The 144,179-nt window shown below is 40.9% G+C and overlaps 1 protein-coding gene across 1 annotated transcript; it reads right to left on the bottom strand.

Moving 5' to 3' along the window:
* Positions 1-74,804: 74,804 nt before the first annotated feature.
* Positions 74,805-124,483, bottom strand: SAMD5 (sterile alpha motif domain containing 5). The gene is made up of 2 exons (XM_014850643.3): positions 123,887-124,483; positions 74,805-75,034 (listed from the first exon to the last, which is right to left on the bottom strand). Exons 1-2 carry the CDS (start codon positions 124,331-124,333, stop codon positions 74,972-74,974), a joined length of 510 nt encoding a protein of 169 aa, XP_014706129.1. The 5' UTR covers positions 124,334-124,483; the 3' UTR covers positions 74,805-74,971.
* Between the last annotated feature and the right edge of the window lie 19,696 nt (positions 124,484-144,179).

Raw genomic sequence — 144,179 nt, 5'->3', positions numbered from 1 at the left:
TCCGGTTTTGTTGTGTCTTTTCACAGAATACAGAAAGCAGTCTGTGAGCATCCTGACCTACGCTTCTATGCAGATCAAACTTCAACCAGCATGCCTTAATAATGGGCTTGAAATTTAGGGTCACTGGTGAACTCTAATTCTGACCCTGATCCTAATTCATTATTTGACGAAGAGGTTAATCAAGGGACTCCTATGAATCCCATTTCTCTTTGATGATTTGGAGAATTACCAGGTTAAAATACATGAGATGCATACACACATACATGTATATGCACATAAAATGATTTATAAACATACACACTATAAAATCATGCTTTAACTATAATATAATTGAATGAAAGGACTATGAAGCAAAATGGTCTTGAAAAAATCAATGTTTCTCAATCAAACGGAAGTATTTGACAATGTTTCGATGGAAGAACTAAGAAACATATATTTATTTGTTTTTTAAAGATTTTATTTTTTTCCTTTTTCTCCACAAAGCCCCCCGGTACATAGTTGTATATTCTTCGTTGTGGGTCCTTCTAGTTGTGGCATGTGGGACGCTGCCTCAGCGTGGTTTGATGAGCAGTGCCATGTCCGCGCCCAGGATTCAAACCAAGGATACACTGGGCCGCCTGCAGCGGAACGCACGAACTTAACCACTCGGCCACGGGGCCCGCCCCAAGAAACGTATATTTATTTTTTTGACCAAGTTCTGACTCTTCTAATTATAACTCCTGAAGAGATACTGACATATTGTCTAGGAAAAATTTGCTCCTTCACAGTCCTACAATTTTATTTTCACAAAAGTATTAACTTTATAATTAAACAAACACATTAGATCAATAGGGAGAGAAATTATAATAACATAAAACAATATGAGAAGAAGTGTAATTTCTTCTAGAGACTTCTAAATAGCTCTTAAGGAATGTGCATAAAACATCTCTGTCCACTAACCTCCAATGCTTCTTGGAATATCCTTCCAACTTCCTCTCTCACCTCTCCCAACATAAAGACATACATTAATGGAAGTCTTAACCTCAAAAGGTTCTAAGTCTCCTTGCCTCCTCTGATTGGGTTTAAAAAAAAAAACAGTTTTCTAATTGGAGTGGCATTTCAGGAGCCAATACTTCTAGGCTTGGCGTCTCCATTTTACAGTCAGTAAGAAATATTGTTTATAATTTCATGGAAGGTAAGACATTTCACCAGAGGCAAATATACATCATGCGATGAATCAACATCCAGTCACCTTTATCCGCATTCACATGCAAATAATGTCCCAATTTCCCTACTTGTCATTCTACGTGACATTTAAACCCAGCTGCTTTGGACCTACTGCACTAGTTAACCCCAGGCAAGTTAAGATCCCAAACAAACCCTTGCTGACATGTCAGGAACTCATGATTTCTTTCTTTCTTTCTTTTTAGTAAAGCCTTCCATAAAACCATACCAAATTCTGTGTATCAAAATGCTTCAAACTCTCACTTTACCCAAGCAGAAAAACACAACTTAAAATTGCTTCTTATGGGTAAATAAGCGAGAAGTCTAATGAATTTGGGTGATCTGCCAGTTGGAGATTTTGTCCTCTTCCCTCTAAATGTTTCTTCAGGGTAAAGCAGTAAAATTAAAATCAGACAAGTGGTCCCCCTTTTTTAAACTATATCAAAGTCAAAGGAAGGACAAGAAAAACTACTACAGAGTTGGATAAAATTAGCTTCTTTACCATGTGTTTTAGTTGACCTTGTCCCCATTACCATGGATAATTAACAGAAAAATCTACCCACAAAATTCAGAGAACTGTAAAGGCACATTTAATTGCTAAGCAAAGATTTAATTCTTTTAAAAAAAAATGATGGACTGCTGAAGTCCATAGAAAAAATATAATTACAAAAATATATCAAATATAAAGAAAAACACAGAATAGTATACAACACTATAGAGAATACAGAACATACATATATATAATATCAAATATATAGAATATATTTGAATTAGCTATAAACAAAAGCAAATTCTTAATTTTTAAAAGAAACATTAACAAATGGAATGAAACATGGTCTTTTCAACTTACCAATCATTTTCAGGAGCTCTCACTGTATTATAATATTCAACTATTCCCTGGGCCTCATAGTATATACTCCTCAAGTATAATTATGTCACCAGTTGGTTCAGTCATTCTACTGAATTACTTTCACTTAAAACGCCTGTATTTCATGATTTTTGTATGGGTGTTTTTCGGTCATTTGATTGAACATCCTCCTTCCAGCCCTTGTTGCCCCCATTTAAATCACTTGGGTTTATCTTTTTATGTGCTGATCTCATCTGAACAGGAACCTGCGATCTTCTGTTATAGAAGCATATGGATATGATTACTGACTACATAGAGCTTGCTCAGGAACCTTGCACAAGTCATTACATTCTTCTCTGTCGCCATTCTTATGCTTTGGTCAATGGGTAGAACTTTCCATTTGTCCTGCTTACATATAACAAAACACAGCTTGACTGTACTCACAGTGGCACTGATGGTGGCAAAGTTTGTGGTCCCACAACCCTCAGGCTACTTCTCAGTTGGCCACAAAACTGGTATTGCTAATTATACAAAGGAAACAAGATACTCCTATTTGTCCCCTCATGAAACCTGAGGTCTTTTCTTTAGTCTAGCTACAACAGATATTTGAGAATCTGTGAAAACTGTGGACCCTTTTATCAAGGGTATGAGCCCTGTGGACCCCTCCCCGTGCACACACAACAAAATTTAGCCTTCAATTTAGGGCGAACCTTGTTACAATAGCTGTTGTCTCGTTTGATGTCATCTTGAAATCCCACAACGTCCCACTGCAAAAGATTATTTAAGCAACTTCAAATTGCTGCGTGTTTGGCAGAGATGTTGGGCTTCAGGTGCAAAGGTCCTGGGGAAGCCCCACCAAATGAAATAGAATGACACCTTCATCATTGTAGGAACATGGAACGTTATGATGGTGCGAAGATTTCATGATTGCTTTTCATCCTTGCTGGAAGGATCAATGAGACTGGGGATATCTCTGGAATCTGATTAAAATTTCTTGCAGGATCGAGTTGTGGGCACAGGAGAGAAGGTCGCCATCTCTTTATCAACCCACCTCAGAGTCCTACCTCATGATCTAGGTCCTAAAAGGAAAGGCAGCACCACAGGCAAAAAATATTCTAACGATGGAAAACTGCTTCCACAGTCAGCTGTAGGAGTCAGCAGAGTCATGCTCATTTTGTGTAATCTGAAGGTCTTAGAAAGAAAGACGAGTGACAGAAATGTGATCCCACACCTCTACTCTCATCTCCTGCCAGTCTTTCTCCCATGACAGCTCCATTTCTCTAGGCCAAGCAATTCTTTCCTTCTAATATATTCTTGAGCTTATCACAGGGCTAGGCACAAAGCACCGAGTTTAAAATATAAGTCTCTTGCATATGCAAAATGCCAGCACTAAACATCTTAGTCTTTTAAGATGAAAGGTGAGTAATTACTCACGTGTCTGTCAATGTGAGCATTTGCAGTATCAAATAGTATATCAAAGTGGAGAGCAAGAAACAGACATGAAACAGCTAAGTGCTTCTCCCTAGAAGGATAATGAATAAAATTGTTATGACATCATGATGAGTTCATTTGTTAAATTTCTTGTATCTGGGGAAGGAAGAATATCTTAGCAGACTTAGGCACACCTAAGTGGTGTGTGATTTCTGTTTCTTTTCAGTGACTTTATTCTGGCGCAGATAGCAACCAACCAGCCACTGGGAGCCCGTTCACACCAGCACTGAGCCCCTGCACCCTAGCCGGGCGAGAAGGCAGCACCGGGGCAGTGGAGAGGTTCTGATCTTAGGAATGTTTTATAGAATTAGCTTTGAGGTTTTGCAGTCTCAGTTGGTGATTATTCATAGTCAGACTGGGGTTGCACGGCTATTAGAAAGAAAACAAAAAGTCAGTTTATTTGCTCTCACATTGCTGTTTCAATAAAACCCTGCTTTGTTTTCCTTATCTGTAAAATGAAAGAGTTGGGCTACAGGACCGCTGGCACGAAATGCTGGTGGATGCCTCTAAGAATGAACGTCTTTCAGGGAACGTGCAAAAGAGGACCTTGCAGCTTGAATGGAAAGGTCACATCTCAAAAATGCAGCACTTGGGCAGGGCGATCCAGCCAAAGTAAGAACTTCTTAACCGCGATTGCTGCCACAATTCTGGCGTCATGTCAAAGCTGCAAAAGACCCCTGGGATCACCCAGGATAAGTCTCCCATTTTGCAGATAAGGAATCTGAGGCCCAGAGAGGTGACATTGCTACCAATAGCGACATTATTCGTGACCTTTTTCACAGCCCGTGAAATATGGACTTAAATGCACCATGAACGACAATGAGAAGAATGAGAAAAGCTGGAAATTAAAGACTTTTATCAAACCTTTAAAGTGAGAAAGTCCAAAAGGAAATGGATATTTTTTTAAACTAAGAAATAATTACAAGTGCCATGTACATTCTTACAGTGGGCTGCAATCTAGCTCATTATTTGCCTACAAAGAAAAAAAAAAACCAATGTGTGACGTGTATAATAACCTCATTGTTCACCGCACAGGAAACAAAAGGGAAAGGTTTAACGAAAGGTATAACTCATTATTTTAAGACCTGTACGAATTAAAACAGAACAATAAAATAGGAAAATAAATCAAACATCTTCATGTTTGACTGTCATTGCTATAACAAAAAACTCAGTATTCTAAGACTATGATTTTCTTCTAAGCATTTTATAACTGAATTAAGAGGAAAATAATTTTAGTAAACATATCATGAATTCAAACTCCGGTGAAAAAAGGAAGATTTTTACTGCAAAACTCTAAAAGTTAAGCTGGTCAAAGCTTATAGATAAAATGAATAGATTCAGCATTGCTTGCCTCCCGTCAAATCAACACTATAAATGTCACCACAGAAGTCTTGGAACAGCACACAGGGCACGAGAGCAGAGAAAGCACACAGCAGGGTTTTGAGACAGCTGGATGTTAATCACGTACAAAACTCTTAAAAATTGAGGATCTGAATCATCATTTAAAAACACACACTCTTTACAGACATTTTGAAATTTTATGATGAGAGTCTCGTCATCCAACCATTAAATTTTCCAGCAATAAATTATTAAAAGACAGAGAGAGGAAGAGAGAGTTGCATAAGGCAATAATCAAGTTGGAGAGACCATCCTGACATCCAGAAAGTTCTGAAATGTACCCCTATTTGTGTCTCTCTCCTGAACACTGCATTTTACCATGTCCAGAAGGTCCATCTTCCAAATGGGGCTGACTTGCTCCATCACACTCATTGTGACGAGGGCCCTTTGACTTCATCATAGCCAGTGAATCAGGGAGCTCTTGGAGCTCCCCAGCCACGGGCAGAGGATTGCACCACATGCTGCTGAAGCCCATTTTAATGGAGGGACGTGGGAAAGGAAATTCTTGGAGGAAATCTTTCAGTGGTGGACCTCCAGCTTTGAATCGACTGTCTTAGCTGCCAGAGCTGAGCTCTGAGCAGGCTGTCACAGGCAGAAGAATTCAGGGATCAGGTTAAAAATCTGGACTTCTCAGATCCTTTGTCTCACCCCGCTCTACAAAGCAACGCCCAGCTATTACTGTCCAACTATTATTAATGTCTACTGGATGTTAAAGCAGGTTACCAGAGGATTAGGGAGCCCGAACTTACTATTATGCAATTTTAAAGTTTCCGCAAGAGTTCAATGAATCTTCAAAGGGATATTTGCGGAGCTGAGGAGGCAGAACAAGGGAAGCTAACATTAAATTAAAAAATACTTAATTGCTAAGCAACAAGATAAGCATCTGAGAGATCGCCTTAAAGACAAAGTCCTCAGGTCTAACTTTGTGGGTCATGGCAGGGAGGCAAAATCTTGCACGGCCAGTGGCCATTTGGCTTGGCAACTTTTCTAGATACTTTTTCCATTTGGGTATTAAGGAAATAGCATCACAAAATTTTGTTTCTTTTAATAAGGAAACTTTGCATTGAATCTATTTTAAATGAGATGAGCACAGTAATACTGGTTTATTTGGGTAAACATTTAAGTTGAAAATGTGCCTTTCTTCAATTCGTGAGAAAAATGTTAGCATTTTAACCAGACTTTTATGTTTCTCCTTAGAACTCAGCTAGATTTGCAGTCTTTGCTTAATTTCATGTTTATCATCCCTTACCATTGAGCCTTTTAGCTGTAATACATGTAGCCTCAGCCAAACAATTCCAATTGAAAAACTAGTCTTTTCTCCCATTTCTACCCTTACAAAAGAACCTGCAATATTCTCGCCCTTTATAGTCAGGCAATAAAAATATTTCCCTAATAAAAAGAAATCAATATATAACTGTCTTAGTTAGAAGCTTTCCCTGTTTCTACACGGTTATTAAAAATTACCTATGCTAAAGTTTTTCGGGTCTGGGCTGCCAAAAACAGAACAGATGCTCGATTCAATAAATCAGAATAACTATTATCTCATGATTTTCCAAGAGTGAACATATGAAAATCCTTCCAAAGATGCAGAGGAAACATTTACAAGCACATTTTTCAGCCCTTCTTAGTCAGAAAGGTGGCAGCTATGAGAGAATGTCCCGTGCCATATACTCCTGCTACTCCTCCAGACCTTCTGGGTAGCAAAAGAGGAGAACTTTGGTGGTCAGGGGGGTGGGGGTGGACATAACACCCACACTTTGCTAGTGGAGCCCCCTGAGATGAGGATGAGCCATAACTCCTCAGGGGACCCCAGTGCAGGAGCTCCATTCTTCCTGACCAGCGTGGGCACAGCTTTGAGCTACCCATGAAGCTTCAAGGAAGACATCTCATATTGAAAATATCATTCACACTCATAAATATATACATTGGTTTATAGAATAGAACTTTAATATCCTTATCGTGAGCATACAGATATATTCACAGACTAAACAGTAAACAGTGTTCAGCATTTTTAAAATTAGAAACTTCACTAATTGTGCTTGTATATTCTATCAATAATTCATGTAACTACAGTACTATACTTAGATCAGAATAGTAACACATCAAAGTTAGAAATTCTGGTTTCCTGGCATGGATTCCAAGATTATAAAAATTCAAAAAAGTTTAGAAACTGAATAACTTTCATTTGCCAAGTATTTGCAATTTAGAGCTTAAATAATTAACTTCATCTTGAGCATCTTTGGAACCAGAATACAGAGCACAATGCCTCACACAGAACTTGCCAGGTCAACTGATGTCTCTATATCCACCCTAACTATTCTATTTTAGCTGGAAAAATCAGCCAGTACTTAGTCTGACATAAACAAATTAATAAACATATTTGAAAACAATAGCTTACCAAATTTTTAGCTAGTAAACAAATACATTGTTAAATTTTTTTATCAAAGTGCATATACAGATAACACAAAATAAATTTAATAGCTCTGTCCATGAATTCTAGAAGGCTACCATCTAAAAACAGAAAATCCTGAAGTTGACACATTCATGAAGAGTAAATGTGCATTTAATTTATTCCATTATAGGCTATAAAAGTGTCTGGATTGAGGTGCCCCACATTTATTTACTCAAAGATGACTTGGCCAAACTGCTGGCCACAGCACGCACAGTTACTCAGGCCCACACGTCTCAAAATAATGCCACGCAGCTCAGGGCAGGCCCTGCTGGGCAGAGCTGAATTTCAAACCAGGCTCAGGAGACAGGCGAACATCATCACCATCACATACCAGTCACTCCCGTCTTGCATTCCTAATCAGGTTGTTCAAAGGAATTCCCAAGGTGGCTGTGATTCACAGAGTAGATGGAGAAAATGTAATTACACTACTTTAAAACAAAATCAAATTGCCAAAGTACATATCTAGGCTGGAAAACATCTTTATGTAATTCCTTTGAAGTCTTTGGTGAGCAAAAGGAACATTTTCAATAGTGTGGATAAATGGACTAATGTTCCTCACTGACAAATTATAAGTAAGTTACATGTGCTGTAACCATCCTGTTTCTTATCGAGAAGCAGAGCATTTTCAGAAATAGTCATTTTTTAGAATAGCATCAAAAGCGACTTTTCCGTTGCTTTACACTGTAGTTTTTCATATATTTGGTGGAGAGAGAGAGACAGCACACGAGCAGGCAGGTATAAATGGTAATGCTTTCCTCTGTAGTCTCTGTTACCATTACTAAGTGTAATTGAATGTATTAGCAGGTCTCTGTAGGAATGTGATATGCTAACACACTCTAATTTTCATTAGTTTCTCAAAGCTGTCATGTGAGGAATTTAAAATATGTGCACGAGAGAAATTAATAAAGGCTCATACTGAACAAAAGTATTAACTGGCTTAAAATGAAAAAAAAAAAGAAGCAGAACTTGCCTATGAAAAGGAAGACAGTTAAATCCCACACAGGAAAGTGCTCTGATGACAGCCCACCATCCATTTTCCTGAAAAAGCTGATGTGCCAAAGAGCGAGAATGAACCCATAAGTCCTTATGTCCCCATTATGGTGAATACCCTTTTATCGCTCAGTGGTGGATTTAGAAAAGCTAAAAATGTTGATGAGATGAAGGACTTCTCTTTCTTTTTTCAAAATGAAAAGGTATACAACCCTCAGCTAAGTCTTGCCAGTTAGACTGAGTGTTTTCCTTAAGAGAAGACTGTCAATGAAAAAGCCAGCTTTGCTAAGATGTTAATATGTGGGCATCTTTGGTGACGACCAAGATGGGAGCAGCTTCCTAGTCTTTCACCTCTTATATCCAATAAGGACAATTGGGTTTAAGTCCGTTTATATGCAGTATTTCATTCTATCCTTGAAAGAACCCCAAAGGCTATAGGCAAGTATGATCCTCTCCACCTTACAGCTAGGAAAGCTGTGGTTCAGAGACATGAAGTCAGACTTGCCCACGATGACACAAGTTCACCAGTGATCTGGAGCTGGAATGCGTTTCCTCTGTTCGATGTAAGGTTTACGGACAGCCTGGTGCATCCCAGACCCTTTGGCACTGAGCTGAATATGAAGGGGCAGTCGTCACCCAACCGGAACTCCCTCTGTTGTGGCTATGGGATCTCCTCTCTGCTTAATTCGGCAAGGGCTTGGCAGATGGAGCCCTGTTGCCTGGTGTGTCTCAACTGGTCCCAGAGAATGGTGACTGCCCAACGCTTGGGCTACTCTGCCAATGGAACAGTCCTCCATGGGCTTCCAGCACCCAGATCTTGACCTGCTGCTGGCTACCACCACTCGTGAAGGTGTCACTTCTCTCTCTTTGCTGTCCTCACATGGCTGGAGCATTACTGCCTGGGATGAGCGATTCTAAGACACATTCCTCTATTCACTCAAGAGAGTTTTTTAAAAAAATTTTCCATAAGCCTATTGTTTGGTCTGAATTAAAGGCATATTTGAAATTAGTCTGCTGACCCTATCATACCATTAGGTAGTGACAGGGGACTCCTGGGTCTCAGGGGTTGCTTATCAAGAGTTTAGGTTATATTGCGAATAATAATATTTAACGTTTGGTAATGGTGTGCTGCATGACTGACCCTTTATGAAGATAATTAAGTGAAGAAAAGTTAAATAACACGAGAGGTTACATCTTCACCCAGGTCTCTCTGACTCCAGAGCCCAAAGCCTTAACCATTGGGCAGCACCACTCCCAGCCACGATGCTGGGCACTGGCCACAAAAAAATTGGTAAAAAGTGACAGATGCAGGAAGCCAATGGCAGCTATTTTTTTTAATCCAGGCCACATGACATGAAAACAACAAAATGATGGGATTTTGTAGTTTCATTCCTGTAGTTTCATGCAAGTATCTTGACCATATGCTCATGCCAATGAATTACTTGGGAGATATTCTAATTTTTCAATTTTTGATGATGAATTTCTAAACTTTTGATGAGGGTGTCATCTCTATTTGCTAAAAACATGATGAAAAACCTCATGAAAATGGATATTTCTTGATGTTCAGGAGAGTTAAATCCTCCTACTTATTACATACATTACTTTGCATTTACATATCCACTCAGCCTCTCGAGATATCTCCAGTCAGTCATAATATCCTCTCCCTGAAACTCCCAGAGCACAGATATAGCCACCTGCTATAGACCTTACCAGATTTTATCCTGTCTTCTAATAATGTATGGACACATCATCTTTCCTGACTAAATACCAAACTCAAGACAACAAGATTCCTGTAGGCATCTTTATCTGCCCAAGACCCACTATAGTGACTGGCATAAGGTAGACAATCAAATTAGTCTTGTTTAACTGCAAAATGAATAAAAGGACAAATAGATCCTACAGTCATGTGCCATATAATGACATTTCAGTCAATGATGGAGCGCATATAGGATGGTGGTCCCATAAGACTAGTACTATATAGCCTAGGTGTGTAGTAGGCTGTACCATCTAGGTTTGTGTAAGTGCACTCTATGATATTTGTACAATGACAAAATCACTTAACGACACATTTCTCAGAACATATTCCTGTTAAGCAATGCATGTCTGTATTATACTAGTTAGTATTGCCACAATAAGTCTGCGTAACAAAGCATCCCAACCCAGTGGCTTGCAGTGTCAAATGTTTATTCTCATGCTCATGGATTTGCATAGTTGAGCTGACTTGAATCAGCTTCAGGTTGAGGGTCAGCTAGGCTTGGCCCCAGACAGGTTGGCTCAGGTCTGCTCCATATGTATTCAATCTAAGCCCCAGAAGGAAGGGACAGTGACTATTTTGGCATCCACTTTTCGTGGTGGATCACTGGTGTATGAAACACAAGCCAAAGAATGCAAGCACATTTAAGGCTCTAATTACATCATGCCTTTTAACATTCCATTGGCTAAAGCCAATGGAATAAGCCCAAATTAATGTGATATGAGCCCAAATTAATGGGGTGGGAATCAGATGCCAGCCACAGGGGGAGCAGGTGGAGTGTGAATATTTGCTAACAGACATCCAAACCACCATAACTATGAAACCATCACAAGATCAAAAGCGACCGAACCAGAAATTTCACTAAAAGTATGGGAACTGCAACTAGAGATCACCAAAAGAATGTAGGGACATCAGATTCCATCAAACGTAGTTCAAATTCCAACCTCACTTTTCTCATATGTAAAATTGGGGTATTAACAGGTCCTGCCTCTTAGAATTGTTAGAAAGAGTAACAGGGGGATGGTGTCAAGATGGCGGTATAAGCAGACTCTGAACTCACCTCCCCCCATGGACACAACAAATTTACAACTACTCTTGGAACAATTACCCCGAGAGAGAACTGAAAATTGGATAAAAAGAACCCCCACAACAAAGAGACAGTGCTGACTGAGGCGGAAGTGGCAGAAATTCCCTTCCAGAGAGAAAATAGTCACCTTTGCAAGCTGTGGCACTTCATGGACACCCAAGAGCAATCCTAAAGTATGCAGCCTTCCCTGGAGGAGTGGGGGATCTGAGTCAGGGAACGTTTCTGCTATAAGAAGCTTTTGCACGCAGCACAACTGAGACAAGTGTCATAATACACGGCCTTGCTAGCTATTAACTACAACAGGGAATACACTCAGAAAAGTTATTGACATAAAGAAAAGAAAATCAGCTCTTAAAGGGCCCATGCACAAATTCACCTGTTTCAAAAGCAACCTAAAATCACCAGAAAGAAATGTGCACAGTCCTTTGGTGAAAAGAGACTTACCTGATAGGCTCTGGGTGCATCTCAGTGAGAGGTGAGACCTCGCCAGGGACTGAGACATTGGTGGCAGCCACCATTGTGACCTAGTACAGGCCTGCTTACATAGACTTTGGCAGACACCATTGCAGTTCTTCCCCTGGCCTGTCAGCCCAGGGTCTGCCCCACCCACTAGAGCTCCAATTTAACCCAACTCAACCAGGGTAGGCAGCCCACCCTAGGGACTGGCCCCACCCAAGAGCAAGCCCTTGGGCAACTTGTGGGCCCACATAGGTGGGGCACCTGGAAACTCTGCAGCCAGGTGAGGGTGTCCACCTCTGCAGGGCAGGTGTGTGCGAGGAACAGGTGGAATGTGTGGGCTGTTAGTGGAGTGTCTGAGGCTCTGCAGTGGGGCAACTGGGTCTGCTTCAGTGGGTCGGGGCACATGCATGGGGCAGGACTGTGTTGCTGGGGTGAGTGGCCCTGTGGGTAGTGGGGCTTGTCAGCTGCAGCAAACTTATGCTTCTCAAACAGCCATTTAGGGTACTGGTCCCACCTTCCAAAGCCTGAAACAATTGGATCCTCCCATGCCTGGGGCTGGCCCCGCTCAGCTGCAATCCTGAGAGAGCTGATAATAGCCTTGCAGGCCAGAGGTCTACAGCAATTATAAGCCCCTGAGCCTAGCAACCAGCACACTGGGAGCCTATTGACTTAACAGAAAAGCTGCAACAGGAATGTGCTATTAGATCTTGCAGCCAACTGTGCTTGGGCTCCCCATGCCTGATAAAGTGACTGAAGATCTATAGAAGCCACACGCAGCTGAGCATTACAACCAGCTGGCCAGGGGGACAGCCTAGCCTCCCTGATCATGTGCAGCAAGAGCAACTCTGCCACAACAGGAGGACAAATGTAGCCCACACAGGGGACACTCCTGGAACATTTGGAACTAGTGATGAGAGGGGAGCACACTGCTGGGACTCATAAGGCATCTCTGACGTAAGGCCAACTATCCAGGATTGGGAGATGTAGCTGACCTACCTAATACGTATATATAAGTACAGAGAAAGAGGCAAAATGAGAAGACAAAGAAACACATTCCAAGTAAGTGACCAGGACAAAACCCCAGAAAAAGAACTAAACTAAACAGAAATAAACAATCTACCTGACGAACAGTTCAAACAAAAAATCCTAGGGATGCTCACTGATCTTGGGAGAAGAATGGATGAACTCAGTGAGAACTTCAACAAAGAATTGGAAAATATAAAAAAGAACCAATCAGAAATGAAGAATAAAATACCAGAAATGAAAAATTCACTAGAGGGACGCAAAAGCAGAGTAGATGATACAGAAGAACAGATCAGCAAGCTAGATGAAAGATTAGAGGAAGTCATTGAAGCTGAACAGATAAAAGAAAAAATTAAAAAGAATGAGGACAGTCTAAGGGACCTTGGGGACAACGTGAAGTGCACTACCATCCATATTATAGGTATCTCAGAAGGAGCAGAGAGAGACAAAGGGGCAGAGAATCTACATGAAGAAATAATAGCTGAAAACTTTACTAACCTATGGAAGGAAACAGACATCCAAGTACAGGAAGCACAGAGAGCACCAAACAAGATAAACACAAAGAGGCCCATACCAAGACACATCATAATTAAAATGTCAAGAATTAAAGATAAAGAGAGAATCCTAAAAGCTGCAAGAGAAAGGCAACAAGTTAACATGCAAAGGAAACCCCATAAGGCTATCAGCTGACTTCCCAGTAGAAACCTTACAGACTAGAAGGGAGTGGCATGACATATTTAAAGTGCCAGAAGGAAAGAACCTACAGCTGAGAATACTGTATCTGGCAAGGTTATCATTCAAAATCGAAGGAGAGATAAAGAGCTCCCCAGAGTTCATCACCAACAAACCAGCCTTACAAGAAATGCTAAAGAGATTATTTAAGTGGGAAAGACAAGACCACAAATAAGAATAAGAAAATTATCCAAAAAAATCACTGATAAAGGCAAATATACAGTAAAAGTAGAAGATCAACCACCAATGAAGCTAATGTGAAGGTCAAAACACAAAAGTGCTAAAATTATCTATTTCCATGATAAGAGGGTAACAGATATACACATATACAAAAAGAGGTTAGATATGATATCAGAAACATAAAATGTGGGAGGAGGGGAGTAGAAGAGTAGAGCTTCTAGCAAGAGGTCAAACTACAGAGACCATCCACTCAATACAGATGCTATATACGTAGGCTATTATATACAAACCTCACAGAAATCACAAACTGGAAACCTATAGTAAATACACAAAAAATTAAGAGAAAGCAACCCAAACATAATACTAAAGAAAGTCATCAAACCACAAGGAAAGAGAGCAAGAGAAGAACTACTAAAACACCCAGAAAAAAGTAGCAAAATGGCAATAAGTACATACGTATCAATAGCTACTTTAAATGTCAATGGACTAAATGCTCCAATCAAAAGGTGTGGGGTAGCCGATTGGATAAAAACACAAGACCCATATATATGCTGCATACAAGAGACACACTTCAGACCTAAAGACACTCACAAACTGAAAGTGAAGGGATGGAAAAAGATACTCCATGTAAATGACAATGAAAAGAAAGTTGGGATAGCAATACTTATATCAGGCAAAATAGACTTTAAAACAAACACTGTAACAAGAGACAAAGAAGGGTACTACATAACGATAAAGGGAACAATCCAACAAGAAGATATAACACTTGTAAATATCTAGGCACCCAACATAGGAGCACCTAAACATATAAAGCAATTATTAACACACATAAAAGGAGAAAAAGATAGTAACACAATAATAGTAGGGGACTTTAACACTCCACTTACACCAATGGATAGATCATCCAAACAGAAGATCGATAAGGAAACATGGGCCTTAAATGACCCATTAGACCAGATGGACTTAGCAGATATATATAGAACATTCCATCCAAAAACCATAGAATACACATTCTTTTCAAGTGCACATGAACATTCTCCAGGGTAGATCACTTTAGGCCACAAAACAAGTCTCAATAAATTTAAGATGACTGAAATAATACCAAGCATCTTTTGTGACCATAAAGGTATGAAACTAGAAATAAACTACAGGAAGAAAACTGGAAAAGCCACAAACATGTGGAGATTAAAGAAAATGCTACTGAACAACAACTGGGTGAATGAAGAAATCAAAGGAGAAATCAAAAAATACCTGGAAACAGATAAAAATGAAAATACGACTTGCCAAAATTTATGGGAAACAGCAAAAGCAGTTCTAAGAGGGAAGTTTATAGCAATACAGGCCTATCCCAACAAACAAGAAAAATCTCAAATAAACAATCTAACAGTGCACCTAAAGGAACTGGGAAAAGAAGAAGAAACAAAGCCCCAAATCAGTAGAAGAAAGGAAATGATAAAAATCAGAGCACAAACAAATAAAACAGAGACTAAAAAAACAATAGAAAAAACATCAATGAAACCAAGGGCTGGTTCTTTGAAAAGACAAACAAAATTGACAAACCTTTAGCCAGACTCACCAAGGAAAAAAAGAAGGCTCAGATAAATAAAATCAGAAGTGAAAGAGGAGAAATTACAACAGACACCTCACAAATACAAAAGACTATAAGAGAATATTACAAAAAGCTATATGCCAACAAACTGGATAATCTAGAAGGAATGGATAAATTCTTAGAATCATACAACCTTCCAAAACTGAATCAAGAAGAAATAAAAACTTGAAGAGACCGATCACCAGTAAGGAGATTATAACAGTAATCAAAAACCTCCCAAAAAATAAGAGCCCAGGACCAGATGGCATCCCTGGTGAATTCTACCAAACATTCAAAGAAGATTTAATACCTATCTTTTTCAAACTCTTCCAAAAAATTGAAGAGAAGGGGAAGCTTCCTAACTCATTCTACGAAGCCAACATTATTCTGATACCAAAACCAGATAAGGACGACACACAAAAAGAAAATTACAGGCCAACATCACAAATGAACATCGAGGCAAAAATCCTCAACAAAACACTAACAAATCAAATACAATACATTAAAAAGATCATACCTCATGATCAAGTGGGATTTATTCCAGGGATGCAGGGATGGTTCAACACCCACAAATCAATCAACGTAATACACCATATTAACAAAATGAAGAATACAAATCACATGATCATCTCAATAGATGCAGAGAAAGCATTTGACAAGATACAGCATCCATTTATGACAAAAAAAACTCTGAATAAAATGAGTATATAAGGAAAATACCTTAACATCATAAAGGCCATATTTGACAAACACACAGCTAATATCATTCTCACTGGAGAAAAACTGAAAGCTATCCCTCTAAGAACAGGAACCAGACAAGGATGCCCACTTTCACCACTCTTATTTAACACAGTATTGGAAGTCCTAGCCAGAGGATTCAGGCAAGAAAAAGAAATGCAAGGGAACCAAATTGGAAAGGAAGAAGTGAAACTGTTACTATTCGCAGATGATATGATTTTATTTAAGGGAAACCCTAAAGAATCCACCAAAAAACTTTTAGAAATAATAAATGAATATGGTAAAGTTGCAGGATACAAAATAAACATACAAAAATTAGTTGCATTTCTATACACTAACAATGAAGTAGCAAAAAGAGAAATTAAGAATACAATCCCGTTTACAATTGCAACAAAAAGAATAAAATATGAAGGAATAAACTTAACCAAAGAGGTGAAAGATCAGTACACTGAAAACTATAAAACATTGTTGAAAGAAATTGAAGAAGACACAAAGAAATGGAAAGATATTCCATGCTCTTGGATTGGAAGAATGACATAGTTTAAATGTCCATACTTCCTAAAGCAATCTATAGATTAAATGCAATCCTGACCAAAGTTCCAAGAATATTTTTCACAGAAATAGAACAAAGAATCCTAAAATTTATATGGAACAGCAAAAGACCCGGAACAGCCAAGGGAATCCTGAGAAAAAAGAACAAAGCTGGATGTATCACACCCCCTTATTTCAAAATATAGTACAAAGTTATAGTAACCAAAACAGCATGGTACTGGCACAAAAGCAGATACACAGATCAATGGAACAGAACTGAGAGCCCAGAAATAAACCCACACACCTATGGACAGCTGATTTTTGACAAGGGAGCCAAGAGCATCCAATGGGGAAAGGAGAGTCCCTTCCATAAATGGTGTTGGGAAAATTAGACAGCCACATATAAAAGAATGAAAGTATATCATTATCTTACACTATACACAAAAAGTAACTCAAAATAGATTAAAGACTTGAATGTAAGACCTGAAACCATGAAACTTCTAGAAGAAAACATAGGCAGTACTCTCTTTGACATCAGTCTGAGCAGCATATTTTCAAGTACCATGTCTGACCCGGCAAGGGAAACAACAGAAAAAATAAACAAATGGGACTTCATCAAACTAAAAAGCTTTTGCACAGCAAAGGAAACCATCAACAAAATGAAAAGACAGCCTAACAATTGGGAGAAGATATCTGATATATATACATATGATATATCTGATAAGGGGTTAATATCCATAATATATAAATAACTCATACATCTCAACAACAATAAAACTAACAACCCAATTTAAAAATGGGCAAAAGATCTGAACAGACATTCCTCCAAAGAAGACATACAGATAGCCAACAGGCACATGAAAACTTGTTCAGTGTCACTAACTATCAGGGAAATGCAAATCAAAACTACCATGAGATATCACCTCACACACATCAGAATGGCTACAATTAACAAGACAGGAAACAACAAGTGTTGGAGAGGATTTGGAGAGAAGGGAACCATTGTACACTGCTGGTGGGAGTTTAAACTTGTACACCCACTATGGAAAACAGTATGGAGATTCCTCAAAAAGTTCAGAACAGAACTACCATACAATCCAGCTATCCCATTGCTGGGTATTTATCCAAAGAACTTGAAAACACAAAGGCATAAAGATACCTGCACCCCTGCGTTCACTGCAGCATTATTCACAACAGCCAAGACTTGGAAGCAACCTAGGTGCCCATCAAGGGAGGAATGGATAAAGAAGATGTGGTATTTATACACAATGGCATACTACTCAGCCATAAGAAATGATGAAATCTGGCCATTGTGACAACAGGGATGGACCTTGAAGGTATTAAGTTAAGTGAAATAAGTCAGAGGGAGAAAGTCAAATACCATGTGATCTCACTCATAGGTAGAAGATAAAAGCAACAAAAAACAATCACACAGAGACAGAGATTGGATTGGTGGTTACCAGAGGGGAAGGGGGCAGGGGTAATTAGGCACATGTGTGGTGATGTGTTGTAATTAGTCTTGGTGTGGTGAACATGATGTAATCTACACACAAATAAAAATGTAATGATGTATACCTGAAATTTATATAATGTTATAAACCAATATTACTGCATTAAAAAAAAAGAAAGAGAAACAACCCATGTAAAATGTTTTACCATAGGGTTCTGAACACCAAGAAATGGCCATTTTCAATAAACTTTAATACGTGTTCAATAAACGTTCATGATGATGATGACAGTGGTGATGATGATGGTGATGACAATGATGGTGGAAATGATGACGAAGATGGTGACAAGGCACAAAAATTTTCAAGTATTCATGAATGAACTTGTTTTACATTCCAATTTCAACAATTTCAGGATATTTATACAAACTGAACAAACAAACAAAACTGTGTACACAGTTGTCTCTGCCAAAATTCTCAACATAATCTGTGATGAGTACCATAAAATTTTGGCTCTTACTCAAGCTGTTTCTGTGTGTCTATAAGCATCTCTATTTGGCTCTTCCTATTTGATCTATGAGTCTTCTTTCCAAGGCCCTCTGTGTCCCACTAAGGGACTTTGTGACTCTCCTTTGCCATTTTCTCTTTCATACTCATTCAGTCTATTATGTCAAGCCATTTCTCTCACTTTCCCTTTCATATCTTCCCTAAATAACCTTCACTCTGTCAAAGCTTTTTTAAAAAGATACGTAACTCATGTTTTCTCACATTTACTTCTATAGCATCAATTCAACAATATTGAACTTGTACTATGTTTCAGGTACTGTATTATATGTTGAGGAAAATATAAACCTAGTAGGGGGGAGAAATCCCTCCCCTTAAAATACTTATAATCCAACAGAAGAGATAAAACTTTGATGCTTCAAGAAAACCAAAGAGCGGAAATGTGGTCTATTTATACAATGGAATATTATTCAGCCATAAAAAGGAATGAAGTACTTATTTATGCTATAACACAGATGGACCTCGAACACACATGCTAAATGCAGGAAGCCCATCACAAAAGACCGTATAGTGTATGATTCTATTTATGTTAAATATCCAGAACAGGCAAATCTGTAGAGAGAGAAAATGATTTGCAGTTGCTGAGGGCTGGGGGTAGGGGGAGGTTGGGGAAAAATGGCGAGTGATCGCTAATGGGAACAGGGTTTATTTTCGAGGTGATAAAAAAGCTCTAAAATTGATTGTGGTGGTGGCTGCACAACTTTATGAATATACTAAAAATCATTGAACTATACACTTTAAACAGCTGAATTGTATGACATGTGGATTATTTCTCAATATAGCTATTTAACAAAAGGGGAAAACAAACGCAGTTTTTTGCGCAAAAATCTAAAAAATTCACAAAAGAATGAAAGAAAGAAACAAGAGGAGGAGGAGGAAGGGGAAGAAAAAGCAGCAGAAGCACAACTTGCCAGGATGCTGTAAAAAAAATCATTATCTGAAATTTTTAGATGATATACAAATTACCAGGTCAAATTCAATGCTTTGCATAGAAGCTGTTGTGTGTTGGCTTCCAGAAGAGATTGTTTCCATACCAATATTGGTACTCCCCTTTGCTTGGAAAAATAGCAGTTGTCAGCCTACGGGGGTGTCAGCTTCCTCCCTGAGGCCATCTCTACAAAATGCTAGGCTGCGCTAGTGGCAGCGGAAGATGCCCCCAGTCACACCGATCCATTCAGCAGCCAGCAAAGCTAATAATGTCACTGGCAATTTTCCCCCTGGTGACAGAAGGAATAAGAAACCGCAGCCTGAAGGAGCCCCCTGGTCACAAAACTGCACAAAAAGGAGCAATAGTGGGAGGTGCTAGCTGGAATTTTTCATCTTTCAGAGCAAGTAGCGTGTAACCCTGGTGAAAGTTTATCTACAACAATTACTACAGCTTTAAAATAAAGAGCTGGGCACTTTGTCTCAAAAATGTTATGTTTGGTACATTTGGGAAGAAATTTCATCAGGCCTTGGGCATTGAATAAGATGGTCTCTTTTAAGAGAGCAATCAAAAACTAAAATTGCTTCTATTTCTGTCATTTCATTCAACTTACATCTTCGTCCAAGCGTTACATCTGAACACTGGCTGACTAAGTTTTATTCTTTTTGTTTTTATAGGACCTGTGCCATAGAAAATGGTTAATATGTGCTCCTGCTGATGACAAGTGGGCGACCGGGCTGGAGAGGGAGCTCTCGATGGCTGCACGGAAGGGACTGGACTCATGCAATACCCCAGCCCCAAAGGCAGCCTCAGGCACCAAGGAAGACCCCAATTTAGTTCCTTCTGTTACCAACAAGCCAATAGCGAGCTGCATCTGTGAAAAGGACAACACTGCCGTCACCTGTTTCTGGCTGCACAAAGGCGAGCCAGTGATGCCCCGACTGTGGAACCCATTACAAGCTGAGGCCCCACCAGTTGGCCCACTGAGCTTTGCACAAATTACTAAAAATGTGCTATAAAGTTTCTTCTTTCCAATAAAGACTACCATTGCATTGGCTCCTTCTCCCATTAAAAAAAGAAAGGAAGGAGGAATAAGGTTAAGATGATGGGAAGGAAAGAATGTGGAAAGGAGGGAGGGAAAGAAGAACTTACATTAATTACAAGACATTTTAATTAGAATTAAGCGGCCTGTTAAAAATTTAAGGTATGAGGTTCAAATAGTGGAACTGATCTAATATCTGCCATAGTGTCAATTTGGACAGAAGATTATTTTTAAGGCTTCTTATTATTTTTAAAGAGCACTAGCCATTTACACACACTTTCAAATTTTATTACTCAGTATTAGGGTAGAAGGGAGCAAATAATCAAAACCAGTCAGTGTCACAGGACATGTATCAAGCCTGTGGTCTGAATCATCCTTCAGCCTTTGATTCACCCTTTGTAAGGAAAAACCAGGACAATTTTGTCTCAAGAAAATCCAAAGATCATGACTCACTGAAACTCTTCAATAGATGGGAGTTGGACGTAACCTTCCAGAGCACAGCACTGAGGATGGTTAAAATGGCGGTCAGGAGGCCCGCGTCACTCCCTCAGTGCTTGAGAAGAGGTGGTACTAAGAGGAAATTCTGGATGCTCTCCCACAAGAAGAAACCACGTGGTCAGAAATCTAGGGATAACAGTCCATGTAAAGTAAAAGAAAATAAAGACACTACATCTGACACACAGCAAGTGCTTAACAATCGTTATTCCCATGCTTAATGCCATAGCCCAGGTTGGTTCTGACAATCAAAGAATACAAGATCATTTGTTGTCCTATCCTAGATACTTTTTACTACTCTGGACTAGTATTCACTTTAAAGCCAACGGAAACTCCCAAACTTCTCTTTCTCATACTTGGTGTTGAATTATATCCTGTGTCTTGTATGTATATGATTGGTTTTAATAACCTTAACGGAGGGCTTCTCATCTAAGCCCATTAAATTTCATCCTACTGGATTTCCTTGTCATTCTACCCTTTTGAGACCTGTTTAGAGTCTGGTTTTGCTTTCCAACACATTACTATTTCCCCTACCTTCGTATTCAGGAATTTTATCATCACCAATATCTTTATCCACCTAAAAGAAATTCATAAAATGAGAAACACGAGAAATAAAGCATGAATCTCCTTGACCTTCCACCGGAGAATGCCTTCTAGAATGCCATCAATATAATAACAAGCACTGTATGGTCATTCAGTCAATGTCGAACACAACCAAAGATGTCATCACATAGGCCACTGGTTTTCCATCTGTTCCCTAAAAAGATTTATGAGTTCCAGGGGCTGTAGGGGGTAAGAGAGTAAAAAGAGAGGGTCTCCTCTCTCCTTAAGCCAACTCTGTCGTTTTTTCTTTTTCTTTCTTCTTCTTCTTTTTTTTTTTTTTTAGCATATTGCATTTCTTCATGATCTTTTGTTTGAAAAAAAATCCTTCGTGTTTCAAACAAGTCTTTGAAAACCATGGATTTAGACCAAATTTCTCTACTTTCTACGAGTATATCATGAGATCCTTTGACACATATCTTCTAAAACTGAGATAGACTGAACTGCCCTTCCTCTCACCAGCATTCCAGTAATCCTATTATCAAAGCAAATAATCTTAGCAAATCCATCTTGGCTCCTGGTGATCTGCTTTTTTTAAAAAACTTATCAAAATATGTTTGTTTAAGAAACTATCTTATACTGGGCTGGAATGGACATTCAGTTTATTATTTTTGAAAATCAGGCCACACTTTCCAAAGCATATAATTTTAGAAATTATTATTTTCCCCAGACTCCTTAAAAAGGATCAATAATAACGATTTTCAAGTTTTTTCAGTATGTTAGATTGTAAATTCATTCATACCAAGGGGTTAAAGTCATTTACAGGAGGCAGAAGCTCTCTTTTAACCTCCTTCTATTTGGGGCCTCGTTCTCCCTTATCTAAAGCTTGTGAGTAAATTAAAGAAACTTTATCAACGTTCGGGAAATAGACAATAAGCAAACCTATCAGCAATATCTATTGGTCCACAATAATATTTTCATTCACAAGGAACTATACGTTTTCACAGACTGAAAATATTCACTAGGCTTTTCATTCAGCATTCAGCAACCAGTTTCAACAAATCCTAGGCATTAGGAGATGGTGGCCGATGTTATTAACCCTTCTGCACAAATCAAAGATGTCGAACAATGATCTAGTGGCAGGGAACATCTGTACAAAAAAGGTGTAAAACATCAGTGGAATGTGAAGAGTGTTTTTAAAACTCTGATAAAACTTCATTTTTGCCAATAGCTTGCTTTCCTTTGAGCCAAATTTCATCTAGGTACAATGCTGGCAATACTTTAGGCTGTCATCCAAATACGATGACATTTTCACTGCAGATTTACTAGATAATACTGCAAAATCTAGACTGGGCATCATAAAGAACACAGAAAAAAAGGAAGGATAATTATGTAAAGCCAACATTTGAATGCATTGTGTGTGGCTGGCAGACTTCCCCTGCCTCGCATTAATATTCACATCGGGCACTGTTTAATGATGCCATTCAGAATGGGGATATGGAGCAGGAAGAGGTGTAGAGGCAATCAAAAAATAATTTATTGCAATAGAAATATTCCTCCCTTTGAAGCATCATTTTAAAAAGAGGCATTCCTCCCCCCTCCGCCCCGCCCCGTTCCTAATTTTACTAAATAGATTCTTTTCTCTGTCAAAACCCCCAGGGTTCTTTATGAAAAATATAAATTGGTGTGACAAAAAAATTCCGACACAAAATGTATATCACTCGGGTGACATACCACACAGATCCTTTAAAACCATCAAACTGTGCTAAACATAAGCAAAGGCCTTCCTTTGGTCATGAGGTGCTTTCCTAAATATTTTCATCCAGTTTAGCCAGGTACCTTTCGAAACCTGAAAGAAAAAGAAGTGTTTCCTCGGCTGTCTTTTGTACTCCAAATCTGTCCAATATTAATATTCAAATTAAAATTAGACCCAAGGATGAGAAATCATCAGGTTATTTCCAACACTGAATGTAAAAGTTAAAGCTTTTCCTCCTTAAGTAAATCTGTCCTGATATTTCCAAGGCCATTGCCTTTGTAGCATTAGTACACGGTTGGGGTTTGACATACAACCTAAAATGCTTACCCTTTATTAAAGACCTAGAGAAAGAAAGAGAAGAAGGAAGAAGGACAAGAAAGCTACAATAGCAGTGGCAACAATGCATATTTTTGAGGGCTAATTATGTGCCAGACGCTATGCTAACTGCTTTACACGCAGTAACTTTTTTAATCCCCAAAAGGACCTTATGAGGTAGCTACTATTGTTATTCCCATTTTAGAAATCTGAAAACTGAAAAGGAGAGTAATTTTCCAAGGTTATATAGCTTATCTAAAATGTATAAAATTAACACTAATTCCAAAGGCTAAATCTATGTCAGAGTAAGAAATAAGGAGGTGGGGCAATTAGGAATAAAAATATAGATCAGAAAAAGTCCCGTAACTCTTAGTTGACCAGAAAATATTTTCTAGAAAAAATACTGGAAGCAACTGGAATTTTTGAGGCTGAATAGTGCTTCTATCACTAGAAGGATGCTTCCCTGCAAGTAACAGATAAAACAGGTGCAGTGGCTTAAGTAAACATGGGTTTAATTTTCTTACACACAGCCAGACATCTTGAGATAGGTGCCTGCTAGTGTTGATTCAATAATGTTAAGGCCAGTGACACTGCAATCCTCTTGGCTAGTTCCTCATGGTCACAAGAGAGCTGCTGCAACTCCAGCCATCACATCACATTCAAAGAAGTGTCAAATGAATACATCAGCAAAGCAAAAGCTCTCCCCAAACCACTCCCTTTCTCCCAATGAGAAGACTTCGATTTAGGTCTCATAGGTCAGAACTAAGTCACGTGGCTACTTTTAACTGCAAAACAGGCTAGAAATACGAGCAGATTGTTGTGATTGGTTTGAATCATTGACGACCCACTCTCTGGAGCTGAGCATCCTGCTGCCTGGAACTAAAGGGGGTTCTGTTAGCGAGGATGTGACTGGATTTGGAGTTACCATAGTCTACCACTGTACCTTAGGGGTCTGTGAACTTTTTCTGTAAACAACAGATCATAAATATTTTAGACTTTGAGGACCACATGGAATCTTTGCCACTTTTTTTTTTTTAACAACCCTTAAAAAATTCTTAGTTCCCGAGCTATCTGAAAATCAGCTGTGAGCGGGGCAGCAGTCTGCCCGGGGTCTGAGATCCGGCTCCAGGTCTGAAATACAGACTGAAGAAACCCTGATTAGCTAGGACTGTTAATGAGCCTTACCATTTCCCTCTATATCTAGACTTTCATCTTCTCAAAACAACTAAGACTGGAAGTTAGGAAAAGCAGATTCCTAGCCTAATAAATTTACTGATGAATTAACTCATAAGTAACTGTGACAATAACTAAGTAATTTCAGTCACTCACCTAGTAATTTTAGTTCTTTCGGTCACACTGTATTCCACACAGTGAGACTAGACCAGTCCCTTCCAGCTCTGATACTGAGTGACTCTAGCAATATAAAAGCATACACGACAAAATCAACAGCATTTATCACGATGGCTGATGGCTAAAAGCCCCAACAGTGGGAACATCACGTTGGTCTGTATTGACCACAGAATATTAGCGGATTGATTCTATAGTTCCTAGGAAACCCCGGGCCCTTCACAGACATGGGATATTCACGCAGATATTCACCGATATCCATGAGGACCCCTCCACGCATCCCGCATAAAACCCACATCAATGCAACACCTGGTCTGCAACAAAAGTTACGCATTTCTGGTCTCCCTACGTGAGTTTCGCTGCAACTCCCACCGTCCGGCCCTTAGCGACTGGACGCCGAGCTAAAAGAGGACCGCCCTAAACAGGAAGTTTTTAGTTGAATTAAATTTTTTTTTAATTTAAAAAAGTCAAGCTCTTCTTGCATTCCCTCTATAATCTACCCCTGTTTGCTTTAACATAAAAATAATGTTTCCATTTACTTCATATTAAGCAAAGCGGATGCTCCCTGGTTCCTGTGGCCTGAGTTCTCTGGCCAGTCCCACATCCCCTGGGTGGGGGGTATGGTCGCCCCAACCAGGCCCCATGGCTGGGCCTGCGGGCCGCGCTCCGCTCTGAGGTTCCGGTAATCCTAACTTGGAGGGTTGATATTGTTTTCTCCCTTTTGGTTTCAGAATTACGAAAATTTGGAAAGTGAAATAAGTTTACCCAGGAAATAAATACAACAAAAAAGAAATGTGCATGCCCTCAGTGACATTTCTAATTGAAACACCTTAACTGGCATCTACCATTTACCAACTCTTTATTTTTCTAATGTGTTCAAGTTTACTTAAATTTAACGGCCCTTTGAGATCTTAAGTTTTCAGATACACTTGGCATAGACAATGAGAGTTACAAGGAGCAAAAGCTTATTTTTCCACAACATACTCTGTTTTTAGGAAGAACTGTTGCAAGTATCTGCCGAGTTATATTTTCTTCAATGAAAATGTTCCCAAAGGAAAATAAATCGTGGAAATAGCAAAAATAATATCAGATCACTCCATCTACCCTATTTCTTTGCATATACGCTTCAGTGGGGGAGGAGACAGAACGAACACCTGTCACAATGCTAGAGTAATATTTATTACAGTTCACACGCACAGCATGTGTCCTAAAATATGGAGATAGAATTTTTGTGCCAAAGTCCTTTGGTGTTAGAAGGATGATTTAGCATTAAAATAATTTGTTACGTGTGGCTAACTATTCATTAAGAATCCTATTGTGTGTGAGGAGTTACTGGAAGCTAATAGCTAAATAAGCAATAAGAGTAGCAGACACGTTTTGGGGAGTCTGGGCAGCTCCAGGGACCCCTCTCGGTTGGCCCGCCCCCTCCGCCCACATCCACGCACACAGGTGCCTGCCTGTAACTGTGATCCCATTATCCTGGGCAGATCATGAAACTAGGCCAGACTGTCTGCCCAAGAATGTGAGCTTGGGACCAAGTGACCATTCATTCGGGGTTGGTCTTGTGAACGAGAGGTGGTTGGGTGGTCATCTTCCTGCTACGTGGCCTGAGAAGTGAAGCTCGGCAGTTCGCACCAGGCACGAGAGCCAGGAGAAAGTTCCTGGAGCCTTTACCCATCCAGGCCTCCCCGCCTCCCCATTTCTCACATGCAAAAGTTCAAAGCTCCCCGTAGGACCTCTCATCGTCAGCCTCTCCTTTTCTGACCCAAGAAGCAGACAGAAGAAGCTTCGCTCAGATTCCATCACTCCACTATGCATAAACCCTCGCCGACTACCCGGACTTCAGGGTAAAACAAAGCTCGGCAGCCCGGCATGGAAGACCCTATGTGGTGACTGACGCTCCCCTCCGTCTTCTTAGCCTCATGGCCTGTTGCACCCTAAACACACACACACACACACACTCACATCCACAAATACACACAAACACAGCAACATTCCTGGTTCCTCCTTCTAACGTCGTCTCCCTTGGAACCCGCCCTCGCACACACAATCCCAAGGTCCAAACCTAACCCTCTTTAACAAAGTGTTCTTACCGTCTTCCCACGAGGACACACAGGGTCCGTGATCCCAGCTGCACAGCCCACCGAGGGACGCGGAGCGGGCGGGTCACCTCCGAGGCGCGCGGCCTTCGGGCGGCTGGCAGCTCAGGGGCCGGGGTAGCTGCCCCGCATGCGGGTCCTGGCGCGCTGGGAGGAGCCCTGCTCAGCGAGCACCGATTCCTCCCTGAGTCTCTCTGGCTCCTTCCACTAGTGTTTCCTCCCTCCATAATTCACCTTAGGGCTCTCACGGCATGTAATGCTTCTGCCTTGAAGCGGAATGGGTTATGCCCGGTCCTATCTCCCCCGCTGCTGTGAGGTCCTGGAAGGTGCAACTCGCGCCCGGCTGTGCCCACAACTGAGGGCAGAGCTAAGCAGAGAAGGGGTGCGAGTGGCTGGCTGAGGGGTCCCACAGGGGGAGGCCGAGGCCAGGCCTGGGGAGGCATTCCGAGTAAGGGGGAGGTCGAGAAGAGGCCCAGAGAAGGGAAGGAGCAAGTGACCCTGCAGGACAGAGCTCCGAGTTGCTGAAGTGGGTCAGGGAGCAGGCGGGGCACGGAGTGGGGAGTTAGTGGAGAGGAAAGGATGAGGTCCACAGCCTTGCCCCGGAGCCCAGGAAGAGCTGTGTCCTTGCTCTTTCCAGCAAGGGTTACACGTGGTTCCAAGGATGAAACACCAACATTCAACTGATTTTGGTTAAATACACTGTACTTATACAGAATCCACAACAATGCAAATGGTAGTAATGTGTCAGTAGGCCGTTAACCAGAAAAGAAGGCAGCCGAAGCTTCCCGCAGTCCACTGGACTCCACCAAATCTTCTGTCCCGAATCTACCAGGCACGAGCCTGCAGGGCTCCTCATCCTAAGGACCTGGGTGCCAGCCTGTGGGGGACTCACACTGGAGGGCAGCCTCCCTCCAGGCCACCTGGCTCCATCGTGGATGGCCTCTCTAGGCCCAGGCTCACAACAACTATGGGCCACACACTCTTGCAGCCTCCCCTGCTTGGAGAAAATGGTTATCTCCAGCCCGCGATCCTGCCAACAGGTTTCCCCTGACTGTCAGCTCTGTTTCTCAAGAGTTTCTGAGGGGGACAATTCTCCCTCACTCTTAGAAATCACCAGGAAGCAGAAATGATACAATTTTTTCTTCCAATTCTTTTATTTATAGACAGAAAACCAGGATGTCTTCCTGTATTACTTTGTGGCTTTAGAAGTATCAAGAAGCATCTTTACTTAAATGTATCCTTAGACGTAGCATATTTGCCATGCTAATATACAGCATGCTTCTACAGAATCAGGAAAGGGTCTCTCCAGATCAAGGTGTGTGGTGTGTGCTTCTTTTCTGTTGGGATATAAGAACTAAATAACCCAGTGCATTTCCCTTTTTACCTTGGCTACTAGGAAGTTCAGATACAAAAGTAGTGTTTACTTAAGTACTTCATTTCAAGTACATGGTGACTTTGTATTTTCTTTTATTTTAGATCTCTTATGTCATATATTTCTTTTAAATAAGGATGGGGAAGATGTTATTTTTGAATAATTTGAAAGCATATCTCCCATTTTATTCTGTTTTTGCAAAGAGTTCCAACTTCCTAGTTAGAGACACAGTCTTCTTAGAAGAAGAAGTAACTCCAAAAATATTGGTGGACCATTGGAATGTACCAAAGGAATATGACACTTTGAAGAGATGAAGCCCATAGGCAGACGTGCGTTGCCCAAATGACTGAGAAATGGAATGCTCACAAGAACAAGCTTGGATGGTGTTTTCAAATGTCCCCTCTGTACTCATGAGGTGGCCAGGTGCCCTATGGGGCATGCTCCACGAGCCATTGGCTCCAAGCCTCAGCAGAAACTGAAGCTCTCCACACTGACTAGCTAAAAGGCTCCCCATTAAGGACTGGGTGTGAGTGGTGCTCTCTGTCCTGACATATGGCTGCTGGGTGGGCGGTCTCCCTGAGTTTCACCTTACTTCCTGCTTGCAGACTTCACCTTGCTCTGTCTGTTCAGTTCCTGATAACTTCCTTTACTTTGATCTCTGACATCTACACCACTGGCTTCAAAGTACCCTCGTAGGTCCAGCCTGCTTCCAAGCCAGCTGCCCAGTGTATGCCCCAGGCTCCCTTTAGTCCCACCTCCCTCCTACGCTCTTGGAATCAGCCCCACTTCCCCATCATTTGGTGCTACCAGTTGTCCCTCCACCAAGCTCCCCCAGCACCAAGCCATTGCTCCATCTTTAGGCATAAACAGAGGTGGGTCAGTTTCTTAATTCTTGTCTCCCTCCAATTGGACTTTAGTGTCCTTGTGCTCTGCGCTGTATCTGACTGATCTGTGTGTTCCTAGCATCCAGCACAACGCCCAGAATATTCAAAGCTCTCAACAAATGTTGAGCAAGACATTTAAACTCTTTGCCTCAGTTCTATCAGTTTTCTAACCTGTAAAACAGAGATTAGAGGACTATTGTGAGGATTAAATGAGTTAAAACTTAAAAAGTAGAGTGTTCTGGCACATTCTAAGCATTCAATAAAATTTAACCATTACTATTACTCAATAAATGTTGAATAAAAGACCACACAAATATGCATTTAATGACAAAATCAATATTAATAATGAAATGACTCACTTGCCCAGTAAGTGTTGTCTTTTAAACACATTAAATCTATGTCAACAAACCTGGGTGGTAGTTATGGGATATGAGTATTATTATTGTACAAGGCACAAGCCTGTCATAGACAGAGCTGGAATGCCACCAGAAGTATGCACTGTATGGAAGGCACTGGCCAAATTCCCTTTCTCCTAGCCCTGTGCTCTTTCCTAGAATCCAGGCCGCTGTAACAAGTTTTGCATGTGACACAGTGCAGAAAGTGACCCCATAAGCTAATGTAACCCAGCATTTGTTTCCGGCATCTGCCAGAGCAATTTCAATTAGCTTCCAGAATAGACTCTGCCGTGGAGCTGAGGCAGCAATTTCCATGTAAAGCACTATGGAGCAATTTCATTTCATAAAGCTACCCCTGCAGCTTAGAACTGAGAGCATGCCACAATTGCGAAGATGGAAATGACATAATTATGTTCTAAGTTGAGTTTATAAGTCACAAGCCAATTCCAAAGGCCAATGAATCAGAAAAGTTGCTTTTCCCACGTATCTTTTCCAGTCACATGGCGGCCGGGGCTGAGCACACAACCCACACAAGAGATCCTGCTTATATTGAGTTCCTGGGTGTTTCTCGCTTGCTCTTCAAGGCATACTATTAATTTTTCTTAATAAGCCTGTGAGTTACAATAACTGCACAGCTCCCGTTCAGGGGATAGCATCTTATCAGTCCAGGTATAAGATTCACTAGAGACAGACCATCCAGTATCCCCCTTGTCTAACAGAGAGAGAGAGAGAGCCACGTGAGGGGAAGGACTTTAACCAGGCAGATCCCAGTAATTCAAATTCACAGACAAGAAACTTTTATCCCCCAATTTCAACCTGCTCTGTCCAACTAGAAGCTATTTATGAACACTGAAAACAAGGGAGAAAAATTATCTGGACTCTCACTCCCTCTCTTCTTACTAATTTACATTCTGAAATTACCATCTGGCAAGTGAATAGAACCATTAAAGCTAAAAAACAACAATATGAGTGTGGCCACTGCTACTGCCTAATCGAGGGATCATAGTGGCCCCAGAATCCCTGGGAAAGGAGGGAGAGGGGGAGGAGGGCACTTATTGAGCACCTCTTGTATGCCAGGCCCTCTGCTTTCAGCTTGTCACAGCATCCTCACAAAACTACACACCAAGGCAGACCATAGCAGCTCAGCTTTTACAGATGAAGACACTGAATCTCAGAAAGGTTAAGGCAGAGAATCAAGGTCACACAGCCTGCCAGGTTGTGGAGGTTGAATTTCATCCCACCTGGGACCCACTTCTCATTCCTGGGTTCCCAGCAGCATTTTCTCTCACTAACATAAAAACCAAGAGGAAAGTCCTAACCGCTCATCCAGAGCATCAGAGTTATAGCGAAGAAACTGTTAATGTCTTTGGTACATTTCAAACTGTGGCTAACATAATTTATTTATTAAAAAAATATTCATGCATGCACTTTTGGTTCACAAAACATATGAATTGTTCCAGTCAATATTTTCATATAACTCTGTTAAGGAAGGTATGTTTATACTGACACACCCTCCAGGCGTATTTCAAAGAACTAAACATTTATTAATATTTGGATTTTGCTAGTATAGTGTGCATGGCAAATTCTTCAGCTCTTTCTGGAGGGCGTTTATAAACAAGTTCACAGTCATGAATGAAATATGGGTGCTTTCCCCCTCAAATAAATAAAATCTCAAATTTTCTCAATTGTATTAATTTTTGATGTTAATAAAAATGAGTACTTTTCCCCAAGTCATAGAAAATAGGTGCCAAAAAGGCATAAGACAAACATTATCAGTGATCTATTTTTAAGTTAATAAATATTTAAAGGTACACATTTATTGAATCTAATCTTAAAATCAGAACTGTAATGTATTCGCGTGATGTTAACACAGCCTAATTTTAAATTTCAACAAGCTTATAAAAACCAAAAATATGAATTGTAAAATCAGGGCTAGTGCCTAATGGGCTTTGTTTGACTATGTTGGTATCTTAAATGTACTATTCTACATGTTTACTTTCTTCTGCTTAGCTTTTTTTTAATTGCAACATATTTTACATACAGTAAAGTGCAAAAATCTTAAGTGTGCAGCTTGATGAATTTTTACATATGTATACTCCCATTTACTCACTATCCAAAGTAACGCGTAGCAACCTTAAAACATTCCAGAAAGTTCTTATGTGCCCCTTCCCAGGCAATACTACCCTCCAATGCCAGGAAGTGACTTTTCAGCTTCTAAAATCATAGATTAGTTTTGCCTGTTCTTCACCTTCATAGAAATGGGGTCACAGAATGTCTCTTTTGTGTCTGGCTTCTTTTGCTCAATGTTGTGTTTCTGAGATTCTTCCATGGTGTTGCCCGTGTCAGCAGCTCACTCGTTTTTATCAGTTTATCCTTTTGCAGGCTGGTCTCTTGGTCTCAGATGCCACCTTCCCTGCCTAACAAATCCTGCTGGTCTTGATGAGCTCACCCAGTGCCATCTCCGCCATCAAGCTCGTCTTGACCGCCTCAGAGAAAATTAGCAGCTCCTTCTCCATTCATTCGTTCTTCTGTAAGATGTATTTCAATCTGCTTCATGTGAAGCCCATTCTACAGAGCGATCACCAGGAGAAGGACAGGAGAGAAGACAAGACAACTAGTCACTCAGTGGATAAGCGTAAATGGGAGGTGCAGCCACGGAGGACTGATGGAAAGAAACGTTTAATTTAGGCAAAGACCTATTCTCACAATTTTCCCTCCCTCTTCCTCTCTGCTACCTTCTTCCCCTCTGCTCTCTCCATCCCTCCCTTCTCATCCACCTCTTCTTCCTCCTCCCCTAGCTTATTCCCTCCATCTCCCCCTCTGTTTCTCTTCATCTCATTCTCTTTGCCTTCTTTGCCTTGTATGTTCATTTCTTCTTTTCTTAAGTTAGTTAATTCATGTGAAAACATTTAATGGAATATAGGCTACTGAGTTCCCAGAAATTTCATTAACCTTGTGCCCAGACAACAGGCGATGTGTCTGGTGGTCACTGTACAGGGCATCGGAGGAGATAGTAAGTGGCTCAAGTGTGTCATTAGAAGAGAAGAACTGTCAGGAGTGGAAAATGATCCCTATGGGAGAGACCAGGTCAGTCAGGGCTTGACGAGCAGGGCAGAAGTTTGACCTGGGGTTAGAGTGATCTCCCAGCACACAGAGCTCCAAGAAGACATTTAAGAGGAACAGAGGGCTCAGTGAGGATGGAAAGCTAAAGATTCACAGGACAAGGATCCATTGACCGGACGCCCTCCCTCCGCCCTGCACAGCCAGTCTAGAGGATGCAGGAAGATGAGGAGCGGATCACAGAACAAGTGACTCTGAAAGATGTAGTCAGAAGGAACTTTCAAACAAAAGCTGAGGCTTTAAATGCAATGACTTCAGAACAAACAAAACAGTTAGAGAGAGGACTGAGTCCATTTACTGGCTCAGCCCTACAGCAGATACAAGAGGAAGAAAGGAATTTAGATAACCTGATGTAACTTATTTTGTATTGTATTGTATTTTGTATTGTAATGTATTTTGTAAATGACACAGTTGCCCAGAGAGGAACAGTGACTCATCCAGTATGGCAAAGCACTTTCCTCTGTCCTCCAGTGTTTTTTTTGAGGCCACGTCCAGCACTGTTCCTACCATATTTCTCAACAAAGAGGTTCGGGAGCAGGATTTAATAGGTAAAGAAATTCAGAGAGCAATTCAGGATAGTAGGGAAGGTTAGAATAGAACACTAATGGAAGAAGAGGTTAGGAAAGTAGTTTAAGGCCAGATTATGAGGTTTTTGCATGCCAAGTAATCAAGTATAAATTTGATCCTTGAGAAGTAGCAATGAAATTAAGGATTTCTTTTTAATCAGAGAAATATAAGGTATAAATGATGTTTTTGGTCATTCAGTTAGTCCAGCAGTAGCGCACATTGTGGCTCACTGGGCTGCTTGTGTTGGGTTGGCCAGGTTTCAGAATGGCACGAAACCCACAGCCCTTGCCATAAGTCACCACACAGATACCATGTGACCTCCCCATAATGAAAAGGGCACTTGACCCAAGATCAGCCCACCTACTTTAGCTGGACAGCAATTAGCCAATAGTCCAGCCGACTAGACAAGTACTACCCTTGCTTTGTGAGAATTTGAACTTGAGACATACAAGCATAGATAAGCAATTGGTAGTGGGAGTAGAAGCCAAAAGGCAGATATAGGAAAACAGACTCAGAGAGGGACATGAACTCCATCAGTCGCCCAGCACTTAAGCAAGTATCTATAGCTGTTGTGCTGAGGTGGCGGGAAGATAATCAGAAGGTCCAGCTGTCTCAGGGCCCTGATGATAATCATCCTTTTCCCAGATGACACTGCCCTCTCCACGAGGCTCAATCCATGAGTGCTCCCAGGGTTCTGGAGGACCTATCTGAGTGAGATTCCTGCCACGGATCCTTGTAACAGGCAGCATTACTTCAGGTGACTTTGGGGAGCCTCTGTTCCTCGTACCTGAAGAATTTAACCAACAGAAAAGCTGAGGACTCAGTTCCAAATCTTCAGAGGAGGCCCAGGCACCCTTCCCATTTCCTTCCCAGTATGGAAAATGGAGGTCACAGCTGTTGTCCCTCTCTCTCCTTGGTTGTTTCTGATCAGCTTCCACTTTAATCAGTTCTCAGTCTCTTCTCTCAGATCCCTCTCTTGCACTTTCCATCTGAGTGTGTACCTAGTCACTCCAGAGCCAGGCTTCTTAACTCCTTATAAAGAACTCTGGCTTTCACTGACCCCCATTGGTTCTTTCTGCCCCAATCTCGCTCCAGTAGAGCAGCTGTCTCAGTCCATCCCTCTGGGTCCAGCCCCAAATCCCGATCAAACCTTCTGCAACAATGAGGAAACGAAGGCTAACCTGAACGACTCACCTGAACGACTGAGTCAGGAACTTTGGTCGATCTCATAAGCCTGAGGTGATCACGATGCTCTGAGGGAGCCTCTGCGTGAAGGGCTGATGACAAGGAGCTAGTAGGTGATTCGAATTTCAAAGACATCCTGGCGTTTCTTGGACATGTCCAGCAAGCGTCTTACTGTAGTAAACGACTGGTAATGATATCAATTTCAATTCCACGCTTGAATACAATTTTGTAGAAAATATATTGCACAACAGATGGCAGCGGGTAGAGACTGCTAGAGAATCACATCCCCGGGCGCTGCTTACAACCACACAACATCGCCCGGCCCCACAACTGCTCCCAGGAGTGTAGTCATCGCACCAAAGCCGGTCATGTCTTGAATAAAGTCTCTGTTTAAAGGGGACATTTTTCTCCTATTTTCACTCCGGTTGGGTAGACCAGCTAGGAATAATAAAAGTTGCAATGGACTAAATGCTTCAGGTAAATTATCCATCTCCTTCCGTTCCCTGTGTGTTTTTCAGCCAACCCAAATATTTTTCACATATAAATGTAAATGGAAACCTGAACACGCACAGCGTAAGATGTGTAACAAGAGGTATGTGCCCAGCATGGAAAGTATCTCATAAGTGAGAAAATTATGTTCATCGTTTACAGAGCACAGCATACGGCATAATGCGGGATCTTCATGCTTGTGGGTGGCTGTCTTCCCAACTGTTTAATGAAAGCAACAAAAGCCACAACAAGTTGTGTTAACTTGAACTGGACTGTTAGGAGAATTAAATCCAGGTGTATCTAAGGAAAATAACGTTTTATTTGAGGCACACTTTTCCCTTTCACCTACTAAATATGTTCTCCTCTTAGCAATCCATCGAGAGGTGAAGGAATGTCTTTTAGAGACCCGTATGTGTTACTTTGCGATGGCTGCCATAACAAGGTAGCACAAACTGAGGGACTTAAACAACAGAGGCTGACTGTCTTGCAGTTCTGGAGGCTGGAAGTCCAAGATCAAGGTGTTGACAGGGTTGGTTCCTTCTGTAGGCTGCGAAGAAAGAACTGTTCCAGGCCTCTCCTTGGCTTGTAGACAGCTGTCTTCATGTTCACGTGGCATTCTCCCTGTGTTTGTGTCTATCTACAAATTTCCCCCCCCCCTTTTTTTTTAAAGATTTTATTTTTTTTCCTTTTTCTCCCCAAAGGCCCCCGGTACGTAGTTGTATATTCTTTGTTGTGGGTCCTTCTAGTTGTGGCATGTGGGACGCTGCCTCAGTGTGGTTTGATGAGCAGTGCCATGTCCGCGCCCAGGATCCGAACCAACAAAACACTGGGTCGCCTGCAGCGGAGCGTGTGAACTTAACCACTCAGCCACGGGGCCAGCCCCAAATTTCCCCTTTTTTTAAGGACACCAGTCCTATTGGATAGGGCCCACTCTAATGACCCCATTCTAATTTGATTACCTCTGTAAAGACCCTAACTCCACATAAATCCACGTTCAGAGCTACTTGGGGTGAGGACTTCAGCATATGAATGGGGGCAGAGGGTACACAGTGAAACCCATTACAGGAGGTTTAAAAAATAACAGCTTTTAAAGGTAGCTCTTACCTTTCCATTTGATATAGGAAAACAAGCTTCCTTTAAAACGTAATTGCTTTCTGTTTTCAAAAAAATTTCAAAATTCCATCAGTTAATAAAAACAATTCTAAAAACTAAAATGCAGACATACACTGAGTATTGCGATGGAAGACCCAGCCTGGGCCACCAGGCCTGCCTTATCTCACTCATGGCTTTCTTGTTTTGTTTTAATAAGTCCAAGGGCACTATTAAAACCTCAACATTTGCTATAACAGAATGAGGAAATTCAGTAGGAATCCAAGAAAAACAAACAAAAAGATCACCTTACAGCATGTCAGAATCAGAACAGGCCCCCAGAGCCACCTGACCTGAACTTCTGTGCACTTTTGGAGCCTTCTCCACGGCACCCAATGCCAGAGTCATCCAGACCATGCTGGGCAGCAAACCCACCCTAAAGGATGTCCATCCCCTTCATGCAGCTGGAAGGTAGAAGATTCTTCCTCTTACTGAGTACAATGGATCCCAGTTCTAGCTATGCCACAAAACAGAACCTATCTAATTCCTCTTTCACATGACAATCACCCAAGTATTTGAAGTCTGTTATGCATTCATGCGTTCAACAAATATTTGCTGTGTCCGCACTATGTGGCAGACAGTCATAGATCAGGGTCTTCTCAACAATAAACACTCTTGTGCCCCAAACATCCCTCATGGGGAAACAGTTTTAGGCCCTTTACCAATTTGGTTCCTCTGCCCAAAAGATTTTTTCTCCTTTTAAAATAGATTGCCCAAAACCAGACACAATCTTAATGGTTAATTTTTTTATCTTTGGGTTCAGCTCATCATTCCACCTTGGATTACTGCATGATAAACTTGCAAAATGTTTCAATCTAATTAGTGTAAATTCTGTTGAATTTAAGAAAACGTTAAGGGGGTAAATGGTTGATTGTCATAGAATTTTAATAGGTTTTTGAAAATGGGTTAATATTTTAAAAACATCCTTCCGATCCACCCCATTTTCTGTAAGTTGCTTTAAAAACTGAAAAATATTTATATTTCAAGTAGCTTACATGATTCTTTGGTTTCCAGAATAAGATTAAAACCACAAAGCTTACTTACAGATTCTTCACCATCCATTCCTCCCAATACTTTTTATAAAAATTAAAACAAATTTAAATTAATTAAAAATTAATTATTAAATTAAAATGCTTCTAAAAATGCCTCTAAAAACAGCAACAAGAGCAGGACATTGACCCAACACTGAAAGTGACACACAGATAGTGTCAGAGAAATTTTAGACGTGAAAATGCAACTGGACCATATTTTAGTGGTCAAGCCTCCAGTTATCCCACACAAGATATAAATCACTGGCCACAGTTTAGAGCTTCAGAACTTCTTCAGGAAAACATTTTAAGTTCCCTATTATCTTATTTATGTATTTATTTTTTTTAAAAAACTACCCTACTCTCCATGCTGCAGTTACCCGGTAAGGTAGAACCTGGACTTTTCCTAACATCAGCACGTGTGGACAGAAGATGTTTGAGGAGACCTGCGTGGGAAGCTATCGTTAAAGCAATTATGTACTAGGTGAATTCATTTGGTCAATTTGCCAGCTTTGGCTCACAAATTCCATGATACTGAAGCTTAATTAAGTCAATGTGTCAGAGGATCAAAAGAATTCTTCCAACCAAGCTGAGCAAAGGATCCTTGGCACTTCAAGGAAAGATGAGCTGAAACTAGTTCTCCTCTTGAAAACCAGAATTGAAATTGGATCCCCATCCAGTATTGCTGGCACGGGCTGGTGTGTTTCAAAACTCCCCAAACCTGCCAACTGTTTTCTCCCCCATCTTGAAAATGACTTTGTAATTACATAGCACTTAGCCTAACAGGGAAACTATCTCTTGGCTCAGATTTGCTTGGTTGGGGGAAAGGGCACAATTTCCTCACAATCTTATACCAAGTGCAGAACACATTTGCTGCCTTTTAAAAGTATATTCATCAAGAACTGCCAGGTCTCTATAGTAGGAAAAATTAAGGGTAGTACTAAAAATGAGATTTTTCACTGATCTAAGCACTAACTCAAGCCATAAGTTTGAGACGCTGCTATTTCAGCATCATTTAGTAGAAAACCAGTTTGCACATATTATGTAAAAAGCAATCTTGCCAGTCTAGCATAAGTCCCTTTGGTGGTTTCATGAAATCTAAAATTTCTCCAGTTGTCAGTCTTCATGTTAGAAATCAAACATTATTCTCTAATAATATTAGGCCTATATCCCAGATTAAAAACCAGACTTATTACATTTAAAATTGTGTATTTTTAATCCAGCCACTATGGAAAATTAAGGCCTAAAAATATACATGCAGCCTCTTAAGCTAACAGAGATCTTTTAGAAAACTTCTTAGAGGCTAGTATTAACTAAAATTAGAAGCACACAGGTCTAGGGGCCAGCCCCAAGGCCTGGTGGTTAAGTTTGGTGTGCTCCACTTCAACAGCCCAGGTTCAGTTCCCAGGCACAGACCTACACTTGTCAGTGGCCATGCTGTGGTGGTGACCCATATACGAAATAGAGAAGGATTGGCACAGATGTTAGCTCAGAGCCAATCTTCCTCAAGCACAAAGAGGAAGATTGGCAACAGATGTTAGCTCATGGTGAATCTTCCTCAGCAAAAGAAAAAAAAAACACATAGGGTCTAAATCCATCCTGACCTGCTTTCAATTCCTGCACATGTGAAAATCTAAACACCCATCTCCCACCATGGTAGCTTTTCTTATCAAATGGGTTTGCTCCATTCATAAATATGCTAAATGTCAATTTATCCAAAATCTTTATGCAACAACTTAGTAGAAAGATATTAGGGAACTGGGAAGCCTGAATTCCAGACCTGGCTGTCCACATAACTAGTTCAGCCACACAGCAAGTCACCTACCCTCACTGGGCACCAAAAGAGGTAAAGAGCAGACAGCAATGGAGACACCAGGTCCTGGGGCTCTGGGATGCAACTGCTGAGAGAGAGGGTGCCATCTGTTCACCACCCGCCCAGCTTATTATCGTCAGTTTCTAACTACAGCAAATTTGAAACACTGATTCCTATAGCTTTTCTTTCTTTTAATTGCAGTAAGAACATTTAACATGAGACCTACCCTTTTAACAAACTTTTAAATGTACAATACAGTATTGTTAACTATAGTTACAATGTTGTACAGTAGATCTCTAGAACTTACTCATCTGGCAGAACTGAAACTTTATACCCAATGAATAGCAACTCCCATGTCCCCCTTCCTCCAGCTCCAGCAACCACCATTCTATGCTCTGTTTCTGTGAGTCTGATTATTTTAGACAACTCATGTAAATGAAATCATAAAAGCGTTTGTCCTTCTGTTACTGGCTTATTTCATTTAACATGATGTCCTCCAGGTTCCTCCATGTTGCCATATATTGCAGGATTTCCTTATTTTTTAAGGCTGAGTAATATACCACCATATGTATATACCACATTCTGTTTATCCATTCAACTGTCAATGGACATTTAAGTTGTTTCCACATCTTGGCTATTACAAATACTGCTGAAATATACACGGGAGTACAAATATTGCTTCAAGATCTTGAATTTGATTCCTGTAGTTTTAAAGTAAAGATTGCCTTCAGGAAATGCCTGACTCTAATAAAAAAGACAGGCTAAAACTAGAAATCTAATGAACAATATCTCTCTGTTTGTCCATATAAACCCAGATTAACATCTATATAGACCTCCACACACACAAAAATTATTGTATAGAGCACTAAAAATATTACACTTGCCTGGGTAATATATCAGTGATCCTAACATTATGCTTACAATAGACTCTGTTATATTGATAACCTGAGATCTTTTTCTCCCCAATACTCAACTTAATTTCTGTTGTAATTACCTAGCAATAACTTCAGTTAACGTATCTGATGTAACTCCCCAGAAAGAAATATAAGATCAGTTTCTTTTTTAAAGAATGTAAATCTTGAACTTAAGCAGCCTTACCTTTTCAATTTCATCTTTACCTTTACGTGGCTTCAAAATTATAGCACGGTAATTTGTTTCATACTTAGAAAATGTACTTCCATTACACCCGTTCTAGTTGATGCTTATCGCCTTCAAAATATACAGCCCCTTTTTCACTAGTCCCCTTCTTCCTCAGCCCACACCATTTTGTTTCAGCATTCTTGACCCGAACACTTCTCTCTTCTCTCTCTCCATTTTTAATTATCTAACAATTTTTTTATTCTGGGATTACTCTTATTCTATTGGGTGAGAGTTTTTTGTGACTATGTTTGTTTCCATAAGGACGCCTTCAAACACAGAAAAGGGCATACTTCTGAAATATGACCTAAAATACTATCTCCATATGTAAGTTTTGTTGTTTTTTTTGAGGAAGATTAGCCCTGAGCTAACATCTGCTGCCAATCCTCCTCGTTCTGCTGAGGAAGACTGGCCCTGAGCTAACGTCCGTGCCCATCTTCCTCTACTTTATATGTGGGACGCCTACCACAGCGTGGCTTTTGCCACGTGGTGCCATGTCCGCACCTGGAATCCGAACCGGCTAACCCCAGGCCGCCGAGAAGTGGAACATGCGCACTTAACCGCTGCACCACTGGGCCTGCCCCCATATGTAAGTTTTTAAAAGTTAGGTTACTATAACAAAAACTGTAGAATTAATGGAACTAACTCAGCACCGTCATCCTTTCCACTCCAGAAGTTCGATCTGAATTCAAAACATTATGTCAAAAATGACGCACTTTCACAGCAGAAAAAAACAAGCACGCAATCTTTAGCCTGTCCAATCTCAAGTGGAAATGAAAGCTATTTCCTAAGTGAGAAATTTTACCAGCTTGCAGGCTGTGATGTAGCTCTCAATCTGTGCTAAGACATTTAAAAGAATGTAAAATACATTTGTGTCTTTTACAAAATAAGACAGCGCAAATGAAATGAGACGAGTTGCTGGAATTTCGTGGGAGCAAATTCAGGCAGCTGCTGCTGTGCTAAAGAGATTGGAGGTTATCTTCCAACCCTGCTGACGCTTCAGCCTCTTCCTTTGGAATAATCGAGTGCTAATTCAAGGGAAGGAGGCAACAGACCAAAATAGTTTTCATAAACTATGAACAGTCCCTAGCACACGTTCCTTCTGGCAGCTGCTTCTTCATGAAAATTCTGAAATGCTTAATCACGGTCACGGTGACATTAGCTGTGTCAAATCTATCGGGCCACCAACATACCGTGATTAATCCTTTAGTACCATAGGTGACACGAATGACAGTCATATACGACAGAAAGAATGCTTTCACTCAATCATTTAATTTTTTTCTTCTTTTAGATCTTCCTAACAGGTTTTCTGATTCATGGCCAGGACTGAGGATTAGAATCTAAAGTATGTTTATGTCCATGCGATGTGGACATGTGTTCATTTGTGAAGGTTTGGAAAGAGTGTGTCCCCAGGATGTACTGAAGTTCCAACTCTGGTTGGAACTTGTTTAAAACAATATTAAACAGACACATGTACAATGGTAGTTTTTAAAGATAATAAATCACAGCTTACGGTTATATACAAATCTAACACTAAAATAAATTACACAAGATAGAGAAGTTGTTCTGGATATAAAAATAACCTGACTATCTAAACATCTGAATGAAATAGTCGCATGCAGACCAGCAGGAAAATTCCAAGTTATGGTGTTCAGTGTATGTACAATATTGTAAATTTATAATCTGTGAATTCATATGGCAGCCATCTGATGGATTTTGTGAGTTGCTTATTTTTGGATACTTGTTTCCTAATGAACTGCTGCCAATCTGCTAGCTATGCCACACAGACCAGAATAAGAGATGGATCTGAAATAAGAAATCCTGTTGGAGAAGCTGTAAAGTCTGTCTCACGTGTCTGAGGGGTCAGCTTGTGCATTTCACAGGACCTATGGGAAGCTAATCAATCTGCCCACTGTTCATGTTATGTTTGTCACACAAATAAAACAATCTTCACAGACTAGTCCCAATCACAATGAGAACAACCCACATTGATTTTTGAAAACTCTACTCTTGTGCATAACTTGTTCTAAGTTTTCGCATTCAAACCCCATTGCGTGGTGAACTCTTCAAACGAACCGTCAAGAACAGAACTGCTGTGGGGCTGTTTGGTTTCCTTAAGGAATTCTGATCTTGGGTACCTCACCTCACCTCTGCCCTCATCCACAAGAATCCATAACATGTTCTCACGCTTCCTGCTTCCTCCAAGTATCTGGAGGGTGTCCTATTACCATCTGACAGAACATAGAGACGCTGCGATCAGGTCTTGACAAGCGTCATCTCATTAGTGCCTTTTTTAATCATCAAGCGTGACAACCCATGATAAATTATGTCAAAACCCAAGATTCTAAATGAGGAGAGGGAAAGTGGGGGAAAGTCATGTGCTCCAAGAATAAATGTGTTTATTCATCTAATTTTGAAGTTAAAGAGAAAGAGAGACAGTGGCTGGCCCCGTGGCCCAGTGGTTAAATTCGCACGCTCCGCTTTGGTGGCTCGGGGTTTTGCCGGTTTGGATCCCGGGAGCGGACATGGCACCTCGCATCAAGCCATGCTGAGGCAGCATCCCACATGCCACAACTGGAAGGACTCACAACTAAGATATACAACTATGTACTGGGGGGATCAGGGGAGAAAAAGCAATAAAAAAAAAAAAGAAGATTGGCAACAGTTGTTAACTCAGGTGCCAATCTTTAAAAAAAAAACAAAAAAAAAAGAAGAGAAAGAGAGACAAACCTGAGGGCATGGAGTACTTTGAGCTAGATGAGGTGGGAAAGGGGAGAGGTGAGGAGGAATTCCAAATGAAACTCCCCAAAAGGAAGGAAACAAGAAGCCTAGTCATTTCTCAGTTCTACATAGCTACCCTTTTATCTACCAAGGAAAAGAGAATTTGTCTGAATCCAAGGGAAAAGAAAGAAGCGTGGGAGGGAGGGAGTAGGAAGGAAGGAAGGAAGCAAGCAAGGAAGAAAAGGAAAGAAAAGCTTGGCATCTCAGACTCTAGTCTCCTGATGAGTGTCTGTGCAGGAAGGCGCTGACTCCTAGCTGAACTGCCTCAGCAGTGGTGGGGTGACAGCAGAGAGAGCTGGAAGAGGAGCAGGCAGGAGGATCTGCTGCAAAAATCATTACAGTCCACTGTGAAATGGAACATCCAACAGCAGCCACTCCCCAGGCCCCTTCCATCGCAGGGGAGCTCCTCAGGGCGCAGAGGCTGAATGTGCCGCACCAGCTCTGACCACGCTGTGAAGAAGGTCCATATCCCCTCGTCACTTTGCTTCCACTCTCCGCTAATAAGAGTGGCTCTCCTTCCTAAGAATAGAAGACTCCAGGGGAACACAGGCCAGAAGAAAGAACGGGCAGGTCCCTGAGCTCCTGGTCAGCATCTGTCATAGCCTCACAGGTCAGGCTGGTCCAGGAAAATACGGGTAAATAAGGTCTTTAAGTGAATGACTGACAGACACAGCCCAGGACCAGTTGACGTATGTCGGGGGATCTTCAGCTTTAGCAAGGAGTCAGGCGGAGATGAGCTCATTTTTACTAATCTCCTGTGACAAGAAACTGACTGAAATATGACCTGACAGTGGGTCTGGTTCTCACTGCTTCCAATTGCAACTCAGGAAAGAAACATCTAAGTTGAACGCTGAGGCATCAAAGATGTTCACAGAAGTGTTTCGATTGGTTCTCTTTCCCAAAAAATACTTCACTAGTCAAAATATCAGGTTTAATGTGGAAAAAGAGAATTGAAAAAAAGTAAAATAATGCATTTCCCCTCCAACTCTGACAAATGCTATAGCTATATTAGATTGAGATTTATACCTTACTTTAATAATTAAAATTGAGGTGACAGATTAATTGCCATTTTCATAATTTTAGAAATCTTACTTCATTGCAAATTTTAAATTGTTTTGGCAAGCAAAACTATCTGGGACATATCAAAATATGTTCAGTCTCCATCTTAAAAAAAAATCTGTCTGAACGCTTCTTGTCTCGTTTACTGCCTTCTTCCCTTCAAAGCCACGCATCTTTCAAGAAATCTCTATGTTCTCCTTCCTAGTCGCTTCTCAACCTAGGGCAATTTGGCATTCTTTGCCACCACTCCATCAAGGTCACCAATGTCCCAGCCTTGCCCAATCCAAGAGACACAGAACCACTTGTCACATTGCCCACCTGCTCCTCGGAGCTCCTCCCTTGTCTTCTGAGGCACCAACCCCTGGGGCTCCGGCCTTCTCCTGGTTGTCCTCCCACTCCACTGGTCACACCTCCATGTGGTCCTTACTGACCTCTCTCCTTCTGCTCTCCCTTTAAATGCCTCTGTTCCCCAGAGGTCCATTCTCAGCCCTTGGCTCTTTAATTTGCATACATCCATGAAGATGACTTCAAATGGGTCCACAGCCTCAACTAATGCCCAGGGTTTTTTCTTCCCTTTGGTCCTCTTCCCTATCCTTACACACCTGGGACACACCTTCAAGACAAAAGTCAACACAGTGTTGGACACATAACGGATGCCCAGTAAGTACCGACTGATGAAGGAATGAATGCACATGTCTGATGTACAGAAGTGTTCTTAACTCTACCAAGGTTGAGTTTCCAAAAAGGAGCCTGGATTACGTTCAGTCTCTCAAATGCAGTATCTCTGGGCTACCCCGTGAAGTCTGTATCATCATCATTATCCTCTGTTTCATCTCTGTAGACACTGGATGGATATGAATTTTTCAAATCCAGCTCGTCCTGATTCTAAAGTCAATGCTGTTTTCTGTATATTCTATTGCCCCATAAAAAAAGAGGAGGGAGGGCCAGCCCGGTGGCGCAGTGGTTAAGTGCGCACGTTCCGCTTTGGCGGCCCGGGGTTCACCAGTTCGGATCCTGGGTGCGGACATGGCACCGCTTGGCAAAAGCTATGCTGTGGTAGGCGTCCCACATACAAAGTAGAGGAAGATGGGCATAGATGTTAGCTCAGGGCCAGTCTTCCTCAGCAAAAAGAGGAGGATTGGCAGCCGTTAGCTCAGGCCTAATCTTCCTCAAAAAAAAAAAAAAAGAGGAGGGAGAAAGAATCACTCTTTCCCACTTTTACAAAGGAACTCTGCAGCTTTGCCACCTCAAGGATTCTACAGCATCAGTGGGGTGGTGAGGCTGCACCGGGAGTCTGGCATAATCCAGCCAAAGTCGTATGGCTCCAGGAAGGAGACAGCAACGCAGCAGAAGGAGTGGCTGAGCAGGGCTGAGGTTTTGGGTGGCCTGCAGGGGAGAGAGAGGTCTAAGTGACCAGAGGACAGAGCAGTTCAGCCATGCCCAGAGGAGGATGTCACCTCTTAGCCTCCTAGAAAATGACTCCTTGGGGATTCCCAGATACTGTCACAGAAGGACTATACAGGGCACCAGGAGTCCCACTTGAGTTTGAAGCAAGACTCAGGGAAAAACAGTTTGCTACGCAAAGTTTTGCTTTGGAAAACAGCGGCTCTCGAAGAGGTCATGAAACTTATATGGCTAGAAATATCAGTATAATTTTCTTGCTTTATTGAAATAAATAAATCATGTTTTAGAATGTGATGACTCTTCTCTTTTCAGCTGCAATGTTTAATTTTGTAAGTACACTTTCTGGTGTGGTGAGAGGAAATACATCTGAAAAGCTATTAAGATTTTATCAAACGTTATCAATTCATGACACAGAAGTATGTCACATACGTGAGCGAGAAGGATACCCTGAAATAATTACAAATAGATTTTTGCTCACAGCAAATCCACAACAAGCTCTCTTAATAAACGGTCTCCTTTTACTGTAAAGTTGAATAAGTGAAAGGGATTAATTCATGGTCTGAAAACGCATCCCAGCAGTGCTCAAGGGAGAGTATCTCAACAGACATCTGGAGAAGCCACTGATTAATTAATAGATTAATGAATCAGACAGCTGTACTCTTAGGAGAGAATTTAATTGTTTGAATTAATAACCCTACTAATTAATCCTAAAAATCAACAACCCTACAGTTGAGAAAATGCTGATTTTCTAAAGACCCATCTGTAAGATAAATATCCTTCTCAAATCCTCATTGGCTAACTAGACAATGACATCGCAGGATGCTCAGTGCTGTCAAGAATCCAGCAGATTTTCAGCTGGGTCACCCCTCTGACTCCCTCACCCCCACTATCACAACCCAGCCCCATAAACCCTTATGGCAAGAAGAAGAAAGTCCTCAGATGGTGTTTATTTGAAACTTGAAGCACGTGGCACAAAAAGTAAGCCATTTGCTAGAAATAAAGCCCTGAACAAATTTAAAGAAAGATCACCACCAGCTGGTATGACTGGTCCACATAACATTTTCCAAAATGAAATAAAAGCAGACAGACCCTTCGTCCATAGCACCCATCTAACAGAGCAAGCAGAAATGTACAAATATTAGTAAATGGGGATGTTTGTCAAGTCAATAAGAAAAATTATAATTTTAAAGAAAGGTTATTTTATGAAATGTAAGCAACTAGAGTAAGTCTAAATGATGTTTCTAAATCTTTCTTGTAACTCTAAGCAGTTTGAGTAGCAGCTCATTAATAATGGGGGAAAGAGAAATACTATGGTGTTAGATAACTCATTATTCACATAGAATTTTTAGATGACATTCTTGGAGCAAGCGATAATTCCATTTCTCTGGAAAATTTATGTTTAGACTATGGACATTAGTCTCCAATTGTCACTTGCATATACACACAAACTAAAATTTTGTCAGAGTAGCAATTATAGCCATATTAAATACCACTAATTTGAAATAAATATGCAAACAGAAATAAACTTTGTCATCAATTTTTTCAAATCATATTAAATTTAAAGACTTTAGAATATTTCATAAGAAAGCTTACAGTATGAGTGTACTGAGATAAAGACACAGTCACGGACCAATAAGCCCATCTACATTATGACATATTGTTTGATGAGAGTAGAGGAGCCATTTGAAAGAAAAACCCTACAGAGAAAAAAATAAACAAATACATAATTCTGGCAAAGAGGAAAAGCCTAATGAGAACAAAAGAAATACTAAAATAGCTGGTTTTCTGGATAACTTCTAGTTACTTTTACATGGCCTTGAGTATCTTTCTTAACTGGGAGCCTGGCAAACTTGGAAAGGATTACAGCTAAATATAAATAGGATGTATCCCAAATATATTTTCCTTTGATATCCATGGCCAGTAAAATCTATTTGCTACAAGTCTATATCACATTCATCTGTCTCATAATAATAAAACAATAAACATAATATTGAGCTGTATAAAGGGCAGTTGTTATCTTTATTTTCCAGATAAGACAGCAGACGCATAAGGAGTACGGATGACTTGCCTACCAATTGCAATTTAGTAGAGCAACCACTTCTAAAGATGGGGTGGGAAGTGGGGGACACCTGGCTCAGAACACACTTGTTCTAAGGGAGGCAGACTAGCAAGGGGATAAGGCTGTGCTCAGTTAGACTCTGGACTCTACTAGCTAACCCTTGGGAAAGTTATTCTAGGCTGCAAACTGTCAAACGGGGGAAATAACAGTACCTACCTCATAGGGTAGATGTCAGCATTAACTTATTTATTGCATATAAAGCTTCATGTGCTGTGTTAATAACAGTAGTGCCTATTATTGTCATTATTATGAAAAACAGATCTCACAGTGTGTGTCAGCATTCCAAATATAGTGGGAATTTTCGAAGGGGCTGCTCGAGGTGCAGTGAGCCTCAGAGCTGGATCAGCTCTCAAGATGACATATTATTCTGTAGTCTCAACAAATAGAGCGAGTTCTAAGGCAGTTTATGAAAATTATTCTACCACATAAAATAAATAGCATCACCAAGCTCTTTATCTGCAGTTTTAGCCAAGTAGAATAAGGTCTGTTTTCTAGTTGGGGTTGAAGAAGGGATATGCTAGGTGAATGAATATTCTGGTAAACAGAACTGTCACATTGGTTTTTTTTTTTTTTCAGGAAGATCAGCTCTGAGCTAACATCTGTGTCAATCTTCCTCTCTTTTGTATGTGGGTCGCCTCCACAGCATGGCTGATGAGTGGTATAGGTCCGCGCCCGGGATCTGAACCTGCGAACCTGGGCTGCCGAAAAGGAACGTGCTGAAGTTAACCACTATGCCACAGGCTGGCCCCAGAACTGTCACATTTTAAGGTGAGCACATCACCAACTTCTAAGGAAAGCTTACACAAATACTTAACAAAAATGACACTAATATTACGTGAGTTTTCCTATGAGGCAACAGAAGGTGCTCCAAGATCTTGAATTACCTGAAGACCATCAGGCTGAACCCCAATTTTCGTCACAGGGCCAAGGTCCAGAGATGGGCCAGTCGGTGACAGTCTCTAGTTAACTGATTGTTAGTGAAGAGTGCCTACGGTTATCTTTCCAGAGATGCAGCTGCAGCTTGGATGGGCTCTTACTACCCTGCTCCATCCTCCCACCCGGTATCTTCTTCCTTTCACTATTGGAAAGAATCGGCCATTGCAATAACTGTGAAACCTGATTATATACTTTAAAGTGGAAACAGCTATTTACCAATACCCACCTTTATAACATAATGGACTACGTGAAAACTTGTAAAATAAACTCAGTCTCAATTATCTTTGCTGCTCAGAACTTGGCATAATTAAAGCCAGTGGCATTAACTGTAAACTTCATTATAATCTCATTTTACCTTCAATCTTCTCTGCCACCAGAACCTTTTACAAGAGCTGTTAATAAACAGGAAAAGAGACGATTGCATTCTCCCCTTTCTGCTCTTACCTAACCTCTGATCGAGTCTTAACAAGCAAAGAAATGAGTGAAAGATGAGCAAAGGAGGGAAGAAAAAAAAACAAAGTGCTCCGATAATGCACGAGCAGACTAATTAAGGCCAGGGAATGGAAGAGCTCGTGGTTGCACTTCAGTATTTGATTCTTGTTGCTTTTTCTTTACTTTCATGGGCACAAGTTTGCAAAGAGACGAAGTAGACCTCCTACAATGGATGCATTCTCTAAGCCTTTGGACATGGAGAAAGAAAGAAGCACAAGAGATGATTATAGAGAAGAGAGCACAATGGAACAGACATTGATGCATGATTTTGCAGTTTGAATTCTTTTGAAAGCCATCTTCGAGTCATGTCAGTGTTTGCAAAAAACCTTCAGATACAGGCAGCCTGGAAAGTGCTGCATTCAATGAACTGCAAATGTCTGGGACCCAACACATCTCTACAAAGTCAGGTCATTATTACTACTTCAAACACATTAACTATAAAGAACACACCAAATTTATTAACCAATCGTTACAGCGTACTGATACAGGCTCCATTAAACTGATAACCTTGTGTATTGATGGTCTTTCTTGGGCTTCATTCTAAAGTAGGCTCCAAGCCCCTCCTCCTCACTCTCCCTGTCCACTGGCTTCAGTGTGTTGATCACATATTTATTTGTATGTTGTTGGCCTCTCCACTAGACTCTCCCAGCTCAGTCAGGACAGGGAACCAGGTCTATTTTGTTTGCCACTATAAATCCAGATATTTTCCCAGTGGATGATACAGAGTAGGCTCTCAATGCTCAATAAAATGAATGAATGAATGAATGAATGAATGGGCAAATGCATGGGTGCTGGATTCCAGTCCTGGCCATAACTTCTGGTGTGACCCAGCGAAGTCATTCCCCTCTATCACAAGGTTTTTTCACATGAACAAAAACACAAAACACCACACACCCTTAATTACCTGTGTCGTATCCCAGGACCGTACTACATAATTTTTAAAAAACCAACCCTCCAGACTAAATGATATTGAGGGTCTCATTAACTTAAGGAGTCTATGATTCTATCTCCGCTTGTAGGAGGTTCAAGATCTCATCATTGGATGGATGTTACGGATCCTGAATACAGTGTGACAAAAAGAAATAATAGTAACAGCTGTTACAGCCAGGCTTGAATGCCTACTCTGTGCCAGATACCAGGCTGGGCACTTTACATTTGATCTCTCAGTCATTCCTCAAGCAGTCTTTCAATATGGATATTATTATCTCTGTTTTGCAAATAAGCACACCGATGCGCAGAAAAGTTAAGCATCTTGCACAATGCTTCACAGATAAATACAGTTCATAATCATCAACAGCATTTGGTACCCATGGTCTGGGTATTACCACCACATAGATCCAGTCTTCAAGGAGTGTAGAGAAAAGAGAACAAAAGAGATAACTTCTGTTTGTTCTACTCATTGTGAGAAGAAGGTAGATCAGCCATCCTGGTCCTGAGTGAGGATGAGGACTTCATGAGTCAGAGAAGAGAGGAAGGCAGACATGAATGGGACCCAAAATGTTTGGGAACCAGGGGGAGTGGTGATGGATAAGGAAGCTTGAGCAGGGGCAGAATGAGAAAGGAGTCTAGAAATATGGATGGGAAATGGATTGAGTGGAGCTTTAAATATCTGGACTTCATTCTTTAAATCCTCAGGAGGCAATCTCCTGGTCCTGGATGTGCTGGCAGTTTAACTTGCATGCCTCCTCCTCTGGGAGGCTTCCCAAACACCTGAGACCATGTCAGGAGCCTCTCCTGTGTTCTCGTGGCAGCTGGTGCCCACCCCTTTCCTAGCACTGACTTCTCCCTATTATAGCTGCCTCTTCATTTCTATGGTGGGAGGGCAACCTTTTCTCTTTAAACGAGAACCAAACGAAGCCACTGGGGAAGTGGATCAATTCACATCAGCCAAGGCAGGGCGTTGTTTAGGAAATACCTGGACCTCTCCTTGAATATCAATGGTGAGGCTCTCTGGAGCCTAAAGCAAGCAAGACTCTACTACTTTCCAGTACTAACCGACCTGTTTTCCCCAAAGCCCGCTCCCCCGCCCCCTGGCTGCCCTCCCCCCAAGCTGGGAGAAATTGGAGAGGCCTCTGGTGACAGAAGAACTACCTGCTGAGGGGCCACACCCCCAGAGCCCTTGTTAGCAATGGCTCAGGGATTCAGAGCTTCATGCTCCTGGAGCATGTGCTACCCAGGGGGAGGGGGTACCTACAAATGTGGGTGCTGACGCTTGTCATAGCTTGTCATCTCCTCATTTTCCAAAAATGTCACAGTGATCCTTACATCCTTATTCTAAGCACAGTAAAACAAATCAGTGAAACTCTCCTCCTTCTAACTTAATAAAAATCCACATTTCAATGGAAAACTGAGCAGCACATTACCCAGATACATGACTGAAGTGAATCTGTGCTAGAATGCTGATCTTATAGCGCAGACTGTAAAATGTAAGCTTTGCATAAAGTGTCACTTGGTGAGGTCAAGCAGACCTCTCATTACTGAACTTTCATCCTATGAAACAAGCAGTGCAAACAAAGAAGACGGTGAAATGGAGCAGGGGCCGACCCCTTGTGTGTGCTGTGACCCCCCTCAATTCAGCAAATACCCAGCTGACAGGTGCAGGCCCCAGGCTGGGCAGGTGAGGGGCACAGGACAGTAAAGTGCTTCATTCTCTGAAGGAGCCTATATTCCACTGGAGTTACACCTTATTTGAGGAATGTTAAGGAAATAGTTTCTCCCAGTTCATACGTGGAAATAGCTCCGGGCCGTTTAAGCGATAAATAAAATCTCTTTCTCCTGGAAAAACCAAACAAAATATCTAAGACCATTAAGCCATCATGATTCTGGCTGTGACTTCAAATAAACAGGATAAATAAGCCCTCCCTTCTCCGCATTTCTAATTGAGTAAACCCTCGCAGGGCAAGTGAATTCCACATTTGCATCATATTCGAAATGTGCTGGCATCCTGCTAGATTTTTGGAGCGCAGTTTGGCAGCCCTGAATCATCTATTTGGAGATATGAAGCAATCTCTGCCACGAGTTTGTAATTCTGGGCCCACAGACGCATGCGTATGTATGCACATATTCAGAATATCTACGATGAATATATTATTGCTGGGATCCGGGAAGAATAGAAACCAAAGACATGGCAGGTAACTGTCCAGTAATACTACTAGGTCTCAGTTACTGAGGGCTGACGATGTGGTAGGCACTTGCATTTGTTCCATATTTCATTCGCAGAGCACTAATAACAATTGCTAACATTTACTGAGCACTTTCCACGTGCCAGGCTTTATTTTAAGCAGTTTCACATAAGTCAACTCGTTTAAGGCTCAGAGCCCTAAGTGGTGGCAGAGCTGGGGTTCACATCCAGGCAGTTGGGCACCAAAGTCTAGGCTTGTAACTGCTACACTACACTGCCTTTCTAAGAAGTGCCATCACCATCCCAGGTACAGATGAGGACACAAGAGCTTGGAGAGGCGAGGTAGCTGGCCCAAGGTCACACAGCCCGTAAATGGTAAGGCTGGGCTTTGGACCCAGGTCGTCTGGCTCGAGCTCCCCATCCTTTATGTCTCGTGGTATAATGGCTAGGCTGGTTGGTCTCCACAGCGTATATGAGAAAGGAAAGCTTGGTCTTTGAGAAGCAGAGGTGGAGAAAAGTGGGAAATGTCCAAAGTCTAAGGAGGGTGTTCTGAAAGTCCACATAGATCAAATTGATATATGCTTAAGTTACTGTCCAAACTTTTGAAAGTGAAATGGGCACTGTTAATAAAAATGTCAAGATGACAGGCACAAACCAGGAGGTATGGTCACCCAGTAAGTCTCTGATGAAATCATGCCCCCATTTCCATGAATCTACTTACTAGTTGAAAAGAGTAAAAGGATGTACAGGGAGAAAATAACCTATATGCCACTTTCTCCAAGTGAAGTGATCCTTGCAAGTAACAAAAGTATATCTTGATAAGCAGATTATGTTTTAGTAGTCCTCCAAAATCTGTTTCAAAATCACTTCAGGGTAAGAAAATACAACATTTTAATCAGGGAACTGAAACGATTGCCTAAAATCAGGCAGTATTATTCATATTGTATATTTATCTAAAGTACTTGAAAACAAGTTAGATATATATCTATGTCTCAGGCTCCTACAAAGATGTGTCAATTGGCCTATAATGATTCCTCTTACGAATAAATAAGGGAGGCTTAAAGCAACTTGATTCTGGTCTTTGCTCCTCATCCATCGATTGCTTCACATGGTTGCTTGTTTCACCTTAATTTCTCGGCTTCCATTTTGTAAATCCTATAAAGGCAAGTATCTCTCATCGTAAGGAGTCTATATAGAGAGCTTTAAACTTTAAGAGTGGAAACAGCAGATCCATATTCGTTTTGAAAAATGCAAAACTTCAAACACAGACAGCTTCCATGTTGTAGAACATCCTTCAGGAAAGTGGATCCTTCCAGTCCAGATCTGCTTCTTATTGTAAACTTAGAGATGAAACGGAGGTGGGGGGCTATGTTCTAGGAGCTTAAGGAACAAAATATGTAATTGCTCCAGCAGACCAGGAAGGGCAAACTGTATCAGACAGTGGAAGAGAGAACCCAGAACTAGAAAAGTCCTACCCAGTCTTGAAAACGCTACAATAGAAAAAGCAACTATATGGTACATTCAGTGGCCTGCAGGTGGACCCCCGTTGGTATATTAATAGATTCGTTATGACATGAGCGTAGATTCTCTCTTAACCATATTTATTTATTTTACAAAATTTTAGATTGATTATACTAAATGATATTTTTCCAGAACAGCATGTCTTCAAGCGTCATTGAAAAAATATTTTTAACAAGAATTACAGTTGTTGCAGGGGCTGGGGATACAAGGGTGAAAAGGTCGTGGTCCTCACCCTTTTGAAGACATTTTGTCAACAAGTCAGAGGCTGCCAAGAGAAGCAGTGACAGTGCTCTGCGCATGAGCGTGGGATCCCTATGTAAATATGAAGGCTCCTTGCCCTTTCAGAAGCAGGGACTCAAGCCCCTTGGACTGGCAGATACCTTTATAGCCTTCCCTATAATCTAACAGGGAAGACGTGGACTAAACAAATAAACACACAAATAAACAAATACTCAAAAACACCATAACCAAATCTAATAGGAAAACAACACCCATTTTATCGGCACTCATATTACAATCAACTTGTCAGGAAAGCAGCTATTCTTCAAGGCTTAAAATAGCATAAAACTGTAGACAACAAGCAACAGAATTAGTGTTAACATAACTTATGTACTAATAATTGTTTACTAGTTCCCATCATTTTGAAATTTTTTCTTACAGCCTTACAAGGAAAGAGAAAGGCAAGGAGCAAGAAAAATGGAAGAATGTTAACGTATTTCTTCATTTCAGCTTTTATTTCATTAACGGGCTTCTATTTTTTGCAGCTGTAGGGTTTTTCACAATTTCTATATCTTTATGTTTATCTTTCTATCATTTACATCTTCATATTATTATAATATAAATTATAATAGCTGATACTTTAACCTCCATTATTATCACAGACTATGAAGGAAATAATGATTTAAAAAATCTGGGCAATGTGGACTTATTTAAAGAAAGACCATGGTAATGTGGTTTCGTCTAAATGTGAGGTCCGGGCAGAAATATTTGAGCCTCTCCATTCCACAATCTCTCTGTAAACACCCATAGAGCCATTTAACATCAACATTAACACAGATATTTCTTCTCTAGTTTGTTTCTCTTGTGAAAAAGCATAAGCATTTTTATTAAATATTTATCCAAGTGAAATTTCATAAGATTTGGTATTTTTGAATGTATGTACACAAGGCTTTTTCCCCATCCTTCTAAAATAAGTCTAAGATTTCTGTTTCCAAAGCTTTCCAAATACACACATCCTGACAAATTGGTTTGTGATGATATGAAACTAGGCAGTTTGCCCATAATTGAAGACATTTTGCCAACAAGTCAGAGGCTGCCAAGAGAAGCGGTGACAGCGCTCTGCATATGAGCGTGTGATCCCTATGTAAATATCGAGGCTCCCTGCCCTTTCGGAAGCAGGAACTCAAGCCCCTATGACTGGCAGATACCTTAATTAATCATGGCGCCGTGTGATGGCCATCCTTAAGGATGACTGCTATCTCACTCCAAGCTAATGTTCACTTCCCACCCCATTCTTTGATGTGACCCATTTCTTTTCGTCATGACCACATTGTTCAGAACTGAGACACCAAGAAAATTTGATGTAAATTACAACTCTTATCTCTTTCTTGGTCTTTTCAACAGGATTTATGTCAACACCAAAGTTTTATTTTTTCACTAGCTGTTTTTAGCATTCATAGTGTGAACATATGTATATATTTTCTCTCTCAAACTGAGACGGCATTAGGATTTAAGAAAATCAAAATTCAATCAAAATTCATAATTAAAGACCCCAAATAAGAATCCTGTAAATGAAAAAGAAATGGCAGGTTCTTCATGCTGTATCTGGGGCTTTTCCTCCTGCAAAGAAGGGAGTAAATTGCTACTCTTTGGGAACACTTTTTCAGGCTATTAAGGAGTCATTTCTTATGCCAGAGTAGTAATTTATTAAAGGAATTCCTAGTGGCCTGAGAGGCTTAATGCATCCACTAAACCAGGGTACTTTGTTGCCTTCTCATTAATACTTCTTGCCCATCACGTAAAGTTCCTAACAGGCAGTAGTGAGCCCACCACAGCTCTTAAGAGCAAAATCTTATTCTCTTTGGTGAGATTAATTATGGACTTTGGGGGCATGTTTTCTAACTTAACTACTGGAAAAGGGTTCATGCTATAACTCCATCAGCTTCATCCTTTCCTGCCTCCATTCCGTCTGATAATATTTACAGTGGTATTTGGAGTTCTATCTATAGCTTTTCATTTGAACCTGTCAATGTTTAAAAATCCTCCACTGGCCTCTATCCCGCTCAGTTAACAGACCCTCCATCTAGTTGCCATGACATTCTCCAGATTCTCAGATCACTATCAGAGGTTCTCAACCTTGTGTGCACCAACACACCTCCATAAATAAGACAGGCTCACTCAGGTGGCTGGGGCATCAGAGGCTAGGAGCCAGGCACATAGAGCAAATGTGGATGGGTGCAATTTCTGGAAGCCCTGCCATATCCCCCAAAAACTTTTAGTGTAAACATATATTTCTACATCTTTGATCTATTAAGAACCATTGATTTGTTCCATCTCTTTTTACCAGCAGCTATTTTTGTGAAGTCAACAATGATTTTCTCTCACGCTCCTTCCTTCCTTTCTGTCACATCTTCTAATAAGGGTTTTACAGCTGATAGCATTATCTGCCAAGGATAACACACAAGTCACATTTTGTCAGGCGCTCACGGAGCTAATCTAATTAGGGGCCTGAAACGCTGCAGAAAAATGTGTGTCCTCATTTACTTACTCCAAGAAGGTATATTACACTAACAATATATCTTATAATTATATGTATATATTAATTCATCAGTGATAAGATGCCGTGTAGAATTAGGGGAACAAACTCCATGCAAAGCCATGTTCCCACACTGCCTAGCATGGTCCCCGGGCCTCATTATCAAGGAATAAGGAGAAAGGGTGTGGGCCAGGAACCGGGCGGGGCAGCAGCTGGGAGGCCAGAGCAGCCTGGGCTGAGCCAGGTCTCTGGAGAAGCAGACAGAGGACATGGGCTCAGGGCTGCTTCAGGCTAAGTGGCTACACTTAGTGGTCCAGGACTCCAATGCCATGGTCTTTGACGTCTCGGGACAAGGAATGTGGGTGGTGAAGAGTTAAAGATCCAGTCGATCAAATTACAGAGATTTAACAATTCCTTTATCAATGTAATATAACATAAAGACAAATGACAGCCTTTGAGAAGCAAAAGGAAGTCTTTAGTTAAGCTATCTGAATGATGTTTATGGACCCTCCATAAAAGTGGATGAAACACTTGGAGTTTTTTTGGTGGGTTGTGTTTTAGTAATCATGGAAGGAATACATGCTCAGCACTAATATTCATTAATAAAGGAAAAATAATAACAATGCCTATAATCATATCAATCAGAGATAAGAATTGTTAACACACTGCCACTGGACTTTGCAGTATTTTTCCTACATGTATAGACTATATATATTTTTACGAAAATCATACATTCTTTAAAGTATTTTAAAGACTTTTTAACCTGACAATCCAATTGAACATTTTCACTCACAGATATTTTAGAAATAGAAGAATACTCAAGATTCTTATCTTTCATTTGTCAGAAGAATCAAGTAGGTTTTTTCCCTGTTTCTTCCAGGTAAATTGCCAGTTTTTAGTGTTTTTTAATTCTATTTTTTTACATCATTATCAGGTAACTTATTCTAGAGATAGGGATTCCTTCCATAAATTTCTTCTGCTCTTCATTTTACCACTTTATGGCGCAGAATGGCAAGAGATCGCGAACTAGTTTATGAGGAGCTTTTCATTTCAGTATAGGGCTGATGGCTGCTGCATAAAAATTACCTGTAACCTTCTGGATCTATCTTTCAAGTAGTTATACACATGATTTAATACGCTGGCCCACACATATTCAAGTCAGCTAAATATATGGATTGTGTGTGTCGGCTCTTTCTCATACATAATAATGTTTGTACTTTCTCTCTCAAAACAATTGGCTGCCACAATGACAACTGATTGTAGGAAAAACAAAGAGGGTTTCTTGTGATGGATTTTTAATAGGTTTTAAATAATAAAAATTAGAATGTGGTAAGTTCAAAAGCATAGCAATTACATTTCCCTTGTTTAGAATGTAACCCGAATTCTCACATTAATTCCACGATGCGTGTTGAAATTTTAGTTCACTGAGGCTTCCTGCTTAACCAAACACATCTTGCAGTATTTCTTCCAATATCTAGCTAACTATGCTATTGCATTTAGCAACTATTCCCTTCAGAGCCCTGATGTGGCATCTGGAGAAACAGCTGCTCAGTTTCCTATTGGAAAAATATTCATGTAATGAAATGTTTATGTTAAAACTAGATATGGATTTTATATATCCTGTTTTTATTTAACGAAAGGGTATGTTACTTTAAGAAATCATTAAGTATTTTAATGTTCAGTCATATTTTCATTTTGCATAACAAGATTTTCTTCGAAGCTGATGCCACTGAGACTCCAACACGCCCCATTTGCCTGCAGCAACTGTGTTTTCTAGCACCTGCGAAGATAACATTTCAGCTGCACACCACGCCGGCGGGCAGGCTCCGCGGACCCTGTGGCCCAGAGACAGGTGCCACTGGGCCTCTGGACGCAGCCCCCATCCAATCCAAGCCTGACTCTCAGCTGAGGGCTCTGCGCCTTAGAAATTCAAGGATGTGTTTCATAGTGTTTTTAAAATTAAAACCACACACTTGCAAAAACAAACTGCAGAGAGGAAAAGCCAAAACAATTATTGTGCTCGCTTCCTGCCTTTAATTTAGTCAAGGGGGATACCCAAACCTCCTCTTCGGCTCAGAGCTTCAGGACTGCCCGCTGCTGTGAGGGCCTTCTGCCGATGCCAGCCGCCAGTCACATTCCGAAAGCCCTGGGCCAGCTTCAGAAGCACTCTGATTCGGACTGGGACTCTCTCTATGAACGTTATTTATATTAGCTCAATCCATATATAAAGGTCATGTCAGGAATGTACAGATTCTTAAACAGGAAACTAATTGGATATAAAACCAGCATTTGGAGCGGGCCTCCTTCACCACCATCTACAAGCCATTTAACTTAACTGTGGCCACACCGGTCCTTTCCACTTTAACCTGAAAGTCGTCCTCCCTCTGCCTGAGGTTGATGTCTCTCCCTCCACCTGTTCTTGGACCCCAACCACCTTCCCTTCTCAAGAACCCCCCCCCTCTGGATGATCTTTTCCTCCCTCTCCCACTCCCATCTTCAGCCACTCTCTATGGACCCCTCAGCTTGACCCAACTCTAGCCTACCTTCAAACAGAACGAAATCCACAAACCTCCCACCCACCTCTCAGCCCCCTCCAGCTATAGCTATTCCAGCTCCCACCTCTTCACAGTCAAACACCTGCTAAGAAGCTGACTACACCTGCTGTCCTCATTTCCTTGCCTCCCACCCATCCCTCAGAGCCATGTCACCTGTTCTCACTGGAATCTCCGCTTTCCATGTCACAGGGCTTAACCTAAGGGATATTTTACAGTCCTTACCTCACCTTGACCTTGTGACACTGTGGAATGTTCTTTTTCTTGGAATTGTCTCTCTTTTGTCTGTGGTAAATATCTTTTCTTGGTTTTTTCCTCCTATCTCGTTCCAAGCTCCTCTCTCTCATCGATCACACAAACACCGATGCTCTGGCTATGTTCTGTCACCGGCCGTTTCCTCTTCTCAGTCTACACAACGTGCCTGGGCCATCTTATCATTCCTGTGGCTTTAATTAGCACAGGCCAATGACCTTCAAACATTTATCTCCAGAACAGATCACTCTCTAGAGGTGCAGACACACATCCCACTTCCTATTGCACATCTTACCACAAAGACCTTGAACTCAACGTGTCCAAGATGGAGCTCATCATCTCCCTCGCTCTGCTAACGGGCTCCTTCTCTTGTGCACCACGTATGAAAGAATGACACCATGCATGCAGCTGCCTCACAGGTCACACAGGACCCCTTCCTCTCCCTCACCCCACATCCATTAACAACCAGGAGCCAGGGAAGGGAAATCACATGACTTTTCAGGGTACACTTTTGTCTAAACACAGCCTCCGCTTCTGCCTTGCAGCTCCTGCCCTGAGGTTGCTCATTTGCAAAAGAGAAGGAGAAGAAAACTGTTCTTTTCCTCAGCTAGAGAGTGGCAAGAGGTAGCTTAAAATAAAAAGAAGCCACAACAGAGCTTCACCCCCAAGGCGGCATCTCTTTGCTGCCTGCTGCTATGAGTGGAAGGCCACGCAAAGGCACAGAGAGCAGCAGGGCACCCTCCTGAGCCTAGATCTAAGTGAGAATTAAAAACCAAAAGGGTCATAGATTAGCTGCACAAGAGAATTTCAGGTACTTTAAAAACTAGAAAAATTGAATGTAAGAAGTTTCCAGATATATGCTTGTCAAGGAAACAGAACACAAAATTGGACATTTTTTATGACCCTCTAGACCCATGCTTTCTAATATGTTACTGCTAGCCACATAAGACTATCATTTAACAATTAATTAATTTAACTATTTAATTAAGTAAAATAAAATGAAAACTTGCATTGCTCAGGAGCACTAGGCATGTTCTGAATGCTCAAAAGTCACATACGGCTTGTGGCTACTGTATCGACCAGGGCAGAATAAAACATTTCCATCATTGCAGGAAGGGCTACTTGACGTCAAGACAAATATAATTACAGCAATGTCAGTGGTAAATAAAACAATGGGAGGTAGGACGTAATGAGAGGAGAAGGCCAGTGGTGGATTTGCAGTGAAATAGGGTTACCTTTGACCTTTATAGTATGAGAGGAGGTGTCAACAAACAAGAGGGAGAAGACCTCAGGGGACACCCAGGGAGGGGTTGCCCATGACTTCACAGGACCATGGTGTTCAGAGGAACCTGAATGAGATCAGCCTTGATATCAGCCTCTTCTGGTTTGTTCTTATATCACTTCCCTCCTCAACGACCTGAGCAGCAGTTGTCAGTGCTGGGATCCAGACACTCAGAAGAGCTGGTATTGGCTTGAGTGTACCGATAATCTGCTAACAAGTATATTAAAGTGGCATTTGTGCATGACTGGCAATTATGTGCGTTAGGCTCTTCCTAACATAACCAGATTATCATAGATTTGCATTCTGATATGCCTTCTTGGGTGAAAGAGAAAGTAGCAGCCAGCACTAAATGACTCACACCTATACGCCTTGGAAAAACAATCCCCATGATGGCGGGACTTATGTCTAGTTTTTCCTAGCACTTAGAACAGTGCCCGGCACCAGGAAGGGTTCAATACATATTTGTCGCGTGAAAACATATTGGGCACGCAAATGCCATCAGTCATATAGCTCGAGAAAGAAAAGTTTAAAAATACCCAGCCCGTAAAATAAAATATGTCCTCTTAGTATAACATTTAAGAATCTGGGCTGCTTCCAAGCTGTGACAGCCATATCTTCCCTCTTACTCCCTTACTCACCCTACACTGCAGAGCTACTGGCCCACATCCTTTCTTCCACAAAACACCACGCACATTCATCCCGTCACACCCTTGCCCATGAGCCTCCACCATCTGGAAATCCCTTCCTCCTTCACTCCACTCTCACCCTCAATAATCAAAATCCTACCCATCTTTTAAGACTGTTCATCTAAAGTGTATGCTTGTTCTCTTTACGTCCCCAGTATGTACGAGGAATATATTCGGCACTGTGCCATTTTGTTTTGAAAGACACTGAGTTCTCCACACATCCATCTCTTCCTACGGGGGGAAAATCCTCTGTTCTTTCCTTCTTGGGTCCCCTCAGAGCCCCAGTGCAGTCCCTGCAGGGCATACTGCACAATCAATTCTTCTCAAACCGGATTGTTTAGGAATTCCTTGGGTCTTCGTTTATCACACAGTCTTAATAATACAGTTGTCAAATGTGAAAACGAATTATGATGACAACTGCTAACATGTATTGGGCATTTACTGAACGCATGGCACTATACAAATAGTTCACAGAATCTTGAGAAAGGTGAGGTAACTCGCCCAAGGCCACATGGATTTAGGCGGCAGGAAGGAACTCAAACCCATGTCTAACACTTTTCTTTCTAATGATGTACCACGTTTTCTCATCTGTAATAAGCGTGAATTTGTTTGCTTTTTTTTCACTTTGCAGATATTACTTTTGATGTTATGTATAAAATACGAATGATTATTACCCACAAAAAACTTTCAACCTCTGTCATATATGTTTTCCTATGGATACTTAACTCCAAATTCTTTGGAAGCATTTTTAACCACAGAATGTGGGTTATAATCTATTAATATTTATCATTCTCTGTGTCTACTATAATCAATTTTATCATCAAGGGGAAAATTAGGCTTAATTTTCTTCTATAACTAGCTAATGCCCAGAATTATTTTTGAATCATGCAAAGAATAAACTCATCCTTTATTGTAAAGACATATTTATTCTCATATAATTTTTTATAATTGATATGATTTAAAAGCTCCCTCAGGGGGCCGGCCTCGTGGTGTAGTGGTTAAGTGCACACGCTCCACTTCCACAGCCCTGTGGTTTGCGATTCAGATCCCAGCGACAGACCTACACATCACTCATCAAGCCATGCTGTGGCAGCATCCCACATACAAAATGGAGGAAGTCTGGCACAGACGTTAGCTCAGGGCCAATCATCCTCACCAAAGAAAAAAAAAACCCCTCAGTACCTCCAAGGTGAGCAGAGAGAAGCATTACCCAGAGCAGGTTACCTTTTTAACTTAAGGGCACTCTTCTTCAGGAAGGCAGGAATGAAGGACGCAAGCACAGTATTTTAGCTGCTCAACATTATTTACTGTTTATGAAGCGAGTCAATTATATATAAATAGACCCAAAACATTCTACTAACAACACAACCGAGCAACATAGTATCAAAATAATTAAACCTGAAGCAACTATTAATTAGAGTCAAAAACTCTAAAGACAATTTTCAAAAATTAATAAAGCAGAGGGGCAATAAACTAAATGCACAGCCCTTTCTTGTCCTTCCTTGTTCTCTCAGCTGTGTATAAGTCCACGAATTATAGTAGGCTTTGTAAATGTTTCAACTTCTCTCCATCGTATGACACAGTCAGAGGCTTTGCCCTGTTCCTAACATTGCGTTTAAGAGATCTATCATTTAGATAGATTGAACTTTTGTAATAGTGTACTTGATGCTAGAATATAGCCCTCATTGGTTTATTCTTTTCCAATTATGGGTTGAGATTACACTATGGTTTGTGTTACAAAAACACTCACTTACATTTACATATAAATTCAGTTGCTACATGCCTTTTTTTTTTAGTCATTCATCAACATCACATACAACCTGGCTGTTTTCCTTACTGAAAATGGCTACTTTGGTTCATATCAGTGATGTCTCTGAGGATTTTGAAGTGGAAGTATAGACTTAATTTTTCATTCATAAATCATTTTTTTGCCAACCATTTCCTCACACCTTCCAAATCCAGGAAAGAATGCCAAAATTTTCAGAAAATGTATTTACTTATTCTTCAAATGTACTTGGAAGGAGATTAAAGCATGGAAAAATAAAAGTAGACGAACAGGACTTGTGAGCTAAAAGAGTTATATTCAATTCATTTTGTCGTCAGTTCCAAGAAAGAGAGAAAGAAAAAGGAAGGGAGGGAGGGAGGGAAGAAAGAAGGAAGGCAGACAGCCTCAAAAATTTGAGGCAACAATTTTTTCTTACTGGGAAAGATTCGCCCTGGGCTAACATCTGTTGCCAATCTTTCTCTCTCTCTCATTTTTTGACTTCCCAAAGCCCCAGTACATAGTTGTATATTCCAGTTGTAAGTTGTTCTAGCTCTTCTGTGTGAGCTGCCACAGCATGGCTACTGACACACGAGTGGTGTGGTTCCCTGCCTGGGAACCCAACCCAGGCCACTGAAGCAGTGAGAGCGCCAAACTTTAACCACTAGGCCATCAGGGCTGCCTCAAGGCAACAATTTTAATGTTTCTCAAAACTATGCCTTAATCAAATTATTGAATAAACTTCTTTGTCTTAATATGTATATAAATACTACCTTGTTTTATATTTGGTAGGGACAATGAAATAATTTTCTAAAGGGAATATTTCTAATGTAGACATTGAAATTTTATCAAGATGACAACTATCAGAAGTTATAGTTTGTTATGTATCCAATTGGATGCTTACTGATTCATAAAAGTACAGAGGATATTAGGTTGTTTCACCCAAACATCCACTAAAAAAATGTTTGGTCACTAAATTCCTTCCATTTCAGCATCATGGAGAATATTTACAGGCAGTAGGAAGTCCTGGACATTGATGTGAAGCTTCCCACTGGTTTTTCCAATTAAAAAAAAATCAAAGATAATCAATCACTTAAGACAAAATAGGGAGAATCAATTTGAGTAGTAGAAAATGATTTTTATTTGGGTTCAAAAATTCCAAAATGTTTCTTTTTCTCTCAGAATCCATAAGGTGATTTCAAATGGCAATTTAATACTCTTTAGGGAATGGAAGAGGAGAAAAGCAATAAAAAACAAATGTAATAAAATTAGTTTCCATTTCAAGCACTCAGTATGTGCAGTGTGCTTCACCCAGTATCACTAGTACGGCAAGTGAGAGCCTCTTGTCAATCTAAGGACACTGAGGATAACAGAGGTGAAGTGAGTTTCCAGAGGTACTTAAACTCTCTGAGCCTTGGTTTCCTCACCTGTCAAATGGAGCAGTAACTGCAATTATGTTTCCGGGCTATTATAAGGATTAAATGGAATTTGTATATAACTTGCTCTAACCAGAGAAAGCGCTTGGTATTTTTTGACCAAGTCCACCTAAGCATGAGGAGCTTGGCACTCCCTTTCCCCAGGTCCCAAGTCCCAGCCTCTTTCTGCTTTACCACACATACTCTGAGCCCACAAGATGGGAGCCTAAAAGCTCCCAAAGACATTTAGAAACTTCAAATACTTTAACAGGTTCTAATAGTTAAAGGCCAAATAGTAAATTTTGAGCTGCCACTTGGAATTCTAATTACAATGGAGAGCATTTCTGAAGCATTAGTGAGAACAAATTCCTGCTCCCAACAGTGGACAGGTGTACTGTACTCTAGAATCAGGCATTGTCATTAAAAATTAAAATATCCAAATAAATTATTACCATCATTCCATGGGGGAAGGTGCTAAATTCTATAAAATAATATTTAAATCATTGTTTTAAGACTCCCCATGAGCCAGGGATCTCCATGAAACACAGAATACAGTAAGCCAAACAGAAGCAATATGTATTGTGTCTTAAATCATGTCAGAGACTCACTGGAGAATAACGTTAGTGCAGACTCAATTACAAAAAAGAATCAAAGGATGATTGGATAAAAAAGATATGGTATATATATACAATGGAATACTACTCAGCCATAAAAAAGGACAAAGTCGTCCCATTCACAACAACATGGATAGACCATGAGGGTATTATGTTGAGTGAAATAAGCCAGACAGAGAACGACGAACTCTGTATGACTCCACTCATAGGTGGTACTTAACATATAGACAAAGAGAACTGATCGGTGGTTACCGGGGAAAGGGGGGACGGGGGGAGGGCACTAAAGGTGAAGTGGTGCACCTACAACATGACTAATAATAATGTACAACTGTAATTTCACAAGGTTGTTAACTATCATAATCTTAATAAAAAAAATTAAACTCCAAAAAAAAAAAAAAGAATCAAAGGAAATTCTTATTCTCAGTCCAACGCAGTTATAGACAAAATTACTAACACGTAATTATCAACAAAGTAGAGGGACATAAGGTAAAACAAGATGAGTGGTCAAAAGTTCCTTGTAACTTGACATCAAGCATATTCCCCGGATGTGAATGCACACATTTTCACACTTAAACATGTGTGAAACCAGGGTGGAGAACAACAGATGGAAAACCACAGCTGATTTTGACCGGCAATAATGATGCAGTTGCCACCATGTGCACATACGCAAAAGTAGCTGCCACTGCTGGAGGCAGTGGTGACCAAGGTGTTCTCAGACACGCTGCGTAGCAATGCTCCTGCCTGCCAGATGGTGATGACACTGAGGACAACAGGGGCACGGATGGACCCGAGTCTAAAAGTGATTCAGAAGAGCTTGCCTAGAAAAACGCTGTAGGATTCCCTCAGACTTACTTCGCTCCACTTTTATTTTCATGTATGTCTGAGTGATCAGTCATAAACATCTACGTATAAATAAGTCTAAGACAGCTTTGTCAGTAAGTTGAAAATAAAAATCTCAACTGAAAAGCAGTATTGCGTAACAGTTGAACTTCTTTCTCAGTGGCACTTACTGGTGGTCTTCACCTCTTTGGCATCCTAGACTTAAGAAAGGCAATATACCTGCTACCCTCTTCACCTAGTCTCCTCGCCTCTCAAGCACCTCCTCTTTTATGATAAATCCCACTCTCATCAAGCTGCCCTCTCCTACTTCGTAACTTATTGTCCTTATGTTAGGTCCCGTATTAAATTTGGCCCCATAAAACATAAACAAAGGTTAAGAGGACAGGCTTGAAGTCACACTAGTGAGAATCAAATTCCAGCTCTCCTGGTTACTGTCTGTATGGCTTTGCGTACATCATCAAAAACCCATCTTTACCTCCGTTTCCTCATCTGTAGGATGGGAATAATGATCACATCTACCTCACAGGGTCGTTGTGAAGAATAAATGAGAAAATGCATTGAACTGTCTGGGCACATATTAAACGGCTTTTAAGTGATGGTAACAGTACTTTTTAATGTTGTTGTTCTGTAATTAATTCAAGAATGCAACCTTTTGTCTAACATATCTTGCAAACTATTTTAGTTCATGAATCACAAACCTCTCTTCACGTCCACCTCCACCTGCCAACACTGTAGCTGCTGTGAAGCGAGGACTTGTGCTCCTCCAACGCAAGACCTCCTATGGGTTTCTTACACATTTGTTTGTTCAATTTCCACAAGACCTCTTTGAAGGGGCATTATTAACTTCACGTTTCAGATGGTGAAACAGACTGGAAAGGACTTAGTAACCTGCCTAGGACCACTCACCCAGGTGAGGAGAGCTGGGATTTGCATCCAGGTTTTTGTGATTCCAAAGCTTTAACGTTCTTCCTTCCCTTCCATGTAATCCACGCATATCAGCAGAACAAAACAAAGACAAGGCATGTAATATCTGGACAGCGGCAAGTTTTCTCTTGTGTCAAGCAATCGTAATTCTCAGCAGCTCTCTGGGATCCAAATCCAGGTCTGAACAACCCCGGACTGACTTCTCTTAACTATTCCACTCTTTGTTTGCCTTTCTATTGGTAGAAAGTAGACGTAACCTTTAGGGAAGAAATAATTATTTCCAGGGACAAAATCATGGATCACAATTTATTCTAAATATATCAAAAAGGGAGTGCATCCAAAAGGCAATGGAAGAGGGAAGTTAATGTTTGCATGGGGCAGGTTATCAAAACATGTTTGTATTTTGTCTAGCAGCACACCGCTCACTAGCATGTATGTGATAGGTACGTTAATCACAGTCTGATTCATTTTAATTGCAGGAATAGATTGCTATTTTATTAGCTCTAATTATAGGAATAGATGATATCCATCTCACAATTCAGATTAGGAAAATATGACCAAAAGAAAATCATAATTCAAAGAGTGTGTCATTTTAATATTTGCACGACTTCACAAATTACAAAACAGTATTTAATACATTACTGCAAAAGAAGACTAAATAAATATGTAAAGTTTTATGTTATGAAATATTTGCATTTATGGTTTTATACCAAAGAAAAAAGAAAGCCAGAGGACCTGAATGACAACAAAACCACACGCCCAGAGGACCTTCTGATAGAGAAATTTGGTTTCCCAGGTCTGAGGGTGAAAAGTATGCTCTTTCAAACACCAAGGTCACAGCGTTCCTCCATGTTTCCCAAAACCAGAAAATGCCCTGGTGGAACCAACTCATACAACCTCAGGGTTCGGTTTCCTTCAGCATGTGAGAAAGTCCATTTAGCCCTTCACCCATTCAACATATTATTTAGTATCTGCAACGTTCGAGAAAACACACCGGGAACTATGGAGGTACTAAAAGGAGAACAACACTGTGTGGTCACAGCCTCTTGCAGGTCATAGGAACAAACCAGGCCATGCCACTCTGTGACTGTCTCTAAAGCACGTGATGTTACTCACAGATACTGTCTGTTTCCCAAACCTTTCACAGGATGTGGTCAGGTAATGCTGTTCACTGGACGCTTTCACAGATGGGAGAGCAGCAAAGATGTGAAAGCAAGAGACTTAGCTACTCAACAGGAAGGGCTTCTGATTTATAGGTCAGGATTAGGAAAAATATGTAAATGTCTATTCTTCCCACAAAACGGCTGTTTTTGCAAATGCTGTTATGTAGATTGATTAATTTCCAAAATGAAGTTGAAGTTAAATTGATTGAGCTCAACGAATAAATTCAGTAAAAATGCACACTGAACATATATAATTCACAATTGGCGCGCATTATTCAACCAAGAAACAGATGAGATTCCACAGACATCCTGTTAATGGTACATGGATGTATTTTAAGATGGAGGAGACTGGCCAAAAAAGGGTCCATAATTACACGAACGCACTCTGTTCTCAGGGTAATTCGGGGGGTGGGGGGGAGGTGGAGGGGAAGTAAGTTTTCATTTAAAATTGTTCAAGATTCCTCTTTTAAATTAAAAAATCCTCAGTGGAGCCGCATATGGCCTGGAATCAGACCCCAAGGTATTCATTTTCCAGATTCACATGAAAGACTTCAAAAGCTGCCTTATGTGAAGTGATTTTATTAATGATATAAACTAGCCTATTCTTTATCAAGCACTCCTTATTTGGGATCTTTGCTCCATGCACACATATCTCCATTTTAAAAAATACCTTTCAGCGCTGCCCACCAAGACTGTTGACTTTTCTAAATGTGCTTGATAAATCAAGGAAGACATGAAGCATACGATTTTAGAGCTGGAAGATGAAGATTTCGGCCCCTACAGAGCCCTGGGGCTGCTTGGAGCTTTGGCTTAGGAACAGAAGTGTTGTGAGGCTATGTCTTGAAAACCATGGGTCTAAATTGAAATTAAGGCCAGTCTAGAAAGATGACTCTTTTTTTGAAGATGCCACAGATCCCTTTAGGTACACTTTCTAGGATCTGACATCAGACAAAAAGCTGAGACTTGAGGATCTGGAGAATCGCAACTGTCTGCCCCCAACCCAATGTCATCGAACTCTCGGCTCCTTAGTGTCTTAACTGTACAAAATTTCTGATTCAGACTAGGTCATCCGAAGCTCCCTTTTCATTTCTAAAGTTCAAATTTTCACACATTTTTCCTAATATTTACTCTTATATTTACCTGATACCTATATTTATTCATCAGCAGCAAAACATATCACACGATGCCATTAGCACACAGCCCAAAACACTATTAAAAAACTTCTTTGAATTAACATTTTTGGGCTGCTTATCACATGCTAATTTTTGTGCTAAGCATTGACAATGATTATTCCGTTTGCTCACGGTCCTGAAGGCAGAAAGTGGTCAGGCTGGGATTCGAATCCAGCAGACTCTAGTTCTACTGAGCCCTGAGATGCGTGTATCTGTACGTGAATCACAACAATCTTCGGGGGATGGAGATTCAGGAGCTGTGGGAGGCAGAGCGGGGTCTCCTGTAGAGAAGCTCCATGTAAGGCCTTGCCTACCCCGAACACATCCCGCCACCCCCACCCCCCACTGTGGGGGGCCATGACTACCAGCACAGAATCGTATGCTATCACCCTCAGGAGCACTTTTTAGTCATAAGTGGGTGGGGGCAGAGAAGAGAAAGCCACGACACACACATACATAACAGTCACCCAAAAGCATCCAAGCACACATCATCATGATTTATTTGAATTTTGCAGACAGTGTGGGGAGTCTCGCTTTTTCCTTTCTTTCCAGTCAGAACTGTAATTTTCCCCGCTCATCACCATGCTCAGTACCGTAAACATTCATACATCGTCAATTTAAACAACACACATACTCTATCCCATTCATCGAAATGTAAATGATTACAGAAGACGCCAAGGTGGAACCGCTTTGAAAGCCATAACATTTATTGAAGAGTGGACATATGTTTGCAAATCATGGCAACGCATGGGAGTGTATTCCACGGTTCATTGTGCTGTTCCAATGAGGCTTCATAGCACCTGCTCATACAGCCCCTTTTTAACACAATAACTGAAAGGGATAAAAAAGTGTCGATTGCAATTACATTTACAAAACCAAATGTCAGCTTTCGTTTAGAATGAATCTGGGCTCGGCTACTTAGACATACACGTGTTCATTTTTCAGCCCCACACACCCATTTCTGTCTGGGCAGAACTTTTCAATGAATAACGGCTTTTGTAACCCAAACAGTAGCTCAGAATATGGTCAAGCTTAGGGAACAGAGCAACAACTTCACTGAACAACAGAATTTCTAACCTGTGCCCCAATCAATGTATCACTTTGTGCTCAAGATATTCAACACAGCATTTCATTTTTGGAATAATAAGGGAAAACTCATCTGACAAAGGGCATGATACAGAATACATTTATAAAAGACATTTTTCACCTTAAATAATGTTTGAAAGTTAACTTTCTTCCCTTTGTTCCAGTGGAAGAAATTTTGGCCAAATTGTCAAAAAAAAAAAAATACCATCCAGGTCTTATTGTGGAATTTAACCACCCATTTTCCTCTAAAAGTTATCTTTTAACAACTACAATAAAAAATAAAACTTCACTTCCAGGAATTTAAACAATTTAAAAGAAAATAGCTATTTTGATAAATAAAAAAAGACGTTCATTTTTCTGAACTACCATTCTGTTTTTTTCTTTTTGCCTTTTATGGAAATATGTAAAATAATGATCATGGAGTAGAAAGTTGCTTGATTTTACCTCCTTAAAGATTAATAGTATAAAGCTGAAAAGGATTTTCTAATGAAAGAATCTGACAGTGTAAAAAATCTAATGTAGAAATATCTAATTGATGACCATTGAAAACGCTAGAAAGAGCAAAATTAGAAAATTCTGAAAGAGAAAGCCTCACTGATTTGCTTTGCAGTACAAAACTTATTTTGTTTTATTTAATAAAGCATCTATTGTGGCTTTATTCTAAGCACAAGTTGTCAGCTGATCTCTTCTAAGAATTCCCTGGTACTCGGCCCTTGGTCTGAATGGGGGACTGACAATTTAAGGTCAGGTCCTCGCTCATGTCTCATATATGTTCTTGGGTTTAATATTCGACTCTTTATTCCTTAATTACTTTGAAATTCAGAAATCTTCCACCTGCCCAAACATAATATTTTGATACCTACTTAAATGTTACATGTAAAAATTTATATAAACCATATATTTTGTCCAAGAATTTAATTTTCTTTAACCTCTCTTTTTATTCTTCTTCAACATCTACGCAAGAGACCTGTTTACGACACACAGACTCTTCAGAGAGAACAATACAGAAACGCGCATCTTGGTTTGCTGGAAGGTGTTTCCCAGGCACGTCTGGTTTCTCTTCACATAGGAAAGAGTTTGCTGATCCACCATCATCTGCTTCATATCTTGGCTGGATTCGTCCCAGAAGAAGCTGTGGAGGAATGCCCATTCGCACTCCTAATTTGTAAATCACAGTCATAAAATCAGAGGAAAATGCACATATGCCACTCACTAATTTGCACACCAAAATTGTAAATCTAAAGCTGTTATAAAAAGAGGAAAGTTCAAGAAATACCTTTGTATGTGTGTGTGTGACTATTTCCCCCCACTTGAAAAGTGCTGGCTTTATGAACTTGCTCACTGCTTTTAAAAATCACATTCTTTTCATTCAATCAATAAACTTTTACTGAACGCCTACTCTAAGTGGCCACTGTAATCTCTTTTTAATCCTTCCTAAAAGAAAGCAGAGGGGCCCTATTCAGTGAATTTAAGGCACCAATAAGGACATGTCAATTTACGCTTCAGTTTTCCTGTCAGTTTTAAGGCAATCTCTTTTATACAAGGACAAATAAAGAAGGTAGCTGAGAGCAAAAAGGGAAGGGAGAGAAGTCCTCCGAACCTACAATGTGTTGAGCACCCGGCCAAGAACTGTGTGGGTGTACGTTGCAGAATTCTTAAGCCTCTAAAGAACCATAAGAGGTATTTATTTTTCCCATTTAATAGACCAGGATAAAGAGCAGTGACGAGTTTAATAATTGCTCAAGATGATTCCCACGCTACACTATAGCTTATGTTCTTAACAGATTCACCACAGGAAAAAGCTACTAACACGATTCGGGGATTTGAACTAAGGTCTGAGGAACTCCGAAGTAAAAACTCAACGCTTATTGTTTTCGTTGTTGATTTCACAACACCAAGAGGCTGTAAATTTCTCTGCTTGAGAAAGTACTCGAGAACGGCCATTCTCTGTTGCTGTAAATGCCTTTGGTGAGTAAGCAGCCCTTAAAATTATGCATTCCCTACACCAAGAAATTTTTTTTTTTTTAAAGATTTTATTTTTTCCTTTTTCTCCCCAAAGCCCGCCGGTACATAGCTGTATATTCTTCGTTGTGGGTCCTTCTAGTTGTGGCATGTGGGACGCTGCCTCAGTGTGGTTTGATGAGCAGTGCCATGTCCGCGCCCAGGATTCGAACCAACGAAACACTGGGCCGCCTGCAGCGGAGCGCGCGAACCCAACCACTCGGCCACGGGGCCAGCCCCTACACCAAGAAATATTTTACGTGAATAAAATCTTTCTTCCGTCACTCCCCAAAATTCTGTTTTAAGATGAACTGAAGAAAATTTTGCTATAATCCTCCAAATTCCTCGATATTATGAAGTAAAAATCTGTAATTAATCTCTTTTGACGTTCTAGGAAACACAAATCAAGATAATCCTCTTGTTTTGATAACATATTTGTCCCTCAGCTACTTCCTTCACCTTAAAAAAATTAAGGGGCCAGCCCCATGGCCGAGTGGTTAAGATCGTGTGCTCTGCCCAGGGGCTCAGGGTTTTGCTGGTTCGGATCCTGGGCACGGACTTGGCACCACTCATCAGGCCATGCTGAGGCAGCAACTCACACAGCAGAATTAGAAGGACCTACAACTAGAAGATACAACTATGTACTGGGGGGCTTTGGGGAGAAAAAGAAAAAATTAAAAAGAGAAGATTGGCAACAGATGTCAGCTCAAAGCCAATATTTAAAAAAAAAAATTAAGAATATCAAGAATGCTAGATAAAAGAAAAAAAACACTGTGAAAAAATTACTCTTCTTAAAAGTAATTATCTCCAGATACAATTCTTGGTAAACCTACTTCCTTTTCTTATATTTCAACTCCTACCTCATTTTGATTTAATGCAAAGGAATTAATGGACTTCCTTTAATACTTCTCTGCTTATTTTGAAGCTTTCTTCTTCTAGCTTTAGGTAAGAAGTCTTTAAAATCCCTTGGCTATTTCACCATTCTAGATTGTGACTTTTAATTTAGGTAGAGAATTATTATTTTCAACTGCCAACAGGAGACACAAAGAGAAGATTTAAATTTGGCAGGAGAATCAAAGTTAGATGTTTCACAAGTAGAAAATGAAACTTGAAATGACCAAAGAGCCCCCTGGTTGGTTGCAGTAGATTGCATCATAATGCCCATGGTAAAAATAATGGATTTTTCAGAAACTGGGTCTTTTCTAGCAAGAGTGCAACAAATGCATGTAAATGTACATCTGTGAAATAAATCTGCCACAGCTGTTGCACCTGGAAATGAGGTCTCGAACAGGAAGCCATTTATTATCATAATAAAGTGTATCTGTAATCTATACAGACCCCCCATTCCTTAAAAAAAAAAAAAAAAAAAATCCAGCTTGGAAATTTTCAAGACACTAGCTGACTTGAAAAAGAAAATGAGGAAAGGTTGATTAGAGAATAATCCTTATGAAATTGCAAGCTATGTATAAAGGACAACTAATATACACTTTAGAGCTTAATTTTCTTGCATTTGTATTTAAGAATGAGACTGATTTTACCCAGTGCCCAAATTCATCTCTAGAAGTACCTAAACTACGCAAACCTTAGATTTTTAAAGCAGTGTTGTTGTCAAATCGTCCTTGAAGATCTTCACGGCCTGCCCACTCCTAGGGACCAGTATATGCACCAGGAAGAAATAAATGTAAATTTTTCCTTTGAGCGTTTCCTACTCTTGAGCTCACAGTGCTGACAGAAACTTCCATCTCTTATGTACTCCTATCTGGTGCAGGTTAGATTCTGTAATATGGTCCTGCTCTGCAGCTCTCAGAAGCTGCCTGCCCCAGGAGCTTGTTCCACATCTATACCTTCTTTGATGATCTCCTTTCAACTAAGTTTTTGGTCCCATCAACATGGTTGCATTTTCTAAGCAGAAAATAAAACTACCAACATCCAAAGGCAAGAGTAAGAGGAATTAGAGAAACTCCAGATTCGTCTTAATCTCCTCCTCCCACCTCATTCTACTCTCCTTTTTGGCTGTGGTTATTCATGGCTCTTAATGCCCACTGCCACTGCCACCTCCCTGCTCCCACAGGCCTGAACTCAGAAACCTGGGGCGTGAGGTGGGATAAGGCACTGCGCCAGCCCTGGCAGTCCCCAGGAAGAGAGGAAATCGAGCTATCCAGCTCATGGCTGGCTCTTGCAAGACATTCTTATTGGTCCTAACACTAAACTTCAGCCACATTAAATTTAAAAAGAGAAGTTAGAAAAAATTTTCTTCCCATAGTGATGTTCCTTAATTCACCAGCTTTATGATTGTACCTATATATGAAATAACTATATATAAAGCACCTTAAAATAAGAATTCCCTCACCAAACTATTCTATACAGAATTATATAAAATACCTCAACCTATGAAAGCACAGTCCCATATGAAGTGAAAAAAGATGTATGTTAAAATACAAAATTAAAGCTACTATTCTCAAGTTAAAAGCGAATTTGGAAATGATGTAATTACTACCAAATGCCAGACACCTGCTTTTTGTCTTGTGCGGAACTTAAAATTAGTTATTACCCAAACGCCTTAGCCAACTTCATTGATTTCCATCAAGGATTCATAGAATGGAGCGGAGAATCCCCAAATACGCATAAGACGGCATCTAACAATGGTGTGTCTTTTAAAAATGAACCCAGTACTTCTCTACGTGTGATATTTCACTGCCTTATTTTCTAGCTCTCATAAGTTAGTTACCCAGTGCACTAAGTTGATTATTCCAGAATTTTTCCAAGCCAAAAGTTAAGCTGATGAGTATTTCCAGGGTCATCATCCATTCCCCTTTTTGAAAGAAGGTTCTAAATCTGCCCTTTTCCAGTCTTCAGGCACCTCATCAGTCCTCCACGAGCTCTCAAAAATGATATCTAGCGGTTCTGTGATGACTTCGGCCAATTCATTAAGTACTCTAGGATGCCAGCCATGGGGACCTGTGGATTTGAACATATCGGGGTTACTGGCGTTCTGCTTTACCCATCCTTCCCTAGCCCATCCTGGAGTCCTGCTCCTATTTTTTTAAGTCATTCTTGTCCCTCTCTGGTTCCCACATGGACTTTTGAAAAACAGCTTTAAGTCTCTGCTTGATATTGATCAGTTTCCTCTTTGAAGGTAATAAATGAAAAACGTATTTTATTTTTCTCAAGCCTATGTTTGGTTGGTCTACTTCTTTTTCCTTATGTGTTTCTTGTAAGAACAGGAAAGTAAAGCGAAACATCAGATAAACACATATCTTGCGATAATTTGCCTTCCTACATCATATCACTCAATACTACGTTTTAGCAACCTCGTCACAGAGTAACAGTCAACACACTGCAAGACATTCCAGAGGCTGCTTATCTCATGCTCAGAGGGTCCATATCTGTTCAACTTGTGTCTGCAAGTGCTAATTCAAAATGTACCTTCCAAAATAAAAAAGATTCATCTTTCATCATAATTATTTGTATGCATAAACAGTAACTTTTTCACATAGGCATTTAAAAAGAATAGCTGTGCATGAGCTGGGAAGAGATTAGCAAGGATTTCTCACAAAGCAGTAACCTCGTAGAATTCATTTGTTGGTGTGTGGTCATCTGCATCAGTGTTCTAGCATGGATATTATACTAATTATCTCCCAGCTCTGATTGGTGCTGACAGTTTTAACCCCTTCAGCGTCACAATGATTCCTCCAAAATTGAAAGACAGAAACAGATCATAGTTTCCTGCCCATCTGTCACGGCAAGGCCGTGTGCCCAAGATCCATTACAGATTAGAATGGACAAAGGAGAGGAAGAAAAGGAGAGTGCAGAGGAAGAATGAGGACCCCTTAGTCTTCCCACGTTTTTGGATATGACAGGTGAACTGTGTTGCTTAGGTTCAACTGTTTACTTGTCGTTTTTTTAACTAGAAAAGCTTTTGGAAAAGGTTGAATCAATTTTGCTTTCTTTTGTTTTGTTTTTCCCCTCCACTTCTTTCCAACCTTACCCCCAATTTTATCTCTTGCAAAAAAAAGTCATATTGCAGGCATCATTAAAAGACTCTGTTAAAAAACAATTCTGCACATGTCTCTAGGGTACAATAATTTGTTTTAGCACACGCCATTTTCACCCCTGCTCCAATAGCCACCTGCTGATGGCAATATGTTAACTAATATGTCATTATTAATTAGTTGGGGTAATATCATCCAGCAGTAGCATCTAAATGGATAGAAAGTATTATTATCGATGCTCAGGAAGTTTCTTTCTCCAGAGAATCAAGCTATTTTCAGGTCTTTTTTCCCCTGTAACACTAAGTAACCATATCTTACTAGGAATTAATATATTCAACAGCCAATACAAAAATGCATGAGTGTTTTTCATGTTCAATCTACAGATATGCTACAAAAAGAGTATAACCGACTACCCGTACTTGTGAAAATATTTCTCTAGTAAATATATTTCCAAATCAAAAAAATTTTAATATATTCAAATAGTCACTCATACAAACCCACAACCAAGCCAATGCCTCTATTAAAACACTGCCTGTTATGAACTGTGAAAAAGCATGTTCAATTCATCCTGACAAAACTAGGTTTTGTAGGGGGCCAGCCCGGTGGCCGAGTGGTCAAAGTTCTGGCCGGGTTCACGGGTTCAGATCCCGGGCACAGACTTACTCCACTCATCAGCCATGCTATAGAGGCATGCAACATACAAAATGGAGGAAGACTGGCATGAATGTTAGCTCAGGGCAAATGTTCCTCAAGCAAAAAAAAACAAAGAAAAAAAAGGAAGATTGGCAACGGATGTAATGGCAGGACAAATCTTCTTCACCAAAAAAAAAAAAAAACCTAAGTTTTTTGGGATGAGCGATAGGAAGGCACCTTAATATAAAGAAGGCAAGACTACTTGGTTTTTAATGTTCTAGTAAGTGAATAAATGAAAAATATTACACCAAAAATTATATTAACTATATAGTGCAAGGAAATTAGCGATTTCTATCAGAAAAACCAGACAGAGCCCCAGGTTACAGCATTAGGGAGTTACTAAAACCTTAGAAAAACCACAGCTAGGATTAGGAAAAGAGTCACATAGGGAGGAGGCAGCATCCTCATGTGACATTCTTATTAAAGGACAGAAGAGGACATTCTTATTAAAAGGACAGAGCCTCAGACGTCTGCCCAGCTGCATGTAGCTCTGCCTGAAGTCAGGAAGATGGCCTCACCCACCTGTAAAGGTCATTTCATTCTAGGAACCTAGAAAAGTAAAGAAAATGCCTTTGGCTGGGTTATCATCCAGCAAGGGCAGACACCCCCCATATTAAACTCATCAAAGATGAGGACGGACCATGAAGTCATTCACGAAACCAGCATCAAGCTAACAGCCTCCGAAACCTCTTGTCTTTGGTTCAACAGAAACAAATCGCATTCATTAAACAAGCCCAGCCTTGCAATTTGCTATTTTTCATTCTTTGCAGGAGAGGGCAGGAGGCAGACAAACAGGATTTCCGCAGTTGGTCCTGGAGAGTTTCAAGATGTGAGAGCAGTCGCCGAGAACAGTAATTAGCTGAACACATGTTGCTTCACGATCAGAGGAAACGTGAGTAATTTCCCTGTTCTGAATGCTCCCTCATGCTCTGGCGGCTGACACGCGTTGTGACATCCCCGATCCCGCTCTTGATAGGTCCCCCTCTTCAAGTAGAATAGAAACGAACAGATTTTTAAAATTCTGACCAGATTTAAGGAGAAAACTGCTGAAAATAAGTCTTATGGACAAATAAGCATTGGCAGTCCACCTCATTTCACAGAGCTGCTCCCACCACCACACGTTTTTCTTATTTCATTTTCCCCCTACATTATCTGGCATACGCCTGCAAAGATAAAAGCTTTTTCTTCACTCCACTGAGAAAAATAATAATCTTTCGATGTGTTTATAGTCTTCTTTGGATATAGCACTAAGTTGTCTTAAAAATCACGAGAGGAATTGCCTCAAATCTGGTTCTTTCTCAAAATTCATGAAAGCCGACTTCTGCAACAATAAATAGCAAGTTATATTTTTGGTTCTATTAATGCTTCCTGGAGTTTTGTTATTTTTAAAGACAGAGTTTCTAAAAAATGAACGCCAGCCGTTTGTAATGTGCCAAATTATATCTCCCTATTTCTAGAAAAACATTGCCAAGAAGTTTATAGGCCAGTTGGCCTAATTCTCTCCTCTCTGCTTTTGAGACCACTCTTGATCACGAGTTCTTATGTTAGGATCACCCAAGTCTAATTCTCGGGCTGAACTGTGATTTTCTGAGTTTTATTTGTTCTAGGCTTTTATGGGGGCTGAGAGGGGTGGGGGCAATTCTCTCATTTCACAGATATTTGGCAATTCTCCTAATCTATGTTAGAGTTCTGATCTGAGACATAGAGAGGGGCAGAAAAAGTTATCTAATGAATAAAGAAACTATTATCCTGTGGTTAAAAATTAAGATTTATGTGATTACTTTTTTTCTCAGTTGAATATTCTGATTTTTTTACTGACTTCAATTCTGTTAACTCCTTTTAGGCTGCAATTTCCGCCTTAAATAAAGGCAATCAGAGTTATACGTAGGCTAAACCATTTAGAAGTCATTTCTCCATTGGATATTATTCTAAAGGCTGTTGCTCCATTGCAGTTGGAGAACAACAGACATAAATTCCCCATTTGATTGCTGGGATCAAAAAATAAAACTCGTAACTGTACACTAATGAGCCATGCAATTTCCTTACAACTGGGGGGGTGCTGTCTCATAGGAAAAAATTAATAACGATGGTATAAATGCTGCCTTCTTTCCTCTTGAATGGCATAAGCGTCACAAAGCTGAACCTTTGGGGGTCGGTGATAAGACACAAGACTTTTTTATCTCATGACTTTCTCAAGCTAAGTTTACCAACATTGGGCCATGTCACACTGTCCTATCATTTGGGGACCAAGGAAGGCTGGGAATTTGCTTAGAAGGAGGGGGCTTCAACACAGCCTCATTTTACCTGCAAACTTCTCCGAGGGCAGAAACCGCATTTCACACTTCTTTATATCTCCCACAGCAACATCGTATATAACATCACACACTACTACTGCTGACTGATTGAATCCCCCACAGCATTGCTTTTACATACAATTTCTCACTAAACAAAGTTCCTACGGGGAAATTTTAGTCAAGCAAGTCAGATGAGGGTATATTTTCCTTTGCCTATAAAACAGAGAAAATATTATCCATCTATGTTCACTAAAGCCACGTGTGTCTTCATGGTCATCTTTCGGTTCCCCAAAAGGCCTCTGAGCCTCTCAGCAGCTGCGCTGGGGAAGGCCAGGCTGCCTTCCAGACCCAACAGGCTGGAGGATGCGACGTTGTTATACAATTAGCTGGCATATATGTCCTTTTTTCTGCTAGAGGAGGCTTACAGGGTACATTCCCCAGGGACTCTACAGACTAGAAAAATGTTTGTCCTACTCCAGAATGATCTACGTGCATTTTCTTTTTTTGACTTCAAACACAAAATACCCAAATGCTATATAAACTGTTCTCCACAACCATCCTATCTGTCTTCATCCTCAGTGTGCCCTTGGTGAGGCCTGATTTACTATCTACTTCCTGGAACAAATTCAGTGGGTTATAGTAAACCACACTGCTTCTCCCCACCTCCTCTCGACCCACACGGGTTCTAACCTTCACTCAGGATTTATCTGCAGGTTTTCAGCAACTGGAAAATAATCTGGAGAGGCTGAAAATTGTCCTACCCGCTTATTATTCAGAAATTTCTCAGAAACGAATTCAGAGATAAAAGACAAAGCATCTTTGTTTACGCCATCCTCAGGGCATTAACCGATTTTATAATTTTTCCAACTGCATAGCTATGTGAATTCCCGATTTCTTAAAGCACGTTGTTATACCCATCACTGAATATTCTGAATATGCTCAATTCCCACCCAGAGAATAGCCCACAGGGTTGTGGTCTGCAAGTGGTAACCAACACCAGGAGACCATGTTTGGAGGGCCAGGATCTCCTCACCACCTAGCGAGCCACATCTTATCTCTACCAGGAAGAAATTATCAGGACTCACTGTTGGGAATTCTGGACCGTTCTCTCAGTCATTTTATAATAATTAACAGCTGGTCACAACATGAAGCTGGGGCTAGGGCACCACTCTACCAAGAAGTTTAACAGTACAATTGAGGAGGCAAAATGGTGGCTGGCAGGGACGGTGTTTTTAAGAACAAAGAGAGAACTTGGGCATGGTTAAGACTTGAGTGGAGGCATTCCATGGAAAGAGAATAAATGCAAGAAAACAAAGGGATAATTATGGACCGTAAATATTACTTGGGCCAACAGTAGAACCAAGGGGAGGGGTTAGTCTTAGAGGGGAGAGGGGTAATTCCTCATCAGAAATAGAGGAAAAAAACAGATGGCAAAGCTGCCAACATATTTCGAGGTTAAGGAGAGAGGGAGGGGGGAGCTCATGTGCCCTGGACTTCTAGTTCTCAGTAATGACGGAGCCAAGGCTATCAGCCGAAGGGGAGGTGGAGGGACGGGGGGCAGTTTTAAGGAAGGGGGATGTCTGAAATAGCCACCAAGGGAACTGTGACATCAAGTCTCCAAATACCACCCAAAACAGTGATCAAGACACAGACCTAGAAATGAGCCATATAAGTCCAGAAGAGAGATAATGATAAACGCTAGAGAGTGCTCAATACCAGTGTGTCGTCCTCCGGTGAAGCTCTTTAAAACATATTGGTGGGTCTTCGGTTGAAAGTCCTCTTGATGACTGTCTTAGTCTGTTTGAGCTGCTATAATGGAACACCATAGATTGGCGGGCTTATAAACAACAGAAGTTTATTTCTCACACTTCTGGAAACTGGGAAGTTCAAGATCAAGGTGCCTACAGATCCAGTGTGTGGTTCATAGACACCATCTTCTCACTATGTCCTCACATGGTGGAAGGACAGAGGGAGCTCCCTGGGGCCTTTATCATAAGGGCGCTAATCCCATTCATGAGAGCTCCACCCTTATGACCTAATCACCTCCCAAAGGCCCCACCTCCTATACCATCACATTGGGGATTAGGTTTCAACATATGAATTTGGGGGGACACAAACATTCAGTCTAGAGCACTGTCTGTCTCCAACCAGGCTCATGGGCTGCTCGCTTAAGGGTTCTCGTCTCTCTGTCCCTCCTTGCCTCTCTCTCTCATCCACCTACTCACAGTAAAATCATCCATTATTATGGACAGTGGTCTTTGAAATCACCATTAACACTAATCTGCTAACTCTTTATTATGATTATCAGCAACATAATGGCTATTAATAGCATGTTTACTGTATATAGTATGATTATTATTCCCCTGGCAACAGTCAACAACTATGTACTAATATTTATTGAGTGACCATCTTGTGTGCCAGGCACTGTACTGAGAACATCACATATTTATCCATAATCTCCTTTACTTCTCACCACAAGCCAACATGATGGCTGTCATGGATCCAATTTTATAGATGAGGAACCTGAGGCTTTACAGAGTAGATAACCCGGCAGGTCAAAGGGCAAATCAGTGGCAGAGCAGTTCTGTCCAACAGCAAAGCCCAACCTTGTAAAAGTATGTGTGCTCTCCCAATCATGTCTGACTGCAGCTGTGCAGTAGTTGAATAGTGTTCCTCAAAACTCACATCCACCTGGAACCTCAGAATGCGAACTTGGAAATACAGCATCTGCAGATGGTTCAGGCCGGCAAGACGAAATCATCCTGGACTTAGGGTGGGCCCTAAATCCAGTCACTGATGTCGTTCTAAGAAGAGAGAGGACAGAGGGAGACACACACAGAGAAGGTCATGTGAAGACAGAAGCAGAGAACAAAGTGATGCAGCCACAAGCCAAGGGACGCCAGGAACCACCAGAAGCTGGAAGAGGCAAGGAAGGATTCACCCCCAGAGCCGGTGGAGGGAGCGTGGCCCTGCCAAAATCTTGATTTCGTACTTCTGGACTCCAGAACGGTAAGAGAATAAATTTCTGTTGTTTTAAGCCACTCGGTTCGTGGTCCTTTGTTACAGCAGCCTCAGAAACTAACACAGAACCCTTTCACGGAAATACGTAATTTCCATAGGAATATTTTTAATCACTTCATTGCTTTTGGCCGTATATGAAAATGTGATTTTGAGGCAAAAGCCATTTTATTTTTATTCAGAATATTAAATGTTGTGCATAATGCTTACTTAGATATTTTATTTAACATCATTCATAACATGCGAGGAAAATTTTGACTTTTTCCTATTAAATAAATGAGGCAAACTGGTTAAATTAATTATGTAAGAAAAATATGATTTATAAAAAATACATTAAAACTATATACTGTGTTTATACATGGACTGCATGTATATTAAAATGCAAACTGAGATTTAACTATTTGCTACAGCATCAAAAATAGAAAATAATAAACATTTACAACAATTGCTTTTCTGTTGCTTAATGTCCACTGGTTTATTTATTATTTACTTGAATATTTATGATTTGCTTTAAATTGCAAGTCAAGAAAGAAGGCTTCAGTGGCTATTTGCAAGCATTTCTCTATGCATAACACACTATATACATGGATGTTTTTATTTCCAGTAAGTCAAAATTGAATATAATTGCCAGTATTTTTCTGTTTTCATATTAGTTATTGAAGAATGAGAGTAATGTGCAATGTAAGCATATCTGAGCTCTATGAGGCTTTCATTTTAAAGAGGAAAATATTTAAATAATTTTCATTGATATACTAAACATATATAATAAAACAGTCACTATTCTCAACCTGGAAAAGTTTACTGACCCTCTGTCAGCTCAGGAAGCTCCAGCTGGAAACCACTGCAAGATTCTATATCAGCAGTTCTCAAACATTTGGTCCAGGAGCTATTGCACTTTCAAAAACCATCCAAAGAGCTTTCGTTTATACGGGTTTATAACTATTGACATTAACTGAATTTGAAATTACAAACGAGAACTGTTTAAAATAATTATTTAATTCATTTAAAAATAAAAATAGTAAATGAATTCTACGTTAACATAAATATTTTTATGAAAAATAAATATATTTTTCCACAAAATGAATAAGACACATGGCATTGTTGTGCATTTTTGCATATCTCCGTAAAGGCTGGCTTGATAGACTACTGGCTTCTCACATCTTCCACATTTGATCTGTGGCAATACGTTTTTTTAGTTGAAGTCTATGAAGAAAATCTGGCCTCACACAGATGTGTCATTAGAAAAAAGGAAGAGAATTTGAATAGCTTTTCTAGATAGATAATTGAAGATAATTTTTTTGATACCATACCAAAACTCGACAACAGATAGTTTCTTTGGGGCCAGCCCGGTGACACAGTGGTTAAGTTTGCACCGTCTGCTTTGGCGGCCCAGAATTGACAGGTTCAGATCCCAGGTGCAGACCTACATGCTGTTCATCAAGCCACACTGTGGTAGCATCCTACACACAAAATAGAGGAAGATTGGCACAGATGTTAGCTCATGGACAGTCTTCCTCAAGCAAAAAGAGGAAGAATGGCAACAGATGTTAGCTCAGGGCCAATCTTCTTCACCAAAAAAAAAAAGAGAGAGAGAGAGAGAGTCAGCTGCAATGAACTTTTCGTACTCTATCTACCACATTAAAATTATCTTGTCCTATTAATGGATCTCTTCCCACATATGATTTGGGAACATCATGTATTGGTCATTCGGAATATATTGAGTTCCTGAGTTAAGTGCATCTTCCAAATGTTAACACATATCATTATTCAATATCAAAAAATAACATTTGTTAATATCACCACCCATCTCATAAAAAGCCTTCAAGTATGGAGAAACTGTCAAGCTCACTGTGACAGATACAAGTTTTCCAAAAATAAAATTTTTACTTGAATAGTCAAATTTTATCATTAACAACAAATATTGTCAATTGTTTTTCTGGAAATAGTAAGTTCACTTTATTCACCTTCGAGCAATTATCTGCCAAAACCCAAGTCTCAATAACCATGGTTCGTTCCACAGTTGTTCTTTCAAGTAAAAAAGATGTTCCATGAATAAGGCAGTTGATTCAGCTAGCAACTCAAACAACAGCATAAGTGATTGGCAAGAAGATAAGGTTCTCACACACAGACACACACACACACACACACACACGCACTTCCATTTGCAATAGAAGTCTTTGTGAGTAGCTCCATTTTGTTACACAGAATATTAAAAACACACGGACTCAAAGGTTGAGATTTAATAAACTTATTAATTTCCACTGCTTCATCAAGGATATTTTAAGGAAAATGGCCTTTTTGGTGCACGGGTGTGGGTGAAGAATAGAGTAATATGGTCTGGTGCCCTCACCTTGATGGGCACTAGAGCGCTGGCATTTCTACCCACTGTTGCTTTTGTGCACCCAGTGCAAATGTCCACATGGTGAAAAAGGCACGCGATGTCACAGTATTGTTACGAAATTATTATTTCTTTGTAGACCCCCTAAAGGGGTCTTGGGGAGCCCTAGGGGTCTGTGGAACACACTTTGAGAACCACTGCACTACATCACTTCTAGATGAAAGAGTCAAGGTAGACGTCATAAGATCAGCATCAGCAAGCCTCAGATCCACGCACCATTCTGGAATGCAAGGCTGCCCTTTGAAATCACTAACAGAGACTCTGCCTTTACCCTCCTGGCCCCCATCGGGCTCAGCCCCCGCGACCCTAGGAAGTCTGGAGCCTTCCTGCCATGAAGGTGAGTTGCCTTCCCGCTCCTGTCTGGTGACAGGGTTTGCAGATTGTTGGGCTGATCAGGAAAAATGCTTCTCTAAGGGACTGTGCATGCCAGCCTTGACAATAACAAGAGCTTTTGAAGTGACTCAGGCAATTCTGAGCACAGCCAGCCTGCCAAATCAAAATAACCTGCGGGCTCCTGGCGTCCAGTCCCGGCTCCCCGAACACTGAAGCGTGGTCTCCACTGGGCCTTGACCTCACCTGCCAAATTGGAATGGGCAGGGAAGCAAGACAACAGTCATAATCCTCTTTAGCAACTCCTCGGAAAGCACATTTGCATGTTTAGTGGCAGCCAGAGTGAGGGACGATCCACGGGATCTGTGTTGTTTCTATCATTCTACTTCTCTGGTTTTGGCAGGGGAAAGAGGGACACTCTCAAATGTCTCATGAAAGCCACACACTCTGATGCCATCATTCTGGGTCTCAAGGACCATCGGCTAATTGCTTTAAAAGAACAGTTCTTATAAAGTCATCTGAATAATCCTCAAGATGCTGGCCTCGTACAAACGAACTCTGAGGACATATAAATGGGTTACAACAAGCAGCAAATATGTAAATAGGACTGAGTTCCATCATACACTGGCGGTCTTTACCACACACACTTGCTGTTAGGAAGTGACAGTTCTAGAAGGTTTGGGAGCAAAGCCCAGATCAAAGGTCCTTGATGTTACAGTCCATTGTGTCCAAAGTAAGCCCAGGGTAGCTGTGTGTGTGTGCATGTGATGTTGAGGGGTGGGGGCAGGGAATGGAGGACACATGGGGTCCTCAAACCAAACCAGCCCATCCTCCAGGTGTCCCTCAGCTGTCATCACATCCCTTCCTGCCAGGACAGAAGTGAAATCCCCTGGGCGTAGCAGTGCAGGGCTAGAGATCCACGCTCAGACCCTGGAAGGAAAGCACAGGTTTACTGCTTCCTGGGTGGGTGACCTTGGGCACATTATTTACCCTTACCACTCTGTGCTTCAGTTTCCCATGTATAAAATGGGAACAATGGTAGTACCTCCATCTCGGAGTGTTATGAGGACTCATGAGCTAATATTTGTAAGACTGTTTAGAACAGTATCTGGCACAGTGGAAGTTTATATAAGCGTCTGGATGTTTTTTCCAACACCTACCCCACCAAAGGCATGGAATTCTATTTCTTCGTTCAATCACAGAGTGATATAAACCCACCCCAAAGGAGGCATAGATCCTCAGGCACAACTTCAGAACAAAAACACACTGGATGTGGGGCACCATTAAGTTAGTCATCCACAAATGTTATTAGAATAAATCATGAGTAATGTGTATGCTTTAAGCACTGTCTAGCCATTAACTTTTAAAAATTTCACTCAGCTTTGTGAAGCATGCCCTACAGAACACAACTACCATGGTAGTAGTTCTCAGCTTGTTCAAGCATGAAGAGTTCTTTAATTGTTTTAAAAACACAGACCCTCTCCCCCACAGGGCACATGCATGCATGCGTGCGCGCACACACATATAAAAAAGAGTAACTTGACTCATATTTTTCTTACTTTCCTACTGCCCTTTAAATGAGAAAATTACTGCTTTCAAAGTGACCAAGAATTTAAGAGCATCTTCAAATAAATTTATATAAAACATTATTTATGTAGAGATCCACTGACAATGGTTGGTACCCAAACAGGTTCCGGGACTGGTCTTAACTCCTCAAGGGTCTGTGTTTCTCAGATTAGGAGCCCCTTTTCCAGAGGAACAGAATCAGAAGCTAAAATCACATTCTTAAAGAAATTCAAATACATTAAAATAAAAATTGATTAAGCAAGGGAAAAGCAAACCCCAGAATCCCGCCTTCAATATAACACTGAGGGGTCACTACGTTCTTGATTCGTTAGCGTACAACAGGCAAGAACACTTCAGAGCAGAACTGCAAGAAGTTAAAGGCCAACATTTTTTACGTCTTAAATCAGAATAGTTTGCTTTGCTCTCCACACAATCCTCCACAGTTGGGCCTTACAATTTTTCATTGTTTACTCCTTCGGGCATCCTACCCACTGCAGCAAAGACGTTCGACAGAGAAACTGATAATTTCATGTCATTTCTGCAGGAACCGCGGCTGGTTCCAGAGATAATAGAAGGGACTCAAATTTCCTGGAACTAATACAGATCCATGGAAACAACCCCAAGCAAAAACACAGAAGCTCAATGGATTGGATACTTTTCAGAAAACTCAAAACCAAGATAACAAGAGATTTTAGAAGCCCTCTTCTTTTGATAGGCGTTTCCCCTGTATGACATGGAACGAAATTCTGACTTTGTCCTGAAGATAAAATAGTATTTAAAATAGATATACACAGAATATAGTCAACAATATTGTACTAATTTTGTATGGTGACAAATGATGACCAGTCTTATCAAGGTGATCATTTCATAACGTGTGTAAATGTTGAACAACTACGTTGTACACCTGAAATGAACACAATGTTGTATGTCAACTATACTTCAATAAAAAAATATATATGTCTGCCGAAATACATTTAGGAATAAGGTCTTCAATTCTTTCCGTTTTTACTTTTCATTCCTTTTGAGATCACAAGTGAAATAACCTTTCCCATTACTGCCTTTCGCTATCACTTTAAAAAGGAGTTGTTTTTATTTTAGGCCATAATGTGCAAAATCATGCTACTTAACACTAGATTATATTCACACATCATGCAAGTTAAATAAAGACACCTTGCTGATTTCTTAATATAGATTCAGCTAAGATTAGTTATGCATCTGCCACCTTAACATTCAGATTGGGGGGAAAAAGCCTTAGTTAAAAATCGCACTTGCATTGTAAGTGCTTAGAATTTCATGGTTCATTTCAGAGCATCACAATCAAGAATTTAATTATGTCGAAAAAGAATGGTATCTTCTTAACAGCTCAGATTACATCCCTCTCAATTTCTCTCCCTCCCCCTTCAAACGCAGATTCTTTTCCTTAACCTCTATGGACTTGTTTTCTGGCCTATGAAATCAGGAGTTTGGTGAGATGATTTTAAGATAACCCCTGGTTCTATCATGCTGTGGTTTTAAGACTTCTAGGGAATAAGAGACTGATGAGGGGGCGAAGAGGAAGCAGAGCCAGGGCGCTATGGGAACTCGGCCAGTTAAATTCCTAAACAAGGCAACATCTCCCATGATGCCAGACAAATGTCCCTCACGGCACTGTCAGTGGACTGGCAACCTGGAGTGGAAGGGCAACATGGTACTACAGAACCACCAAAATCTCAACTGTGTTTTAACACCTGAACATTTGCCTAATGACATGTTATTCAACCAATCACTGAATCTCAAAAAACGTGGATTCCTCCCAACCAAGACCTGTGTGTGACGGCATCAGGACGAACTGAGAACTAACGACAGGAGACTCATCTGTGTGTGTGGGAGGGAGGTCTTATTTTTGCAATAACTAAATCTAACAAAAACTTCCAGGCTGAGTAGCAAGTGTTTGTGGTTTCCAAGTTTCTATAAATGCACAGAATAATCCTTTACGCTGCTGAATTACTTAAATATTTCACCCTGGTGTGGATAATGTTCTGATTGGTTCAGTTAAATGAGGGTCTAACTGGCGATGAGTCCTGTTTCCCCAGTAAACAGAGCCTGAGACAGTTTATTTGGGAATGTGATCCCAGAGAGGAGAAGTGAAGACCAGGAAGACTGAAACAAAGGCGGGAAAGCCAACACAAGGATGCATTATGGAGCTGGCCACTGGGTGACGTGTTGCCCAGTTATGCAAGACCTTCCGAGGAGCTTTGGGAAATGCATCTCAGAACCACTGATGTATGAGAAGAACGAGGGAAACATTTATCCCTCAGCTTCCATTGCCCATTTGTCAAAGTTTGCCTTGTAGGTGTAAATTTCCCCGCACTTCCTGTTTACAAACCTGAGTGCCTGGTCAGATCCCATGAGTGCATGACAAAATCAGGAGTGCCTGGACAGAAAGCATGAAGCACAAGCCTAAGCCAATGAGCTATCAGGCTGCATCCAAGTGATGCTGGCTGAAGCCTGTGCAAAACTCTTTGCTCAGCAGTGGCTGGAATACAAATTAAGGCCAAGATGGTTTGAACTGGTGCACATAAGTATCAGGCATGTGTATCAGTCAGGATAGGCCGCTGATGCTGCAGTAACAAACGACCCCACAAATTCAATGGCTTACAACAACAAACGTTTCTGTTTCACTCATGCTACTCATCCAAGGTGGGTCTGCTATGGCTCTGTGCTATTTTCTTCACTCCAGGACCAAAGTTGACAAAAGAGTCTCCATCAGGAACATTGCCAGTTATTGTGACTTGAGGGAAAAGATTGAATTTGTGAACCATGCACAGTTTTGTAAAGCTTCTGCCGGGAAGGGATCCACATCACTTTACTCACCTTTCATTGACCAAAGCATGCCATGTGCCTACTTGTAGGTCAAAGGGCTGGGACCTATAATACTCCACAGAGAGAGGCAATGCAGGAAGGGAATATGGAGGAGAGTAATAAAATCTATCACAGTGTGCCTTCATTTTCATGGGAGAAAAGCCAAGGATAGGAGGAACAATTCTCTTTAGGGAACCCTGTGCAAATTCTTTCACAGCACCATCTTTTCTTTGAGCACATGGCCATCCAATATTTAGAAATATTAAGTCCCAATGAAAGACAGCAGTTCTTTTCCAGCAGATCCTTTTCTAATGAGGAAAAAAAAGAAAGAAAAAAAAAGCATAGGGGATCTCTCAGGGGAAAGCATTATGTTGTGAATGTCTTCACTTTGTCGACGTTGAGACAGTTCTCAGAAATCACAGATGGAACGACTTCTAAGGAAGTTAACGACAAGAGCTGAGGCTAGGCTTCAATACTCCGTATTCCCATTCCAGGGTAAAGTGGATAGAAAACATTATATGGTCATAATTTTATATTCAAGTTACATGAAAAGTATATATATTTTCCTGAAAATCTGTTTTTGTAATGTTACCAACCTAACATAAACATTTTTAAATAGCTAGGTTAGCACGACACTGACAAGAAAAAATACAATTTAATTCATTAATAAGTACAACTGTAAATAAACATGTTACAGTTAGAGCATTTGATTTGCCAGCCTGCTGACCAGAGATATTCAGTTCTTTCTATAAACTTAAGAAGCATCAGAATTGTGTCAGATGAAATAACCAAGAGGCAAGATGTTGGATAAGCCTCGTTTATATAAAGGGAGTGCATATTTGGGAAAGGAAAATGTGACCTCCAGGCGTTTACTTAATTTGATGGTGACAACCAGTGGCAACCATTTCCTTCATTTAGTCATTCAATCACTATTCACTGAGCACCCATGATGTGCACAGCACAGTTCTACGCCCGAGGCTTACAGTGAAGAGCGAGGTAGCCAATGTCTCTCCCCTCAGGGAGTATACACTTTAGGAAGGAGATGAGGGATGCAGAGAATAAACAACTAGACATGCAAATAACCAAGATAATTTCAAATTAGGTCACATTCTGTAAAGACAGTAAAACAGTCACATGATAGAGTGAGAGGTGGGGTGTTAATCTATAAATGATGGTCTCTCTGAGTGGACAACCATGTAAGAAAATGATCGAACCACTTATGTAAAACTATAATACAGTTTTTAGTAATAGTTTACATTATCCTATAAGGGCTATTATTGCTCTATTAAGATCTTTGAACAGATTTCACCTTCTGTGCCTTTGCTCCACTTCCCATTCCCCATAAAATCTCTCTTTTAATTGGCCATTACTATATTTTTTCTTGTATTTATTAAATGCAATTTTATGATTGCAGCTAATTTAAAAATCAAGCAAGATATTTTATATTACCATTACCTAAATTAAGCTGCTTTTAAGTATTTTCTATATATCACGAAGCCTTTGAAAGAAAATTCATCCTCTCTCTCACCAATCCCTGCCACCCATCTTCCCCTACCCACATCTAATTCTTGTTGTAGAAAGATTTCCTACCTTTAAAATCTGTATTTGGGCAAAAATACAGGTTCCAGTAAACAAAAACTTCCTTTCCAACCTATCCTGGGTAGACACATGTACACGAGGCAGAATTCTAAGAATGACTCCAATGACTCTTGTCTTTGTCCAACCCTTTTCATGTGGGTGGAACCTGTGAATGTATCACAAGATGTCACTCCCAGGATCAGGTTACATTGTATGACAAAAGGCAGATTACTCTGGGTTGGTCTGATCTAATCTTAGGCCTTCAAAGGCAGAGGGTTTCTCTGGTTAAAGGAAGTCAGAGAGATTGGGAGCAAGAGAACTCGGCTCACGACTGCTGGACTGAAGATGGAGGGGTTACACGAGAAGGAACGGAGGCAGCCTCTGGAAGCAGAGTGGCCCATGGCTAACAGCCAGCAGAGAAATGGGGACCTTGGTCTGTACCTCAAGGAACTAACACGAGGTTAGATGCAGATTTGCCCCCAGTCCTTCAGCTGAACCCTTGACTTTGGTTTTAGAAGACCCCGAGTAGTCCAGCTTGCCCAGAATTTTGACCTACAGAACTATGAGATAACAAACAGGTGTGACTTTTAGTCATTAAGTTTGTGGTAATTTGTCATGCAGCAATAGAAAACTAACACAACATGTAACCAGCTTTATCAACTGAAGTGCTCTACTGTTAAACAGCTAAATAATGGCTCCTTCCCACCTTCGGAATGCGCACCATTAATTCTAAGGAAAGGAAGGGAATTCCCTGTGGGAGAGGGAGGGCAGGGTCGGATCGGTGATGGAAAAGCAGGACCCAATGTGGGACAGACTAATGGAAATCATACTGAATCACTTTCCCTGCCCGGTTGTGGTGTTATGCTTGTGCTGGACCATGAACTACTCAAAAGGAAGGAAAGAGGCAGAACAGCTAGGATCAACAAAAATGCGCCAAGCCACAAGTGATAGGAATTTGGGTACAACCAACCGGTTTTCTTTCCAATTCTTAGTACATGGAGTGGAGGAGAGAGGGGAGATCGTGAAATGGTTTAAAAGATGGCATGCCTTTATGGCATTTTTCCAATTACAAATTCACATGATTACACACAGTTCAGAAGCATTTACATCCTGCAACAGAGGACACACTGTGTGCTCACCTAATACCCTTTGATTTTGCTTTTCCTTGGCACAAAGGCAGGCTATTGTTCTCAGGTTCCTCTACCAACAGGCTGGGGACATCTGATGGAGTTCTGGCCAATGAGATGTGAGTAGAAATAATAGAAGTCATTTCCAGGCCACATTCTTAAAAAGTATCCCAAGCCAATCTTCAGTTTTCTTGACCCTCAAGAGGCCATGTGTTGAGGTGACAGGCCACTAGATGGAGGGAGCCTGGATCTCTGAGTCACTGGATGGAAGACAGCCTCCACTGACACACACTGGACCTTGCAGGAGCCAGAAATAAGTATTTGTTATGTCAAGGCTTTGCGATTTAGGGAAGGGGCTGACATTTTGTTACTGCAGCACAGCTTAAAAATATTAACTCATCCTGAATAATACATATATATCTTTTCATTTGATTTAACAGGTTTAGACAGAATCTCTTTATCTTAGACTTTTTCTTGATTTAGTACAACACCCAAGCATTATACAAGAGCATCAACACAGGAATTTGAATATCAAATTTAATTACTGTTACAAGAAATTCATATTCTGACATACCTGATACTCACACTAGATGATTTCTGTCTTACATAAAACGACAATGAGAAGCATATAAATCCTGATATTTTTGTATATATACATATAAGTTTACACATGTACACATAATTATTAATAATAAGAATAACGACAAATTCCTTCCTGTAATGTCAATTTATTTATTTATTTATATTTTTTTTTGAGGAAGATTAGCCCTGAGCTAACATCCATGCCCATCCTCTTCTACCTTATATGTGGGACGCCTACCACAGTATGGCTTGCCAAGCAGTGCCATGTCCGTACCCGGGATCTGAAGCAGCGAACCCCGGGCCGCTGAATCGGAACATGCGCACTTAACCGCTGCGCCATCAGGCCAGCCCCTGCAATGCCAATTTAAGCGTAATTATCCTTAACTATATCTCTACCCCTCAAAGCCCCACCCCCAAATCAGGAGAAAGGTTTACGTCTCTGATCTTTTCAGGCTAATTTAAGCAGTATCAATCTGGAATAAAGACAAGTCTAAAATGAAAACTAGCATTTCTTTAACACAGAGAAGGACGCACAATGAGAAGTAAAACTTATTTTCCTGATCATTCAGAAAAGGTGTTAACTATTTATAACCCAGGAGGCAGAAGTGAACACACAGGCCATCTAACCCAGTCACCCATTTTTCCATTTACTTAAAATGATTTTCAAAAGACCTAAGCAGAGACAAAGGGCTAATACGTATTCTTTAATGTACAAGATTATAATTAACCTAACGTCTGTTTCAAATTTACTATTATCTATTAAAGAATAAATAATTTTACAGCCCTCTAATGTAGCTCTTAAGCTTTAAATCACTGACCATAACTAATAAGCAGCTTAATAGCAAGAACACCCTAAATAGAGCCACAGACCGCAATTTCACTGGGCGTAAATCATCATCATTTTTAATGCAAAGGCAACAGCAAATCTCGGTAATTACTGGGTGCATTTTGAATCACTTTTATTATTACTGCACTGGCCCCATTAAAAATCCAAAACACTGAACTGCATGGAATATAAAACTGGAATTATGATACCCTACAAACTCTAATTGAAATCCATAAATTCTCTCCTCGTATTCAGAATTATTTTGTTGCCAAAGAATTTCAGCTATTCAGAATTAAGTTTGAAAGCATTTGCTTTGTCTAGAGCAAGAAGAAAGAGCATCTCACACTGCCAAATTTGGAGAGTCAATGTTAGAGCTAAATTATGTGGATGCTTTCTTATTTCACATGTCTGAAGCAAACCATAATATGCCGAAAATAATAAAAATAAAATGGAAAAATAAAATAGAATATACCATCCACAAAAGGATATTAAATGTACATCCCTTCCCGAACCACTGTCACTCTCTCCCACACTCACCCAATGGCATGTAAAGGGGACACAGACATTGCAACATCAGCATTAATCTCCTTACTAAAAACAACAAAGGGATGTCACTAAATTTACCAAAGAGTAACAAGGACAACATTCTTACTTGTGTGCATGTGAGAAATGAACACAGGATGAGTCACCAAGCCATTTTGAAGGGTGGCGATACTATGAACATAACTTTCTGTGTAAGTTTAATGGCTAATGATTTACTAACTGCCTCTTAAAAATATTCTGTAAATTCTGGAGTTCACATGAATGCATGCATGCAGATCTACTATTTATTATCTACATCATACAGCTGAGCCTCAGTGTAATCATCCTATTAAAATCAAATTTCCTATATATTGACTCTTACTAATTTGCCTGATGGCCACAATAGAGTTTATAGCCCTTCAAAACCAACAATTCCCTCATAATAAGGTTGTGCCACCACAGGGAGTCTTTTTATAAATTACATACATTATAATATTCTATTCACACTATACTGGCATCTTATGGGCCTTAATCTCCATCGGGTATCTTAATTTTACCTCTATAAGGACAGGATTTTCCTCTCCCTAGAACATTCCTTTCCCATTTGACATGTGTGCTTATATGTTAGATTCTTCTGGAAAGCCCCTACTGCTCCTCCCAACTCATATCTAGATCTGACTCAAAGTCCATCGTTTGTGTTATAAATTCCCAATCACCCCATTCTGAAGAATTCATTCTTCTTATTCCAAACTCTTAGTTCATTTACTAACCATCCTGACTTCCATCTTTGCTGCCTTAAACTATCACTTAACGTGTGCAGTTCATATTTCACAAATTCCTGTCTTTTCTTTTTCTTTTTTTTTTTTTTAAAGATTGGCACCTAGGCTAACAACTGTTGCCAACCTTCTTTTTTTTTTTAAGGATTGGCACCTGGGCTAACAACTGTTGCCACTTTTTTTTTTTCTGCTTTATCTCCCCAAACCCCGCCTGTACACACTTGTATATCTTAGTGGCAGGTCCTTCTAGTTGTGGGACGTGGGTCGCCGCCTCAACGTGGCCTAACAAGTGGTGCCATGTCCGCACCCAGGATCCGAACCCTGGGCTGCCACAGTGGAGCGCAGGAACTTAACTACTCGGCCACGGAGCCGGGCCCCCTGTCTTTTCTTATCACCTATAAGTTCATCAATAGAGACCATATCTTAGTGCTGAAATATTAAAGAAAATTGTCCATAATTCTCAACACTTAACACTTCCATGATTTTAGACCTAGATGTCCTTTTTCAAGTTATTTAGACCTAAATATTGTATATTCTGGTCATTAAATCCAATTTGGCTCTATGAAAATCAAACACACAAAAACACCAATACGAAGACTCGGTAAATTTTTAAAAAATTAAAATCTTTTCACTGCTATATAAGTTCATTAAGGTCTATAATTCTGACCTTGCTCTCCTTGGAACGGTCTCCAGCAGTGGAGTCTTGTCAGCCACAATGCGCTCATCTGAAACTGTAAAAATGCTTCTAGATGTCAAGATGGATGCTTGTGTTTAAGCAAATCAATGCAAGCCAGGCAAAATACACATCTTTCAACAGAGAAAAAGAATTTTGCAGCTAGAAGGAATGTGACTTCAAATCTTGATTTTGTCAGTCTACGGTCTTGGGACACGGGTTCAGTGGTTTAAAAAACTGGAATGGGGAATAGGGGCAGAATGACACGGGTCAGTGTTCTGAAACCACGCTCCACCAGTCCCCAGGCTGCTGGGAGCAGGGAAGGCGAGCCGGCTCCTGTTCCTTGCCCCATCCGTTCCCTCAGACAAGCCACTGTTAGCTCTGATTTCAGGTTTGGGATTCCTTATACGATTGTGCCTCAAAAAAGGTTCTACAGGAAAAAGAAACAATGAAAAGCCCAATCCTTTCACCTCTGACGTGGCAGGTCTCTATAAACGCTCTCACTTTATATAGCAGGAAACTCCAGCTGTACAGGTAAAGGGCTCGCCTCCCTCGGGCCCAAAACTAAAGCAGCCAATGGCAGAGCAGGGATCTGACTGCCACACTCTGCTGGCTGTCCCTCTCCTCCATTCAAGGCAGGCCACATCCACACTGTGGCAGGAGGTGACCTGCAGTCCTAGCCCCTTGTTGTGGTCCAGGCTGAGAACTCACACTGGGGCTTGTGATGATTAATTTAATGCATCAGCTTGGCTTGGCTATGGTGCTCAGTTTTGGGGTCAGAAACAATCTAGATGTTGCTGTGAAGATATTTGTTAGATGTGATTAACATTTAAATCAGTGGACTTTGAGTAAAGCAGATTATCCTCCATAATGTGGGTGGGCCTCATCCAATCAGTTGAAGGCCTTAAGAGAAAAGACTGAAGCCCCACTGAGAAGGAAGAATGAAGGAATTCTGCCTCCAGACTGCCTTCAGGTTCAAGACTGCAGCATCAACTCTTCCCTGGGTGCCCAGCCTGCTGGCCTGCCCTGCAGAGTCCACACTTGCCAGCCCCCACAACTGCATGAGCCAAGTCCTCAGAATCAGTCTCTCTCTCTCTCCACACACACACACACACACACTCTGTTGGTTCTGTTTCTCTATTGCGGGCGGGGCTCCTCATCCTTCTGGATGCCCAGTGACTCTCTCACTGTCTTCCGCCACCACTGATGTGGTTGCGAATCCTGACATCTGTCTTTCTGATCTCGGCCTGAAAGCTTGTTTGATTTCCTAAACGCTCCCCTTGCTTGATTAAAGGCAGGTCCACCCTGAGGTTGAAGCCTCAGGGCTTCCTACCTGGGCTTTCCCAGGCCTTCTCCTAATTGTGTGTTCTGTTCCTTAAAAAGGGTCCTCACAATTTTCTGAGCTTCATCTCCGTAAGACGTGGCTCTGCCCCGGGGCTCGATGGATTGTTCCGGAACCCCACATTGGAGGCTGAGCTCTGAATGTGCAGACCTTGCCTCGGGCAGGGCTGCCAGACTCCTTCCCCGTCCGCAGCCTGTCCATTCCTAGGGCCAGGCTGCACTGCAGCGGGGACAGCATGGGGAGTAAAATACGACGCTCCTTCAAATCTCCACTCAGAAGAACTTGCGTTAACCTTTACTACTCCAAATCCAGAAGCGACTGTAATAAAAAGGCCTCCTCAGTGGGGGGCTGCTAAATATTTACTAACCGGCTCTCCAGGGAGAAAAAGATGTATGCACACATACACATGCATAAATTTATTATAAATTTTACTACAGAAAGGATGTGTAGCACACAATTTACAAAAGACAATAAACTCTATAATATCCCTTATTGCAAATTCTATATCTCCCGTTGATTCTCCCAGAATGCTTTTGTTGATGTGGGCTGAACTCTTATTGGAAGCCAACCTATATTATAATAACGAGTATCATTCTAACACGAATGTTGGTTGATACGTTTGTTTACATTAATGGGCAAGATGGAAATGGAAGCAAGTGTCCTTTTAGTGTGAATTCCACTCAGTGTGACATGCCCTGGGTGCCGGCCAGGCACTAGGCATGGTTGTCCGGCCTTGGGGCTAAAGAGAAGAATAAGAAATGAGCCTGCCTTCACATTTTATGGAACTAAACAGACTTAAAACATCAATTATCCTGCTAATAATCTAAGATTACAATTAAACACTGCAATTTCGGGCTGTATATTTGAAATGCTTAGTCAAATTCACTTCTACAATTTACATAATCATAACTGACTATTATGACTTTAGTGTAGATTTCATATGTTGACTGGACTTTATTCACATAAACAAGATTAAAGTGTTTTTCTAACACATCAGAACAAAAATTAACTGAGTGTTTTAGAGTCTAAGGAATCTCCTTGATCTCTAAAGTTGGAAAGAAAAAGGAAAAAACTATTATTTTTAAATCCTTGAAAGTTTAAATGTCCTGGGATAATTGAAATAAATATTGTTTTTTCATGTAGATTTCTCAAGCTATAAAGGATCTACAGTAGGAAAAAAAAAAGGTGTATGTCTGTTTATAAAACAGAACACCATTTAATGTGCCGTCGTCAAGACAGTAGTTTACAGTTTTAAATAAGGCTAATTCTAAATGAAAGGAGGTCAAGTTCAGAGGTTAACTTGGATTAACTTGGATCTGCATACCATGATTTTGTAGTTCTCAGGATAATAGATTAAGACATCAAATAGCAGAAATTGCAAAGGAGGCTGATTATGCAAAACACCCAGGGTTCAGAACCCAGAACCTGACTCTTCTCCGGTGTGTGGGAACCAGTGGCCTGCCCCACATCTCACTAATTTCTCAACTCCACCCCAAGCCACTTTGCACCCCTCTGTCTTCCCGTCAGTTGGCGATTCTCAGCATTTACAGCAAGTCCTTTGTCTGCAAGGTTTGCGTCTCACTGGTTGTTCTGCTTATTAAATTAATTACACAATCCTCAACAATAACCACAAAGATTTAAAAAACAAAAACAAAACCACAAGGCAGTTGTGGCCGAGAAGGCAGGGTTTGGGGCTGGATGGCATGTCTCTAAGATGCCAGTGAAAGGAAGGAGTTGGTTGGCTCCAGAGGGCACTGCAGGCCACTTCACTTTGCACTTCTCTGCAGAAAGGAAATGAGAACTGACGTGCCCTATCACTTAGAACAAGCTGCCTGCACCTGCCATTTGTGGACTGCACACAGGCCCTGCCCCAAGGTAAATGCCAACAAGCAAAATGGGCATGTGTGCACACACGCACATGCACAGCATGGTGGTAAGTTATCTTATGGCCCCAAAACATTCCTCCACTAATATTAATGCAATTCTTGTCCATATCACTGATACCTGTCAACACAAGGTTGACATAAGGGAAGGCATATTGTAAAAAAGAAACCATATCGTAACTTTGAATGACCTCTGATTTACTAACCCAGACATGCTCTGTAGATTTTATGGACCCTCTCAGCTGCTATAAGTTGAAAACTTTGTTCTTTTGAGTTCCTCGGGACTGTGATGACCTCCACGCAGAGAGTCTGCACTGATGACTATCATCAATGACGACTGAAAGATCAGGGTATAGGCTGTTGCTCCAGTCTCTGATGCATATCCAGTAAAACAAAGACTACCAGGAATGACACCAGATGGCTGCCCCACCTGGAGATGAGATGGAGGCCCCACTGGGATTAGGTCTATTTTTCAGGGACTGTTAAAATTTGGGTTGCCTATACTTCCGATCCTTCTGGTCAGACATCTGATTATAAAATGTGCTTTTTAGATGTTTTAGATGTGGAACAAGAAACAAAATTCTAATCATACAAAAATGTCAGCATGAAGCTTGGAACAAGAGAATATTTCCAAATGAGTGCTAAACAGTTTCATTCCTCTAACCCAGATCTATGCCCTGATTCAGCAGGAAATAGTGAGATCGGTCATTGCCCCAAATCCCTCAAGAATGAGGAATGACCAAAGAATAGGAGGGATTGAAACCAGCAGAGAGTTAGCCATTGATGATTAAGTAGCTAGGAACTAAAGTTTTTTTTCCTTTTGCAGTTACTGATTATAGCTTTTTAGCTGTTTAACCCACTCCTTGCTAACTGTGCTGCTTAGGCAATATATTATGTGACTCCCACTAGGCTCCTGTGGATAACATCTCCCTGGAGCCTGGGTCACCATGGTAATGGGTGTGTGAGCTATTTTCCAGGAATTAGAACTTCTTGTCTGCTCCAGGCCAGTTGAGATCACCAACTCATCAACCGGGCCCACGGAGACGTCCGATAGGCAATCTTTTGACGTCAAGAGGCTAAAAACTCCACCCTCAGATCATGCTAATGCCACCATTTGTGAACGTGGGTCCTATGAAGAGGCATGGAGTCTGACTACGCTGTGCAGATCATCAATTACCTCACCTCTCCTCACTTCCAATCACCTCTCCCCACATTCAGACCACCTTGCCCCCTATCCCATAAATATCCCTGAGTCCCTATTTTCAGGGAAGCAAATTTGAGGCTCATATTCTCTCTTCCTTGCATAGCTGCTTTGTGAGTAAACCCTCTCTCTGCTGCAATCTCATCATCTTGGTGTTTGGCTTTCTGGGTGGCGGGCAAAAACGAACCTGGTTTGGTAACACTGCCTCTATTTGTAGTTAAAAATCTAAGGTTAGTTATCACTAAAGAGAAATCTCAAACACAAATATTTCCCTTCCTGCAGTAAAACCACTTCATCTGTTTTTTTGATAGTTCTGTTTATTGTTTTTTTAAGCAGAACCTAAATATCAGAAAAACATCTTCCCTGTATATGGTAGACTAGTCCACTTAAAAAAAAAAAAAGACTGGGGGCGGGCCCCGTGGCCGAGTGGTTAAGTTCGCGCGCTCCGCTGCAGGCGGCCCAGTGTGTCGTTGGTTCGAATCCTGGGCGCGGACATGGCACTGCTCATCAAACCACGCTGAGGCAGCGTCCCACATGCCACAACTAGGAGGACCCACAACAAAGAATATACAACTATGTACTGGGGGGCTTTGGGGAGAAAAAGGAAAAACACAAAGACTACCCTAAGAAAAAATGCTGAAGAGTCCCAACCATATATAATATTTTGAATGTCCTCTCAACCCGTGTCTAAAACGAATAAACTTTTTTCACTACCTTTATTCTTTAAGACACACAATACAAATCATAAGGATCTCAGTTACCATTTGCATTGTATAAACTGGGCAAACCCTGAAAGAATTATTTTATGATAATATTCAAAACAGCCTTTGTATTACAAAGTAATTATAAATACCCAACTCATTTTTATTAGGTATTTCAAAATGTTCTAAAATGAGTATAGTACTAGCAAAATAAGTGGTATGAAAAGCATTAATAATAAACCGCTTTATTCAAGGTGGAGAAGGTATGCAGAAAGTACAAAAGATTCAAGAAAATCATTCCTGATGAGTTTATTCAGCATTTTCTACGAGTGCTACCCTTCCTTTATGCAAAACTCCTAGGGGGGCGGGAGGGGGCCACTTCCCAGGATATTACCTACAATGAAGGACAATGGCGCCCAAATACTCTGTGTATCTTAAAAACACAAAGAAATAACTTATTTGTGTGTATACTTCATAAGCAAGACAATTAAAGTTTATTAACAGAACCAAATGGTCAGTTCTAGAAAATAAACCCACCTAAGTTACCTTTAAACTAGGATTCATCAAACTGTTGGATTAACACCAAGGAAAGCTATTCTTTACCAACACTATGGTGTACGCAAGAATAAAAAGTACACTTTATTTGATAAGGTTACAAGAAGAATCTTTATGATATTTTAAAAACATTTGGAATATATGAGAAAAATTTCCTTCTGTTGATATAAATACGGCTGCAAAGACTAATATTTTACTAATAGTTCTATTGCTAACATGCCTATGAATAGATCTACCATTTTCATCTTTATTGACAGCTAACAGTGAATACAGATTCGATTAGTTAACTTTCTGAGTGCTTACTACGTATCAAGCACTGTTCGAAGCGCTTGACATTTTCTCATTTAATCCTCAGAACAATCCCATGAGGTAGGAAACATTATCTTCCATTTATAGATAAGGAGAGAGTGGCAGAGAAAGGTGAAGCCATCTGCCTGAGGTCACACAGGTCACTGGTGATAGAGCCCACTGCATCTGGCTTGAGAGCCTGGCATCTCATCACCTGTGCTGTTCAGCACTGCTTTAGTTGGTGATTCTCTGGTAGATGTCATATGCCATGTTATGGATTTATGATCATCCTTTCCAAACTTACTTAAAACTATTGTAATATGGACCACTCCTGGATTTGGCAGAGACTGAGCTCCTCAGAAGGGATCACTATCACTAGGCAACTATCTAGCTTCATCGGCTTCTGAGTAGCTAGCCACCTTACATCTTAGATTCAAGCTCAGATCCCAAGCACACGTAATCCCGATTGACTTAAATGCCCACCACATGACTTCCTGTCAGGTGGTATAGCATGGCTGGAAGGCCTTAGGTCAGCATTATGAGTTGAACTGTGTCCCCTCCAAAAGTAAGATCTTGAAGTCCCAGCCCCTAGCATTTGTGACTGTATTGAAGATAGGGCCTTTAAAGAGGTGATTACAGGAAAATAAAGTCATACGGGTGGGCCCTAATGCAACGCGACTGGTGTCCTTATTAGAAGAGGAGATTAGGACGCAGGCAACACAGATAGTGAGAGGAGACCTGTGAGGACACAGTGAGATGCGCAAGCCAAGGAGAGAGACCTCAGAAGAAACCAGCCCTGCTGACACCTTGACCTTGGACTTCCAGCCTCCAGCACTGTGAGAAAATAAATTTCCGTTGCTTAAGCCACCCAGTCTGTGGCATTTTGTTATGACAGCCTGAGCAGACTAAGACAGTCAGCAATGAAACCCATGTACAACCCTTGCGGGAACACCCCACTCCTGAATTATACGTTCTCACCAATAAAAACAGGAAAACTAATTGATTACCATTGGAGCAATGTAGCAGTTTTTTAAACCAAAACCCTGAGATGGAGGCTCGGGTGGGACACGATAAACTGGGTGCTTGTGGATAAAGAGATTAAGAACTCGTGGGGAGATAACAGGAAAGAAATCAAAGAATGGTAAAAGTATGAAGGAGCTTTGTAAAATAAATAGGTTTAGGCAACTCTGCAGGTCAAATATATCTGACAAGTCCCTGTCATGGAATAAATCCTAAACTCCTTAGCACTACAGGCAAGTCCCTCAAGAACCCAGCCCAGCCCTACGCTGTACCCCACACCGTATAACCACTGGCCCCCATCCTACCATCACCCACGGTGGACCACTCACCAATCCATATTTTGCACTTTCTTTATTCTCAGATTTTGATTATGCTGTTTCATGCATTCATTCATTCAACAAATATTTGTAGCAAGGTGCTGAATACACAAAAGTTTATTAAATAGACAAGATCTTTGTAGAACTCACAGTCTAGCTCCCCCAGCTTCCAGTTCCTAGTCCACACTGGGGCTCTGGCTAGTGAAATCCTATCTACCCTTCACATTGCAGTTATTCTCCAAAGATCCTCCAAACCCCCAAAGTGAACAGTTCTCTCTTTGGTGCTTCCACAGAATTCTGTTTGTTTCATTTTGGCATTCATCTCATACTGAAATGTTATGTATACTTACCTATATCCATATTTACTATTTACGGATTTCTGGATGTATTTGTATGTGTGTGCACGCATGTGTATAGATACAGATACACATACAAATATAAAAATATAGATACAGGTCTTCCTCTAGATTATAAATTCATTAGAGCACAATTTAGACTTTACTGACCTCTGAATTCCCCACCTAACACCTAAGAGTGCTTGCACATTCTTGGTGTTCAATAAATATTTGCGGAATGTAATTAATAATATTAATTAATAATCATCAGTAATATGCTAAGGTGCAGAAACTCATTAAATCTAAGCCTAAAAATTTCTGGGTTTACAGTGTTTTCTCTGCAAAACACTGTTCCCCATTCCCTCTGCAAACATTCATGCTTTTTAGCTGAATTGCAACAAACTCCTTTCGTCATGCCCAAACTCTGCCCAAGGAATTCATCTCCAGCAGGCCATCTGAAGAGTGTGGCATGTAAGTGACACTAATGAAATGTCAAAAGGCAGCCAGGTGTGGTCTCTATGGGTAAATCCAAGGATAATGGCCAAAAGGTTGGACCTGTACCTGCTTGTTGAAATTTAAGATTGATTTAGAGATTGACATCTAATCACCATGATAAAACCATCTAGCTTTCCAGAAGGCGTGCTGGCTTTCTTTGTTGTGCTTTTCTACCTGTAGCTAAGCCTATCAACACTGATCCTACTAAAGAGGCAGAATTTGTCAAGCACATTCAGGGACACTGACAATATCCAGCACTTCTCTAACACAGGCTGACAGATTTTTCTCTCTCTATCAAACTTTGTGACACAGGCTTCAGTTGACTTTGCCACTTTGCCCACGCAGGAATCAACCACCTCGGTTCACACCTCAATTAAAATCTTAACTGCTCTCTTTAGGAGGTTGATGGCTGTGGTTTAAGTTTGACCTTCCCATTGTGACTAACAACAGTGCCAAGTCACACATGGGGAAAAGAACCATGTCCTTTGTAACCTCTAGCTACCTATGCTTTGGAGATAATTGATTTTACTAAAAGATTAAATACTATTACACAGAGCTGGCTCTTTTTCTAAGTTTTTTTTTACCTTCTGTATTAGTGTTCCATGGACTTTCAAAAATGTATTCCCACTTCCAAACAGGCCAAATGGATGACTAGCACACACCCCTTCAGGGGTCAGCCACATCATCACCTCCTCCATAAAGTCTCCTACCCTCCAGATTAGACCCCTATTCCCCGGACGCCCAGAAAGGCTCCCACGCCCACTCATGTACTTATCCCAGTCAATGTACTGTAACCCCACTGATTGGTCTGTTGTCACAAGAAGCTCTTGAGGGCACAGATTGAGTTTTATTCTTCAAGGTAATTCCACCACCTCACACAACGTCTGACATACAGAGTGCACAAAAAACAATTTTGAAAGAATGTGGAAATGAGTCTATGCAATAGCACAAGGAAACATTTTGAGGTAAAATAGTAACATTTATCCAAGTTCTTACTTCAGGTCATCAAGAACACATGGAGATCCAACACCTCAGTCCCCTATTACACACAAAAGCTAAAGCAACATCAGTAGCATCACAGATAACATTATTTGAGAACTCACTATGTCCTGGGAATTTTTCTAAGACCTTTATATGTACTATTTAACTAAATGCTCACAAGAAATTTCATATGAGATATGTTGGATTGCTATTCCACTTTACAGATGGAAACTAAGATCCTGAGAAGTAGGGTAACTTGTTCAAGGTCCCTCAGACAGCATAGCATTATCACAGAGATTGCCAAAAGGTTCTTAAATTACATTTTAAATCATTTTCTGAGAACCTACTATATGCTCTTCTAGAGTTTAACAGCATTTTGGAACAGAATTGTTGTTATAATTTGCATACAATAATTTACCCTTTTTATCTCTACAGCTGAAGTTTTGACAGATGTACACAGCCATGTAACCACAACCACAATCAAGATATATAGCATTCTCACCATCTCAAAAATTTTCCACATGCCCTTTTAAAGTCATTCCCATCCCTCCAGCCAAGCCCACGGCAATCACTAATCTTTTAACTGTCACTATGGTTTTGTCTTTTCTAGAACATCATATAAATAGAATCATACACTACATAGTCTTTTGTGTCTGGCTTCTTTCATTTTGCATAATGCTTTTGAGGTTTAGCCATGTTATTACAAGCATCAGTAATTTCTTCCTTTTTCTTGCTCAGTAGTATTTCATAGTATGGCTATATGACAGTCTGTTTATCCATTCACAAGCAGATGAAGATTTGGATTGTTTCCAGTTTGGGGCTACTGTAAGTAAAGCTTCTATGTATATTCACATACAGATCTTTCTATGGACATACATTTAATGTCTCTTGGGTAGACAGCTATGAGTGGGGCTGCTGATTGCAAGGTAAGCTTATGTTCGCCTTTATAAGAAACTGCCAAACTGTTTTCCAAAGTGGTTGGACAATCCTGCACCCTCACCAGAAATGTATGAGTGTCACACTTGCTTTATATTCTTAACAGCACTTGTTGGGTTTTTTTCTCCCCAAAGCCCCCAGTACATAGTTGTATATCCTGGTTGTAAGTCCTTCTAGTTCTTCTATGTGAGACGCCACCACAGCATGGCTTGATGAATGGTGCATAGGTCCACACCCAGGATCTGAACCAGCAAACCCCAGGCTGCCTAGTGGACTGCATGAACTTAACCACGACGCCACCAGGCAGGCCCCCAGCACTTGGTTTTGACAGACTTTTAATTCTAGCCATTCTAATGGTGTCTCATTGTGGTTTTACTTTGCATCTGTTTAATGGCTAATGGTGGTGAACATCTTTTCATGTGCATAACAGTAATCCATATATCTTCTTTGGAGTAGGTCCAAATGTTTCTCCATTTTCCTGTTGAAATGATTTTCTTCTTCAATTATAAGAGCTCCTTATATATTCTAGTTACTGGTCCTTTTTCAGAGAGATGTTTTGCAAATACTTTCTCCCAGTGTCTGGCTTGACCTTTTACTTCCTTAACAATATATTTTAAATGTATTCATTAACAATGTAATTTTTTAGTAAACTTTATTTTTTAGAAGAGTTTTAGATTCACAAAAAAATTGAAAAGTACAGAGAGTTCCCATATAACCTCACACCCAGTTTCCCCTATTATCAACATTTTACATTAGCATGGTATATTTTTTATAATTAATAGCCATATTTTAAGTTTCTGAGAGTTGCAACATCCTGGCCATTCCTGGACCTAGTTCTATTGACTGTTTTTTCTCTTGATAGGTCAATTCTTTTTTTTCCTTTTTCTTTTGCATATCTTGTAATTTTTGACTCAATCTAAAACATTGTATGTAAAAGAACAGCTGAGACTGAGGTAAACTGAATTTACTTCTGGAATGCACATGGCTCTTCTGTTGTCAGGCTATTGCTGTGAATAATTGAGTCTATCCAGAGCAGTGGAGGTGGGTTTGTGTTTTGTTGTTGCTATAGTAACCTTCAGCTCAGCAAAAACTGTGAATCCCTCCAGCAGGGGATTCCAGGCACCTTGTGTTTAGGGTGAGATCTGGGGTAACAGAGGGTTCTTCTTAGTGTTCTTGCTCCATACCCATACAAAAGAGGTTGCCTCTCTCCATGCTTGTTATTCCAGGCAAGTCTCATGGTGGGGTCAAAAGGGGTTTTCTTTATTCTCCTGCAGCAGCCTCTGTCTTTGACAGACCCTGTGCACCTGAGCTTCAGAGGTAAGGCTTTCTCAGCATTCCTCCCTCTCCTGCCAGTGAATGACAGCCGGTCTCTACCTTGTATTGTTGGTGGGTCTGGGGTCCAAGACCCTAGCTGTGGCAGACCACTATTTAGGATCAGTTCAGATCCTGGGCATAAGTGGATTTCCCGCCCCTCCTTTGGTGGATTTATCTAGCATCAGTGCAGAGCTGGAAGAGTATATTTTCTACCCCCATCCCAACAGCTGCCAATCTTTGCCTGGATCCAGGTGTCTGGGCAGGTTTCTTGCCCATCTCCTGCCTACGACAGCTTTTGCGTCCTATGACAGGAGTTCTGGGATGCTGGCGGATTCTGTGCCTATCTTCCAGGGGCAGTTGATCATGACCTATGCACCAGCACCACTGAAGGGCTCTCTCTTGTTTCCTGCCCTGCTCCTAACTTTCTCATGAGTATGCAGTGGAGGCCTGTGGGAAAGTGTGGCAGGTAGACACAGATCCTCTTTGTGTCTGAGGTTCCTAGGAATTTGAAATTATCACACTAGCCCTTACTACCCTTTGAAAGCTCACAAAAATTTTAGTTGCTTTCTTCATATCTGCTTTGATGGCTGTGAATCCTCCCTCTTGGGCCCTGCCAAAGACAAAAAAAAAATAGAGTGTCCCTTCGCTCCTTGGAAACTAGGTCACCTGACTGCCTTTAGACCTCAGGTCTCTCCTGGGATGAAAAAAGGCATGACATTGCAGGTTATCCATCTTTTTCTCAGGGTTAAAATGGGAGCATTGTCTTCTTGAGGCTTTCCACACCCTAAGTGAAAGGAGACCTCTAGAGTTTAATATTGTTTAATACAAGTTATTGATCCTATAGGACATTAAATTATAACCAAATACTTTCTCATTATTTTGAAACTTTCCTTTCCTTCCTTTCCAACAAAATTAAGCCTCATATTCAGTATGTGAGTCTTTTTTTTCACATTCAAATGATCTGAAGGCATCCTAGGCATATTCCCAATAAAACACACATGTCATGCTCACAGATGCAACATGAGCCCAGTCTTACTGGAACTGTACAATACATCAACTAATTCTTCAGAGCAGGCAAATTCCCTCTTTCACAATTACGGCCTAGAAGACAGGCTGTTTCCCAAGTTTATAATTGCTATTCACTGAATTTCAAATATTTATTCTTAATTTTTAGCAAAATAAGGCCACTCAAATACATGACTCTAAGCAAAGTGGATACTTACTACCAACGATTTGCTTACAAAAGTAAACAAATCAAGACATACATGCAACAAAAAAAATACCTTTAAAAGTAATTTTTGTTGGGAGATTATGCTTATTACAACAGTGGAGCTGCATAGATGATCAAGACATTAATGACTCATTTCTCCCTGGAAAGGCACAATTCTAAGGAAACCAGCCTGATCACTTGGTAATCATATTTTTGTTTTGTTTCGTTTTTTATTTGAATGTTTGGGATTTGGGACTAAAAACAGGACTACCCACTAGCTAATTTGTCTACCCAAAGGACTTTCAACTATTTGCAAATCCCACTTCAAACACCAAATACACCATTATGGATATGCAAAAACTGCGCTGGAGGCTATGAAAGCCACTCAACTCAACTTCAAGAAGTATTCCAAGTAAGAAAAGAATCATTTGATTAAATGCCTGCTTCCCATATTATTCTCCACCTTGTCTAAAGGAAGGAAAGCCTTGGATCCTAAGAACTTAGGAAGTGAAATCACAAGGTATAGATTTAGCAGAGTCATGAACATGGCAGAAACTCATGAAAAGTTGAACCAAACAGAACCAGAGTATGCACACACAGTATGTAACACAGCAGCGATCATTTATAGTTACTGATTGCTGATCACTTCATCAGCGGATGCTCAAGATTACCAGGAATTTTTGTCACCAAATTGGTGTGATTTAATTTATATAGGACTTTCTTTCCAGTCCCCTTTTGTTGATCACTATTTGTAATACATGTTGAAAGAATGAAGGAATTCTCCTTGTCTTAAATCAAATATAAAATATGGATTCATTCTATCATAATGTCTTTGAAATTTACACTAATTAGTATCCTATTTTTTTAAAAAAGTAATAAAAATCTGTAGGACGTAGTCACTCCCTACTCCACATCTATTTTTCATGAACCAAAAGACAGACACAGCCAAATCCCACAAAGCAATGTTTTTAGGCAGAATTGCACAGCGATGAAGACCATGGGCTCTGGGGTCAGTACACCTGGTTTTCAAATGAGATTTGTTAATTGTGTGACTTTGGGTAAGTTACTTAAGCTCTGTAAGTCTCATTTTCCTCATCTATAAAACAGAGATGGCAAAAATAACATCTCCCGCAGATGGTTGTTATGAGGATCAAAAAAACATTGTGGTAAAGCATTCAATAAATAATATAAACTGTTATCACTATTATTATTCTGCCTATTTCAAAGCTGCTTCCTTATATTATATCTGAAGAGGCCGCCAACAGTAGGAAGTCTATCCTAACTTGTGGAAGTCTGACTAAAAAAGTAAATCTAGGTGGGAATGGAAAATAACATTTTAGCTTTCAAAACTCCATGGGGAGAGAGAGGGAGGCAGTTCAAGGAAGAAGAGAAGTCCCCTCCAGAAGTGAAAAGGAAAATCAAACATATCCATAAGTAATTAATATATGGTGGAATTAAGAAGAAGTCTAATTTTCACAATTAATAAAATCAAAGCACAATGAAACGCTTTCAGAACACAGATCGAGTTCACCATTCTAGGAGTTCTTGCTTTTTCAATTTGCCTGTTCTCACAAGAACACCATCACTCTCTTCCTTTCCCGACAAATCACTTTTAATATAATTTAGCATGTGCATCCCAAAACAGCAATGTTGGGGTGATAAAGAATATCATCCTTGCTGTCAGAGAGCAGGACTAATATGGCTCAGCAGTTCAAGCATGTGACTGTCACAGTTTTAATAAACGGTCAGAAGAAGATCAGAAGATTCAGTTCACCACCATTTTCAAGATAAGTGTATCAACATAAGGGATCATATTAACAGAGATAAATACACTGGCCCAAATTGCTGTGCCAAGAAGAGGCAGTAAAAACTCTGATTTAAAATGACACAGCAATAAAACTCAAAGTTAATGTCACCAGCCTAACTCCAACTCTCCACCACCTTTCTGTAATGAAGGAAGTCTCAAAAGAGTAAATTACCTTGCACACCCTCTGGCTCAACTCTAATCTATAATGGATGCAATATGCATATCCTGAATTCTTTTCCTACTGTGTAAGCCTAAGCAAGTCAGAGACACGGTGGGTTTGTGCAATCTCAGAGAGCAACTAATCCCCTCCTTTCTTAGATGCCTTATAATTGACAGGGACTAGAGCACCGACCTTGGGTGCAATTAACAACTTATCAAATTATCAGTTTTTTCTTTCACATCTAGGGAGAGCTACTTCTCACCTTAACCAGATCCAGTAGGAAGCAAGTCCTAAGAATTGCTTGGAGGTTTTTACGTAAAATATTTTCTCTTCATAAAGATTATCTATAGCCTTATTACTTTCTGGCCATGAAAATATTGCTGCTCCTTAAGGCAGTACTATTTTGTCAATCAAGAGTTTCCCAGAGGAGCACTTCATAATCCAGAGGGTTCCATTCGGTGTTGATACATGGTTACTTTAAAGTGGCTATATCTTTAGCGCATGATTGATGGCTAGCTTGGGAAGTGTTGGGTGCATCCATTTCTGCAAACTCAGCTGAATTCAGCACCTGATATAGGTACTTTCTCCAGAAACATACCATTCCAGTACCCCATCTTTGATGCTTGCTTCAATGATCTTAAAAAACCATTCTATTTGACCTGTCAACAAATGTTTAAACGTCAATCAAGGATTTCTGATAATATTTCTTATAGAGTTTTCCAACTTCATCTTTGTTACACAGTGGGCTGTTGTTTCTATGCAAAGCCAAACATTCAAATTAAGATGAATGCCACTTCAATTTCTTCTATAAGTGTTTTCAATTTAACACAGCAGCTGGCAAGCAGCCCCCATCTGTATTTTCCACTAAAAGGTCTGGGGTGGGGTGGGGGCAGGGAGGAGCAGATTAGCTGATCAAGGAGTCGGGGGCAGACGGCAGTGAGTGGAAGAGTAGGAGATGCTGTGAAAACAGTAAACTCAATAGAGGCTCAAGTTAATCCTTAGTCCCCCTAGGAGTCTCTGCCCTCTGGTTCAGAAACAAAATGTCTGGAAAACCAGAAAACTAAACCGTTACCCACAACAACGTGGTGATCGCCTTTGAAGCCACAAGGGTGCAGGGCTGGTCCCCGCCTCTCACCGCTGTCACTGCCTCGTGCTGATCTAGCCAGACTGCGACTTCCAAAAAGCTATCGGCAGGAAGGCAACTGTAATAATATCATGACAATAATTGTCGAAGTGATTACGAAACTGAAGGTAAATGTCAAACATTATTCATAAGGAAAAGATGCGTAATGTAAAAGAATGTCATAATAATCTGGGAGTAAGATGACAAAATTCCTGCTCACACTCCAGTTGTTTCAGAAGACATCATTTCATTATTCGCTTCACCTCAGCTATGTAAGGATGCTTTAATACGAGGAAATCTGTTCATGTAATACATCACATTAGGCCCAGGAAGAAAAAGACTCATGTTTTTAAGTTGCTAAAAAGATATTCAATAGAATCAAACATCCACTCCCAATAAAAACGCCTTCAAAATTAGGAAAACAAACATTTTTTTTAACATCATGAAGAAGATCTTAGGCTGAACGTCAATGGCAAAATAACAAAATACAGCATTTCCATTAAAATTTGGAATAAGATAAGAATATCTAATTATCATTATTACTTAAGACTGCTCTATAAATTCTAGCCAATGCAATAAGACCAGAACACAGAAATAAAAGCTATAATTCTGGTAAAGTGGGTGATAAAATTATCGTCTGTGTACGATTATGTATAACATTAGAGCTTTATCTTATATCACATATCAAAATAAATTTCAGATGGATTAAAAGCGTTAACTGTAAAAACGAAACCAAAGAAGTTGATTGGAGACATAAGTAAATATTAACTGATTTGGGACTAGAGAAGGGATTTATAAGGATAAAAGTAATCACAAAAATAAAGATCGATTGTCTATATTTCTCTACTCAAAAAAAAAAAAAAAGAAGAACCTAAAAGGCAAATAACAAATTGAGTGAAATATTTTCAATAGTTATACCAGTTATACCACATATAACTAACAAGTTACATATGTTGTTATTTGAAGAGCTTTTTGAAATTATGGAAAAGAACATTTTGCCTCAACAGAATGGTAAGGACATGAACTAACAATTTAAGAGAAGGCCTTCATATTGAGAATAACCTCACAATCATAATGTTATGCATATACTACAAACATTAGCCAGATGTTTTGGGTGATTACCACGTGTCAGATATTCTTCAAGACCCTTTTCATATACCACCTCTCTGATTCCTCACAATAGCCTTAAGCAGTCGAGAATTCTATACCCATTTTATAGATGAGGCAACTGAGGTTTAAAAGACTAAACAACTTCTAACTTGTCTAAGTAAATGGCAGAAAAGAATTCAAACTCAATTCTATCTGAGACTGTACCCTCTATATTCCTCCAGCCTGGAAGAAACAACTAAAATTATCGATAAGGTGTAATTCATCAGTGTTAAAATTTTGGAGATCTGCCCTAAAAAAAAGCATAAAATTCTAAGGTAAACCACATTTTGGGAAAAATCTCTGCAACCTCTAAACAATAATGATTATTTTCCTTAATATATAAAGAGCTCTTGTAAAGCAACTAGAAGTGGTCTAAGACCAAGAGAAAAAAATAGGCCAGCACCATGAACAGGTAATCCACAATTACAAATATAAAAAGCTGCAAATATGAAATTATGTTGACTGGCAATCCAAGAAATCGAATTCAAAGGACGATGAAATGCTTTTTCTCAAACATGATGTTTTCACATAATATAGGAATTAGAATAATCAATAACAACATGAGTAAGGCTTCAGCCCAATAAGAAAATGATTAAATTAATTATGGTGCTAAACTAAGATGGAATCCGTCTCTGTATTAAAGTCATTTTTCAAATGGTATCTGCTGACATAGGAATAGCCTTACCCTTATCCATATACAGTGTAATACCAGATCTGTGCATATGTACAAGACAGATATGCTTACACATAAATGAGTTTTAAAGAAATATAACGTAGTGTTAGAAATTGTAATGCAGACCATTTTAAATTTCTTCTCAATCTGCTTCTCTGTTCTCTGAATTTTCTCAACTCAGTGTGTTTACTTTTCAATCAGAAATATTTTCAAAATGTTATTATAAACATAATGATTTATTCACTATCAATAAGAATGCCTTAAATCTGGGGCTGGCCCCGTGGCCGAGTGGTTAAGTCCGCGCGCTCCGCTGCAGGCGGCCCAGTGTTTCGCTGGTTCGAATCCTGGGCGCGGACATGGCACTGCTCATCAGACCACGCTGAGGCAGCGTCCCACATGCCACAACTAGAAGAACCCACAATGAAGAATACACAACTATGTACCGGGGGGCGTTGGGGAGAAAAAGGAAAAAATAAAATCTTTAAAAAAAAATTAAAAAAAAATAAAATAAAAAGAATGCCTTAAATCTGTAGAGTTCTTTTAGAATTTACAAAGCCACTTCATAAATATTATCCCATCTAATTCCTACTACAACCCTGTGAGATAGATACTTGTACCATTTTATAGAAGAAATAACTTCTCTTAAACTAAAATGATTACATTTCTCTGTGTCTTCCAAGGACAGGCCAGAGAAAAGGGTTCACCCCAGTTGCAGGAAATAAAGGGGTCCTTAAAAACAAAATAAGATGTTTAATTATAAACAAGACCTACAGACAACTCTAAACAACGTCAGTCACAAAGCACTCCTCCCTAAAAAGATCTTTTCTTGGCCTAAATGCAGTTGTTGTATTACTGTTGAATTTTAATGGTACATACATTGAATTCAAATTAGCATCTTTTTATTACCTGTCTTTTAATAAGCATCATGTTCTACATGGAAGTACACTCAGAGAACTCCTGGTTATACGGTTGGCAGCAACCCACAGACTTGGTTCCAAGAGCCCTTTTCTAGAATAAATTGGTAAAAGTTGTCCTGTCTGTTCCATAGCTTTGAAATAAACACTAACAGCACCATGATTTGACAAAACTTGAGTTACTTCAATTCTGTTATTCGTATGTGACCAGCTGGCGTTTTTATTTGGGCTGAAAACTCAAAACACTGAAACAGAGCACAAACTGTAAGGCATAAGACTTTACTTTGGTTAACTGCAAATTCTGTTTCATAGATGAGAGATTTTTATTAAATTTGAATACTTTAAAGTTGAAATGTATTTCTTATTTTAATTGTTAATTGCTTTAAAACTAAAGAAGAAATCAAGAAATAATTACTGTGTATTATGCCATGACTATTACTTAAAATCACTGTGTCAAATAGTTGTGGGATGTTAAAAAACGATACACTGGGGGTGTCAAACAGAGTAGGTACATCTCTAGTCTTATGATAAAATTGTGGTATGTTCTAGGGAAAACATCTTAAAATTTGGAAAATCTGTTCACTATGATTTTGGTAAATAAAGAATACATATCAATTATTTTCCCTGACTTTCCAGACATGTTCCAAATGAAGTAGGTCTTACTTTGTATTTATGTAACTTTATGGAAACACAACAGTGAGGTTTTTAGAGCTCATTAGATCATTTACTTCAATTAGAAGCAGTAACGAAATCTCTTTAAACTATTAGATGTGACTTAGTCTCTAGATAAGATAGATTGTTTAATGCCTTTTGGCATGATCCACAGTTATTTACCCTTAATTGTTTTTATATTGACTGAAAATGAGGATTCCCCTCCTTCTCCTCCCAGGCTTCCCCAAGTTCAAATCAGTGGTTGATCTGAAATAGCATCTTTTCCATAAAATTTAGAAAATAACTGTTAAAAACCTTTCAACTTTAGCGCTAGTAGGAGTAATAATAAGCCTTTGCCATAGCCAAGGACTCGAAGCTGCTTCCTGCTCTCCACAGGCAATGACCTTGAGAGGCCATGACCATCATGGTTCCTGCTATTCCTTCCCTCACGACACACAACGTTCTTCCAAATACCTTAGGGTAGCTCTTGCTTATTTCAAGGACCAGCCTGGGCCGAGTTCATGTCATCTGACTCATCTTACTTCAAGAAAATTCATTTCCAAACATATTTCTGATGAACCAGAATCTGAGCACTTACATAATCTGAAAAGAAAAATGCATTTTTTATCAAAACTTACTTCTTTCTTATTTCATGGTATGCCTCAGTCAACCACCTAAGGGCAGACAAGGTTCATGAGGACATCCTTAACACACCAACCCTGTCTTTAGCATCTTTTTGTCACTCAAGAGTGAGGAAGGAGGCATGAGTACAACAATGACTTCTTTAAGACTTGAGATGGTAGTGTAGAGAAGAGAGCTTTCCAAGAACAGCAGGATGAGCAAAAGACAAGCCATAAAAAAACACCACGAGACTACCCAAATCTGGATTAACCCATCGAGTGCTACAGTTTACTAAAACTGTGCACAATTTACCCAATCCCTCCCCTTCGGGGCCACAGGCATCTTTACACTGGTTATCTATTCAGAGTCCATGACGAGTGCCTTGCTCTTTGCAAATACATAGGGAATTGACTTTTGTGTTTGAAAAGCCTTGTTGAGGAATTTCCATATTTATAGCATGGATACACTCTAAGAGCATATTTTTTAAGAATTCAAAAGTAAGAAAAGGATTACAGATATCATAAAATCTAAAACCAGTTTACAAGTCATACCAAGGAAAAAAAAATACTCATTTTGTGGTCAGATTCTGTTTTCAATTTCACATTTTATTGTCTTAACTGTATGATTTGATTCCAAATTGCTTCAGGTATTTACACCAAACTGGACCCACCTTAAAACAATGAAGACTTGCCACCACGGAAGATACTCTAAAGAGTGCTCTGCAGGCCCCAGAACTTCAGAGATGTTTTGAGTAATGGCAACCCTGTCATCTACCCAGAGATGGTTTTGAAGACTACAACCTAATTTTGAATACCTACATTTTGAAATGTTTATATTTTTAAAAATCATTTTCATTATTTTATCTTCAGGCATATAATAATGACTGGGAATCATTTGTTCTAAAAATCCAGCACCGATTAATTACCAAACACCCCTCTCATCAGGAAAGAGAGCTGGCCCAATGGGCTCTGCTGTACGCAGCAGACACAGGACCACTGCGATAGAGGCTGCAGTGCCCAAGCAAGGCTAAGTATGGGGTGATGGGAGCCGACACAGACGAGCACTTACCAGGAGCCAGGCTATTTACCTGGCAAATGCTTTTTTCTGGATGCCTGTTAACATCCAGCAATTTGCTTTCAGCTGGCAAGGCCAGCAATACACCTTCACTGTCCCACCTCAAGGGAGTACATCAACTCTCCAGCCTAATGTCATAATTCAGTTTGCAGGGCATTGATCGCCTTTCCCTTCCACAAGATATCACACTGGTCCATTACACTGATGACAATAAGCTGCCTAGACATAACAACTACTCTGGACTTATTAGTTAGACATTTGCATGTAGGAAGGTGAAAAATCCAACAAAAATTCAGGGGCCTTCTACCTCAATGAAACTGTCAATGGTCCTGTGATGTGGGGCATATTGAGGGTAAGTTGTTGCATCTGGTCCCTCCTACAACCAAAAAAGAGGCACGATATCTAATGGCCCTCTTTGGATTTTGGAGGCAACATTTAGATGTGCTCCTCCAGCCCATTTACCAAGTGACTCAAAACACTGCTAGTCTTGAGTGGGACCCAGAACAAGAGAAGGCTCTGCAACAGGTCCAGGCTGCCAAGCAAGCTGCTCTGCCACCTGGGCCATATGCTCCAGCAGATCCAGTGGTGACACCCCATCAATGGCAGATAAAGACACGCTGCTTGGAGCCTTTGGCAGTGCCTCTAGGTGAATCACAGTGCAGACGCTAAGGATCCTGGAGCAAGACCCACCAACACCTTAATTTTGGACTTCTAACCTCCAGCAGTGTCAGAGAATGAGTATCTGCTACCTTATACATCCAGTTTCTGGTACTTTCTTATCACAGCCCTAGGAAACTGATACAAATTTTGGTCTAATACGTTCACGAATATTAACTCATTTAACTCCTACGAACCCTATGAAGGCATCACAAGTGTTAGCCACTTTTTACAGAAGAGCCAAAGATGACCCAGCATGGCGCAGAGCTGGGACGTGAACTGTGCAGTCTTGTTCTGAGGCTCTGCTCTTCACCTCTACACCACAGCGTCAGCAGGAGGCGTGAGAAGAATGCACGGTACTCTCTTTCCTGGCTCAACTCCATGGGCTGCCGTAACTCACAGAAACCACGTCATCTCAGTTTGAGAGCTCGGCACCAACTCGGCTCTCAGCCCACTGCTGCTGAGGGCAGGTAGGAAGCATCAGAAGAGTGGGTGACCACCTAGTACATGATTTGAGGCCTGCCCACAATGCCCACAAATACCTGATATTTCATGATAAGTGATTTATTGTGTTAACGGCGGCCGTTTGGCCTTCTAGCAGGGCCTAGACTTGCCCGACCCCAAGAACGATCACTTCCTTAAATTTTGCACCCTGGCGCCTCACTTGCCTCTCCCTTGCCCTAACCCTGCTGCAGAGGTCTTTTTAAATTACATGCAGGAGTAGCATTTTAAGTCCCAGTTCTTCTTTGGTAGCATTTAATGAACAAACATATCCTGATTTTAAATTTTATCACTGATCATCTTTACTCAAGTCTTGAAAAGACAGTTGGTATTTTTTTAACATCTGAAATAAACACAAGTGCAAAATTCTCCAACCCTTAGTATTTGTAGAAATAATATTCAACTTTCATATAGTGAAACTACTACACATCAGGCACTGGGTTAGGCCCTCCACATACACGTCCATTAAATTGTAAGGAGGGACCACGTCTGTCCAGTTCACTGCTGTGATCCAAGGGCCTCAAACATTGCATGTGCTAAGTATCTGTTAAGTAGATGGATGGACAGATGGATGGACAAATGGATGGACAGATGGATGGATAGATGGACGGCTGAGGGTCCACGTCTGTGGAAACTCCATAGACACTAAACTACAAGGAGCAGGAAGAAAATGGCAGCCCCACCACCACCCAAGCTCTTGTCTTCTTTCTTCACCTTCTTTCTACAACATTCCAAGCAGGCACTGAAACAAAACAAAAAAGCCTAGAAGGACCTTGGCTTGCCTAGGCTGAGGATACTTAAGGATATTGATTTGAGTTGGGAAAGCTGAACTTTGCCAACTTTCAGTCTGTCCCTAGTAATTTCATGAAGTAGAGGAATTCTTGGGAGAAGGAATATTTATTGTCATTTCAGCTCTGCCAGGACCCAAGGCAAAACTCCAAAGGACAAACCATATCTTTGCCAACCTCTCTCTTTCCTTTCTAAATACTTCTTCTATATTTTCCACCCTGGCCCCAGACAGAGAAGCCCTCATGCCACCTCTGTCTCTCCAAATTCCTTCATCCTGGGCCATCTTTCCCAAACGTCCATTAACAGCCCCGTTACCAGAAGAGGCTTGTTACTTAATTAAACTCACACTAAGGTGTGAATGTAGCTGAACACTCCTACCCCATTCTTAAATAAGGTTATATTAACTCAAACAGCTTTAATTGGTAGTGTGTGGCAAGGAGAAGATAGCTTTCAGGTGAAGAAGACAAGAAGCCTACCCCATCCACTATCTACCCTAGGGCCTGCCTTCGGCTTTTCCAAGTTGGCTAAGAAGACAGAACGCCTTTGCAGCCCTGCACCATCCCACCGACCGCAACCCCCATTCACAAGGATTGTTGAACTTCATAGGACTCGATAAAACATCACGCATAGCCTGTAAACTGCACCACAAACACACGAATGGTGAGGGTGCCTTCTATATATATGTAGTTATGTATATCCTATAAATACTATTGCGTAATGTTCCTATTTAGAAATAGATCATGATACCTAATATTTGTATATTAACACCGTGTTTCTCTCCATAACCCTCTAATCTCTCCTTCACCTCCCTCACTGGTATCAGATGGTCAGAGAGAGAAATGAGGGCTCTTCAATGTCACCCCCACGAAGATCCTAGTCTCCTCTCCCATCCTTCCTTTCCCACCCTCTACCATGGAGGGGGCACTCCTGTCCCCCTGGAAGCAAATCCACCTTTCCCTTCCAGTGCTCTGGGCACAATTCCGTCCCACCTCCTTGATCTCTTGGGTCATCTCCTTTCTGCCATATCTCCACTGTCTCCCTTTCTCTGGCTCCCGACCACCAACACTCAGACATGCTCCAGTTTCTCCCATCCTCAAAAAAAAAAACCCAACAAAACACACACACACAAACTCACAAAACCCTTCCCTTGACCCAAAGTCTCCTTTCTTCCTCTAGCTATGGCCTTAGTTTTATCTTTTTAGTCCAACTGCATTAAAAAGTTGTCTGCGGTACATTCAGACAATGGAACATTATTCAGTGCTAAAAAGAAATGAGCTATCAAGCCATGAAAAGACATGGAGGAACCTCAGATGCATACTATCAAGTGAAAGAAGCCAATCTGAAAAGGCTACATACTATAGGATTCCAAGTATATGACATTCTGGAAAACTCAAAAGTACAGAGACAGTAAAAAATCAGTGGTTGCCAGGGATGAATGGGCAGAGCAAAGAGGATTTTTAGGACAATGAAAATACTCTGCATGATACCATAATGGTGGATACATGTCATTATACATTTCTCCAAACCCATAAAACACACAACACCAAGAGTGAACCCTAATGTAAGCTATTGAATTTAGGGGATTATGATGGGTCAATGTAGGTTCATCAACTGTAATAAATGTCCTACTCTGGTGGGGATGTTGATAATGGGGGGGGTGGCGGGGCGCTGTGCATGTGTGGGGCAGGGGACGTATGGGAAATCTCTGCACCTTCCTCTCAATTTTGCTGTGAACCTAAAACTGCTCTTAAAAAAAAAGTGAAGTAAAAAAAACCAAAAGTTGTCTGTGGTTCCTGATCCCACTTTCTCTCCTTCCTCCCTTTGGTCCCATCACCTAAACCTACAATGTCAGAGGTCCCCAGTGGCACGGTTGCTCCTTCCCATGGACACCTTTTAGTTCTTGTCCTACTTGGCCACTATCTGACCAGTCCCACTGGCTCACCCTTTTCAGCTTCCCGCGGAAGTTCTTCTTCTGCCCATCTCCTAGGTCATAGTGTTCTCCAAGGTTCTGTCCTTGTCCCTTCTCTCTTATCCCTCTACAGCTCATTCGTATTCCTTGTTTCAATCCTAAACGAGAAATCTGCAGGTCATCCCAGCCTCTCTCCCGTCAAAGCCCCGTCATCCAAACAGCCATCAAGTTCTGTTAATTCTATCTCAGTCACCTCCACTGCTCCTCCCCCACCATCACTACGCAGTCCAGGCCACCAGCACATCACTCCTGACACTGCAGAAACCTCCTGATTGTTGCCCCTGCCTCCAGTTCAGGGTCCATCAATAGCTCCCTTCTCAAGGTTCACTCCAAACTCCTAAATATGACTTCAAGGCCATCCAGGACCAGCCACTGCCTGTCTCTCTATCTCTTGCCACTTCCTCCAAGCATTCGGTGCTCCAGCCAGACTGAATTCCTTTCAAATTCTGTTGCCCTGTTGCATGCTAAACTTCCTCCCTTTCCTGGCCCTGTGCACACCGTTCTCTCTGCCGAGAATACTCTTCCCCTTATGACCCTTTTCTTCTTCAAGCTAAACCCTCCCAACCTTCAGTTCTCAGACCAAATGCCAGTTCTGGAAAGCCTGCCTTGACCCCACCTCCCTACAAACTAGGCTGGAGGTGCCCGTCTGTCCATGACATCAGGCGCTCCCCACCAAAGCAATCATCCCACTTGGTCATTACTGTTGATTCCATTTCATGTCTTCCCTGCTAGGCCCCAAGTTCCCTGAGAGCAGGGCTTCTGCCTCCTGCCAACCACAGGCAATGGGACCCTCGCAGAAGATTCTGGCAGAGAGAAGCCTGGTAAAGTAATGCAATAATGTATGTAAAGCTTTACTTAATCCCCACCCTGTGAAAATATTTTATCCCAAGTTCACTAAGGAAGAAATCACAGTAGTCAGAGAAGCTAAACACAGGCAGAGGAGAGATTCATTCAACGTTTTTTCTTTCAACCTCTATGCTCCTTCCAAGCTCCCGGTTTTCCAAACCTACAGACTTCCTTTGGAAAACAGAGAAACTTACTTTTTACTTACATTTGAATTCACCTAAGGGGAGAAAGTGATAACTGTTGACACGATTAAATGAGCACAGCACCTAGTTACTGGAGCAAGTCCCACAATCCTCCAGTCCTGTCAAGTGATTCTTAGGGAAATTCCTCAACTTCCCTTCCTCTGTAAAGATTCACTATTCCCGCCTTGATCACCCTTGGTATAATCCAGTTTCAAGCCATCGAACATTCTCATCAAAGTACAAAAAATCACAGGGATCCATGATGCAAATGACTATGAAGGAAACATGAGCTCCGCTCTAACACACAGGATTCCAAACGCACGTAATGCACACGACACATTCGGACCACAACAGAGCCAAGGAAGCTGGAGAAATTACAATAATGGGCATCACAGTTTAAAGGAAAAGTGCTAGTACTGTTTGCAAAGAAACAAGTTGCAACAGAAAACACACTCTTCAATAATTTAAAATCTAAAACTTAAGCAACAGATTCAGAACGACCAACATGATCTAGCACCACACACTTGTAAGCTCAGTTTGGCATACATTAATTATATTTTAGTCTCTATTTCAGGTGTGGGTTTTTCTTGTAACAAATATATAAATATAGAGTCACGGAATTTTTTTTTAATTAAATTTGTCAGCTCGATTTTTTGGTCCCCAGTTGGAGCATCAACGAAGGAGGTACAAAACATTTCTGCCACCATATTACTCCTTCATGCATTCAAGACAGAGAATTAAATACGTATAGAAAGTGAATGGGAGTGTGTCTTTATTATCAAACATATTATGGGATTTATATAGAAGTTGACTATTTATGTGGAAAGTAAATAGTATTACAATGCAAGTTAAAATTTTCTTCTAGAAATTGCATATTCATTGCATATAAATTGATATAAAATATCAAATGCACTACTGTATCATGCATCGATCCAGGCAGGAGGCCCCAGGCCAAGGCCTACGCCCAGACATTTCATGTCCTTATAATCCTTTCCAGCTTCTAAGTTTGACATCTAGGCTATCTCTTTAAGTACCAGAACCAAAATATGTTACCTCCTGCACACCGCTGTCACCTCCAGCCCATACTCTCCTCTGCTCTCTCAGCCCCATGCACAGCTCTTTTCCTGAAGAATAAGCAAGCCCTTGACACACCTTGTTCTCTGCATCCCTTTCTGGCCCAGACTTGACCTGTGCCCTCACCATGTGCCAGGAGACTCACAGTCTCTCAGCCTAAGCCCCACCTCACTTCCTGGGATGTTAATCACAAAAGTCTGATTGACCTTGAACTCCTCCGACCTGCCTGCCGTCAGTCTCCAGGACTGAACCTTTATAGTGACGGTCAGAGTCCCTCCATCCACGTTAGACATCACTCTAACTCTGCCTGCCTGGGAAAATCGTGCTCTCCATTCCCCTGTTTTGGGCACCCATCAGGAACACAGTCAGGCTGAGTAACTGGAACATGTGTTTAATTTGAGGCAACCTGTCCTCCTGACCTGCCCTCTTTATACAGTTTTTATGAAACAAACTTATACTCTCAAGCAGGTTATTGGAATTGCCTATCTTTCCCGCAAGATAACATATGGATCATATTAAACTCTTTACTCCCGTTGGCCCTAGATATTATCTACTTTTTACAGAGTTTTTTGCTTGAACTTCCTTAAATCCAGACACGATGACCTTTACTTAAGATTATAAAGCAATGCAACTGCCAGACTGAGACGAGCACACCATATTTAAATTACCCGCACTTCCCTACTAGGCGCTGTGTTTATGGTCCCCTCCAGCTGCAGCATCTTGGCCATCATTTTCCCCTGGGTTTCTCCACCTCTTGATTTTCAAGTTGGGTGCTCCTTTTCCCGGGGAACTGCACCCGGGCTGGAGGATTACCTGTGCAGTCTGCTTCTCCCTTTCAAGTCGGGATGCTCTCTCCGGACCGCTACAGAAACCTAACTGAACAGACTCAGCTGGAGGCAGAGCTCTTGTGTGAAACAAGACTTTCTGTTACTTAATTATTCAACACCCCAGTCCACAGTCCAGCATTCCTCACAGAGCAGCTGCCATAACTTCCGGCTCCTTCCCCGAGGCTCCCTCCCCAGGGAATTCCTTACTGGCTACTGAAAATCTCACTTCCTTCCACATGCCAGTCCACTCAGACTTTCTAGAAGTCACAGTTGTACCTACTTCATTTCATCTGGATTAATACTAAACCAGACTGGATTAATACCAACCCAGCACAGACCTCGGCAGCACATCCTTAATGGCCCCGTAACCTCCTGCGTCTTTAGCACCAATCACCTCCCCATACTTAAGTGGCAAGAACTCATCCCAAGAGGACTGACAGGTGTTTGAACTTTTCTCCCAGAATCTTCACGTTCCTGGTTCAGTGTTCAAATTTGCGGCAGCGCTGGGATTCGACGTTACGGAATTGCAAGCCAACAGGGCGTGATTTCCCACTCTTTAAAGAGTTCGCCAGTTTTCCCCATGAGTTTCTCAAAAAGGTAAGGAAAAGAATGAGAAAAAGGAAGGTCGGAAATGATGTAGGTATTAAACATTCTTCTGGTACCCTTCAGACCCAAACGCTACCACAGAGGGTATCAGGAATTGCCCGTCGCTCCTGGAGAAGCACCGTGCGTCCGCTGCCCGACAGGTGAGCACCCGAGACCAGTGGAGACTCGGTCTTAGTTTAGAATTAACATCTGGGTGCTGGATCTTATCTTACCAACCACTGGTGACACCAGACAGGAAGGAATAAAGAGCGACTACAGAGAGAACACAGGAGAGAAGCCCAAACACCCAAAGCATCCTTGCCTCCCATCTATCACCTGTATGGGCCGCCAAGCCTGGGCTGGGCGCGTCCCCTCCCGCCCCGCGCCCCGCGCGCCCGGGCGGCGCCTCCTTACCTTGCGGGAGTACGGGGGCTTGCTCAGGTGGATACCGTCGCGGACGAGCTTATCCCTGATCATGATCTTCAGCTTCAGTTTGGGGTAGCTCACCGGCTCCCTGCTGCGGGGGGCGGTCGTCTGGCTGCGGGGTTCCCCGCGGGTGCCCTGGGCCGGGCCGCCGCACGGCTCCCCCCGGCGGCCGGTGGGGACGGCGACCGCGGGCGGCGGCTGCGGCTCCAGGGTGAAGTAGAGGCCGGCGGCGGCGGCGTCCTGCTCCCGCAGCCGGCGCACGGCCTCCAGGATGCGGCGGCGGTGTGCGGGCGCCAGCACCCCGATGGCGTCCAGGTCCGGGTCCCCGATCTGCTTGCACACCTCCAGGTCATCGTAGCCGTTATCCACGAAGGACTCCGCGTACTGCGGGAGCTGCAGCGCTTTCAGCCACTCGTAAACTATGTTGGTGCACATGGTGGGACTGGAACCCCGCCGGCGAACGCCCTCCCAGCGCCCGAAAGGCACCAGTTCTTGGAACTTTTAATCCTCTCCTCCAAGGGGAAAAAGAAACCGCAGTAAAGTTTCCTTTTAAAGGAAAGGACAGGGCCGGAGACAGAAAGCCATCAGAAGAAGCCCGAGGAGGCAGAAGCGTAAAAGCGGCAAAGTGAATTCCCCAAGCAGCCTGGAGCTCGCGGGCACCGGCGGCTGTGCGTGCCGCTCCGCGCCGCCCCTGGATGCGCCGCCGCCGCGGGGAGGGGCGGGCGCGGGCGGGGCCGGGCACACCCCTCGGACCCGCGCGGGCTCAGCGGCGCGCCGGGTCGCCCCCGAGTTGGCCCAGCCCAGACCGTCCCGGGGCTGCGCGCCGCATCTCGGTTTCCGGCCGCCGCCGCGGGCGTCTGAGCGCGCGCCCCGCGCTGGGGAAGCGGCTCCTGCGCGCAGACCCGCGGCCGCCCGGGAGCGCCGCGTCTTCGCGAGTGCGAGTCTCTATCGTCCTCCTAGTGGGGACAGGGTGTCTCCTAAGCTGCCGGGCTGCAGCGGCTGCCTTGGATGGCTTTTTGCATTTCTTTTTAATCCGATTTCTCGAGCCTGTGAAAATCTCTGCGCTCACTTCCCGAGCTCCCCTGACTCCAGCCTGCGCGCCCGCGGGCCGCCCAAGGGCAGGTCCCCGCGCCCAAGCCGGCTGGGCGAGGCTCTGAGGTCAAGTTTCCCTTCGCCTTTCGCAGTCCGCGTTGGATCCCCCTTCCTCGGAGCCCGCGCGCAGGCCGGAGCCCCGCGGTCTGGCTCGCTCCGTGGGCGCCCGCTCAGTGCCCGGAGCGGCGGCGCTTTGGCCCGGCGAGTGGGCGCGACGCCGGGACCGCGGGTGTCCAGCCCGCGCTGCGTGCGGCCCCTCCTCGCTGCAGCTGGGCTCACCGGGCGGCGGGAGAGGCTGCTGCTTTGCCACGCTCTCCTCTAGGCCCCCGGGTCTGCGAAAGTTTGGGATGGGTTGCACTTTCCCCTCGGCTGGCGCATTCCGCACGGCTCCCCACCCTACTTGCTGCCGGGTCCTCTCACCGTCGTCTCCACTGTGCTCTCTCTCTGGTCCCCCCAACTTGCATTCTGCCCGAGACCCCCGGGGTGGCTCTGCCCCCAGGGACGCTTCGAGGCGTTCAGTCCTGGAGTTCGGGGAGCAGAGCCCTCTCCTCCCGCCCCGGGGGCGCGTGGACTTGCATACACCATCACCTAGCTCCCATTAAGGGGGACGCTCGAACATCTCCGCCCATGGCACTTTCTCTCTAGAGAATAATAACAAAATCAACCGAGTTTCCACATCCTGCCTAATGTCTGAGCAACCGCCTGGGTGGGGACCCGAGCGGCAGGTGGAACAGAGCAAGTACCTCACCTTACGTACCTAACGCCCTCCTGGAGCTAAGAGAATTCTGGTGGAGGTACTCGGTGGGGTAGGTTCGCTGTCTCCTCCCTTTCGGTACAAGGAGATCAACTTTGCACGTGAGCTGTTTCAGGACCTGAACTGGACACTTTGACGGAGTCTCGGCGGGGCGGGACAGCCTCTAGCCCCGATCTTGGGAGGTGGACAAACGATGTGTCTTTTCAGACCTGCGCGTTTGGCCTGGGGGGGGGGGGTCCCTCTTCCCTAAATCAGGAAAGTTTAACCCCTTTGGGGACACAGACCCCTTAAATAATCAGGTAGCTTTGGCCCTTTTGCGCAGGAAAACACCCGACGTAGGCACACCCAAATTATTCCCTAGAGTTGTGGGGGAGTGGGGAGGATAGCATCTGGCTTCCCAAGCCCCAGGACTTGGCGGATCCCACATTAAGAACAGCAGCCAGGAAGGACCTGCCTGGAAGGAACCTGTTGGGGGCGGGGGTAGGGGAAGGAGCGCGAAGAGCTGTGGGGTCCGGGCAGCATCCGCCCTGGGTCACCCAGGCCACCCCTTCCCGAGCCCGAGCTAGGGTCGCCGCCCTGCTAGGTTGCGTTGCTCCTGGGCTCTCGGATGCTGGCAGCACCCAGCCTTCTCGGCCCGCGCGGCTCGCCGCCTCTCGCTCGCCAAAGCGGACTCACAGTGCCCCCTCGCGTTCGTGTGGGCGAATGTTAAGGCGTTGTCGAAGTCCCCCCAAACTCAACTCATTCGGCAGAAGGAACAGAGCTTCAAGGCTTTATACTAGTTCCCCACCTCCCTTTTAAAATACGAATGTTTACATCACGTGTGCCTTTGTCCCCCAACTCTTTCATAAGGACCTTTGATTTTTAGGAGGAAAATATTCCAGAAGTTAGAATTATGCTGCTAAAGACAGAAGTTATAGCAGATATTTGTTTGAAACTTACTGTATGCCAGGTATCTGTGCATGTATCTGTACATATATGGTAAGTAGTATTATCCAGTATCTTACGGAAGAAGAAATTGAGGCTCCCAAAGATGACACTGTTCACGGTGGAGCGAAGGCGGAAACTCTGGAGAAGTAAATTCAGCGCCTGCCTTCCAGATGCTAACCTTGCCAGTCTCCAGCGTGTGCTGTGTAACATGCAGGAAAAATTGGGCTGGTTGTAAGAAGGGAGTTTTGATTTTTTTTTAGACTTGGAAACTTAAAACTCCAGGGTGTTAGTATTGCATTGTTTTCTTTCCCGAGTTGTGTGCAAAGTCCAACAGGACTGTTTAGTAGTTTTCACTTGCCCATATACAGCCTTTTCTTCTCCGGGAGCTGCAAGACATTCACCTTGTCTCATTAATCCTCAGTGAAGGCAGCAAGTATTTTTATTTCCATTTTATAATTAGGCAAACTGGTTTGGGGGAAGATGAATGACTTGCCCAAGGTCATCCAGTAAATCAGGACAGACAAGAACAAACCAGCGTGTCACAGCGGCTCCTGAACAGACGGCTGTGGTTCTCCTTTATTTATGTGCGAAGTCACCACCCAGTTAGGACATAAAGCATCCTGGTGGGTGCTCTCTGTGGAAGCGAAGGCTTTTATAAATTAATCAGTTGTTAATCAGTCGTAAATAAAACTCACTCACTATGACCTCTGGAGAAGTCCCACTCTCTGGAGACGTCGCTACTCTGAACTTCAGAGGAGGTTTTCCCGATTTCCTTCTCCTTTGCTTGTCTCCTACCCTTGCTCAAGTCTCTCATGTGTGAGCCCTCAAGGCCTCTATCTTTCTCCTGCTTCCTGAGCATATAGAAACTTTTAATAGATTCAGTTCTAGAAGCTACTACGTGTAATCTCAAATGCAGAAGCTTTATAGCCTGAATGTGCCTCTACCCGTGGCTGAAGTCCAAAGTAAAAATGAAAAGAGCGATCCGCTAATTTTGAGATTTAGAACAAGTGTTTTAGAGCCAGAAAGCCATTTGAGATCATCTCAAGCATCCTCATTTACATGGAGGGAGTGGAGGCTCAGGAAGGTCAGGTTACTTACCTAAGGTCACAACGCGCGTTTGTGACAGATCTAGGACAAGAACCCAGATCTGTTTCCTCCTGTCCTCTTCACAATGCACTGCATTATCTCATCTTTGCTGTAAGCGCCTGGCTACTGTCAAAACCATTCATTTACTCATCAAATGTTTATTAAGTAGGCACTTCAGTGCCGGGCAATGAAGCAAAAAGAGAAGAGTTTTCTTCATTAATTGGAAATGGAGAGATTTCCACGTTTTAAATGTGTGGAAAATAAACTCATGGTTTTTTATAGGTTCATTCATGAATTAGGAAGATTACAAAGGTGGTATTATCTTCTATCTTTAATTATCCAAATTCTGTGAGTCATAACATTAGCCAAAAATTGAAACTGAACTATATTTTGCATCCAGACAAAAATGTACTTTAAAAGAACGAGTCGGGAGCTGGCTCAGTGGCTAGGGGTTAAGTTCCTGTGCTCCGCCTGGGAGGCCCCGGGTTAGCGGGTTCAGATCCTGGGCACTGACCTACACACCACTCATCAAGCCACACTGTAGCAGCGTCCCACATGCAAAATAGAGAAAGATTGGCACAGATGCTAGCTCAGGGTGAATCTTCCTCACCAAAAAAAAAGTGGTCGTCATGCCGCTAGGCACAGCCTTAGAACAGCAAATTAACTTACTCAACACACATTGTTGAATTCCTGTAATTCTACACGTTCTTTTGAGTGACATTGTTTTATTAGAGTTTTTTCTTTATATAAAAATGTTCAAAATATTTATTGTGGCGTTTATTATTTAATATGTTTGAGGCCAGACTTTTTTTTGCAGAAAAGACTTCTTGACTAATGAAAATCAATGGGAAAATAGGTTGTGGAGAAAGTTTCTTTTTAGACACCATTTCAGAACTGTTTTGTAATGGTAATCACTCTGGCAAAATGCCTGTTGATACTCTCAATGTGATAAATTAATGATAATTATCTTCAGATTTTAAATTCTAAATATCAGAAAACAGCTTTTCTACTTTGCTCTGACTCTGTAACTTGATTTAAGAATATAGAGTGAAAAATAATTTGTTCTGAAATTTTCTGGGTGCTGGACAAGGTTTCATACCATTTTATTTTGAAAACAAATGTTCGCACATAGGGAGTGTAAAAAGTAAATTCCATTAACATCTATTAAATGTCTGTCCCCAGGGGGTCTCCCCTTGTAAAAGTCAAGGATATATAATGTTACTCTTAAAATGCAGAATATGTCTTGCCTCTGTTTGAACCATGAGCTAAAAAGCATCTAGAAGAAACAGATGCCATAGGAAGAAATGAGAATAATGGTCTTGAGCGATGTAACAGGCAGTCTGTTCTCCAGAGGCTGGGAGGGAGGCGCTGGGTTGGCAACTTAATTGGGGGCTGGCTGGGTGGGGCGTCTGTTAATATGTCTGAGCTGTATACATTATACTTGTGTGTGACAACACGTATGTGAAGAAAGGAGAGACAGGGAGCAGCAGAGAGCAGCGGGATGCCATAAGATTCTCCATTAGTGTTAGAAGAGGACTTTCTTTCTTTAAGAAGGGAACAAAGGGAAAAAAAAAATGTTCAAGAAGTCAGAGACCTGGAGGTCACTAACAGAAAGAGAGTCAAGCAAGAGACTATTAGTGACAGAAAATAAAATGAGATTCGTTAAAAAAAATCGTATCCTCTTATCTTTGGTAATCCGCAAACGTTCTATATTTTAAAATGCGCTCAAGTAGAGGAAGAAAGGATCCACCAGCATTTCCCAAAGTAAGAATGATGGGAGGAATATTTTGTTCAATCATAGGCAGCTCTTAGGAGTCTCTTTTGTTTTTTCTTCTAAATCTAAGTCAGCAAAGTTAACTTTGCCCCTAAAACTGAGGTTATATACACTCCTACTAGTGAAATGATATTGATAAACACTATTTCAGATAAGTGCGAGTTATTTACATAATGAAAACAATGAAATCACTCAATTTATGACGAGTTGCCCAAATTGAATACATACTAGTTGCTCCCATGTAACAGTTTATTTCCTTCCAGGAGTTAGGACCAACGATTCGATGGAGACTGCTTCTTAAGATCTATTTGGCTCCCGTTGACTGGGCAGTTGGAGGTTGTCTCTTCTGAGGCAATTTTATGCCTTTGTTTTAAATTCTTTGTTACTTCTTATTTGGTTTAAATTTTCTATTGGAATATTTACTCTATAACTCTTGAACCCCTAACTTACAAGAAACCTGCACGTAATTAGAGCTCCCTATGGAGGCCCCGGTGTTGTCGTTTTTCCATCTTTGGAGAGAGGCAGGTGAGCGCATCGCAGTTTTGAAACTGTCTCTGACCTTTGAGGTCACTTTTGAGATACGTATGACATCTCAGACCTTATTTATGGATGTCAACACAAGCCTTGGGTGGAGCATCAGATCCTTAGGTCAGCAAAACCCCGTTCCTAGAAGTGTGGTTGACAAACCAGGGAATATTCAATGTTTTAAAGACATCTTTAAAACTGTCCACCTTATCAATTTCACCAAAGCCAAATTTCAGCCTCTTTCTTGGGGTTGTTCAGCTGTCTCCTCGGGGTGAGCCCCGACCACCACAGCTTGGACCATGGCCATGGTCTGGGCAGCCTGCTATCAGCCAGCATGTTCTGACCTCAGAGGACTTGCTGATGTCATGGGCAGGAGAGGGGGGTGTCTTCACGGATCTGCCCAGAAAAAATATGTCATACATTCGTTATACTGTACACCAGGACAAGTTACAAATGGATCAGAAATTTAAAGATGAAGGTGAAACAATATATTTATTAAAACAAAACATAGGTATAATCCTCTATAATCTGAGAGTGGGGAAGATTTTCTTAATTTTGGTTCCATTTTCAGAAGCAGTAGGAAAAAAAATCGATACCTTTGATTACAGAAATATAAAAAAGTTTGCATGGCAAACAAAATTAAAATTAAAAAATAACTGCCATTAGCAAAGTAAGAAGACAAATGACACCCTGTGGGAAACTATTTAGAATTTATATGACAATCAAGGATTGGTACAACTAATACCATAAAAGCATCTAAAAATAGAAAGGAAAAAGGCAACAGCCCTATGGGAAATGGGCCAGAGAGTTTTCAGTAAAAATGCAAATGGACATTCTTTTGAAACCATTGTCTACTTTCCTCAAAATAAGAGATATGCACATGCAAACTATACCAAGAGGTCGTTTCTTACCTATCAAATTAGCAAAAATCCAGAAGTTTACCAACAAACCCTGTTGACAAGGCCATAGAGAAACAAACATTCTCATACACTGAGAGGAAAAATGCAAAATGGTACAAGCTCTGTGATGGTCAGACTCAGTCAGAAAAATTAAGTTCACATTAGTTCATTTAATTGAAAGAGAATAGTTTGTCATTTCAATACCTATAGCTAGGTATTGAAGAATCTAAAAGACGGGAAGTCAACTCCACAGTTTCCCAGACATAGTAACACCAGAAAGTAGCTATTAGCCTTAAAAATTGAAGGAAAAGAAACCCGGAGGAGAAGCCCTGCTGAGCTGGGACCCAGAATTCTCAGGAAGGTGTGCTGCCTGGTTGGTTAGGAGAAAGGACCCCAGGGGACCAGGACCAGACCTCCAAGGAAGGAGCACCATTGGCTGGTACAGCTACTTCCGGTCCAAGGAGGCCCCACAGAGCAGAGGTTTCTACGGAGGGTTTGCTGACTGGCTGCGGCTGATACCTCAGAGAGGGTTCTAAGAGTATAGAACGTTGGAAACTGTCACCTCCCCTTCCTGGATGAAAAACTATTGCAGGGGTGACCTGACAGGAAGAGGAAACGAAGCAAAAAACTGCAAGTCCCTCATTCTGTTTCCTGCCTTGCAATCTACCTCTACCATGCTTTTTGCAAAACTTGACAGGGAACCAGCTGGTAAAACAGAAATGTGGCTGTTGCCATGTCTCAGTGCCAGCATCTCAAAGTGCAGGATAAAATGGTGGGTGGAAAGATGAGAGACAAAAACTGACGAACCAGCACAACTCCTCTGGAGGGGATCTGATAATATCCAGAAAATCTCATATTCATTTACCCTTCAATTTAGCAATCCCACTTGTAGGAATCTATCCCAAAGATATACTAGCAAATACCAAAAGAAAATGTTCTTAAATATGCGTAAGATTATTCATCACAGCACCCTTTGTAATAGCTAAATATTGGAGCCATTCAAATGTCCACCAATAAGGGAACGATGGATCATCAACACAATGAAGTACTTGACAACTGTTAAAGGGAATGAAGACTACCTCTATACACTAACAAGGAGTGGTCTCCAGCATACTTCACTATTTGGGGAAAAAAAGCAAGACAGAGAAAAATACTTATGGTGTGCCACTCTTCATTTAAGGAGGAGGAGGTATGACTAGTATAGATAAATATGTATATATATTTGCTAATATTAAAATAAAACAATGGAAGGATATGCCCTACAATTTGAGAAATGGTTACCCCAAAAGAGAAAAGTGCAACATGGTAGAAGGGTTGGAGATAGGACCTAAACTTCTTTGAATATATTTTGTTTCATAGATTTGACTATGAAGCCATGCAAATGTTTTATATAATCATAAAAATAATTAAATTATAAAAAGCAACCTCCCCAAATTACAAATAAAACAAGTGAACTTGTTTGTCTTGTAGTGCTATAACCACACAGAGAAGAGTAATCCAAGAGATTTTTTAAAATAGTAATTTGACCACATGTGCCTGATGGGATTACCCTAAGGGAAAAAGAACAGCAGCAACAAATAGTAAACTCTTTTCAGTAATGATACTGTTGTAGGTAGTATTTGAATTATTATGCAGAGACTGTTACATGTATAATGTGGTGCAGATCAAATGAGCAATTGTTGGTGTTGTTGAGATCCAAGATTTTTGGCACAATTGAAAGGAGATAGAGTTGTAAGATCAATGAGCTAAAAAAAACCCAAAAACCTTTGTAGTCCTAAATTTTAATTTGAAGTGTCAATGTATTGTGTTTCAAAATAAAAATTTTTTCTAAGCACAGTCTACAAAAAGGTTTAGAGAAAATGATTGACCCAATAGTAATGAGACTTCTAGCACCCAAATTGTGTTCTCTAATACCATTTCCTGCCAAAAGGAACTAGGGTTCCTTAAATAAATTCCCAATTCCAGATTTGGGAAGGAAATGAACAAGATTAGTCTGGAAATTTTTGTCATACTAGAAGGCATGGCATGTATTAAAGACTGCTAAATGTACCAAAAGGATTCAGGAGCCAGTGTGAACAAGCTCCCACCAGACAAAGGTGGAATAATTTGAGCATTATCAATAAGGATCATAAGTGTAATGAATTGAAACCAATCAAACATGTTCAAACTCATAACTTTCTATATTTTAATAAAACCCTAATTGATAACCTTTAGAGAATATGAGAGAACTACTTCATTATTTTAATATTTTAAAGCTAGTTTCACCTAAAAATTTCCTAATGAAGTGGTAAAAATGATTAATTGTATTAAATCTTGACCTTTGAGTACTTTAAAAAAAATCCCATATAATAAAAGCATTAATGCTGAATACTGACCTCTAATGGGCATCTCCTTGGAAACCACTGGTGTGATTGTTTGAGTTGCCAGCTGAACTAGGTGCCTTTATCATGGAACACAATTTTCATGTTAAGTAATGATTGACAGAAGAATTATGGTTATTCAGATTTGAGTATTTGGCAGATATTTTCTTCAAAATGAATGAAGTGAACCTGGCACTTCAAGTAAACAACTGACAACATCTGTTGCCAGTGGTAAGATTCAAGTTTTCCAATAAAAATTTGAATTGTGGAAAATCTGAATTTGCCACCATGAACTGGACAGCTTCCCAACACTTATAAGCCTTTAAAAGCTATTAATGTTTTCCTGATGTTGAACGATGAAATGTGTCCCACATCTGGAAGATCTATATATATCAATGACTCAATACTTCTGAAATACTGTCACAAAGTCATGCATGGGTAAGAGATCCACTAAAAGAAGCAATGGATTTTAATGTAACAGACTATGAACCGTCCTTGACATGGTTTCAGATTTTATACTTCAACTAACCTTTAGGAAACTACCATTTGTGAAGTTGTGGAATGGTATTCAAGAAGAATATCTACAATTATCTGAAAAGGGTATTAAAATAACACTTCTATTTCCAACAACACACCTTTGTGCTGTTGGATTTCTGTATGTACTTCAACTAAAGCAACAGACTGCAATAGATTGAATAAAGAAGCAGAAAGAAGAAGCCAGCTGTCTTCTATTCTATTAAACTAGACATTAAAGAGATTTGTAAAAATGTAAAACAATGCTCCTCTTCTTATGAAATTTTTATTTTGGAAAACATAGTTATCTCCCATAAAAATATATTATTTATTTTAACATGTGAGGGTTTATTATTATTATTTTAAACAAATAAATATTTTAAAGTCCTCTCAGTGGCTGACTGGACAAAAAACCAAGACCCATATATATGCGGCATACAAGAGACACACTTCAGATCTAAAGATACTCACAAACTGAAAGTGAAGAGAAGGAAAAAGATACTCCATGCAAGCAGCAATGAAAGGACAGCTGGGGTAGTAATACTTATATCAGATAAAATAGACTTTAAAGCAAAAACCGTAACAAGAGACAAAGAAGAGCACTACATCATGATAAAGGGAAGAACCCAAGAAGAGGATATAACAATTGTGAAAAACTATGCAGCCAACATAGGAGCACCTAAATATATAAAGCAATTATTAACATAAATAACAATATAAATAGACAGTAACACCAAGTAGTAGGAGACGTTGGCACTCCACTTTCATCAATGGACAGACCATCCAAACAGAAGATCAATAAGGAAACATTGGCCTTAAGTGACACATTAGACCTGACGGACTTGGTAGGTATATACAGAACATTCCATCCAAAAACTGCAGAATACACATTCTTTTCAAATGCACATGGAATATTCTCCAGGATTGATCACATATTAGGCCACAAAACAGGTTTCAACAAATTTAAGAAGATTGAAATAATACCAAGCATCTTTTCTGACCATAACAGTATGAAACTAGAAATAAACTACAGGAAGAAAATTGGAAAAGCCACAAATATGTGAGAATTAAACAAAATGTGCTACTGAACAACGATTGGGTCAATGAAGAAATCAAAGGAGAAAACAAAAAATACCTAGAAACACATGAAAATGAAAATACGACATGCCAAAATTTATGGGATGCAGCCAAAGTCGTTCTGAGATGGAAGCTTATAGCAATACAGGTCTACCTCAACAAACAAGAAAAATCCTAAATAAACAATCTAACAGTGCACCTAAAGGAAGTGGAACAAGAAGAGCAAAGCCCAAAGTCAGTAGAAGGAAGGAAATAATAAAAATCAGAGCAGAAATAAATAAAATAGAGACTAAAAAGAAAAATAGAAAAATTAATGAAACCAAGAGCTGGTTCTTTGAAAAGATAAACAAAATTGACAAACTTTTAGCTAAATTCACCAAGAAAAAAAGAGAGAAGGCTCGAATAAACAAAATCAGAAATGAAAGAAGAGAAATTACAGTGGATACCTCAGAAATGCAAAAGATTATAAGAGAAAACTACAAAAAGCTATATGCCAACAAATTGGATAATCTAGAAAAAATGGATGAATTCTTAGAATCATACAACCTTCCAAAACTGAATCAAAAAGTAATAGAGAATTTGAATAGGCCAATCACCAGTAAGGAGATCAAAATAGTAATCAAAAATCTCCCGAAAAATAAAAGTCCAGGACCAGATGGCTTCCTTGGTGAACTCAACAAAACATTCAAAGAAGACTTACTACCTATCCTTCTCAAACTCTTCCAAAAAATTGAAGAGGAGGGGAAGCTTCCTAACTCACTCTATGAGGCCAACATCACCCTGATTCCAAAACCAGACAAGGACAACACAAAAAAAGAAAATCACAGGCCAATATCACTGATGAACATCAATGCAAAAATACTCAACAGAATACTAGCAAATCAAATACAACAATACATTAAAAAGGTCATACACCATGAGTGAGTAGGATTTGTTCCAGGGATGCAGGGATGGTTCAACATCCACAAATCAATCAACGTGATACACCACATTAACACAATGAAAAATAAAAATCACATGATCATCTCAATAGATGCAGAGGAAGTATTTGACAAGATACAGCTTCCTTCTGTGATAAAAACTGAATAAAATGGGTATAGAAGGAAAGTACCTCAACATAATAAAGGCCATGTATGATAAACCCACAGCTACTATCATACTCAGTGAAGAAAACTTTAAGTTATCCCTCTAAGAACAGGAACCAGACAAGGATGCCCACTTTCACCACTCTTATTTTTTTTTAAGATTGGCACCTGAGCTAACAACTGTTGCCAATCTTTTTTTTCCTGCTTTTTCTCCCCAAATCCCCCCAGTATATAGTTGTATATTTTAGTTGTGGGTCCTTCTAGTTGCGGCATGTGGGACACTTGCCTCAGCACGGCCCCACAAGTGGTGCCATGTCTGCGCCCAGGATCCAAACCAGTGAAACCCTGGGCCACCAGAGCAGAGCATGGGAGATTAACCACTGGGCCACGGGGCCGGCCCCTCACCACTCTTATTTAACACAGTATTGGAAGGCCTGGACAGAGCAATCAGGCAAGGAAAAGAAATAAAAGGGATCCAAACTGGAAAGGAAGAAGTGAAACTGTTACTATTTGCAAACGACATGATTTTATATATAGAAAACCCCAAAGAATCCATGAAAAACCTTGAGAAATAATAAATGAATACAGTAAAGTTGCAGGATACAAAATCAACATACAAAAATCAGTTGCGTTTCTATACACTAACAAAGAAGTAGCAGAAAGAGAAATTAAGAATACAATCCCATTTACAATTGCAACAAAAAGAATAAAATGCCTAAGAACAAATTTAACCAGAGGTAAAGATCTGTACACTTAAAACTATAAAACATTGTTGAAAGAAGTTTGAGAAGACACAAAGAAATGGAAAGATATGCCATGCTCTTGGATTGGGAGAATTAACAGTTAAAATGTCCATATTTCCTAAAGTAATTTATAGATTCAGTGCAATCCCTATCAAAGTTCCAATGCCATTTTTCACAGAAATAGAACAAAGAATCCTAATATTTAACAACAAAAGACCTCAAATAGCCAAAGGAATCCTGAGAAAAAAGAACAAAGTTGGAGGTATCACACTTCCCTGCCTTCAAAATATACTACAAAGCTACAGTTATCAAAATGGCATGGTACTGGCACAAAAATAGACACACAGATCAAGGGAGCAGATTGAGAGCTCAGAAATAAACCCACACATCTATGGAAAGCTAATTTTTGACAAGGGAGCCAAGAACATACAATGGAGAAAGGAAAGTCTCTTCAATAAATGTGTTGGAAAAACTGGACAGCTACATGCAAAAGAATGAAAGTAGACCACTCCCTTACACCTTGCACAAAAATTAACTCAAAATAGATTAAAGACTTGAATGTAAGACCTGAAACCATAAAACTTCTAGAAGAAAACATAGGTAGTATGCCCTTTGATATCAGTCTTAGCAGCATATTTTCAAATACCATGTCCAACAAGACAAGGGAAACAATAGGAAAAAATAAACAAATGGGACTATATCAAACTAAAAAGCTTCTGCACAGCAAAGGAAAGGAAACCATCAACAAAATGAAATGACAAACTAACAATTGGGAGAAGATATTTGCAAACCATATATCTGATAAGGGGTTAATATTCAAAATATTAAGACATAAAGAGTTCAAAATATTAAACATAAAGAACTCATAAATCTCAACAACAGCAAGAAAACAACCCAATTACAAACTGGGCAAAAGATTTGAACAGACATTTTTCCAAAGAAGATACACAGATGACCAATAGGCACATAAAAAGATGTTCGACATCACTAATTATTAGGACAAAGGAAATCAAAACCACAATGAGATATCACCTCATGACCATTCAAATGTCTATAGTTAACAAACAAAAAATAACAAGCGTTGTAGAGGATGTGGAGAGAAGGGAACTCTCATACACTGTTGGTGGGAATGCAAAGTGGTGCAGCTACTATGGAAAGCAGTATGGAGATTCCTCAAAATATTAACAATAGAAATACCTTAAGCACCAGCTATTCCACTGCTGGGTATTTATCCAAAGAACATGAAAACATGAATGTGTAAAGATACTTGCACCCCTATGTTCACCACAGCATTATTCACAATAGCTAAGACCTGGAAACAACATAAATGCATCAAGGGACGAATGGATAAAGAAGATGTGGTATATATACACAATGGAATACTATTCAGCTATAATAAAAGATGAAATCTTGCCATTTGCAACAACATGGATGGACATTGAGGGTATGATGCTAAGTGAAATAACTCAGAGAGAGAAAGTCAAATACTATATGATCTCACTCATAAATAGAAGATAAAAACAATGACAAGCAAACACATAGAGACAGAGATTGGATTGTTGGTTACCAGAGGGAAAGGGGGGAGGGGGGAGGGAGAAAGCAGTGACTGGACACGTGTGTGGTGATGGTGGTAATTAGTCTTTGGGTGGTGAATGTGATGTACTCTGCACAGAAATCGAAACATAACAATGTACACCTGAAAGTTACATAATGTTATAAACCAATGTTTCCTCAATAAAAAAAGAAATTTATTTCCCATAAAAATATGTTATTTATGTTAACATGTAAGGGTTTATTACTGTTATTTTAAACAAATAAATATTTTAAAGTCTTCTCAGTTTTAATTTCTAATATAATAAATATCAGAAGCTAAAAGCTACATAAACAAAAGCTCTGGGGGATCCTCAATAATTTTTAAGAGTGTAATGTACTCGTAAGACAAAACGTTTGATAACTACCTGATCTAAGTAATATCAAAGGCTGACACCTCATTAAAAGAGAGACATTCAGACATTAGCATGACTGCCTGCTGGAAGTAGACGTTACTTGTAAAGCAGTCTCACCGAAAGTTATTTTGAGCCTAATTCTGATCCCAGCTCTGCATCTCTGTCCTATAACTACCAATTTATAGGAAACACAACAGATGAACATGCGGGAGACGCAGTCAGCAGAATCCAGGCTGAGGGAGACTCTGCAGAGAAAAGTGACCAGTCTTCTAGAACAAAAATGGTGGCGTGGGGGTGGTGTGGCGAGAGGATCTGAGAGAAAGGGAGACAGAGAGACATTTCTACAACAGAGAGAAAAGGCAGATCAACCAGTTTTAAAATATGGACTTTTTCTGGAACCTAATTCAAACAAATCTTGTTAAATATTGTTATAAGAAAATGAAGAAACTGTGAATACTGACTAAAAATTTGTTGATATTATAAAATTATTGATAATTTTTAGGTGTGATAATGGTATTATAGTTACGTGTATTTTCCTTTTTTTTTAATGTAGAGATTCTATAGAGATGAAATTTTTACAGATGAAATGAAATAATGCCTGGGAATTGCTTCAGAATGATCTGGAGAGGTTAAGAGGTGGTAATACAGGAAACAAGAGTAGCCATAAGTTAATTGTTGAAGCTGGGTGATATCAAATTGGGTTCATTATATTATGTTCTTTACTATTTTACCTGTTTTCAAATTTCCATAGTAACAAGTTAAATAAATATATATGTGGTACAAACTCCATATTGTTCTGTGGGATAACTAGCAATCCTGTAGATGAGCGTAGGATGGCTTATTGTAATTAAAACAGAACACTTACATCCCTCAGGGAGGGGGAGTGACAATGACAGATCAGAGAGGCAGAGGGCTAGAGCTGGAACTGTGAAAGGAGCTGTATATCAAGGTTTGTGACCAATGTTCAGTGTGCCAGTAAGGTGGAACTAGAATTGAAAAGTGGGAAAATACTTTATGTTGTTGATTAATTCTTTTGTCATTTAATATTTACTGAGTGTCTCTCCTGATTCAAGCACTGTTCTAGGCTTGGAGATACAGAGGTGCCCAAGAGAGACAAGTTTCTGTCCTCATGGAGCTTAAATAAATAACTATTATCACTTCAGATGAAGATAAAAAATATGAAGAAAGGGGCCGGCCCGGTGGCGCAGCGGTTAAGTTCGCACGTTCTGCTTCTTGGCGGCCTGGGGTTCGCCAGTTCGGATCCCGGGTGCGGACATGGCACTGCTTGGCACGCCATGCTGTGGTAGGCGTCCCACACATAAAGTAGAGGAAGATGGGCATGGATGTTAGCTCAGGGCCAGGCTTCCTCAACAAAAAGAGGAGGACTGGCAGTAGATAGCTCAGGGCTAATCTTCCTCAAAAAAAAAAAAAAAATGAAGAAAAATAAAGTATAGAAAGGAATGAAAAATATCATGAAATATCTGGAGAAGGAGTGTTTGGAGTACAGGGAACAGCAGATGCAAAGGTACTGAGGCAGCACCAAGCATGGTGTATTTGGGCAGAAGCAAGAAGGCCTGTGTGCTGGAGCAAAGTGAGAGTGGGGAGAGTGGTAGCAATTGGAATCAGAGAGGGAGGCAGGGCCAAATCGCCATGAGGGCATCAGAGCTTGTTGCAAATGGGATGGAAAGCCACTGGAGTGTTCTGAGCAGGGGACCATGTGATGATTTGCAATTTAACAGGCCTCCTCTACCCATCGAATAGAGACCACAGGGATCAAGAGTAGAAGCAGTGAGACCACTGAGGAAGCTACATCCCGAGGTGTAGCAAGGTCTTGGATTTGGCCGCTAGAGTAGTGAACACCGTGAGAAGCGTTCAGAATCCATGATATGCTAGTAGTACTTGCTAGATGTGGACTGTGAAAAAGAGAGGAACCGAGGTTGACCCCTACCTTTTTGGCATGAGCGATTGAATGAATGCGCAGCCACATTCTAAAATGGAGAGGACAGAAGAGGAGTGACTTAGGGACAGGGGGTGGACAGGAAGCAAGAGTCTTCATCTGGACACATCAAGTTTCAATTGCCTAACAGATATCTAAGGGGACTTGTCAAGGTGACTCTGTAGCTGAAGGAGAGCAGTAGGGTGGAAATATAAACCTGGGCCATTTCAGCCTGCGGTTGGTATGTAAAGTCACGGGACAAAATGAGATCAGATTGGAGAAGGCCAAGGGTTAAAACTCATGGGATCCCAACGTGGAGAATCTGGAAGGCACTCTGAGGAGCCACAGGAGAGAAGGAGAAGGAACAGCTAGTGAGGTAGATTCCTGGGAACTGTGAATAAAGCCATTTCAAGAAGGGAATAAGCAGCTGTGTCCATGGCTGCCAAGGGTGCGGAGATGTGAGGACTGACATTGACTTTGGGTTTGGCAACAGAGAGGTCAGTTTCTGGCCTTGCCCCAAGCATCTCAGCCAGAGTGGGCTCAAGAGAGATTGAGGGGAGAAAACAGAGGTGACAATATAAGCAATTGCTTCAAGGAGTGTAACTAGGAGGGATAAGAAAAATAGGGCAAGGGCTAGAGAAGGATATGTGGTAAAGGAAGAGTCTTTTCAGCGAGACATTACCGCATGTGGGTCTGCAGAAGGGAGTGATCCAGGAAGGGGGGAACGGGTGCTGCAGGAACAGAGCCCTCTGGTGGCTGGGAGGGGATGGAATCCAGGGCAGGGGTGGGGGTTCTGGCCTTAGGCAGGAGTCCAGCTGGTTCATTTCATTTGTAACAGGTGGGAAAATGAAGTCTGTGAGGACAGATGTGGGTGGATTAGTAGATTTGGCAATGGGAGGATGTGGAAGTCCTATTCTGATTGATGACGGAAGGCAAGGTCATCTGCTGAGAAAGAGGAGGAGGGTAAGGGAAATCTGAGATCGTGTAGAAACAGTCATCCTAGAGAGTGGGGGAGTGAATTAACTAGGGAAGTATAGCAGGGTTGTCAATAATCCTGGGGTCATATTTGAGTCTTATGGTCGTAAATTTAACGAGACCAGTCAGCACGATTGTGTGTGCTCCTTCAGTCACAGGGACATGCCCAGGTGCAGGCGCAGAGCTGGTGGAAGGTTCATTTTAACCAAACCTTGACTTAGAAAAAAACAGAGCAAAATGCAAGGCAGGATTTACATATAAGAAATGAGAAACCAAAACAATCAAGCAAACAAACTTAGAGGTTTCTGTTATCCAGCATAAAGCAAAGAAAGAACTGATCTAGTTAATCAATAATCTGACTAACAAAAAACATTGTTACATAGGATTATAAATTTTTAAAGGATTTGTATAAATAAAATACTGTCTTGATTCAGAAGACAATGTGGTACCCTAGGGTTATAATTATGAGCATCAATTGGTTTGCTAGTGAACAAAATACTAGTCTTAATATTAGAGAGATGAGGAAAGGATGACTATGCTAGACAGAATTTCAGATAACCCAACTTACATTCTCACTGAGATTGCCTTAATATAACTACTACCCTAAAAATGCTGCAGGAAAGGAAATCACAGGACTCAGAACTTTTTTTCCAGGGCTTGAGATCAGCGCAGCAGATGGGAAAAGCCGATTTACAAGTCCCTGTGGGCACAGAGAGACATAAATTTCAGGTACAAAGGAAATAAAAGAAATGAGCACAAAAGCTACATGAAAGGAAGAGTTTCTCCTTTAAATTTTATTGCATTAATTTAATTCTATACCTAGAAATAATGGAAAATGACTTAAGGCAATTTTTATCTTTCCAGAAAATTCTGAAAGATGATGCTTGGATTGGTAGAAGGAAGATGGGAATAACTTACAAAAATCACCATGAAAGATACATAAAATATAAAAGCTATAAAGTAGACTTTTTCTGAAGAGGTCCAAATTTAAGATCTTTGAAAAAACTATGTTCTCCAAGAAGTTCTATGAGATTCATGGAGAAAGTGCTTAAATTTTTTTTTTTGAGAAAAATCTTAGGGTGTCCATTAAGATGGAAATTCTATGAGGAAAATACTAGATGATAAATAAGACTACAACGATAAATTATGTCACCTTACAGGAAGTTATGTCCATCTATCTTCTGGCTCCTTATAGAATTTCTAGGTAAGGACAAATTTCTTTGAAGCAAATGGTGTCAATGTTAGTGTGTAGTAGTGGAAAGATATAGGGCTGTGCCTTTATTTAAAATACAGAGAGCTCCTACACTTTCAAAAGAACTCTTACAGGGGGCCAGCTCCATGGCAGAGTGGTTAAGTTCTCGCGCTCTGCTGCGGCGGCCCAGGGTTCGGATCTTGGACACGGACATGGCACCGCTCATCAGGCCACGTTGAGGCGGTGTCCCATATCCCACAACTAGAAGGACCTGCAACTAAGATATACAACTGTGTACGGGTGGGGGGGGGGGGTTGGGGAAATAAAGCAGGAAAAAAAAAAGAACTCTTACAGGATATTATAAGCCATGGTAATTAGCTAATGGTTAAAAAAAAAACTATTACACAGTACAGAATAATCTACAGCAAAATATTTTAACGTGACTTCTTTTAGTAAAATTCCATTTTTCTTGTAATAGTATTGCATTCTGAATTTCCCTTTCACATAGATATTTCAAGTGTCCTACAGTTAAGTGAAGACAAAAATGCGTTTGTAACCATGGGCCCTCCAGGACCAGTTCAACTGACCCCATCTCTTATCAACAGAGTGATTAAGAATTGCCTTTCAGGAAGTCTGCAAAGTCACATAGCCAGGGCATGCCCAAAAGAAGAAACCGTGACCTGAAATGACCGTGGAACCAAAGATCCTCCTTCCCACGGAACCCAAGGACCGGGACATGACCGGAACTTGAAAGTCGGACTCTTATCAGAAGCGAGGGGTCCCTCATTCAGGAAGATCTGGTGTTAAAATTCCTTCCCCATCTCATCAAAAATGTTTAGAACCCCATCATAAAGGTTTAGAAGCTCATCATAAATGTTTAGAACCCTGTCATAAATGTTTAAAACCTTACCATCAATGCTTGAAGCCCACCGATCAAACCTGTCCCGCCAGTGTTTCTGAGTCCCACCCTGTTCTCCCCAACCTCTTAAATTTTGCCCCAAATCCTGAATTGGGGAGACAGATCTGAGGGCACGTGCCCCTGTTGTCCCTGAAGATCCATCTCACAGAATAAAGCTGATCTCTTTTCCCAAAGGCTGATGCTGTAATTAATTGGTTTATGAGCACTGGGCAAGTGAACCCCAATTTTGTGCTGTAACAAGTTCAAAATATTCTCTGTAGATAAGTAGAAAAAAAGTTGTACATTTCATAATATCAATACAAATTAATGGGCTTTATCAAAGACACAAATGAAATATAAATTTTCAGGCCCAGAAGCCCCTGCCTAGTCTCCTTCTGACCCTACTGCCTTGCAGTATGGGCCACTGGTCCCTCCTGTCATCCATTACTGTGGCCTTGGTAACACCACGCTGACTTACTTCCTGCTGCTAAACCTTTCT

This window comes from Equus asinus, chromosome 1 (assembly GCF_041296235.1).
Source record: "Equus asinus isolate D_3611 breed Donkey chromosome 1, EquAss-T2T_v2, whole genome shotgun sequence".
Lineage (NCBI taxonomy): Eukaryota > Metazoa > Chordata > Mammalia > Perissodactyla > Equidae > Equus > Equus asinus.
This window is presented reverse-complemented; position numbering and strand designations above follow the sequence as displayed.

Coding starts and splice junctions, on each gene's coding strand:
- SAMD5 (XM_014850643.3), bottom strand. CDS start 124,333: ATGTGCACCAACATAGTTTACGAGTGGCTGAAAGCGCTGCAGCTCCCG. Junction 75,035..123,886: donor AGCCCCCGTACTCCCGCAAG/GTAAGGAGGCGC, acceptor TCAAATCCACAG/GTCCCCATGGCTGGCATCCT.